Source organism: Eptesicus fuscus, chromosome 6 (genome assembly GCF_027574615.1).
Source record: "Eptesicus fuscus isolate TK198812 chromosome 6, DD_ASM_mEF_20220401, whole genome shotgun sequence".
NCBI classification, from domain to species: domain Eukaryota; kingdom Metazoa; phylum Chordata; class Mammalia; order Chiroptera; family Vespertilionidae; genus Eptesicus; species Eptesicus fuscus.
The window spans coordinates 18,898,530-19,038,983 of NC_072478.1; the positions used below are offsets into that span (position 1 = coordinate 18,898,530).

The 140,454-nt window shown below is 47.1% G+C and overlaps 7 protein-coding genes, 1 non-coding gene and 1 pseudogene across 18 annotated transcripts in view; 4 read left to right on the forward strand and 5 right to left on the reverse strand.

The window, feature by feature from the left end:
* Window positions 1-4,388: 4,388 nt before the first annotated feature.
* LOC103300941 (olfactory receptor 10R2-like) lies at window positions 4,389-5,724 on the forward strand. Its single transcript, XM_028134414.2, has one exon. It carries the CDS (start codon window positions 4,600-4,602, stop codon window positions 5,440-5,442), a length of 843 nt encoding a protein of 280 aa, XP_027990215.2. The 5' UTR covers window positions 4,389-4,599; the 3' UTR covers window positions 5,443-5,724.
* A 12,855-nt stretch (window positions 5,725-18,579) lies between these two features.
* ILVBL (ilvB acetolactate synthase like) lies at window positions 18,580-31,720 on the forward strand. 5 transcript variants are annotated; one of them, XM_028134469.2, is made up of 16 exons: window positions 18,580-18,655; window positions 19,155-19,299; window positions 20,987-21,188; window positions 21,310-21,437; window positions 21,524-21,662; window positions 21,753-21,864; window positions 27,564-27,663; window positions 27,798-27,895; window positions 28,011-28,147; window positions 29,124-29,258; window positions 30,251-30,365; window positions 30,450-30,619; window positions 30,696-30,766; window positions 30,847-30,918; window positions 31,070-31,175; window positions 31,274-31,720. In XM_028134469.2, exons 2-16 carry the CDS (start codon window positions 19,171-19,173, stop codon window positions 31,450-31,452), a joined length of 1,893 nt encoding a protein of 630 aa, XP_027990270.2. In that variant the 5' UTR covers window positions 18,580-18,655; window positions 19,155-19,170; the 3' UTR covers window positions 31,453-31,720. The 5 variants fall into 5 exon arrangements, with proteins under 5 accessions (XP_027990270.2, XP_027990272.2, XP_027990273.2 ...); XM_028134471.2 differs by having other exon boundaries at window positions 18,609-18,685; XM_028134472.2 differs by lacking the exon at window positions 18,580-18,655 and adding an exon at window positions 18,664-18,841.
* Window positions 22,852-38,594, reverse strand: SYDE1 (synapse defective Rho GTPase homolog 1). 5 transcript variants are annotated; one of them, XM_054717327.1, is made up of 9 exons: window positions 38,458-38,594; window positions 36,657-36,998; window positions 35,898-36,548; window positions 35,507-35,721; window positions 34,506-34,632; window positions 34,136-34,296; window positions 33,394-33,619; window positions 32,714-33,099; window positions 23,137-23,259 (listed from the first exon to the last, which is right to left on the reverse strand). In XM_054717327.1, exons 1-9 carry the CDS (start codon window positions 38,543-38,545, stop codon window positions 23,209-23,211), a joined length of 2,247 nt encoding a protein of 748 aa, XP_054573302.1. In that variant the 5' UTR covers window positions 38,546-38,594; the 3' UTR covers window positions 23,137-23,208. The 5 variants fall into 5 exon arrangements, with proteins under 5 accessions (XP_054573305.1, XP_054573302.1, XP_054573304.1 ...); XM_054717328.1 differs by lacking the exon at window positions 23,137-23,259 and adding an exon at window positions 31,728-32,533; XM_054717329.1 differs by lacking the exon at window positions 32,714-33,099 and having other exon boundaries at window positions 23,198-23,259.
* Window positions 38,595-44,452: 5,858 nt separating this feature from the next.
* On the reverse strand, window positions 44,453-46,386 carry LOC103300942 (olfactory receptor 1I1). The gene is made up of 2 exons (XM_008157871.3): window positions 45,420-46,386; window positions 44,453-44,581 (listed from the first exon to the last, which is right to left on the reverse strand). The coding sequence occupies exon 1, from the start codon at window positions 46,369-46,371 to the stop codon at window positions 45,430-45,432; it is 942 nt and encodes a 313-aa protein (XP_008156093.2). The 5' UTR covers window positions 46,372-46,386; the 3' UTR covers window positions 44,453-44,581; window positions 45,420-45,429.
* An 18,153-nt stretch (window positions 46,387-64,539) lies between these two features.
* CASP14 (caspase 14) lies at window positions 64,540-70,501 on the reverse strand. Of its 2 annotated transcripts, none has more exons than XM_008157849.3 (7): window positions 70,219-70,501; window positions 68,043-68,114; window positions 66,666-66,815; window positions 66,344-66,569; window positions 66,069-66,185; window positions 65,789-65,892; window positions 64,540-65,278 (listed from the first exon to the last, which is right to left on the reverse strand). In XM_008157849.3, exons 2-7 carry the CDS (start codon window positions 68,067-68,069, stop codon window positions 65,174-65,176), a joined length of 729 nt encoding a protein of 242 aa, XP_008156071.1. In that variant the 5' UTR covers window positions 68,070-68,114; window positions 70,219-70,501; the 3' UTR covers window positions 64,540-65,173. The 2 variants fall into 2 exon arrangements, with proteins under 2 accessions (XP_008156071.1, XP_054573309.1); XM_054717334.1 differs by lacking the exon at window positions 70,219-70,501 and adding an exon at window positions 68,769-68,933.
* A 14,542-nt stretch (window positions 70,502-85,043) lies between these two features.
* On the reverse strand, window positions 85,044-85,148 carry LOC129149583 (U6 spliceosomal RNA). The gene has a single exon (XR_008556465.1). It is a non-coding gene; the product is annotated as a U6 spliceosomal RNA (small nuclear RNA).
* A 10,403-nt stretch (window positions 85,149-95,551) lies between these two features.
* Window positions 95,552-104,468, reverse strand: CCDC105 (coiled-coil domain containing 105). The gene is made up of 7 exons (XM_008157872.3): window positions 103,783-104,468; window positions 102,524-102,628; window positions 97,717-97,915; window positions 96,916-97,082; window positions 96,686-96,781; window positions 96,483-96,596; window positions 95,552-96,040 (listed from the first exon to the last, which is right to left on the reverse strand). The coding sequence occupies exons 1-7, from the start codon at window positions 104,350-104,352 to the stop codon at window positions 95,729-95,731; spliced, it is 1,563 nt and encodes a 520-aa protein (XP_008156094.2). The 5' UTR covers window positions 104,353-104,468; the 3' UTR covers window positions 95,552-95,728.
* A 6,657-nt stretch (window positions 104,469-111,125) lies between these two features.
* On the forward strand, window positions 111,126-111,878 carry LOC103300945 (transmembrane protein 70, mitochondrial-like; annotated as a pseudogene).
* A 16,714-nt stretch (window positions 111,879-128,592) lies between these two features.
* The window catches only part of SLC1A6 (solute carrier family 1 member 6), a 13,059-nt gene continuing 1,197 nt past the window's right edge, over window positions 128,593-140,454 (forward strand). The window contains exons 1-7 of one of the 2 annotated variants that reach the window (XM_008157850.3): window positions 128,593-128,797; window positions 129,488-129,625; window positions 131,023-131,227; window positions 131,999-132,041; window positions 132,524-132,867; window positions 136,125-136,358; window positions 137,901-138,095. In XM_008157850.3, the coding sequence (XP_008156072.1) occupies window positions 128,593-128,797; window positions 129,488-129,625; window positions 131,023-131,227; window positions 131,999-132,041; window positions 132,524-132,867; window positions 136,125-136,358; window positions 137,901-138,095 (1,364 nt within the window). Of the gene's footprint in view, window positions 128,798-129,487; window positions 129,626-131,022; window positions 131,228-131,998; window positions 132,042-132,523; window positions 132,868-136,124; window positions 136,359-137,900; window positions 138,096-140,454 lie in introns of those variants that run through there. The other variant, XM_054716833.1, reaches the window with a different exon arrangement.

The window sequence follows — 140,454 nt, forward strand, 5'->3', positions numbered from 1 at the left end:
AGGAAGTGCAGGCACCAACTTTCAAACATAGGCCTGTCTGATTCCAGAGCCCAGTTCGGTTGTCCTTGCAGGTACCAGAAGGGCTGTTTTGACACAGAGTTTCTGCTCCACGTCATGGGATTTTTGTCAGGGAGCGACTTCCTTGTCCTTGGAGGCATGCGGTAGAGGGTGGATAATTGTGGTAGAAGAGACTCCTACACCGAGTGCATGAGTGCATCCTTAAGATGCCTAAGAAGGCCTGACCTATTCCCGTAGGCCATTCACAGGCCATTAGGAAGGTATGTTTCTCAATGTGAGGAGTTAGAACATACTTCACTTAACTGTTTGTTAACTTTAAATATTCAGTCATATGGTGTATGAGCCTTCATTTGAATTCCACAAATATCGGGGTGGGGGTAAGATGGGCCTGGCTGTTCATTTTTTTTTCTCTTTAAAATGAAAGTATAATTGACGTGTTAGTTTCGGGTGTGCAACACAATGATTTGTTATGTGTGTATATTGCAACATGACCACCTCGGTAAGTCTAGTTAACATCCATCACCACACATAGTCACAAAATTTTTACTTGTGATGAGAACATTTAAGATCTACTCTCTTAGCAACTTTAAAACATACAATACAGTATCATTAACATGGTGTGCATCGCCTCCCCAATGCTTATTTAGAACTAGAAGTTTTCATTTTCTTCTTAATGATTTGTAAGAGCTAAACATTTTTTTTTTTTGGATCACAACTTTTCCTAGTTTGTGGTTTGCCTGTACATTTGTTTCAATTTAACAATGTTTAATGATATTCAGAAATTATATTTTTTGAGCGTCATATCCAAATACTTCTTTCTCTGTGAAGAGTTCTAGGCAGTTGAGTTTCTATCATGCTCTCTCTAGAAGGGCTTGGATGTTCTCCCTGGTATTGTTTAATTTACATTAAAGGGCCCCTTTCAGACACGTGCTCTGGGCATCTTTGCCCAGCGTGCCGTTTCTTAGACCTGGATTTCCTAAGTAGAGTCTGAGATTCTTGGTTTTAGACTTTCATTTGGCTTTAGTTTCTGAGCATTTCAAGTCAGGCTTTCCTTTTTTCCATAGCATGAATCCTCCAGAGGACCTCATTGGAGTTTTCCTGAGCTGAATATTCTTTTAGTTCTACTTGTGCTAGATTAGGAGCTGGCAAACTACAGTCTGAGGGCCAAATCCAGTCCCCTGCCTGTTTTGTAAATAAAGTTTTATTGAAACACAGCCATGCCCTGGCCGCTGTGGCTCAGTTGATGAGGTGTCATCCTATGCACCAGAAGGCCGCTGGTTCAATTCCTGGTCAGGGCACATACCCGGGTTGTGGGCTTGATCTCTGGTGGCAGCCAAGCAGGAGGCAGCTGATCGATGTTGCTCCCTCACATCAATGTTTCTCCTTCTCTCTCCCTCTCTCTCCTTATCTTTCTAAAAATCAATAAAATATCTTTAAAAGGAATAAGAAACACAGCCATGACACTTGTTTATATGTGTCTATGGCTGCTTCTACACTAGAATGGCAGAATCGAGCAGTTAAGACAGAGCTCAGAGGGCCCACAAAGCCTAAAATAGTCACCATCTCTCTCTTCACAGAGCAAGTCTGCACTTGGTGCTTGATCAGCATGGCTGCCTGCTGCCTGCTAACTGGTTTTTCTTTCTTCATGAAAAACATGGGCATCCCTCCCTCATTCCCTATTTGCTTCTGTTAAGTTCTCTGACGGTCCTGACTTGTCTGATCTTCATAACCAGGATATCTCTGGACTTGACCAAGCACATGTTTTTGTTGCTTTTCTCCATATAACTTCAGAACTAAAATCTATAATTGATTTTTGCAGAATTAAACTTGCAGCAAACTTCCAAGACATTTAGATGGCCATTGTCAATTTCTCTGGCCCCGTTGCTGTGGGTGAGTATTTTCAGGGGCACACTTTGTTCTCTTCTTATAAGGATCCCTGGTTTGCAGATCACCCCAAGTGCCACTAGATGGCGGATAAATCAGGACTCTGCTCTCTGTGGACCCCACCTTCTTATCTGAGTTGGTGTTGTTTGAGCATCTCCAGGTTGAACTACTAGTATGTTTATCTCTCAACCAACTAACTCTAAATAAGCAGGGAAAGATTGCATTGGGGCCATTTCCCTTAAAGCAGCGTCCCATGTTCCAACTGAGTGAAAAATACCCTCAAAAAACACGCTAATATTGCCCTAACCGGTTTGGCTCAATGGATAGAGCGTCGGCCTGTGGACTGAAGGGTCCCAGGTTCAATTCCGGTCAAGGACATGCCCCTTGGTTGCGGGCACATCCCCAGTCGGGGGTGTGCAGGAGGCAGCTGATCGATGTCTCTCTCTTATCGGTGTTTCTAACTCTCTATCCCTCTCCCTTCCTCTCTGTAAAAAATCAATAAAATGTATTAAAAAAACACACACCAAAAAAAGCCCTCTAATATAGATTACTGTATCTTTTTTCTGAGGTATAGAGTAATCAATGATAACCATTCAGTATTTATACTGATGTCTCATAATTTGAATTAAAATGGCCAATTATTTCAGAGTTATGTTCCATTTAATGAATACAGATGTGTTCATGGGGCACAATGCCTGGGGCCCGCCATGCTATTAAGGGGGCCCGTGATGTTGTTTAAATTTCTTTTAAGATCAGAAGAGATAAATGCAGTTTTAGGATTGAAGCGTGCATTCATCTTTACACCAATGCAGTCCTAAAGCATAAAAATTTAAAAAGTAAAAAACATGTAGATAATGACGATGTTACAAGCTTTGCTTTTCTCGGGTATATGAACTGTAGCAGACACAGTAGTAAATGCTTGGCCCACACCCCCTTGGCTTTTATTATTTCCTTGAATTCTCTGTACATGTTGGCAAATTGGAAGTGCTGGGAGATTAATGTCTCCTGGTAGAAACTCTCAAGCAATGGCAAACCAGGAGTTGATGGGTAAACACCCCAGTTTCCTCACTGCCCCGAAGGGTTCCTCAGGTGGGATTAAATTCTAGTCGCCAGTGGTAATTTCCTTGACAACGTGCCTTTGTTATCTCTCTCCCTCCCCCAGTCTCCCGCCTATGATTTGGAGGATGATGGTCCAAATAAACTATGAATCCTTGCCTCAGGATCTGTTTCTTTTTTCTTTTTTAAAAAAATATATTTTATTGATTTTTTACAGGAAGGAAGGGAGAGAGATAGAGAATTAGAAATATCGATCAGCTGCCTCCTGCACACCTCCTACTGGGGATGTGCCCGCAACCAAGGTACATGCCCTTGACCTGAATCGAACCTGGGACCCTTCAGTCCACAGGCTGACGCTCTATCCACTGAGCAAAACCGGCCTCAGCTCAGGATCTGTTTCTAGGGGACTCAGATTAAGGCACTGGTGTTCTTACCACCTCTCCCTAACCCCAATATAAATATCTATTCCTTATAGATTTTTGTGATTTTCTTTTCTTTTTTAAAAATTGAAATGTATTTGCCTGGCCAGCGTGGCTCGGTGGTTGAGCTTTGACCTATGAACCAGGAGGTCACGGTTTGATTCCTGGTCCGGGCATATGCCTGGGGTTGCAGGCTGGATCCGATCAATGATTCTCTTTCATCATTGATGTTTCTCTCTCTCTCTTTCCCTCTCCCTTCCTCTCTGAAATAAATAAAAATATATTTTAAAAAATGGAAATGTACTTGACATGTAACATTGTGTAAGTTTAAGGTGTATAACATGCTAATGTGATACATTCATATGGTGTAATATAATTGCCATAGTAGCAATAATTAGCACCTCTGTAGTGTCACAAAATTATCATTTCTTTTGTGTGGTGGGAATAGTTAAGATCTCTTAGAAAGTTTGATAATTATAATACAATATTGTTGTCTATATTCACTTTTCTGTGCCTTAGATCTCTAGGACTTATTTATCTCCTAGTTGAAAGTTTATATCCTTAAACAATATTTCTCCTCTTCCTCCACCCTCCAGCCCCTGGCAACCACCATTTCACTCTGTTTTTATGAAAGTTTAACTCTTTCAGATTCCACATATGAGTGAGATCAAATGGTATTTGTCTTTTTCTGTCTGACTTATTTCCCTTAGAATAATGCCCTTAAGGTCCACCCATGTTGTTGCACATGGCAGGATTTCGGTCTTTCTCATGCCTGAATAATATTCCACTGCATATGTCACCACGTCTCCGTTATCCGCTTACCTGTGGACAAGCACTCAGGCTGTTCCCACATCTATGATTTTCTTCTTATTAAAGAGACACTTGCTAGCTGGGGGATATTAGGAAAACAAGTGACATCATTTCTTTTTCTCCCCATCACCATTTGTCCCCCCTACACCCTCTTCCACCTCCACCACACCTCCCTCCATCACCACCCTGTTGTCCGTGTGACACCATTTCCGGGTCTCTCTTTTCCTTTTTGTCAAACAAGGGTGCGTCGCTGACCCTCCGTAACTTGCTCTGTTGCATTTGCTCTGTCCTCTCTTCTCAGACTCCTAAAAGGCAGTGGGAGAATGCCACCTGGCTGGTGACAGAGTTTGTGCTGGTGGGTTTCTCCGACCTCCCCCACCTGAGGACCACCCTCTTCGCGCTGTTCTTCCTCATGTACCTGGTCACCCTCAGCGGCAATGTCGCCATCATCACCATTATCCACGTGGATCGGACCCTTCACACCCCCATGTACCGCTTCCTGGCGGTGCTGTCCCTCTCGGAGACCTGCTACACGCTGGTCACCATCCCGAACATGCTGGCTCGCCTGCTCACGGAGAGCCAGGCCATCTCCGCGGCTGGCTGTCGGGCGCAGATGTTCTTCTTCCTGGGGCTGGGCTGCAGCCACTGCTTCCTCCTGACCCTGATGGGCTATGACCGCTACGCAGCCATCTGCCAGCCGCTGCGGTACCCGCTGCTCATGCGACCCAGCGTCTGCCTCTGCCTGGGAGCCCTGGTTTTCTGCTCGGGCTTCTCGGTGGCCCTGACGGAGACCGGCATGATCTTCTCGTCGCCCTTCTGCGGCAGCGACCGAGTGGAGCACTTTTTCTGCGACATCGCCCCCGTCTTGAAGCTCAGCTGCGCCGAGAGCGCGGGCAGAGCGCTGGCCATCTTCTTCCTCAGCGTGCTGGTGGTGCTGGTCTCCTTCCTCCTCCTCCTCCTCTCCTACGCCCTCATCCTGGCTGCCATCCTGAGGATCCCCTCGGCCGCGGGCCGGCGCAAGGCCTTCTCCACCTGCGCGGCCCACCTCACCGTGGTGGTGGTGCATTTTGGCTGCGCCTCCATCATCTACCTGCGCCCCGCGTCCGGGGGGGACCCTGCCCGCGACCGCCTGGTGGCCGTCTTCTACACGGTGGTGACGCCGCTGCTGAACCCCGTGGTGTACACGCTGCGCAACAAGGAGGTGCGGGTGGCGCTGAGGAGGACCCTGGCGCGCGGCCGCGGGGCTTTCCGGTGAACACTGGCTCCGCAGGCCGGCTCTGGCCCTTTCGAGGTCGTGTGCCCGGCCTGACGTTCAATTTCTCCGCCTGGAAACCGGGGGGCAGCTCCCAGAACCTTAGGTGAAATGGTCTGCTCTAGCCGGTTTGGCGCAGTGGATGGAGCTTCGGCCTGCGGACTGAGGGGTCCCGGGTTCGGTTCCGGTCAAGGGCACAGGCCTGGGTTGCGGGCTCGATCCCCAGTAGGGGGCGTGCGGGAGGCAGCCAATCAGAGATTCTCTTTCATCATTGATGTTTCTATCTCTCCCTCTCCCTTCCTCTCTGAAATCAATAAAAAAAATTATATATATATATATACATTCTCTCTATATATATTATATACTATATATAATATTTATATATAAATATATTTAAATAGAATATATATATTTAAATAGAATATATATATTTAAATAGAATATATATATTTAAATAGAATATATATTTAAATAGAATATATATATTTAAATAGAATATATATACATATACATATGTATATATATATATACACATTTATATATATATATATTTATATATAATATATATATTCTATTTAATGAGGCCGTTAACGAACAGTGTCCAAGACCTAGCATGAACTCCGTAAAGGCTGCCTTTTCCTTTCGTTTGGATTACCTCCACTTTGGGGGGATGCCGGTGGGGAGGGACTGCAATACGGCCTGCAGTGCAGGTTAGTCACCAGTGGGGGCGCCACTGACCCTGCCCAGCAGGGACAGAGGTGGAAGGTGGCGATTTAGTCAGCAGTGAGCAGGCATTGGTAACGGGTCCAGCATCCATTTATCTTGTCTCATTCTGAACCTTTCCGCTTTTGGGGGGGGGGGGGGGGCGGGGCTCTGTGTCACCAGCCCAAGGCTCCCTGTGTTTTCCCTGCAGGATTGTACACTAACGGCACTTGTTTGCATGGTTACCCCCTGGCTCGCTTCCCTTTGGAGCCTTCATTTCTTTGGTGCGTGATGGGAGAAAAAGAAAGAAGGGGTATTTAAAAAATGTTATTGCTGTAAAATATATAGAACATAAAATTTGTTGTATTAACCTTTTTCGTGTACCATTCAGTGGCATCAATTATATTCGCAATTTTGCGCAGCCATCACCATGGTCTATTTCCCAAACTTTTTAAAAATATATCTTTACTGATTTCAGAGAGGAAGGAAAAGGGAGAGAGATATAGAAACATTCATGATGAGAGAGAATCATGGATTGGCTGCCTCCTGCAAGTCCCCCACTGGGGATCGAGCCCACAACCCGGGCATGTGCCCTTGACCAGAATCGAACCCGGGACCCTTCAGTTCGCAGGCCAATGCTCTGTCCACTGAGCCAAACCGGCTAGGGCCCAAACTTTTTTCATCTTAAACTGAAATTCTGTATCCATTAAGCAATGACTCCCCATTTCCCCCTTCTCCCAGTCCCTGGTAACCTCTAATCTACTTTCTGTTACTATAAATGTACCATTCTAGATATTTCACATAAATGGCATAATTTAATATATGTCCTTTTGTGTCTGGCTTATTTCACTTAACAGGCTTTGAAGGTTCATTCATGTTGTAACGTGTGTCAGAACCGCCTTCTTTCTTATGGCTGAACTAGAGGCCCGGTGCATGAAATTCATGCATGGGGGGGGGGATGTCCCTCAGCCCAGCCTACACCCTCTCCAATCTGGGACTCTTCGAGGGATGTCTGACTGCCTGTTTAGGCCCGATCCTATCGGTAACCAGGCCTGCAGGGATCGGGCCTAAACAGGCAGTCGGACATCTCTCTCACAATCCAGGACTGCTGGCTCCCAACTGCTCGCCTGCCTGCCTTCCTGATTGCCCCTAACCACTCTGCCTGCCAGCCTGATCACCCCCTAACCACTCCCCTGCCAGCCTGGTCACCCCTAACTGCCCTCCCCTGCAGGCCTGGTCACCCCTAACTGCCCTCCACTGCAGGCCTGGTCACCCCAACTGCCCTTCCCTGCAGGCCTGGTCCCTGCAACTGCTCTCCCCTGCAGGCCTGGGTCCCCCCCAACTGCCCTTCCCTGCAGGCCTGGTCAACCTCAACTTCCCTCCTCTGCTGGCCTGGTCACCCCCAACTGCCCTCCCTTGCAGGCCTGGTCCCTCCCAACTGCCCTCCCCTGCTGGCCATCTTGTGGCAGCCATCTTGTGTCCACATGGGGGCAGCCATCTTGTGTGTTGGAGTGATGGTCAATTTGCATATTACTCTTTTATTAGATAGGATAATATTCCATTGCATGGATATACATTTTGTTTATTCACTCTTGTGTTAATGGAAACTTGGATTGTTTCCATCTGTTGGCTACTGTGAATAGTGCTGCTATGAACATTAACGTGTAAGTATTTGTTTGAGTCCCTGTTTTCAATCCCTTTGGGCGTGTACCTAGGAGTGGAATTGTTGAATAATAAGGTAATTATTTGTTTAACTTATTGAGGAATCACCAAACTGTTTTCCATAGTGGCGTATGTTTCCACCAGCAGTGTAGGAGGGTTGCAATTTTTTTCACATTGTCATCAACATGTGTTATATTCCATTTTTAAAAATTATAGCCATCCTAGTTGATGCAAAATGGTATCTCATCGTGGTTTAATAGTTCACTTTTGTTTAATTAAACCCTAGTGATGGATTGAAATAATCGAAAATATCTTCTCTGACCCCAATGAAATGACATGAGAAATCAATCACAGGAGGAAAACTGGACACTTCACAAATATGTGGCAATTAAACAACACATTCTTTTTTTTTTTTTTTTGTCTCGCCCAGAACTGGAGTTCAGAGCAGTCGGGAGCTTTTTTAACAATACATTCTTAGCCAATGGGTCAAATAAGAAATTACAAGTTAGATTAGAAAATACTTTGGGATGCAGGAACATGAAAACACAACATACCAAAACTTAGAGGGTGCAGCAAAAGCATTGCTCAGAGGAAAATTCATAACTATAAGTGCTTACACTTAAAAAAAAAAGAAGAAAGATTCCAATTTAATAACTTAACTTTATACCTCAAGGAACTAGAAAAGAGACCAAGAGAAATACGGGTGGTGGGTCTTCCAACATGATATTTCCAGGAAACTATGGTCTGTGCTTAATGTGCTGCACCTTCCCCTTGTCCCAACAGGTCCACCTGCTCTGTGTCTCAGGAGACCAACCTGTATGGACCACAGTGGTTGTTCTCTGCTCTCCGGCTTTTGGTTGGTTTTGGCCAATGGTAGGCACAGGCAGGAGGTGAAGGACAGGAGGAGAGAAAGGTCAGGGTGTTCCTCTCCTGGATATCTCTCTAACTGGTGCCATCGGCGACTGTTCTCTTAAAACTGTTGTATTGTAAATCATCGAATGAGATACAAGACGCCTTAATGAGCCAATTAATTAGGAGTCATTTATTGCACAAGGCCCAGAGGGAGGTGTTTCTTTCCAAATCTCTGAGCCCCGACGTAGAGGAAGTGTCTCGTATTTATACTTTTCGAGCCTCTTTGTTTGCAGATATTACAAAGGGCTCTGTGTGAGTTATTGTTACAGACAGTTGTAACCTTGAATACATAATGAGTTTGTACTTGGCATAAGAATATGGGAATTACCTATTACATTGGATGGCTAGCTTGCAAGGTTAGACAGTTAAGTTTATCTTTTTCTATTATTTGAACTAAAAAACAAAGTCATTTTACAGAACAACAGACTGTCTTAAAGTGACAGAGTTTGCCGAAACCGGTTTGGCTCAGTGGATAGAGCGTCGGTCTGCGGACTGGGGGGGTCTCAGGTTCGATTCCGGTCAAGGGCATGTACATTGGTTGCGGGCACATCCCCGGTGGGGGGTGTGCAGGAGGCAGCTGGTCGATGTTTCTCTCTCATCGATGTTTCTAGCTCTCTATCCCTCTCCCTTTCTCTCTGTAAAAAATCAATAAAATATATATTTAAAAAAAGTGACAGAGTTTATAATGACAGAATTTACAGGACTAGGGACTATCTAACAATAGCAGAGAATTCAAACAGCAGTTTTTTTTATACAAGATGGAGGTTACTATGCTTCAAGACCAGAGACCACAGTCCCTTCCCCAAAGCCGCTTTCTCTGGTAGCTGTAACCACCCTCTCCTTTGTACCTCCAGGCAAGTGGGTATGAACAGATCTCCAGTTTTGCTAGCTCTGGGGTGCTTCACCAGCCCTTAACTCTACCCATACCTTTACCAACTGCCCCTTTAAGCATCGGTTCCTGTATTGTCCATCAGGAGTGTGTCAACCGTTTCCTGTTGGACCCTGGTTGGTACACTTACAAGTGGAATCTCTTAAAAAGGACGGGGGCTAAACCTAAGAAAAACTCTCCCTATCTACACACCTCTGATCGTGTTGGGGAAACCTAGCCACCATTCCCGGAAACTCTGACTTCTCACATGGTCCACTGTGCCTTGCCTTTGGGGTGCCTCTTCCGGCTTCTTTGTTTTCTAATTTTACTGCCCGTTTTGCATAGCTCAGCATGTATATGACTGTATGACTCTCAAAGGAATAAAATTTTGAAAATCCTAAATGGATGGGTTTCTTGAAGTCCTCCCCTCTCTCCCATTGAGTTGGGTTCCCCTGAAATTGTTCTGCTGCTGTTGTACAGTGAAAAAAAGAGGGTGATGCCTATTTCAGGCAGGGGTTGGGGGCGGGGTGGAGAATGCCTTTCTAGTACCAGGAGGAGAGATGAGAGGGTGGAGGTGGAAGTTGGGGAAACAAGTGGTCAGGCACTGAAATCCTGAAACCTAAAAGAGGGGGCAGCCCTAGCCGGTTTGGCTCAGTGGATAGAGTGTTGGCCTGTGGATCAAATGGTCCTGGGTTCGATTCTGGTCAAGGGCACGTACCTTGGTTGCAGGCTCCTCCCAGCCAGGGCCCTGGTCGAGGCTTATGCGGGAGGGCAACCAATCGATGTGTTGCTCTCACATTGATGTTTCTCTTTGTCTTTCCTTCTCTCTTCTACTCTCCCTAAAAATCAATGGAAAAATATCCTTGGTTGAGGATTAACAACAACAATAACAAAATAAATAAATAAAATAAAATAAAAATAAAAGGTGGTGCAGAGAGGGGATGGAGGCCTTTAAGATGGTCTCCAGTGATCCTACCTCCTGGTGCTTATGGCCTCATGTAATTCTCTCCCTTTGAGTAACTTGTTTCTAACCAACAAATTATGAAAATATTGAGGGAATGTCACTACCACGATCAGGTAACAAAGCCTCTGACTTTCATCTTGCTTGCAATCTCTTTCCTTTGCTGGCTTTGATGGAGCAAGCTGCCATGATAGGGTAGTCTCCAGCCAACAGTGAGGAACTGAGGCTCTTAGTCCTGCAGCTCTTGAGAAACTGACTCCAGCCTAAAACCAAATAAGAGAACTAGGAAAACCATCTTCTCCAGCTGAGCCTTCAGAGAAGACCTCAGCCCTGACCAACATGAGATACTGTGAAGCAGAGGTACCAGTTATGCCATACTCAGATTCCTGACCTACAGAAAATTTGAGATAATAAACATGTGTGTTTTTAAGTCACCAAGTTTGGGGTAATCTGTAATGCAGCATTAGGTAACTCATAAGGGATGTGTAAGGGGGAAGAAGCACATTGAAGGCCTTCTTCTCTCTGATGTGAACTCTAGGAAGAGCCTACGATGCAGGATGGCTCGCACAGCATCCATGTTCTCTCTTCTTCTTCTTTTTAAAAAAATATATTTTATTGATTTTTTTACAGAGAGGAAGGGAGAAGGATAGAGAGTTAGAAACATCGATGAGAGAGAAACATCGATCAGTTGCCTCCTGCACACTCCCTACTGGGTATGTGCCTGCAACCAAGGTACATGCCCTTGACTGGAATTGAATCTGGGACCCTTGAGTCCACAGGCCGATGCCCTATCCACGGAACCAAACCGGTTAGGGCCATGTTCTCTCTTCTTGCTCACAGAACCCTGCTTTAGATTAGGTCTCAGGGAAATCTTGGAAGTCGGGCTTCTGCTAGATCCAGAGTTGAAAATTTTGATTATTATAAGCCAATCATAACTACATTCTCTTGTTAGAGATTGATATAGAAATGGGCACATGCATGACTCTGTTATGGCCAATATGAGTGGGAGGGAAGGCAGCAGAGGGGGAGTCTGTAGTTTCCTTACATGTAAAAAAGCTGTGAGAAGAGACATTTTCTTTTCTTGCCTCTGAGTCTCTGTGAGAAGGTGATGTCCGGAGCTTCTGCAGCCATCTTGTGACACAGCATCCAAGAATGGCAGAGTAGAAAGGTTGAAAAAACTCTGTCCTCTGACATTTCTTGGTGTGTAAAAGAACAAATTGTTATTTTATTTAGGGGTCTCATTTAAACCCACTTGCATTTGGGTTTTTCAATACTTGTAACCCAAAGCCCACCCCTCAAGCTGAAATGGTTTTACTTCCCTTGCTACTATCCAGATGCCAACAACTGAGGCCCAAGATTTTAAAAGTTATAGGAAGTAAAGATGGCTCATTTTCTTTCCATATCTAGCTTTGTCCTCTGGGAGGCCCCTCTCTGTCCTCGTCCCCAGGGCCTCTACTGAAACTTTCTCAGCTCCTTTCCTGCTGGTACAATTTTGGGGGAATTGGGTGGTTGTTCTAGAAAACAATTAGTCAGAAATAGTGCATGAACATCTTGTTGGGAAACATGGATTGTAGTGTTCCTTTAGTGTGACTGGATTACCTTAACCCCCTCTTTGGGAAAACAGAATAAAAAAAAAGTTTTTATTGATTTTTTAGGGAGAGAGGAAGGGAGAGGGAGAGAGAGAGAGAAACATCCACGTGAGCGAAACATTGATCAGTTGCCTCTTGTATGCACGCCATCCAGGGATTGAAACCGCAATCTGGGCATGTGTCCTGACCAGGAATCGAACTGGTGACCTTTCGGTGCATGGGACAATGCTCAACCAACTGAGACACAGTGGGTAGCACAACAGAATTTGACATGTGCGTTTGTGTTAGGATAGGGCTTTCATTCTAGCCAAAACCGGTTTGGCTCAGTGGATAGAGTGTCGGCCTGCGGACTCAGGGGTCCCATTCTATCGCTTTTCTGGGAGAAGCATTGGCAAAATCAAAGAAAGAAAGACTGCTGACAAAATGATGAATTAAAAGTTATGCTGTCGCTTCTATCAGGATGGCTAGTACAACCTCCCACCTCCCCCAAAATAACAAGTGTTAGCAGAGATATGGAGAAATTGGAATGTAAAATGATGCAGCTGCTGTGAAAAACATTATGGTGGTTCATCAAAAAATAAAAAATCAGCCGAAACCGGTTTGGCTCAGTGGATAGAGCGTCGGCCTGCGGACTCAAGGGTCCCAGGTTCGATTCCGGTCAAGGGCATGTACCTTGGTTGCAGGCACATCCCCGGTGGGGGGTGTGCAAGAGGCAGCTGATCGATGTTTCTCTCTCATCGATGTTTCTAACTCTCTATCCCTCTCTCTTCCTCTCTGTAAAAAAATCAATAAAATATATTTAAAAAACAAACAAATAAAAAAAATAAAAAATAAAAAATCAGAACTGCCATATGATGTAGCAATTCAACTTCTGGATGTACATCCAAAAGAACTGAAAGCAGGATCTCAAAGATGTATTGTGCACCCATGTTCATAGCAGCGTTAATCACAATGGCCAAAAGGTGGAAGCAACCCAAGTGTTCATCAGTGGGTGAGTGGATAAGCAATATGTGGCGTATACATACAATGAAATACTACTCAGCTTTTAAAAGGAAGGAAATTCTGACACATGCCACCATGTGGATGAACTTAGAGGACATTATGCCAAATAAAATAAGCCCGATACAAAGTCACAAAATATCCGTGTATCCCTCCTTCTCATACATACAGTACCCCTCTCCAAGGAATATAGCCTGATGAGTCAGCCATTCACTGCATCCAGTTTGAAATCTAAGATCTGTCCTTCAAGCCCTGGGAAGGCCTCTCTTGGTCTGGTAACCTACTAGCTTAAAAAAAAAAAAAATTCAGATCACCCTGGCTGGATGTCTCAGTTGGTTGGAGTGTCAACCCATAGACCAAAAGGTTGCAGTTTCAATTCCCGGTCAGGGCACATACCTAGGTTGTGGGTTTGACCCCAGATCCGGGCATGTATGGGAGATAACTGATTAAGGTTTCTTTTTCACATTGATGTGTATTCCTCCCCCCGCACCCCGATTCCTTTCTCTCTAAAATCAATAAAATAATACTCTTGGGTGAGGATTAAAAATTTTTTTTCTGATCTATATGAGAAATAAATGTTAAAACCATAGTAAAAAAAAATGTAGTAGAAGCGTGGGAAACACACAGAAGTCTCTGAATCTTGCCATTGATAAATTTTGTTAGGCAGGACTTGTGAAGGTTCCTTCCCTTCCTGTGAATGAGGTCTTTGTTTACAGTCCTCCATGGCCCCTGACTCTGGCCTCTGGGAGGCTCCTCACTGTCCTCTGTCCCCCAGGGCTACTACTGCAGCGTTTGCACCTCATTTCCTGTTGGTCCAATCTTGAGGGCCTCATGGTTCAACCTTGAGACATTGTTTTATAAGCCAAGTAGTCATGGTGTGTTCCAGTCCAGGCCTGGTTTCTCTCAAAAAAATGTCGTAGGCATCCCATCTCTTTGTTTCCAGGCAGCTCCATGTGCAAGCAACCACAGCCCAACATTTCCTCTGATAAAGTTATTTTCTTTTTCAATTTTAAAAATTGTGGTAAAATACACATAACATAAAACTGACCATTTTGCCCTGGCCAGTGTTGTTCAGGTGGTTGGGCATTGTCCCATGCACCAAAAGGTTGCTGGTTCAAATCTCAGGCAGGATACATTGCCTGGGTTTTGGGCTTGGATCCCCAGTAAGGGGTATGCAGGAGGCAGGCAGTTGACGTTTCTCTCTCACATCGAAGTTTTTCTCTCCCTCTCCCTCTCCCATTCTCTCTCTCTCTCTCTCTCTCTCTCTCTCTCTCAAAAAAAGAAAATCAATACAATTTTTTTGAGCATCTTAACCTTTTTAAGTGTACAATTCAGTGCCATTAAATACATTCACATGGTTGAGCAACGACCATGCATCTTCAGAACTTATTTATCTTGTAAAACTGAAACTCTGTCCCCATTAAACCCTAACTCCCCATTCTCCCTCCTCAGTCACTCATAACCATCAGTCTACTGTCTGCCTTTATGATTTTGAATGCTTCAAGTACCTCATGTAAGTGGAAACATTCAGTATTTGTCTTTTTGTGACTGCCTTATTTCACTTAGCATCATGTCCTCAAGGTTCATCCACCTGACATAGTCCTCCAACCTGAATGCTGCCCTCATTCATTTCCTGACCTCTATGCTTGGGCCTTGGTGTTCTCTTGAGGCTGAGAAAGGCATAATATCTTGCTATAATTGCCTCCTGAGGGCCACCTTTGTATTATTGCTTCCCCGTGAGTCCCAAATCACCAGACTTAGTCAATTTAAATTGTAGCCTGCATGAAGGGAGACTACCTTAATATGATTATGGTCCCTTCCATCTCTGCTTGCCCAGGCCACCTCTCTCTCTCTTTAAACAGAGTCAAGAAGTAGCAAACACACAAATAGTGTGGCTTCTCCCAACCACTTGCTGGAGGGCTACAGACTCAATAGACAATACACTGAGCGGCCAGATTATTATGATCTCTGAATGCATAATAATCTGGCCACTCAGCGTATATCCTACCTAATAATTGACAAATATGCAAATTGACCGCACATTTGCTATGCCAAGCCACACCCACCAGCCAAGCCACGCCCGCCAACCAATCAGGATGAGTATGCAAATTACCCCAACAAAGATGGTGGCTAATTTGCATATCAAGACAGTGTAGAAAGAAGCCAAGAGCTGCAGAAGGGAGCAAAGCTTCGGAGAAGCAAGCAAGCCCTGGGGAGGAGAAGGGAGGAATGGAGGCAGGGCCGGGGCGAAGGGAGGAGAGTGGGAAGGGGGACAAGGGAGGAGCGGAGGCGGTGCGGGGTAGAGTGCAGCAGGAAACCCTATTGCAGGATTTTTCCTGCAACGGGAACGCTAGTCCTATATAATAAAAGGCTAATATGCAAATTGTCTCCTTGACCAGGAGTTCGACCAGCAGGCAGGCCGGCCAACTGCTCATGTCCCCTCCCCCTGGCCAGGCTTGCCAGACCCCACCCATGCACGAATTCATGCACTGGGCCTCTAATACGTGTGTGTGTGTATACTGAGTGGCCAGATTATTATGTGTTCAGAGATCATAATAATCTGGCCACTCAGTGTAATCTGTCATGGAAGACATTGCATAGATCACTGGCTTTCCACCTTGTATCTGTGTCTTCATGACCTCATTGGTAACTCAATGCCTCGTAGTACTAGAACACCACTTCTGGCACTTATTAGTGCAGAACCAACTTCTGGTATTAACTTTTATGTAGTTTTTGTACAGTATGAGCTGCTATAACAAAGAGACCCTGAAACACAGTAGCTGAAAATAGAGAGATATTATGTTTTCCTCATGTAACAACAGTCTAGAGGTGTGTGGTTCAGGGCTGGTAAAGTGGCTTTGCTTTAATTAAATCATGGCTTCCATCTCTGGGTTCAAAGTAACTCCTTTAGTTCCAGCCATTGTATCTACATCCCAGGCTATAGGAAACAGTGTAGTGCCCAAAGGGGCATACACCCCTCCCTTTTAAGGGCTGTGAGTGTGGTGGTTATCACATCCATTCATATCCCACACTTCCGGCAACTGCTCATCTGTGCTCCCTCACTGTGGTTTTGTTACTTGGAGAATGTCATATCAATGGAATCATATAGTGTGTAACTTTGTTGTTGTTGTTAATCCTCACCAGACCCATTGATTTTTAGAGAGAGTGTAAGGGAGGGGGAGAGACACACAGAGAGAAACATCGATGTGAGAGAGACACATCGATTGGTTGCCTCCCATGGCCAGGGATTGAGCCTGCAACCATGCCCTTGACTGGAGTCAAACCTGGAACCCTTCAGTCTGCAGGCCAATGCTCTATCCACTGAGCAAAATGGGCTAGGGCTGAAACTACAGGTTTTATTGCTGAATAGTGTTCAATGGTGAGGATGGACCACAGTTTGTTTAACCACTCATCTATGGAGGGACATTTTGATTTTTCTAGTTTTTGGCTATTGCAAATAAGGCCCCTATAAACAACCATGTGCATTTTGTGTGACTTAGTCTGTTCAAAATCCTCTCTGGCTTCCCAAGTAACTTAGAATAAAATCTGATGTAAGCACAAGGGGACCTGGGTGGGCCCCAAACACTACACCCTGCAAGCATTGGGAAACCATATGGTTGAAACACTGTACCCATTCTTTTTTTGTGTGTGTGTGTGTGTGTACCCATTCTTGAGATGCTCTCACTATGGGAACCCAGGCAGTACTGCCTGAGTTCACATTCTGCCTCTTTCTCTTACAAGCTATGTGACCTTGGGCAAATTCCTTAACCTCTGTGTGTTTCAGTTTCCTCATCTGTAAAATAGGATAATGATAATACACCTCCCTTACTGGGCTGTTGTGAGGATTAAGTGATTTAACATGTCAAAAGTGCATGGAACAGCCCCTTGCACATAAGTGCTTGACAAAAAATATGATCACTATTTCATTATTGGCTTAGGAAGTTTAATTGGGCCTAGAAGACCCTTCTAGGAAGTTTGAATTTTATTCTGTTAACTAGAGGCCCGGTGCATGAAAATTCATGCACTGGAGGCAGGGCAGTCCCTCAGCCCAGCCTACCCCTTGTCACAGTCCTGGAGCCCTCAGGGGCAAGAGGTGACCCGGTGATCAGGGGAAGGTGATGCCCCATCACACCTCTGCTGCTGCCACTGCCAGTAACACAAGCCTCAGCCAGCCCTGGTTACCTGAGCCTCAGGCAGCCCTGGGCGGCTGGGGGGCTGAGGGGACTGGGGATTCCGGAGGCAGGCGCGCCTGCCGCCCTGGCTGGGCTGAGGGGACTGGGTGCTGCATCATGTGGCTGTGGGTGCTGCCATCTTTGAGGGCATGGCAGTCAATTAGCATATTCCCTCCTTATTGGCTGTGGGCACCGCCATCTTTGCAACTGTGTGAGGGTCAATTAGCATATCCCCTCTTTATTAGATAGGATTACAGAGCGGGGTTGAGCTGGTGGGTGAGAGACAGGAAGGAGAGGGGACCTGTTTGGAGACTGTTGGAATAATACAGAACAGCTCTCAGAGTGATGGGGAAGAGCCTGTTTAAAGTTTTTTTTCAAGAAGATGAGTAGGAGTGTTCAGGGGGACAGCAAGTGCAGGAATTTTGGAGGAATTTTGCTAAAAAGAGGAGCAAAGGACAGCAACAGGTAGAGAATGTGGGGCCAAAAGAATTAAAATACTTTTTCCCTCTTTCTTTCTCTCTTTTTTTCAAAAATAGGTTAAATTAAAACCTAGGAATGATTCACTAGATGATAAAATTAACGATGAAATCCTCAAGAGGAAAATCCCAAAAGTTGTCAAGGGATGGGAGCCAGTGTAAAAATGGCAGGATTTGTCTTGGACCAGAAGCAGAGTGCTCGGTACTAGAATTATTCTCCCTTTACTGATGGGGAGATAATTTTCCCGAGGCCAGACGGCTGGACCGCGGGCTTGAACCATGAACCACCGGGCTTCGGAGCGTCCAGAAACTCCAAGGGCGGGGCGGGAACAACAGCGGAGGCGGGCCTACCGGCGGGGGGCGGGGCATCTGCCTTTGCCGGGTTACGATTGGCTAGGAGGCGGGACCTGGTGTTAGAACGAGGGGCGGGACTTGTTTGGGAAGAGGCCCCAGATGGTGGACTTTGGACAGCCGCCCCGTGACCTTCCACGACCGCCCAACCTGAAGGGTTTTACCGCACCGCGGGCATGAAAAACGGGCTGGACTCGGGAGGCCCGAAACAAGGGCCTGCAATGTGGGGCCAATGGAAGACCACGGAAGGTGGGCCCGAGTGGGTCTTGGCAAATGGCAGACGCCGATGGGCGTGGCCTCCTGTACAGAAGGTCGTGAGGCTTGCACTGCGAACCAATGAAAAGCGAGAAAAGGCGGGGCCTGTGTACAAGGCGGCCAGTAGCGACCGAGGTCTTATAGGAACTGCTTAGGTCCCGAAGCGTGGCTACGACTCTGCGCACGCGCGAGTGGCCATACTACTTGGCGCTGCCGGCCAGCTTGGGTGAAAGGGACGCGGCCGTTCGCCTGGATCACGTGACCAGAAGGTGCGCTGAATTCCTGTGAAGTCATTTCTTGTAGGTGAAGGTTGAAGTGCTCCGGAGGTTGGAGAAACATCCTGATGTGACCTGACCTCGGGGTTGGGGTCAGGCTGGCGCTCGCTCGGGGGCGGGGCCTGGCTAGACCGGTGGGGCTCCGCACTGGGGCTGAGATTCTGCACTTTGACGTAAAAGGTAGGCGATTCATGGAGAAGTAGGTAAGCGGGAAAAAAAGGGTTTGAAGCCATTGTAGTTGCATTGACCTGTAGTCGCCTAGTCTGGGGGTGTTGGCAACCTAGCGTGGCAAGGGGCTCGGTCTGGATCCCGAGAGGCGTGGCCGGCTCTTGAGGGGCGTGGCTTCTGACCACGCTCAGCACGTAAGGGGCGTGGCCATGCAGAAACTCCGGAGGAGGGGCGTGGCCCGGGATCCGTGCGAGAGACGGGGCGTGCCGTCCTCTGCATAATTGATCTCTGCGTTCTGGCCCTGGAACTGCCCTTTCTCCTTTAGGTGTCACCATAAGGAGATGTCCACGGCCGCCGCCCCTGCGGGGAGCTTCTTCCCCTCCTTCCAGCTCCTGGTCTGCGGGACGCTAGTGGCTGCCGTGCTGGGTGCCGCGCATCGCCTGGGGCTTTTCTGTCGGTTGATGCACAAGGTGCGGGGGCACCGATGGGAGGCGAGTTGGGGGCAGCCAAAGGAAGACCTAGCGAGGGACTGTCAGGAGAGTCTTTCCAGGGCCCTACCCCATACCAAGCCCTGGACTTTGCCTTGTGAGAGGTAATTGGGAAGTTACAGCTGCCAGGGCACTCAACACTCCATCCACCTCCTTCCCCAGGGGGCTCGAGTCCTTTTCCCTGAACACGGGGGGGGGGGGGGGGGGGGGGGAGGGGGGGGGGCGGGTTGGGGTCATTGCTACTGCTAGGAAGGCAAGCACAGTTGCTCTCTGCTGAGCTCTGTGTTTCAGAGTGATTATCTCATGTACCCAACATGCCCCAGAATAGATGTCCTTGTTTCTGTCTGCATTTTCCTCAGAGAAAACTGAGGCTCAGAGAGGTTGTGTGGGTAGCTTGCCTCAAATGACCTCTTTGGGGAAAAGCTTGACCTGTCTCTGAACTACTTGGCACCTCAGAAATTTACCCCTTCCCCAGATTCCTTCCCCAATCTTTCCTAGCCTGGAGCAACCTTGATCTCTTCCCAGAACTTCCTCTTTTAGACAGAAGCAGCACCCCTGGCCTTGAGGACTTGTGGAGCTTTAAGGCAAAGGGCTGTTGGTGTTTGGGGTTGTGTGGAAGCTGGGCTGGGAGCCCGCTCCCACTGCCAGGCATTTGGTGGCTGGCAGCTGGTCAGCTGGGCCTGGCCCAGGAGTGGGAGGGAATCTGGCAGTCTGGAGTCAACAGTCAGGCTGCCAGGCCCTGATATTGGAGGACAGGCAGTTCTGGAGTCACAGCTGATAACTCCTGCCTGTGCTTTTGGCCACACTTCCCTGGGTGTTCTAGATCCACCTTCCCCCGCTCTCCCTGATTCTCCCAACATCTCTGGGAGGACAGTGTAACAGAGCAGGGTGCTTAACAATGTTGATTTTCTGGGACTTTGAATCTTGCTTGGGCAAGTCTTGGTCCCCTTAGCTGTAAAAGGATATACAGTTGACCCTTGACTAACATGGGTCCTCTTATGTGCAGATTTTTTTTCAATACATACAGAATACAGTAAATGTGCTTTTTCTTCCTTTGACTTTCTTTTTCTCTTCTTTTTCTAAATATATTTTTATTATTTCAGAGAGGAAGAGAGAGGGAGAGAGGAATAGAAACATCAATGATGAGAAAGAATAATTGATTGGCTGCCTCCTGCACACCCCACACAGGGGGTCGAGTCCACAACTTGGACTTGTGCCCTGACTGGGAATGAAACCGTGACTTCCTGGTTCATAGGTCAACTCTCAACTACTGAGCCACGCCAGCTGGGCTTTCTTAGGATTTTCTTAATAATGTCATTTTTCCTCCTAGCTTATTTTATTGTAAGAATACAGCATAATCTACATATAACCTATGATATATGTGTTAATCAACTGTTTATATTATTGATAAGACTTCCGGTTAATAGGCTATTAGCAGTTAAGTTTTGGGGGAGTCAGAAGTTATTAGTGAATTTTTGACTCTAACCCCTGTGTTGTTCAAGGGTCAACTGTAATGACATGAGGATGGGAAGATGATGTGCCTTCCCCACATCTCTCTGGCCCTGCTCCCTCCCTCCTTCCTGAGTGTGGGGATCACCCCTCTGCCCACCTGCCCTGGTGCCCTTGCCCTGGCTCTTGACAGTCTTCCTCTTCTGCTTCATGGGCTTAGGTGGACAAGGTGAGCATCCGGCATGGTGGGGAGAGCGTGGCAGCTGTGCTGAGGGCTCATGGTGTGAAGTTCCTCTTCACACTAGTTGGTGGGCATATTTCCCCGCTGCTGGTGGCCTGTGAGAAGCTGGGCATCCGCGTGGTGGACACGCGCCATGAAGTCACAGCCGTGTTTGCTGCTGATGCTGTGGCCCGCCTGACTGGTGAGGGCAGAGCAGAGAGGGCTGGGGGCTGGGATGGGGGATCTTTGAGGGGCAGGGTTTTCTTTGGGGGGTGGCCATAGGCTGGGCATGGGTGCAGAGGGTGACAGGGTCTATGTTCCAGGAACGGTGGGCGTGGTGGCAGTGACGGCAGGCCCTGGCCTGACCAACACAGTGACAGCAGTGAAGAATGCCCAGATAGCCCAGTCCCCAGTACTGCTTCTGGGGGGGGCCGCCAGTACTCTGCTGCAGGTACCCTGCCCTCAGGAGGTGGTGGGGGCTCCCGGGAGGTTTGAAGGGCTCCTACCGCATAACTCCCTTGAACCCGTTTCCACCAGCACCGGGGCGCACTCCAGGCCATTGATCAGATGTCCTTGTTCCGGCCACTCTGCAAGTTTTGTGCTTCTGTGCACAGGGTGCGGGACATCATGCCCACGCTGAGGACTGCAATGGCTGCTGCCCAGTCAGGCACCCCAGGTAGGTGGTAGAGGGCTGGGTAGTGGTCAGGTCCTAGGACCTGGGGGTTAGGGAAGTCCAGCAAGCTCAGTGTCCTCCCTGCTCCCGCAGGCCCTGTGTTTGTGGAGCTGCCCATCGATGTGCTGTATCCCTACTTCATGGTCCAGAAGGAGATGGTGCCAGCCAAGCCACCCAAGGGCCTCATGGGTCGAGCAGTTCATTGGTGGGTAGCCCCACTCCTACCATGACTTCTTCCTTCTCCTGCAACCTTTTGCCAGCATTTATCCCTCTTTGAGCCATTTATTGATTTGCACATTAATGGAGAGGAACCAATCATGGGAAGAGAATTCTAGGTGGAGGGTATAGCATATGCAAAGGTCCTAAGGCAGGAATGAACTTGGTGGGTTGGGAAAGCAAGGTGGCCTGTGGCAGCAGCAGGTGAGCAAAGAGGAGAGGGGGCAGGGGCTAAGTTTAGAGCAGCCAGCATGGCTTACTGGGAGTGCCTGCAGTTTTATTTTTAATTCGAGGTCCATTAAGAAGCATTGCAGGGCCTTAATCAGAGGTGTGGGGTACCCTGATTCAGGCTTTTATTATGTTTCTCTGGCTGTTTGGAGAATGGACTGTGGTTGGGTGGAAGGTGGGAAGCCAGGGGGAGGTGTGGTTGTGCCCAGGATGAGAGGTGATGATGGCTTGGATCTGGGTAGTGGCTGTAGGATGCAGAGACATGCATGGATCACTTATGAGTACCTGGAGAAAGGGACTGGAGTGGGTCCCTGCAGGCCTGTGACATGGGCACAGCTGACTCTGGGGCTTTGAGTGGCAAGTGGCTAGGATCTTGGAGAGAGCAGGGTAGTGGGGCTGGTCTGGGACAAACCTGAAGGGTTTAAAAGAGCTAAGGAGTTTGAGGGGCACTTCCTTCAGTTGAGCAGATAAAGGGGGTAGGGGCACAGCTCAAGCGGAGGTGTGCGAAAGGGTCCATTTTTGGTCACCACTAGGGGGGTGAAACTGCCCAGGACGAGGAAGAATCAATTCTCCTGCCCCACCCCGCCTCTTTGCCTGTCCGTGCCCCTGCTCCTTCCAGTCCTCCTTTATATATTTAGCAAGTGCGCTATGTGCCATGTATCAGGATGAACATGGGTGACAGTAAACAAGACAGACAAGTTCCTGAACCCTGGGCATGGGAGATGCACCTTGAGGGACAGTTCAAGGAGTAGCGGTTTTATTCCAGGTCTCTTATAACAACCCTTCGAATTAAGGTATTTTACTGAATGACTTGCATGAAGTCATCCAGCTTGTTAATGGCACACGAGGATTCAGCCTGGAGGAGCCTTCAGCGCTTTACCCACAGAGCTATGTGCCGTCTCTAATGAGTGAAATGGAAGTCCAGAAACATGGGTTCAGATCCTAGGACTGCCGCTAACTAGCTGTGTTAACTTGAGCAAATGGTTAAACCATTTCCCCACATTTTTATTGAGATATAATTGACAGACAGCACTCTAAGTTGGTGTACAGCATAATAATTTGACTTCCATATAATGTGATTAAACCTTTCTTGGCTTCAGCTTCCTCATCTGTAAAATGGGTGAACGTTGTCTGCTTTTCTTTCTTGACTAAGCGTCTGTGAAGAATAAAATGAGATAGTTTTGATAGTGCAAATGCTGAAATCTAAAAGAATTAACCATTATTATCCTATACTTAAGGTGCAGTGCATGGATTCGTGCACCGGTGGGGTCCCTTGGCCTGGCTTGCGTTCTCTTTTTTATTTATTTATTTTTTTGGTGTAGCAAAGGTGGAGATTTATTGAAGAACAAGTACGGACTCCCACGTGGGGAGAGGGAAGAGTCCCACAGAATGGACTCCCAAAGAGAGAGGGGAAAAGGGTCCCCCTGCATTCTCTTGTAATCTGGGACCCCTTGGGGTATGTCAGAGAGCTGGTTTTGGCCTGGTCCCTGCAGGCTGGGCTGAGGGACCCCACCGGTGCACAAATCTATGCACCAGGCCTCTAGTATGCATATAAGGTCTTTGGTTAATCTCTCCCTGCCCTCCCCTCTCAGCTCTTTTCTCTGAGATTCATCAGTCTGTTCCATTTTTCCAGGCCTGCATTGAGTGTCTGCCCCCTGGTGGTCAGTACAGGTCATAGCTTAGGCTTTTATATATATACTAGAGGCCTGGTGCATGAAGTTTGTGCACAGGGGTGTGTCCCTCAGCACAGCCTGCACCCTCTCCAATCTGGGACATCCCCCTCACAATCCAGGACTCCCAACCGTTAGCCTGCCTGCCTGCCTGCCTGCCTGATTGCCCCTAACTGCTTCTGCCTGCCAGCCTGATCACCCCCTAATCACTCCCTTGCCAGCCTGATTGACGCCTAACTGCTCCCCTGCCTGCCTGGTCACCCCTAACTGCCCTTCCCTGCTGGCCTGGTCACCCCTAACTGTCCTCCCTTGCAGGCCTGGTCGCCCCCAACTGCCCTCCCCTGCTGGCCTGGTCCCCCCCCCCACCCCCCCAACAGCCCTAACCTGCAGGCCTTGTCCTTCCCAACTGCCCTCTCCTGCAGGCCTGGTCCCCCCCCAACTGCCCTCCCCTGCAGGTGAGGTTGTCCCTACTGCCCTCCACTGCTGGCCTACTTGCCCCTAACTGCCCTCCCCTACAGGCCTGGTTGCCCCCAAGTGCCCTCCCCTACAGGCCTGGTCCCCCCCCAACTGCCCTCCCCTGCAGGCCTGGTCACCCCAACTTCCCTCCCCTGCAGGCCTGGTTGCTCCCAACTGCCCTCCCCTGCAGGTCTGGGTCCCCCGCAACTGCCTTCCCCTGCAGGTCTGGTCCCTCCCAACTGCCCTCCCCTGCTGGCCTGATTGCCCACAACTGCCCTCCCCTGCAGGCCATCTTGTGGCGGCCATCTTTGACCACATGGGGGTGGCCATCATGTGTGTTGGAGTGACAGTCAATTTGCATATTAGGCGTTTATTAGATAGGACTAGAGGCCCGATGCACGAAGATTTGTGCAAGAATGGGCCTTTCTTTCCCTGGCCGGAGCTGCCTTTCCGCTCCGGCCCAGAGCCGCCTTTCTGCCTTCCCATGCTGCCCAGAGGCCCCACCCCAGGCCACTCAGCGCCTGTGTATGCAAATTAACCTGCTATCTTTGTTGGGTTAATTTGCATACTCCTGATTGGCTGGTGGGCATCATGAAGGTACAGTCAATTAGCATGTTACTCTTTTATTAGGTAGACTAGAGGCCTGGTGTACAAAATTCGTACACTGGGTGGGATATCCCTCGCCTAGCCTGCACCCTCTCCAATCTGGGACCCCTTGGGGGATGTCTGCCCTGTGGGATCGGGCCTAAACTGGCAGTCGGATATCCCTCTCACAATCGGGACTGCTGGCTCCTAACTGCCCGCCTGCCTGCCTGCCTGATTGCCCCTAACCGCTTCTGCCTGCCAGCCTGATCACCTCTAACTGCTACCCTGCTGGCCTGATTAACACCTAACTGCTCCCCTGCCAGCCCGATCGCTCCCAACTGCCCTCCCCTGCTGGCCTGATCTCACCCCCAACTGCTCTCCCCTGCTGGCCTGGTTGCCCCCAACAGCCCTTCCCTGCAAGCCTGGTCCCCCCCAACTGCCCTCCCCTGCCAGCCTGATCTCGCCCCCACTGCTCTCCTCTGCTGGCCAATTTGGTTCTGATTGGTCGGTTTCTATGCCAGTCAGCATCAAAAGCTCTGCCTCCTAGGCAGCCATTGGCTCCTCACAGTTCACCCGGATTTGGTTCTGATTCGTTGGTTTCTATGCCAGTCAGCGTCAAAAGCTCCACCTCCTAGGCAGCTGTTGGCTTCTCACACTTCACCCAGATTTGGTTCTGATTGGTTGGTTTCTATGCCAGTTAGCATCTCTGGGCCAATCAATGGGGCCTGATCAGAAAGGCGGGGCTGATCAGCAACCCCAGTGGAGGCCTGGAGAGAAATGGAAGTGTGGCTGCTGGAGAGAAAGAGGCAAGTGCTGATCAATAGCTGCCACAGAGGCTACAGATCAGACACTGCTTCTTTCTTCAGGTCTCTCTCTGGGTCTGATTTGCAGCCCCCTCAGCAGTCAGTGCTGGGTTGCCACTGAAGCCCAACTCTGACTGCAGGGCTGATTTCTGGTTGGTTGAGCCTCCGGTCATGATGGACCCAGGGTTTTTATATATTAGGATAGATAATAAAAGCCTAATATGCTAAGTGTCCATTCGTCTGATTGTCCATTCAACCAATCAAAGCGTAATATGGTAATGATACGCTAAGGCCGCTCAGTTGCTCGCTATGATGTGCACTGACCACCAGGGGGCAGACAGATGACCAGTTGACCAGTCGCTATGACATGCACTGACCACCAGGGGTCAGATGCTCCAACCAGTAGGTTAGCTTGTTGCTGGGGTCCGGCCAATCAGGAATGAGTGAGATAGGCCGAGCATGCACTGGAGCCCTCCTGTGGTCCCTCCTCGGCTGGCCAACCTCCTGTGTCCCTCCCTGACCCCGATCGTGCACAGGTAGTCATGCACAGGTGGGGTTCCTCAGCCTGGCCTGTGCCTTCTTGCAATCCAGGACCCCTTGGGGGATGTCAGAAAGCTGGTTTCGGCCCAATGGCAGAACAACCGGTTGCTGTGACATGCATTGACCACCAGGGGGCAGATACTCAATGTAGGAGCTTCCCCCTGGTGTTAGTGCACTCCCACAGGAGGGGGCACTGCTCAGCCAGAAGTTGGGCTTATGGCTGGTGAGCACAGTGGCAGTGGCGGGAGCCTCTCCCGCCTCCGCAGCAGTGCTAAGGATGTCCAACTGATGGCTTAGGCGGGGAGCGGGTCTAAGCTGTCAGTTGGACATCGCCCGAGGGCTCCCGGACTGTGAGAGGGCTCAGGCCAGGCTGAGGGACCCCCCTGAGTGTACGAATTTCGTGCACCAGACCTCTAGTTTTAAATAAGAACAGGGCTGAATCCATTGTCATGTCAGGTGAAAGGCAAGTTGTCTCCTATCCTTCCTGCAACATGGTTAGGGAACCAGAAATAGAGAGTGGGGTTCAGTGGTCCTAACACATAGGAAATGGTCAGTAGTCATATCTGGGAGGCAGAAGTTTTAAGCAGTTCTGTTCTGTGGCCCCGACAGCCTCTTTGCTCCCTGGCCTCATAGTCCCCTCCACCTCCCCTCCTCTCAGGCTTCCCTCCTCAGCTCCCTGCCAGGCTGGCTTTTGCCTTTTCTTTCCATGTTGGGGGTCTCCATGGTTCCTTCTTGGCCTCTTATTCTCTGCAGTCTTGACTCCAAAGAGAAACAGAAGCTTCCCGTTCCGACTGCTTCCTGTCAACACCCATGTATCTGGTTTTGGCTGGATTGGGTGTTCTTAAGGGCAGGGCTGAGCAGGATTAATCTGTGTATCTCCAGAGCCCTACATGGGGCTTCATGGACAGCCAGGGCCCTGTGACCCAACGAGTAAGGAGACAGAAAAGGGGATGTCAGAAGCTAGAGAAAGGCAAGCGTCCTGATGATGTGAATAGCTCCACTGATGGAGGGTTTTGCAAAGTGCTTTATATCCTGAATGGATAGTTCACTGAACCTTGGGAGGGAGGATTCCTTTTACATTTTACAGAGCAGTATGCTCAGAAAAGTTATGTCATTTGGCCAAAGTCACACAGCTAGGAAGCGGCAGAGCCACCTCTGCCTAACCCTGTAGCTGTGGCCCTCATCCTGGCACTCCATGCCTGTGTCACTTGTTTCTGAGGGTCTGTGTCAGGTTGAAGTGGTCATCGGAAGCTTCCGAGGGGAAACTGGCTGTTAGAGACTTGATCACTGGGGTTTGTCCATGGGCCATTGCTCGACCACACCTGTGCCTGTCCAACTTCCCTCCTTCAGCTCCTGGAACCTCAGTGATGAATCCTGGTAACCACTCTTTCCTTTCCTCTTCACAGGTACTTAGAGAATTACCTGGCCAATCTCTTTGCAGGAGCCTGGGAGCCTCGGCCCGAAGGGCCCCTGCCTCTGGACATCCCCCAGGCATCCCCCCAGCAGGTAAATTGCCTCTCTTTCCTGGCCGAGGACCCCACCTGGCAGGACAGCCTATCCCTGAGTCAGTATTGGGGCTTTGATCTTGGGGGCTAATGGTGACTCAGGGTCGGCTCTTTGAGCTCCACCTCTTGCCCCAGGTTCAGCGCTGTGTGGAGATCTTGAGTCGGGCCAAAAGGCCCCTTGTGGTGCTGGGGAGCCAGGCCCTACTGCCCCCGACACCTGCCAGCAAGCTTCGGTGAGAAGCCTCAGCCCTGCCTTTACTATCACATTCCTGGTCCCTGGTCCCCTGGTGCCTTGTGGGGACTGGCAGGCCTGTGGCCACACTCACTTCTGTTTACCTGGACCTGCAGGGCTGCCGTGGAGACTCTGGGTGTCCCCTGCTTTCTGGGCGGGATGGCACGGGGGCTGCTGGGCCGAAACCACCCCCTGCACATCCGGCAGAACCGCAGTGCCGCCCTGAAGAAGGCAGACGTTGTTCTCCTGGCAGGTGGGCTTCAGCCTCCACCCCCACTCTTCCCTTTCCCCCACTCCAGGATGCCCCCTACCCTGTGATCCTGCCCCTCCTAATCTGGCACTCACTGGCCCTACCGCTTCCCCTTTCAAGGTTTTTGAATTTGAATTTCACCTGAACTCTTGCCAGGTTGTAGTTGTGTGCTGATCCAGCTTTGTGCAAAGGAGGACACACAGATAGTGGGCTCTGTGGGACTTTCTGCACAGCATTTGCATTTGTACACGTTAGACAGCATTTATACTTTATACAGCATGTACACATACGGCATATACATTTCCACATAAAGTGCTTTGAAGCCGGCCGGACACATAATACTTATATCAGTTAGCTATTGCTGTGTAATACCATTCCAAAAGTCAGTGGCTTAAAATGCAATTCTTATTTCTCAAGACCCACCAACAGGTAAGGTGGTAGTTTTTCTGGTTTCGGCAGGGCTCATTCAGGAGTCTGCGGTTGGGGCAGCAGGAGGGCAGCTGTGCCCATCTAGGCTGGGCTGGCTCAGATACTTGGGGGTTGGCTGGGGCCGTAGCTGGGTTGGCGTGGCCTCAGCTAGGATTCTGAGTGCTCACTCTTCTCTACCTCCTCCTCCATGTTCCTCATCATCCAGCAGGCTGGCTTGGGCTGGTTCACTTGTCGGAGGATGAGAAACGTAGGGCGGGGGGAGCAAGGTTATTTAAATGAGAGTGTGGAAGCTGCAAGGCTTATGGAAGCCTGGTCTCAGGAACGCATGCCAGCACTCCTGACACATTCTGCTGGCCAGAGCACATCCCGAGGCTGGTCCAGGTTTAAGGGCTGGGGAGCTACAAAGTCGTCACAGGTGGCATGGGTCCATGGAGAGGTGAAGAACGGGTACCCTTTTCTATTCAGTCTGCTATGGTGGATTAAATTAGGTGGTGGGCATCCCCCAGGACACTGGCCCTCCATCCACTGTTCCCCTATCTCCCACCCCTAGGAGTTGTGTGTGACTTCCGTCTGTCCTATGGCCGTGTCCTCAGCCGAAGCAGCAAGATCATCATTGTCAACCGTAACCGGAAAGAAATGTTGATCAACTCAGACATGTTCTGGAAGCCCCAGGAAGCTGTGCAGGGTGAGCCCCTAACGCCCCACATACGTGCTCCTGGGCCTTCTCCTGGCCTCTGCTGCAGCTGGCTCGAGCTGGGTTATGGGTTCTGGACCTTGCCAGAGGGAGCACCCAGTCAGCCAGAGCCATAGATTTGGCTTTCAGATTGATGAGTGCTTCTGGATGAACACATGGTGGGTGTGCACCAGAGGGGAGGCCTGGGAATGTGCATGTGGTCGTGTCCCCTGCTGCAAATCCTCTCATGCTGCCTGCTGCTGTTAGGACAGAGAGCTCACTCCTTGGCCCCTGAGGTCTCTGTCATCCTGTCATAACCTCAACCCCTGATCAGTCCTCTCCCCTGGCCTTTCTGTGTCCTGCTTTGCCCATCGTTGAAGGACATCGACTTCCCTGCAGTGGTGGTGACAGGGAACTCTGCCAAGCAGAGAAGTGGCGGTTCATTCATGTTTGGGAAGGCCCACTGTAGCAGTTGGGTGGGCAGCGAGTTGGAGGGGCCAGGCGGTGCCAAGGGGCCTGTTAAACTGGGTCAGGACAGAAATGACAAGGCCTGGATCGAGGATGGACAGGGCAAGAGAAACTCAACTTCTCTGAGCCTCGAGGTGATTATTTCTGAATGCAGATGATGAAAAGCACACCATCACCAGCTCGTATATTTGCTCACAAGCACTCTGTGTGCCCGGGTTGTAGAGATGTACTTGGCAGATGGAGGTGTTTTCAGTGATATCTTTCAGAGGAAGAGCTGATAGGACCGAATGATCTGGGGTGTGATGGGGAGGCTGGCGATGAGGTTGGCTTGGGTTTCTAATCCACTTTGTCCTCCCTAAATCTTGTTTCTCCAGCCTTTCTCACCCTGGCTGCCCTAACCTGGTTCCCAGTATGTTTTCCCCGGTTTGCTCAAGGAGCGCCCCTGGCCTGCCTCCTTGCCTCCTGTTGGCTTGGGCCTCCTGTGCTGGAAGGGCAGGAGGCCACCTCTTTGCAGCTGTGCCCTCTTCCTTCCCCAGGAGATGTGGGCTCCTTTGTGTTGAAGCTGGTGGAGGGCCTCCAGGGCCAGACATGGGCCTCAGACTGGGCAGAGGAGCTTCGGCAAGCCGACCAGCAGAAGGAGAAGTCCTTTCGGTGGGGGCAGGTGGACATGGGTGGATGGAGGGTTCCCAGCAAGGTCTGCTCCTGGTCCTGCTGACCTGCACTGGTCCATTGCAGGGAGAAGGCGATGATGCCTGTATCCCAACACCTGAACCCGGTGCGGGTGCTGCAGCTGGTGGAAGAAACTTTGCCTGACAATTCGATTCTGGTGGTAGATGGCGGGGACTTTGTGGGCACTGCTGCCCACCTGGTGCAGCCCCGTGGCCCCCTGTGCTGGCTCGATCCTGGTAAGGAAGGGCCTACGCCTGGGGCAGCTTGTACCATCCAGTCCCCTTCACACCCACATGCTCTTGGTTCTCCTAGGGGCCTTCGGGACTCTGGGGGTTGGTGCAGGATTTGCACTTGGGGCCAAACTGTGCCGGCCAGATGCTGAGGTGAGTCAGAGCCTGGAGGCAGGAGGCTTGCTGTTTTTTTGGGCCATGAACAACCCCAACTATGTCCCGTCCCACCTCAGGTCTGGTGCCTGTTTGGGGATGGAGCTTTTGGGTACAGCCTCATCGAATTTGACACCTTTGTCAGACACAAGGTAACCGGCTGCCAGGTGAAGCCTGAGGTTCTGGGAGATGTCATCAGGGTGGGCTGGGCTGGGGAGGGGGTTGCTCCTGTCTGGCGGAGTCCTCTGGCTGGCCAAGCCTGGGGGCTGAATATTGTGGCCTGGCCTCATTCTCTCCCTGCAGATCCCAGTGATGGCCTTGATAGGGAATGATGCTGGCTGGACCCAGATTTCTCGGGAGCAGGTGCCCTCTTTGGGCAGCAATGTGGCCTGTGGCCTGGCCTACACTGGTGAGGGGCCTGGCATGGGGGAGGCTGTTCCTGGCTCGGCTGGGTGTATCTTTCTGGGCTGGCTGCCCGCCACCATCTGACTTGATCTCCCTTTTTAGATTATCACAAAGCAGCCATGGGTCTGGGGGCCCAGGGCTTGCTGCTCTCACGGGAGAATGAGGATCAGGTGGTTAAGGTGCTTCGTGATGCCCAGCAGCAGTGCCGAGATGGCCACCCAGTCGTCGTCAATATCCTCATTGGGAGGACAGACTTCCGCGATGGCTCCATTGCTGTGTAGGGCCTCGTGGGTGCCTTCCCACACCTGGACTGCTTAGCTGGTCTGGAGTCTCTTCCTTGCCTGCTCTGGGCTATCCCATGGGGCTCAGTGACCCCATAATCCTCCCTGAGGTCAGGGAGGGACTGGAGGGATCAGGGTTCAGAGAGGCTCCCTGGAAGTACAGGAGAGCTCTGGGGCCTTTCTCTTTGTGGTCCCAATTATGCCCTTTCTCTTTTTTTTCTTACACACTGAATAAACCACCTCTGGTCCACGTGGGCCCAAGTACTCATCCCAGAACCTGTGCATATGGATTTATTGTTCACAAAGTTGGAAGTGAGGGGAAGAGAGGGGTAGACAGAAGGGGACCCTACTATCCCACTGGAACTCTGGGACCCACTGGGCACCAGTACTGGGGATTTCAGGGTACTCAGCATTGTGAACCCTTTCCCCGCTCTGTGGTCCCTGAAAGAGCCCCACACGTCTGCTCCAGACGTGTCCATGCACACTCATCCTCTCACACACGCAGACACACACATGGAGGCAATAAATATGTTCCGTACCAAAGTGCCCCAGCCTGACACTTCAGGTGGGGCCCCTCCAAAAGGGAGGTCTTCTAAGTGCTCAATTTCTTCAAGGACGCTGAGGAAGAATTGGGGAGGGGAAGGGCCAAACTCTACGATCTCAATATGCTGGTTTGAGGCAATTGTGGGGTTTTCCCTGGGAGAGAGTGGGGAAACCCACTGTTTTTCTATAAGCCCAGGCTGCCCCTATCCAGCTGGAGCCCAGGTAGGGGCTGCTCTTGACCCCACCCCAAACCGCTTCCTTATAGTCCTTGGGCCCTCCCAAAGGGAGGGAGAAGCAGAGTGCAATGCTCAAAGCTAATACTGATTTGGTTGGCAGCAGCAAGAGGATTGACTGGGGGGGTGTCTCACCATCCCAGGGTGATGCTCACATTAACTGGTGTTGCCCCGGCCAAGGGGAGGCAAGAGAGGCCAGCCAGCAAGGGGGAGATGCTCTTGGTACTCAGAAAAGCTGGCCACAACAGCTGGTCCCCAAATTTTCAGTCCCTGGCCTTTGCAACCAGTACCCAAATGATTTAGCACTGGAAATGAGAAATGAAATCTCAGCATCTGCTGGCTGGTCGCTAGGCAACTCCCCAGCAATCAGGAGCTAGGCCTGAAAGACAGGTCTGGTCCCTTTCTATCTTTAGGGCACTGGCTTAGCAACCAGGAGCCCGGCCCTTAGTAACCGGGGTCCCGCCCCACCCGGCTCAGAGGCATACATTGATCTGCTTGGAAAGTTCTCTCTCTAGGTCCAGGATGAGGGCATCAAAGTCTTTGAGGTTCAGGTGCGCGTTGAAGGGCGCTTCGAAGTCATCCTCGAAGTCTGCGGCGCCCGTCGGCTCCCCTGCCTCCTCGTCTTCGCTGTCGCTGCCCGTCACGTGGTCGTAGTCGGGCCCGGAAAGGAAGTCCCGCCCACAGGGCAAAAAGTCCCTCCCGCAAACGCTCCAGTCGCCGGCGTAGCGGTTACTCGGAGGGCTCTCGGGGCCGCCCCGACCGCGGGGCCGAGTCACTACTTCAGGAGCCGCCAGCGGCAAGTGCAGCGGCGGCTGTTGTTTGGGCCGCAAGTACGGGGCAAGGTCCGTAGCCTCTGGGGACCTGCGGGGATCTGCAGAGGGAGAGGGAGGGCTTGTGATGACATTACGTAGAGGCGGCAGCCAGATCTCCGATTGGCTGTTTAGGTAACCAGCCAGATCGCGAGGTCTCTGATTGGCATGTTAAAAAAGCAGCGTCAAGCCTGGATTGGCTGGATCTGAACTGGTTGCTGAGGCAACCAGGCACTGGTTTACTCTGATGAGGAGGCGTGGTTTACTTGAGGCCCGAGAATCTGATTGGCTGCTAGAGAAAGCATTACTGCAGCAGCATGGCTAGGATTGGCGGCGTGGGCTGGGGGCGGACTCACCTGGCCAGGCCTGCAGCAGGTAGTGCAGGACTTCGATGTGTCGCTTGAAGTCCACTGTGTTGGCGAGGCCGGGGCCAGAGCTGCGGCTGCGGGGCCTGCCGGGGTCCTGGCGCGCCGGCAGCAGCACGGGGCCGAAGCACACAGCCAGGTTCTGCGCGGTCATGCGGTTGTGGGTGTGGAAGGAAGAGACGAGGCGCAGGTGGTCCAGGAGGAGTGTCAGCGTGGCCTGAGGAAAGAGGGTTGGGAGGGCATGAGGGAGCCTAAGGCGGCTCGGAATGGGAAAACTGAGGTTCAAGGTCTCACAGCTGGGAGATGACAGAGCTAAGACTTAACCATCAGGTATTAGTATTATGATCCCATTTTGCTGGAGGGGAGACCAAAGGTCACAGCTTTGGAATGACAAAGCTTGGACTTGAACCCATTTCTCTGTGTGTTAGGCAGGGTTGATATTAATCCCATTTTATAGACGAGGGTATTGAGGCACAGAGAGGGTCTGGACTTGTCCAGGATCCTGTAGCCAAGAACTCCCTTGTGCATTTTTGATATATCCTGGCTGTGCAACTGTGGGTAACTCACTCAACTGCTTTGGACCTCGCTTTGCACTTTTATGAAGTGGGGATACCAATAGCTCCTACTTAATGATGCCACAAGCTCGTGGCCATACGGCCCAGGCATGGGTGAAACGTTCTACTAATGTCAGCCCACTCCTTGTCCTACCCACTCCCACCCATGCCCAACTCACCCTCTCGACATCTGGCAGGCAGCTGAGGAGCCCACGGGTACCCTCAGCGCTGTGGGGAGCCCTGCTTGGGGGCCCTCGGGCCATGGCTTCCAGCACCACTTGATAGAGGGGCTGGGTGATGAGTGGTGTGGGCAACTCTCGAAGATAATCCTTGAGGATGCCTGTGGACACAGGGCCCACTCTGGTCAGGGCAACCCTGGCTTCTGGAGGGGTCAGCTGGGGCTGAGAGGAGGGAAGAGGAGGAGGACAGGTGCAGGAAGGTGAAAACAACGCCATACAGAAGAGGTGAGGTCCCAGAGGGGCCACAGGGACTGCCATGAGGTGAGGGTTGAATGAGGAGCTGGCAGGGGAGGGGAAGAGGCATGCTGACCAGTGATGACATTGATATCGGGGTACAGGTCTTCAGAGAGGCAGACTGCTGCACTGTCCCGCTCAAAGGCATCCCGAAGCTCTTTCTTCACAGCTGCTGAGCCGCATAGACGGTATAGCCCCACTACCTAGGTGTGGGAGCAGAGAGGGAATGCCTTTTTGCTGGGGCTACAGATTGATCAGGGCTCGGTGGGGTGGGGTCTGGAGTTCTGGGCCAGGGTAGCAGTAGGCTGAGAAGTTGGGGGCTAGCAGTAGCCTCATTGGCTGCCTTCCTGCTCCTCTGACACCTGTCATGGGGTCCCTACCTGGCTGCCTGGACAACCTGGATCTGTAAATCCTCTGCTTCTATCACTTGTCCTGGTACCCACATCCTTTGACTCAGGAACCTCTGACTCCTTTTCAGTTCACTTGTCACCTCCTCTGGGATGCCTTCCCTGACTACCCAGCAGGTGCGGTCCTGCTCTAAGCTTTCCCAGCTTCTTCAGTCTTATCTCAGCCACAGTGTTATATTTGTACGTTATTATTGGAGTCATGTCTTTCTGTCAGGAGACTCTGAGCTCCAGAAGGGCTGGGATCCGGTGTCACTACTTGGGTGGATGACCCATAGGTTTGGGACTGAGTGCCATGGTCTAGGGCCGTGGTCGGCAAACTGCGGCTCGTGAGCCACATGCGGCTCTTTGGCCCTTTGAGTGTGGCTCATCCACAAAATACCACGGCCTGGGCGAGTCTATTTTGAAGAAGTGGCGTTAGAAGAAGTTTAAGTTTAAAAAATTTGGCTCTCAAAAAAAATTTCAATCGCTGTACTGTTGATATTTGGCTCTGTGGACTAATGAGTTTGCCGACCACTGGGCTAGGGGAACCTCCTGCCCTCGTCTAGGCTGGGTTTGGAGCTAGGAGTATCCCAGGGAGGGTCGGGAGGAAGTCCTTGCCTCAGTATATAGGGCGTCCTGGGGAATGGATGTGGGGTCTGGGGGCTAGTTGGGGTGGGGATGAGGGGCTCACCCGCAGCCCTCGGCGCTCGATCTGCCCAACACACTTCTGAATGATAAGGGGCACCTGGCCCGGGGGCTGCTCCCTCTCCACCAGCAGCCGAAGGGGCAGCCCAAAGACACGGGGCTCAGCTGCGTTGGGTGCTTCCTGCTGCTCCGACAGGGTCAGCTTGGCATACAGCAGCCCCTGAGGCTCCAGGCGCACAGCCAGCTGCTGGGCCTGGCACCCTAAAGACACAGAGGGACTTAAGTGGGGTCTGCCCTCTTAGGCTCCTGCGCCCTGGCCTCCTACTCCAAGCCACACCCCCACCCTGGGCTTAGTGTCCTGGGCGCCCTGGGCACTCTGGGAGAAGTGCTGAATCCTGTACCCTACCGATCCTCCCCCCCGCAGCCAGGCATCCTACCTCGGAAAACCGTGGGCAGCAGCACAGTGCCCTGGGCACAGGGCCGGTGCCTCCGCACACAAGGGTCCCACACCAGCACCAGGGCTCGCAGCAGCCGGGCAGCCTCGAGTTCCAGGTGGAAGGTGTGGTCCAGCTGCAGGAAGTCTGGCCCTCCGCGCAGCGGCCCGGTTCGGGCTCTGGCCACTCCATCCACCTGGAGCAGGCAGCAGAGGTCTCTCGGGGTGGCCCCAGGCGCGGGCCGCAGCCCCCCCAGTCCGTACAGGTGCAGGCTGAGGCGGCCCCAGAGTGCGGTGGGGGGCGCCCGGGCCGCTGGGCCCACCTCATACGGCTGGAAGGCGGTAGGCGACGGGGGCCCTGCTGGGCGCTCCGGTGAGTCACCATCACTGAGGTACCCAGCCCGCAGGCCCCGAGAGCCCCCGGCCACTGCTGCCCGCCCAGGGGCCCCTACACTGCTGTCCAGGTGGTAACGGCTGATGACGGAGCCAGCGGGGGCGGCCCGCTCACGCTCGCGCTCCCGGCCAGCCCGGGTGCTCCGCAGGCTCAGGCGGCGCCGCAGCTCCGGCAGCTTCTTCATTTTCATGGAGAGGCGTCTGGCGGGGCCCGGGGACTTAGTTCGAGAGGCTTTGGTTGGGGAGTTGGAAGGGGCCACACCTGTGGGAACATCAGAGTTCAGCAACCTGGGCTTGGCATGGGGCTGAGGCCTGTGGTCACCTTGGGGAGCTAGGGTGGGGGTAGGGGGGTGGGTAAGGCTGTGCTCACCTTGTGGGGCCACACCCTCTGGCTCAGCTAAGCCTGGCTGTGGCCCTGGGGTCTCAGGTGCCAGGGGTCTGGGGTCCTCCTCAGGGATGGGGTTGTACCAGATCTCGCCTGCAGGCTCCCCACTGCCAGGTGCCCCAGGCCCCAAACTGGCCTCCTCTGGGGGCTTGGCCCCGCCCAGTACCCATCTTCGGCTGCTGGGCTCCAGGCTCTGCAGGTAGGCCCCCCGTGAGGGACTTCGAGATGCCTCAGGGCTGGGGGGCCCCTCTGCTCCAGCCTGGGACCCTTCGAGGGCCTGGGGCTCTGGCTCTGGAGGGCTGGGCTCCAGGCGTTGGGCTGGGTGGCCTGTTGGAGAGCAAGGGAGTCAGGCCCAGGCCCTCATCCCCCCAAAGAACCGCCCCAGCCCAGGCTCTTCCCCCAGCAGGGGCTGGGCTGTTCGGAATGGGATTGGTTGCCAGTTTAGAGTCCACCCCATCTTAGTCCCCGAGGTCCCTAACGTCCCTCTGCCTCTGGCCTCAGGGTCCTCTGGTGGGGCTCTGTGTTCCTGGCTGATTCTCCACCCCTCTCATGGAGCCTTGCCCCTGTCGCTTCTTTCTCATGGGTGGCTTAGGGCAAGTCACTTCCCATCTCGGAGCCCCAGTGTGTCCGGTGACACGGGGGATTTGATGCTCTTTCAGGGGGGCTTCAGGGAGCTGGGCGCGGGGACCACTTCCTAGGCCCCCATGTGGTGGTCAAGCACACAGTGGCTTGCTTGCTCAGAAGACAGGAGCGTGACCTCGAGCTCAGGGTTCTCCTTTCCCGCAGCATGTTACCCCCCCCCCCCCCAAGTCTGTCTTCCAAATTCTGCCCCTCCCGGGAGCGGGCCATCTCTCAGCCCAGACCAGAAGCCGGTCAGTGCCTTGGCGCCTCCCTCTGCTCCACTCTCCCCTCCGGCATCCCAGGCTGTTTCCTGTGTGTGTTTGTGCGTGGGCACCAGTCCCATCTCTCTGCTCTGGGAATCTTTGGGAAGGGCTGGTGGGGAGGTCCGATCCAGAAGTCATCTGGTCTCCCTCCTTAACTCCTTCCTTCCTCGGACTTCCTGTCCCAGGCAGCTCCCATTTCTTTTAGGTCTCGTCTTGCTGCCTGCAGACTCCCTCCTCCCCTCACCCCCGACTTCTGCCCACCCGACTTCTGCCCACAGGACTCTCTCCCGGCTCTCTATTAGGAGCATGATCCGAAGAGCTGTTTCAGTCACTTCACCAATCCTGGGCAAGTTACCCAACTGCGGCGTGCCTCAGTTTCCCCATCTGTATCAAGGGGACAGTTGCCTGGGGCTGCTGAAGGTGGATGCAGCTGCAGTCACTGGTTAATAATAGGTGGGAGGGGTGAGGGGCGCCTACTAGGATTGAGGCGCCAGGTCTCCCTCCTGCAGAAGTGCGCTCCCCATCTCCTATCTCGGGTCTCCAGGGCTCCGAGTGCCCCTTGTCCTGACTGGGCTCAGTGTCCCAGCTCCCAGCTCCTCCTCAGCGCCTCCTCTCTCCAGGCGCACCGCATCGGCCCATTTCCTGTCAGGGGCGAGGCCCCCTCCCGGGCCTCCCAAGGAGCCCGCAGCGCTGGCATCCAGCGCTGGGCGCACATAACGGTCCGCGCCCCTCTCCCCCCAGCCCCTTCCTTCCAGGGCCCCTGCCCGTCCCGATCCCTCACCCCAGCCCGCAGCGGGCTCCGCCGGGCTCCCCTGTCCCCTCAGCAGCCTCTCCTTGGGCCCGGGACCCCCTCCAGGCCGGGCGGTGCTCGGCGCCCCTCCTTCGTCCCCTGTCCCGCTCACCGCGCTCCTTGGCATCCGACTTTTTCCGGGGAAGTTTCTCCCGGCCCCGCAGGCGGGAGAAGGTTTTCCTGAGCAGCGGCTCAGCCATGCTGGGGCCCCGGCCGGGCCGAGTGCGAGCCCTGGGTCCGGCCGCGCCGCCCCCCGCCCGCCCGCCCCACCCGGGCAGTCGCGCCCCGCCCGCCTCCCGCCCTGCGCCGGCAGGAAGCGCATTCCGGGAATGCTTGGCCCAAACTTTTTCTTTCCCCTTCCCGCGGCCTGAGCGGGCGATGCTGGGAGTTGTAGTCGCCCCGGCCGGGAGGGGTGAGAAGGAGGACTCTGGGCTACCTCCCTGGGCTCCAACTCCGACATCTATCGCGGCGCGGCCCGGGGCCCCAGTCCTCCCTCTTTCCCCCTCTCCCTTGGTGATCGCTAATTCTCTTGGTTTTATCTCCAAAACGCATCCTGCACGTGACCTTTCTACTCCCCCATATACTGCTCTAACCTGTTGCAAACTCTTCCTTAGTCTCCTGGATGCCACAGTGCCTCCCTCCTCCTTCTCCACCTAATTCTTTCTCCTCCCCAGTTCCAGTTCCTACTGCTGCTTAACAAACAATCCCCAAACGCAGTGGCGTAAAACAGCCATTGTATGATGCTCACAGACGTGGTGGGTCAGGAGTTGGGGCAGGGCAGAGCTGACACCGATTGCCTCTGCCCCTTGGTTGGAAAGACGTTGAGGTGAATCATCTGGAGGCATGTTCACTCCCAGGTCTTGCAACTGGTACCAGCTGTGGACTGGGTCACCTACAGGGGCCTCTCGTCCCAGGAGGTATGCAGGCTTCTTACACAGCCATCCAGGGCTCCAAAAGTGAACAAGGCCGTTGCTGTGTTACCTTTCCTGACCCACCCACCCTCGAGTATCACACTGTGCCACTCTGGCACCAGATTCAAGGGGAAGGGACATAGACGCCATCTCTCTCAGTGGGTGATGTGTCAAGGTGACCTTGTGCAAGAGGATGTGGGATGAGAGAGATTATTGGGATGGTTTTGGAAAAGTTAACTCCCCTCATCCCTACATTCCATTCTCCACACAGCACCCAGAGTGGACTTAAAAAGCTGAAATCTGATCATGGCACACCTCTGCTGAACAGTCTTCTTGTGACTGCTCACCCCACCTAGAATAAAATCCAGATCCCCACGAATAAAATCCAGTTCCAACAAAACTTCTGTCTTCATCTCCTTTGGTGTCCCCAGCACTCACCTCAGCCTCCTCTCTGGGACTCCTTCACAAACTATTCCTGCCCCAGGCCCTTTGTACATGCAGTTTCCTCTGCCTCAGAAACCTTGGTGGTTCTTTTAAAAAAATGTATTTTCATTGATTTCAGAGAGGAAGGGAGAGAGAGATAGAAACATCAACGATGAGAGAGAATAATTGATCAGCTGCCTCCTACACGCATCCCACTGGGGATCGAGCCCACAACCCTGGCATGTGCCATGACTGGGACTTGAGCCATGACCTCCTAGTTCATAGGTCGATGCTCAACTGTGGAGCCAAGCTGGCTGGGCAAAACCTTTGTTCTTCTGAAGCTGTCTCTTTCGCATCTTTTAGTTTCAACGGCACCTCCTTGGGAGGCCCTCCCTGACAACCTACCACCACCCAGTCACGATTACATCACTGTATTTAATTTCTTTGAATACTTGCTTCAGCTTAAACTTAATAGCACCAGTAGTTTGTTCTAGTTTATCTACGTCCACCAGATGCTTGTCTGTCTATTTCACTGCTGAATGTTCAGGTAGGAGATCAGTTACCAGGTGATGGAGTTTTGGACAAGATGAGTGGCTAGAAGGCCTGGACAGAGAAAGTGTGTTTGCTTATGGTATCTCAATGTAGATCTATGTGTTTATTCTACTTAGTGATCTTTGAGCTTCTTGGATCTGTAGATTTATATCTTTCATCAACATTGGAAAGTTTTTGGCCATTATTTCTTCAACTATTCTTTCTGCCCCTTTCTCTTCTCTCTTTCTGGGAGACCCATTATGTAGATGTTGGTATGTTGGTAGTGTCTCACAGGTTTCTTAGCTCTGTGTATTTTCCTTGGATGTATGTGCTTGGGAGGAGTCAGGCTGGAGAGGATTGGGGTGCACCTCATCAGATCACTGCCCAGATGCCTTTGAGGTAGCTGCTGATAGTGGGGAGAGTGGTTGGGGTAAAGACAACACCTATTTACAAGACCCAGGCAGGGGGTGTAAGACTAGGGTTCCCTTGGGGTACCCTAGAACCTCAGAGGAGCTGGAGGCCAATGTGGGGGTAAGAGCAGACCTTGGCCCCACCCATATCACATCAAATAATTAAAAAGCAGCCATATCAATATTTATTATTTTTCTTGGTAAACCTTTTGGTAGGGTTTCTGTACTTTTTCTGTTGCATTTATTTGGCTATGTAGCTCATATTACTCACATTTGTCTCTGGTTCTTTCTCAGCAATAAGGAATTCTTGATAAGTGAGAACAAATGATCTATAAACTTCATAATGAAATCATTATAAATGCTAAAATTCACACTTTGTGATATTTGTATTATTATTCATCTGGATTTTGGTAGTTGCTATTTGGATTTTGGAGCCCGTGTGTGTGTGTGTGTGTGTGTGTGTGTGTGTGTGTGTGTGTGTTTTCTTTTCCCCAAATGTTCTCACTGGCTGTAGACCTGATGTGCTGTGCTTATGGTAACTGGTGGATCATTCAGCCCCCAATATATATGTGGAATTTTGGAAAGAAGAAATGCAGGTAGAGGGGTGTGGCCAGGTTTGAGCAGAGCTCTGCATCCCTGTGGCAGACAATGGGATTTGGTGGATAAGTAAGCCAGCTCCCTCACTCCTCACGTGGGATGACTGAGGTGTATGTTCCACACTGACCCCCAGAAGTCCCTATGGGATTAAGTTCCAGCTGCCCACAGTAGAAACTTGCATATCAATGTACTCTACCAACTCCATTCCCTTCCCAGTTTCACTTCTCCAGCTCCCTTCCACCATTTCCTGGATTACTTCCCAAGTAAACTACTTGCACTTGAATCTTTATCTCTAGGTCTCCATTTCCTCATCAGGTCAAGGAGAGAGGACTCAGAAGGAACCAACCCTACTGACACCTTGAGGTCTGCAGACTCTCAGCCTTCAAAAATGAGAAAATAAATTTCCATTGTTTAAGCCACCCAGTCAGAGTGTTTTGTTATGGCAGCTCTAGGGACCTGATACAGTGGCCAACTCTCAATGAGAACCCTGGACACTAAGACTCAGGTAAGCTTCCCTGGTTGGCAGTGCATCACACACACCATTGCTGGGAGAATTAAGCACTGTCCACACAACTCTACAGGAAGGACAACTGAAGCTTGTACCTGGTCTCTCCCGCACCCCATACCATGTGCCTTTTATCTTGGCTGATTTTAATCCATATTCTTTCCCTGTAATAAACTATGAGTATAACAACTTTGCTGAGTTCTGTGAGTCCTTTTAGTGAGGAAGGTCTTGGGATCTCCCACTATGCAGGTTCACAGAAATGGCAGTGACTCCTCAAACCCCTGCCATGTATACACTTGGGAGTAAGAGCTCCCCCTCCAGGACCTTGGGTGCCAGTTTTACCGAGTCCTTCTTCATGTTTTGCCAGCAGCAGCTTTGCAGCCACTTCCACCAGCTGATCTACCTTTTGCTCCCCAGAGCCCCACATGGGGCAGGATTTGAGCCGTTCCAAGCTGCAGTGTGACTTTAGCCAAGTCACCCACCTGGGAGGCCATCAATGTCATGATGGAGAGAGGAGAGTTCAGGTTTTGGGGGTCACTCTAAGCTGGACTGGAATCCCCCTGCCCAAATCCAGCATGTAGCCTTGTGATAGTCAGTTGTCCTCTCTGAGCTGTAGTGTTTGAATCTCCAAAATTGCTTTGAATCACCCAGCAAAATCCCATATGGAGAGAAAGAAGTATTATTGTACTCTAACAATGGCCAGCATCACTCTGATCCTTCAGATTTAGGTAAAATGGGCTCAACCCCCTTCCAACCCATCACTGAGATATTGGAGAATCCCTAGATGATTATTTTCTCACGGTTACTGCTGAGTTAAATAGTTCTCCTGTGAGTTTGCTGTTCCTGCTCCTTTCCTTGATGTCACCAAGGTGACAAACTTTGCTGAAAGTTGGGGAGTGGAGGAAGAATTCACATCACATACCGCAGCAACTTAACCTTGGCATCTCTGTTCCAACCCAGCCTACCTCAGTCACCTCATCTGGCATCCTTCAGTCTTTTTATCATGCTGCCTCCTTATTCATTCTTTCATTCACTCAACAAATATATTTTGAGTGGACACAGTACTAAGTGTGAGGGTATGGAGCTGGGCAAGGTAAACAGAATATGGTCTCACCTCCCCAGTTCTCAGTCAAGTGGGGGAAATAGACATTCATCAAAGAATCACACAAATGACCGGGCCGGCATAGCTCAGTGGTTGAGCGTCAACCTATGAACCAGAGGTCTGGTTCGATTCCTGGTCAGGGCACATGCCTGGGTTGGAGGCTTGATCCCCAGTGAGGGATGTGCAGGAGGCAGCAGATCAATGATTCTCTCTCATCACTGCTGCTGCTCTCTCTCTTTCTCTTCCTCTCTGAAATCAATAAAAATAAAGAATCACACAAATGAATATAAAATCACTGATGTGGTGAGGAGAATGAGAGGATAGTGAGTATATCAGGGCACATGATTAGCTGGGGCAGGGAGGGGGAGAGGAGAATCTTCCTTGATGAAGTGGGGTTTGCATGGCATCAACTCGGGGAGGATGTGAGGAAGTGGGAGCAGTATATGCAAAGGGCCTGTGGCACTACCTTCAGAAGATCTATTTCTGCAGTATTTTTAACTTTCTTAAAAAAAAACTTACTTGTCATATTTTATCACTACTTTTTGGGGGAGAAGAGCACGTAGAAGGTAGATATTAGCTGTGAATCTTTCTGAATCCTTTGGATGACTTCAATATATTTTTTTCAATGGAACAGTAAAAAAAAGGACAATATTTCATTACATGTAAAATGATATGATATTCAAGATTCAGTGTCTATAAGGTTTCATGGTGCTCAGCCATGCCCATTCCTTGATGTATTTTCTATGGTGGCTTCCAGTCCAAGCAGCAGAGCTGAGTCATTGTGACAGAAACTGTCTGACCCATGAAGCTGATGGTATTTATTCTCTGGCCCTTTACAGAAAAAATTTTCTGACTTCGGATCCATGGCTCACTAGCGGGTTGGTTCTATAGCACAGGCCCTCTGCATGTCCCTGCTTAACTCTATCACGGTCCCCTCTACCCTGTGGACCAATCGGTGGTGAGGGCTGACCCCTGCCACTTTCCACAGCCCCCTGCACACCCAGTCCCTTCTCACTGTGGGTTTCTCTGAGCAAGTTGAGGCTTCATCCCACCATGGGAACTTTGCACATGCTATTCCCTCTCAAGGGCGGATTACACTTGTGGAGCTGGGCCAGTTCACAGCTGGGATATTTCTGAAAAGAGCTTTAGATCCATCTTGTAACGATACTATCGCCTCCTGGTGGCCACTGCCTTAAACTGTAGCTGCAATTCTTTTTTTTTAAATAAAATAATTAAAAAATATATTTTTATTGATTTCAGAGAGGAAAGGAGAGGGAGAGAGAGATAGAAACATCAATGAGGAGAGAGAATCATTGAATGGCTCCCTTCTGCATTGGGGATTGAGCCCACAACCCGGGCATGTACTCTGACTGGAAAACGAACCATGACCTCCTGGTTTATAGGTCAATGCTCAATCACTGAGCCATGCCTGCCGGGCCAAATTTTCCCTTCTTATAAGGACGCCAGTAGTCATACTGGATCAGAACCCATGATCAAATTCTGAGGTCCTGGAGCTTAGACTTCGACATAGTTTTTTTTGGAGGACACAATTCATAACCCTAACACTCCGACATTCCAGGCCACCCCATCTGCTTGTTGCTGATCATGCCTGTAGAATTATACTGGGTTTGGAGTCAGTTATAGGACATCATGGGAAACACATGGATTCTGGAGCTCACCCAGGGCCTGTGTCCTCAAACTGTGGCCCATGGACTCCCCACATCAGCTGCCTGAAGAGTTTATGGAGAAGGCAGATTCTTTTGTAAAAAAAAATATTTAAATTATTATATATATATTTATTGATTTCAGAGAGGAAGGAAGAGGGAGAGCGAGATAGAAACATCAATGATGAGAGAGAATCATTGATCAGCTGCCTCCAGCATGCTCCCTATTGGGGACCGAGCCCAGGCATGTGCCCTTGACTAGAATTGAACCTGGGACCCTTCAGTCCATAGGCTGGTGCTCTATCCACTGAGCCAAACCAGCTAGGGCAAGAAGGCAAATTCTAAAGTCTAGTGTCAGCCCATTGAATCACAATCCCCTGAGCCCATGTCATGGTCTCCTGGGATCCAGTGTGAGGCTGGGAAGGCATGCATTGAAGGCCTGTTGATGACGACAATCCCCACCCAAAGCCATGGCCACAAGGCCCTCCGTGATACCTGGTGGCTGCTGAAACCAATTACAAGAGAGATAACCTAATCAGATACTATCAGAGTTCTTCCCCAAGTCACTAAGGAAGCAAGGCTAAGTAGCTGGCTTTATCAATATTAAAATGAGAGTAGCCAATCTTTTGTTTGGCTAGTATTATCCACATAGCAATCCTGTAAGGCTGATACCCCAGAGAGGGCTAACTGAAACTCTTCCCTGATACTGTGATCTTCACAGGGAAGATACATCCGGGGAAATGCGTGCCTCTCCCTTTGGGTCCCTGTGGCTCTTCATTCATCTCTTTGTGACGCATCTGTCACATTGTAATGATTTCTTTACACGTCTCTATCCCCCACTAGATCTGAACACCTTGACGTCAGGGATAGTGTGCATCTCATTCTCCCCAGCACCCGACTGTGGTCCTGGAACACAGTAGGTGCTCAATACCTGTGCTGCCCTAGGTCTGAGAGGAGGTGGTTCTGCTGAGGAGCTTCCTCAGGGCTGCCTTTATGTCCTTGTTCCTTAGACTGTAGATAAATGGGTTCAGCATGGGGATGACCACCCCGCACATCAGGGCAGCTGCCTTGTCCTTCTGGGAGGAGGTGAGAGATGTGGGATGTAAGTACACGGCGAAGATGGTGCCGTAGAACAGTGACACCACGGTGAGGTGGGAGCCACAAGTGGAGAAAGCTTTCCACTTGCCCCGAGCAGAAGGGATCTTGAAGACTGCCCGGAAGATGCAGGTGTAAGAGAGGAGAATGCACGAGAGTGGGCTGATGCCCATGAGAATGCCAAAAGCAAAGATCACCAGCTCATTGGTGTGGGTGTTGGAGCAGGAGAGCTTCAGCAGGGGTAGGAGGTCACAGAAGAAGTGGGGGATTTCAGAGCCTGCGCAGAAGGTCAGCTGAGCCATGAGGCAGGTGTGCACGAGTGACTGGAGGTTGGTGATCAGCCACGGCCCACCGACCAGCAGCCCACAGACACGGGGGCTCATGATGACCAAGTAGCGCAGAGGGTAGACAATGGCCACAAACCGATCAATGGCCATCGTTGCCAGGAGGAAGCTGTCCATGGTCCCGAACAGGTGGAAGGCGTACATCTGGACAAGGCAGCCGGCAAAAGGGATGGCTCGGCTCTGGGACCAGAGGTTTGCCAGCATCTTGGGGACAGTGGTAGATGAGAAGAAGGCATCGACAAGGGACAGGTTGGAGAGGAAGAAGTACATGGGCGTGTGGAGGTGGGAGTCCGAGACGATGGCTAGGATGATGAGCAGGTTCCCAAAGACAGTGATCAGGTACATGGAGAGGAACAGCCCGAAGAGGAGGGCACGATACTCTGGCTTTTCTGACAGTCCCAGGAGGAGGAATTCTGAGACTACTGTTTGATTTCCTGCTTCCATGAGCAGGCTTTGTCTACTGAAAAAAAAAAAAAAAAGTGGTGGGTGGGTGGGAAAGGGAAGCAAAATAAAGCTGGGAGTCAGAGATGCAGGCCTACTCCCGGTTCTCCACTGAGATCTGTAGGATTCCGTGACAATCCATGGAATCCTTACAGCAAATCTCTTTGTTCTGCTACCTTCAGTGGATTTCTGTTTCCCCAAATTAAACCATCCATGCCAAAGACCTGAGTCGTTTAAAGACAACTTGCATATTTTTCAGAAACATCTCTGTGTCTCTTCAGAAGAGCAAAGATTTGTAAAAACAAAATAAAGTGGGACCAAACCTAAACGAACACAGTTTTATTTTTTTTAGATTTTAAAAAATGTTTATTGATTTTATAGAGAGAGAGGAAGGGAGAAGGATAGAGAACTAGAAACATGGATGAGAGAGAAACATCCATCAGCTGCCTCCTGCACACCCCACGCTGGAGATTGAGCCTGCAACCCAGTCATGTGCCCTGACCAGGAATCGAACCATGACCTCCTGTTTTGTAGGTTGAGGCTCACAACCTGGGCATGTGCCCCTGACCAGAATCGAACCCGGGACCCTTCAGTCCACAGGCCGATGCTCTATCCACTGAGCCACCCCGGCTGGGCTAACCAGAGATTTTACAGAAAAAAATTGACATATGGAGTTTTAAAACTAATGGCTTTACATGTACGTTTTGGAAATATATTTGCCACCAGCAGTAGCTTTGCAAGACAAGAAATTTTATATTTTCTCATGTTCTACACAGACTGTCACTATCAACTGAAACAGCTTTGCACTCTCAGTAAAACAGCTGTTAAAAAAGTTTGTTCAAGTCCTAGCTGGTTTGGCTCAGTGGATAGAGCATCGGCCTGTGGACTGAAGGGTCCTGGGTTCGATTCTGGTCAGGGGCACATGCCCAGGTTGCGGGCTCGGTCCTCAGTGGGGGGCGTGCAGGAGGCAGCCGATCGATGATTCTCTTTCATCATTGATGCTTCTGTCTCTCTCTCTCCCTTCCTCTCTGAAATCAATAAAAAATATAAAAAAAGTTTGTTAAAAATGAAAACTCTGAGACACAGCCCAGACTGTTCAAAGGTAAACCATTTTTATAAGAAATGACAAAGGTGTGAGCAAACACCTAGGGTCCCAGGTTCAATTCCAGTCAAGGGCACATGCCCAGATTTCGGGCTTGGTCCCCAGTAGGGGGCATGCAAGAGGCAGCTGATCAGTGATTCTCTCTCATCATTGATGTTTCTATTTCTCTATCCTTGTCCCTTCCTAGCTGAAATAAAAAAAACTGTACTAATAAAAGGCTAATATGCTAATTAGACCGGATAGACCAGATAGACCGGATGTCTTCCGGACGTCATCCCAGACGTCCTTCCTGACAAAGCCAGGGCCTGGCCCAGGGAAAGCCACTTGCAGTCCCGGGTGCCTGTGGCTGGGCAGAGGAGGGAAGCCTGGGTCCCGGGTCTGGGGCTGAGGCAGAGGCAGTTAGGGGCGATCAGGCAGGCAGGTGAGCAGTGAGGGGCGATCACACAGGCAAGCAGGCGAGTGGTTAGGAGCCAGTGATCCTGGGTTGCGAGAGGGATGTCCAACTGCTGGTTTAGGCCCCATCCCACAGAGATCCCTGCAGGATTGGGTCTAAACCAGCAGTCGGACATCCCCCAAGGGGTCCTGGATTGCAAGAGGGTACAGGCCAGGCTGAGGGACCCCCCCCCTCGCATGAATTTCATGCACTGAGCCTCTAGTAATCTATAATAAAAAAAGCATAATATGCTAATTAGACCAGACAGCCCAATGACCTTCTGAACGTCCTTCTGGATGACCTTCCAGATGAAGCTGGGGCTGTGAGGGCTGAGGCAAGCCGCCACAACTGCGAGGGTTGTGCATCAGGACTCTAGTCTATAATAATAAAAGCATAATATGCAAATTGACCAAACTGCTGAACAGTGAAACAACAGTCCAGAAGACCTTCCAGATTACCTTCCAGACGAAGCCGGGGCTGCAAGGCCTACTCTTGTACGAATTTCGTGCACCGGGCCTCTAGTATATGTATGTGTGTATGTATATATATGAAAGAAGTATCAAAACAGGGCCTTTCAGGAAAATTAGCAGCATGATCTTCTCTTTGGTAACTGCAAGAGATCTCCAGCAAAGCCTTACATTACTTTTTACGAATTTTTGGAGTTGGGTTTGAGGATTTTGTCAGGTGATGCTAAGGTTTCTGTGGGCTGCCTATACCACGTGAGCAGTCCTCAGTTGGTGACATGAAGTCCTGGGTTGCACTAGGGCAGTGGTTCTCAAACCTGAGCATGCATCAGTGTCACCTAGAGGGCTGGCTAAGACAGGTAGCTGGACCAATGCCTCAGAGTACTGGGGAGGCGCTTGAGAATCAGCACTTCTAGGAAGTTCCCAGGGGTTGCTGATGCTGGCACGGGGACCACTCTTGGAGAACCCCGCATTGGAGAAAGCAGGTTTGCAGTGTCTCTCCCATTTGTGCAGGTGGCCGCCAACCACAGACACTAAATGCCTTTCCCCACCAGGACCTTCTACAGAGGCCTGCCCTCTTGTCTTTGTCCACTCAGCAGGTATAGTACTGACCTCAGTCATTTCTCTCTTCCTCTCTGGCCATCCAGGAAGGAGAAGGAGTCCTCTTCCCCAATCCCATCCAGTTCACACCCCTTCTCCATCATTCACTGACTTACCAGTATGGTGTCACCAAGGGGACGGTCTCGCAGACCTCCTTCTGCACTGGCTTCCAGAGGATCCTGAGGTCAGCATTAAGCCCGCAAAAAGGACAGGGGCGACGACTCCACTGTGATGGCTGGGGCCAATCTGATGTCTGTGAGGGAAAAGCATGTGTCCCGCCCCCAAGCCTGGGGCAGGTGAGCAGGGGGTCAGGGACACAGCAAGGTATTTACTGTTTGGGGTCTCTTGGGGTCTCCAATCCCATGGCTCCTTGTTAAGAAGGAAGATGCTAATTATTTTGTTTCTACTCAAGTCACTAGGGGTGCGCTCTCATGAAGACACCCTCCTAGTGTTCCCTCCCAGCTCAGATGGAGACCATGGCAGGTCCCAGGCAGGGTGGTCTGGAGGTCCAAGTGCATTCAGATGTCTGCATTCCAGGTGTTCTTTCATTCGTTCAATCATAATGGAAAATCCACGAGGAAAGGGAATTTATACTGTTGAGTTCACCAATAAGATCCCCTGGAAAATGATAAACAATCAATGTATGTTGAGTGAATGCATTTATCAAGTGTTTCTTGGTCACCTGCCATAGGTCAGGTGCTGTGCTTGGCCCTGAGGTTTTGAACCATATTCTTGTTAAAATTGCCTTCCTGTCAGTGACACAAAAGGGCTCACTCTTTATTAACCTATTGTAGTCCCTACCAAACCCACTTTGCATGGGAATGAGGGAATCTCTCTTCTATTTTTGCCCACCAATTTTGATGGGCTTTGTTCCCACATCATGACTCTCATTTCTGTTTCTCCAGGAAGCCTCTGTATCTTCTAGAATCCTCCTATTTTCACCTTCTCCTCTATTAGCTCCTCCCACAAGTCTTAGTTTGTTTTTTAAAAAATTGAATTTATTGGGGTGACATTGGTTTGCAAAACCATACATGTTTCAAGTGTACAACTCAATAAAACATCATGTGCACACTGCATCATGTGCCCATCACCCCAAGCAAAGTCTCTTTGTGTCCCCTTTCCCCCACCGCCACCTACCCCCATTCCCTTGCCCTCCGGTTATTACCACACTACGCCTGTGTCTATGTGTTGTGTATATATGTCGTTTGCTTAATCCCTTCACCTTCTTTTATCCAGTCTACCCTCCTCCCACCCCTCTGACAGCTGTCAGCCTGTTCCATGTATCCATGTCTCTGTTTCTATTTTGTTTGTTTATTTTGTTCATTAGATTTCACATATAAGTGAGATCATGTGGTATTTGTCTTCCTCTGACTGGCTTATTTAACTTAGCATAATAAATCCTGGTCCATCTATGCTATCACAAAAGGTAAAATTTTCTTCTTTTTTACTTTTTGATGTCTTAGAAATTTCACTTTTAAAAATGTGTAATGTTGACTTTGGTTAAGAAAGGATTCATGCCATGAAATAACGAAATGCCATCCCTCTACTTAGGTGGCCCTAACCCTCCAGTTCTTAGCAATCCTTTGTCCATTTCCCTTTCTACTTGTTGATCTTTGTCTTATTAATTTCTAAGAGCTCGTTATATATGAGGTGAATTAGCCTCAATTGCTAATCCCTGTTAATTGTTTCTTATGTAACCTTCCAGAGTTTCTCTCTACACATATACACACACTTATTCTCCACTCCCTTTTTTTTTTTTTTTAAAATATATTTTATTTATTTTTCACAGAGAGGAAGGGAGAGGGATAGAGAGCTAGAAACATCGATGAGAGAGAGACATCGACCAGCTGCCTCCTGCACACCCCCCACCAGGGGATGTGCCCGCAACCAATGCACATGCCCTTGACCGGAATCGAACCTGGGACCCTCCAGTCCGCAGACCGATGCTCTATCCACTGAGCCAAACCGGTTTCGGCTCTCCACTCCCTTTTGTATATAAAAGTAGCATACCATAATACTGTTTTACACCTTAATTTAGCTTGGTGATATTTTAATATCCTTAATATTTTTAAAGCTCCTTATTTTTCATTGAACAAATGGTACCATAATCCATATAATTAATTTTCTATTGATGGTGCCATAATTTGTGCAACCAATTTTCTATTGATGAATGTTTCCAGTCTTTGCTAAAATGAATATTTTATACACATATTATTTCACACTTTCAAAATGTTACATTAATGGAATCATACAGTATGTAGGTTTTTGACAATACTTGTCTTTTTTTCACTCAGCATAATATTCTTGAGACCCATTTGAGTAGTGTTGCATATATCAATAGTTCATTCCTTTTTATGGCTGAGTAGTATCCATGGTATGAATAAACCGTAATGTGTTTATCCAGCCATTCATTGAAGGTTGTTTTCAGCTTTGGCTATCCTATATAATAAAAGCCTAATATGCAAATTGACCAAACGGCGGAACAACCAGTCGCTAGGATGCGCACTGACCACCAGGGGGAAGACGCTCAACACAGGAGCTGCCCTCAGCCTGCAGGCCCCAGGCCAGCCAAGGTGGGTGCCAGTGGGGGTCCCCCTGATTGCCCTGCTGGTTGCCCCACAGATCAGCCCTGATCGCTGGCCAGGCCTAGGGACCCTACCCATGCATGAATTTCATTCACTCGACCTCTAATTGAAAATAAAGCTGCTATGGACATTCATGTGTAGTTTTTTTGCATGGACCATACATTTTCATACCTTTAGGAGTATGAATTCTAGGTTATATGTAAAGGGTATGTTTAACTTCAGAAGGAACTATTTATATAATAGAATATACAAAAATTCTTATATGTTTATAAGAAACTATATATAAAACTATATTTGCTCTCTCTCCTCTCTTCTCTCTCTCTCTCTCTTTCTCTCCAGTTCCCCCAAGCCCATTTATGGCTCCCACATTCTTACTCTATCTCTTCTCCCCAACAATAACCATTTTCCTGGTTTCTAACACCATTTATGAGTTGTGCTTTTTCCTGGATTTTATTTAAACCCAGTCATATAGTATGTGTACTTTTTTCTGGTGCCTTTGATCTAGCATTATATTTGTGAGATTCATTCCAGTTGTTGTAGTTAGCAGTATTTTATCTCTTTTTACTGCTTTACAGTACAATTTGGTTAAGATATTTTGAGTTGAGTTTTTTTTTTTTCTTGGAATAAAGAATCCTGAAAATTGATATCCAGTATTTAGGTGAGCATCATAAATAAAATACTCCAAAGACCTAAAAACCTACATCACAGGTGCTCAATAAACCTTCTCTAAGAGAGGCTGGCTCCGAGTCAGCTGGCTGGAAGGTGATAGAGTCTGAATTTTGCCCAGTTCGTTGGCCCTCTTTCTATGGTAATGTACATTTTCCTCTGTACATGGCTGTGATCTCTGGGAATGTTGGGAGGTAACAGAGTACAGTGGTTAAGTTCAGACAAGCCTTAGCTCTTGCACTTTGCAGCGTGTGGCATGCTTTGGAAGTGGGTAAATACAGCGGAGCCTTCCTTTCCTCACCTGGGACAGGAGGCTGGCACTGTTACTCACCTCACAGGCAGGTTGTGAGGCTCACGTGGCACAGCGTGTGTATAGGTCATAGGGCAGCTACTGCACACAGCAAACGCTCAATAACAGTGCCTGTGGCCCTGACTGGTTTGGCTCAGTGGATAGAGCATCAGCCTGTGGACTGAAGGGTCCCAGGTTCGATTCCGGTCAAGGGCATGTACCTTGGTTGTGGGCACATCCCTGGTGGGGGGTGTGCAGGGGGCAGCTGATCGATGTTTCTCTCTCATCGATGTTGCTAACTCTCTATCCCTCTCCCTTCCTCTCTGTAAAAAAAATCAATAAAATATATTTAAAACAACAACAACAACAAAAACCAGTGGCTGTGGTTATTTCACGGTAGCTCTGTTGAATGCTGGCTTCTAGAGCTCAGCGGGCTTGCATGTGTTTCCAGCTCCTGAGATGTTCCCCGAGAGCGAAGCTGACAGTGTTGCATTCTCAAAGTTGCGCCCTTAGTCCCCTCTAGCCAAGAGGTACTGAAGTCTAGCTGGGGGAAAAAGGAAAGAGAAAGGCTATTCTGACCAGTCCGATGAACTGTGGCCAGTTATATAGTCAACAAGGAATTGACTCACTTGAGGCAAAGCAGAAAGTTTCAGATGGTGCCACACCTCAGTGCGGGTTGTTACTGATCAACACTGAGGAGCACCGAGCAAGACTGTTCCAGCGGCTCTCCTGCAGGTGGCAGGCAAACCTCACTGTGCAGAGCTGGTCCATCGCCCTGGCCTCCAACTCGGTACTTTTGCACCTCTGGGCTTCTAGAGGCTGATGATTCCCTCAGAGGAGATGCCAGGCCATTGCGGCACCCGGACACGGGCAGTTAAGGATTTGTTGCTGTCATTGGGCATCTCTAGGCTTCCTCAGCGACAGCAGGGGGCCCAACAGGGGGAGCTCTAGCTTTGTAAACAGGCCACATGAGATGATCCTTGTTACCTGCGAGGAGCAGGAATGTAGGCACATGATGTCACCTCTTGAGTCTCTTTCCTTATCTGTGAAAAGGATGGATAATGATCACTGTCTCCTCTCAGGATTGTGTCTGTGCACCCTTCGACCTCTCAAGTCTGGATCCTTTGTCCTGACTGGGTGTCCAGTACACTCTTAGGACAGCCCAGCCCTGTAGTGAATCTGCTCCAGGGAGAAGACAGGCATGTAAGCCAAAACACTCCATTATAATAAAACAAGTGTTAGAACTGAGTGACGAGGAGAAGACATTGGGTCTGGTCACTGCTGTATTCGCAACTCCTGGAGGAATGTCAGTGCTCGACTGATATTTGTGGGATGAAAAAAAAGTGAATGAACAGAGTTCGATGATGGAGGAAGGAGCAACTTGTACGACCTGCAAGGGCCAGGGACGCTTCGCAGAAGGGGTGGTGAGAGCCAGCTCTTGAAGGAGAAGGGAGTGTCTGTGAGTATGTTTGTGTGCGTGTATTGTGTGGGCACATGTGCATGTGTGTATACTGGTATAAGTGTACATGTGTTTGTGAATGTGTACATACGTGTGTATGTGTGTTCTGTGAGCATAGGTACATGTGTATTACTGTCCTAGGGCTGCCAAAACAAGTTACAACAGACTGGGTGGCTTAAACAACAGAAACCCATTTTCTCAAGTTCTGGAGGCTGAAAGTGTGAGGTGGAGGTGTTGACATGTTTGGTTTCTTTGGAGATGTCTCTCCTTGGCTTGTAGATGGCTGTCTTCTCCTGTGTCCTCACAAGGTCTCTCTGTGTGTGTTCTAATCTCTTCTTCTTATAAGATTGACAGTTATATTGGATTAGGGCCCACCCGTAGGGCCTCATTTTACCGTAATTACCTCTTTAGATATCTTGTCTCCAAATACAGTCACATTCTGAGGCCCTTGGGGTTAGGATTTTAACATATGAATTTTGGGAGGACACAATGCAGTCCAAAGCAGTGTGCTCAGGAGAATATAAATGTGAATGTGTACTTATATGTGTATGTATATGTATGCATGCATATAAATGTGTACAAGTGTGTACTTATGTTTGTGTATTGCGTGGACATATGTATAATGGTATATATATGAGTGTACATGCCTGTATGTGAATGTGTACAGCTGTGTGTGTCTGCATGTGTCAGAACATACCAGGCAGAGAAAACAGAATGTGTAACAAATAACGCTGCATTTGAAGAGCCTTGCACAGTATAGCTTTCTTCTACTCTTGGCCCAGATGCATATTTATTTGTGCTTAGTTGGAAATGCATGGAAGATATCATTTTCCTCTGAGCTTTCCTCTCCCCAATATTCTATGGTCACTCTCCCCTCTATTGCCACACATTCTTCATAATTATCACTTCAATGGCTGCTTAATATTCCATGGAGTGCAGAAATCATGATTTACTTAACCCTTTTTGTTTTGTTATTCCTCACCCAAGGCTATTTTTTCCATGTTAGAGAAAGTGGAAGGGAGGGAGGGAGGGGAGAGAGAGAGAGAGAGAGAGAGAGAGAGAGAGAGAGAGAGAGAGAGAGAGAGATGTGAAAGAGACACATCGATTGGTTGCCTCCTGCACACTCCCCAACCAGGGCTGGGGATTGAACCTGCAACCCAGGTACATGCCTTTGACCTGGAATCGAACTGGTAACATTCTAACCACTGAGCAACACTGACCAGGGCTACCTAACCTCTTGGTTGCTTTTAAAAATTATAGATAAGGCTGAATTAACTGCTTACATTTTTCCTTCTAGAGTTGAATTATTTCTTTATGCTAACTTTCCCAAAGTGGAATTACTGGATTCAAAGAAGACAGAACATTTTTATAGCTCTGGACAAAGCCAGTGTTTCCAAAGGCTGTAACAATTTTGCCCCCGCCTGAAGGTGTGAGGGTTTTCACATTTGCATTTCGTTGACTCCCGGTGGTTCCCTGTGATTTGTATAGACTCTTCTGGTGATTTTCCTTTGGGGATTGTTGTGGACGAGCTCTGTCTGCTTAAATAGCTTCAGAGGTGAAGGTCCTGAGGTGGGAGATGCTGAAATTCAGAGCTGGATGGTTTCAAATGGTGGAGGAGAGTTTACAGTGCCCGATGTTCTTCCTGAGGTTAAGCTCAAATCCGCTTCCTTAACAGTTCTGCCGATGGGTCCCTGTTTTGCACCCAAAGCTGTAAAGAGTGGTCTCCCCTTTAAGAGTATAATGTTTTCATGGCCCATCCGTGCTATGGAGTTAATCAGTACTTTGTTTTTGTTTTAAATTGCCAAGTAATATTCCATTGTATGGATGATAGTTTACTTTTAAGTAATAAAAGGAATTACTTTAAAGAAAAATATGAGTAAAAGAATAGTACAGAGGTGAAGGTTACATGCAAAGATCATTAGATCTTCACATGGTTCTCATTTGCTCCTCCTTCAGATAGATCTCTGCTCAAATACCTCCTCCCTGCCCACGCACCAGGGCATGGGGTTTCCTTTTGGGGTGATGAGAATGTTCTGGAACAACACTGCATGTACTAAATGCCACTGAACTGTACCCTTTAAATGGTTAAAGTGGTATTTTGCCACAATTAAAAAGTATCTTTCATCCATTTTGAGTTCCTTCTTCTTTTTTTTAAATCCTCATCCGAGGATATTTTTTGATTGATTTTTAGAGAGACTAGAAGAGAGAGGAAAAGACAGAAACATCGAGGTGAGAGAAACACATCCCTTGGTTGTCTCCTGCACACGCCCCACCAGATCCTGGGCTGGGGAGGAACCTGCAAACGTGGACCCTTCAGTCCACAGGCCGACGCTCTATCCACTGAGCCAAACCAGCTAGGGCGAGTTTATTCCTGTGTATGGTGCAGGTCGGTGGTCTAATTTCATTTTTTTTGCATGTACCTGTCCAATTTTCCCAGCACCATTTATTGGAGAGACTGCCTTTACTCCATTGTATGCTCTTACCTCCTGAGTCAAATATTAATTGAGCATAATGGCTGAGTGTGATTTCTGGGTTCTCTGTTCTCTTCCATTGATCTATATGCCTGTTCTTATGCCAGTACCAGGCTGTTTTGAGTATAGTAGCTTTGTAGTATAACTTGATACCTGGTATTTTGTTCCCTCCAACTTTGTTCCTTTTCAAGATTGCTGCAGCTATTCACGGTCTTTTTTGGTTCTACCTAAATTTTTGGAGTATTTGTTCCAGATATGTGAAATAGGCTGTTGGTATTTTAATAGGGAGTGCATTGCATCCATAGATTGCTTTGGGTAGTATGTACATTTTAATGATGTTAATTCTATCAATCCATGAATACGGTATATACTTCCACTTGTTTATATCTCCCTCTATCTCTTTTTTCAATGTCCTGTTGTTTTCCGAGTACAAGTCTTTTACCTCATTGGTTAAGTTATTTCCAAGGTATTTTATTCTTTTCATTGCTATGGTAAATAAGATTGTTTTTTTAGTTTCTCTTTCTGAGAGATCATTATTGGTGTATAAAAATGCCATTGGTTTCTGGGGGTTAATTTTGTATCCTGCTACACAGCTGAATTTTTCTCCATTGTATTTAGCACTACTAAAAATAATGTTACATGATAAAAATCATTTTATGGTGTCATTTATTTGTTTATCGACAGCCTTCCCACCAGAATGTAGGTCCCATGAGATCACGGGTTTGTCAATCACACTATTCCCAGTACCTAGGACAGTAGTTGGCATTTGACAAGGTTTGATAAGTTATTTCAGTGTAATGAATGAGTGAACACACCTATCGAAATAAAAATGCTTGTATCTTTGACTTAGCAATTCTGCTCTCAGAGAAATGTTTGCATGTGTGCACAGCGAGGCATACAGCAGGATACTGGTCATGGTATTGAGAGGCAGTGTGTGGAACTCATATTGGTGATACATTGAGATAACTTTGGTGGTTCATATATGAACATTTAAAATTTTTATTGCATACTTTTACTTATATGCTTATTTCCTATTTATGGCAAGTGACACTATTATAATGGGTAACCATTTCATTTTTAAAATAACAATTTTACTGATATATAATTCACACACCATAAAATTCACCCTTTGAAAGTATACAATTCAGTGGTCTTTGGTATATTTAAAGAGCTGTGCAACTGTCACCAATATTCAATTTTAGAACTTGTTCATCACCCCAAAAGGAAGCCCCATGCCCATTAAGCAGTCACTCTCCACTTCTCTCTCCCTCTCACCCTCCAACCACTAATATGTCTCCACGATTGACCTCTGCTGAACATTGACCCCAGGCACCTCTCGTGGACACCACAGAGGTGCTATTAGACCGCCCCCTGAGTCAGAGGGAAAGGGCTGTCCCCACCTCGGTTCCTGTCCTGCTTGTAGGAATGAATACAAACAAGTGACTCCAGATAATTGCATTGCGTTAAAGTGAACGTGTTAAAAAAGTAAAGTATGCACCTTTATTAAAAGAGCAAGGCAAGCAAATCTATCACCTGGCTTAGGAAGCACAGGTTGGCTCTCCGCTAATCTGAAGAGTGAGTTGGGTGGGGGTTCTAGGCGTTATAAAACCTTCTGTCTACAAAAATTCCTCTGCTAGAGATCCTGGTATAGATGAACTCTGAAGGGCTCCCCCGGTATTTGTAATGGTTTCCCAGAACTTACGAGAAACAATGAAATCCTGAGACTGTTGGTTTCTCTGTTTCAACAGTGGGATGAGCTAAGATTGCGCTCTTCCTTCCCCCTCCTCCCTTCCCCCTCCTCTCTGCTCTTTTAGCTGGTTTCAGGGTGATTTAAATTATGTATTTTCTAGTTGCTCCTTGTCTCTCTCTTCCCTCCCCCTCCTCTCCTGCATTCTTTTGTGAGGAGAGGTTTTAACCCTTTGTTCTCAAGATAAGGCCCTGCTACAGGTGGCCTGCAAAGCCTTTGGGCTTTGTTGAACTTCCCTCTTGCAATTTCCCTATTCCAGTTGTCCCAGAATTTTCCTAGATTTTCATTATTCTACAACAATTTCATAGAAAACGTGTCTCCCCCCCCCCCCATTTAGCATAATGTTTTCAAAGTTCATCCATGATGCAGCTCATATTAGCTTTCATTCCTTCTTAATTGCAAATAATATTGCATTGTATGGATAATTGCCCTGTTAATAGTGTCCTTTTCAATAAAAAAATAAAATTGCTTTAGCCGAAACCGGTTTGGCTCAGTGGATAGAGCGTCGGCCTGTGGACTGAAGGGTCCCAGGTTCGATTCCGATTCCGGTCAAGGGCATGTACCTTGGTTGTGGGCACATCCCCGGTAGGGGGTGTTCAGGAGGCAGCTGATCGATGTTTCTCTCTCATCGATGTTTCTAGCTCTCTGTACCTCTCCCTTCCTCTCTGTAAAAAATCAATAAAATATATATATATATATATATATATAATAAAACAAAATTGCTTTAAAGAAAAATACCAATGAAATAATAATATAGTGATATGTAGATATGGATGAAGGTGGCATGCGAAAGGCCAAAGTTTGGGAAACTGTAATCTAGAAACCGCATTTGGATTCATGTACAGTCAACGTGAACAACCAGGGGTGTGTCTTCTGAGTGGGCAAACATTCTTTTAATCCTGTGGTTAAGTGGGTGGATTGTTCATTCAGTCTTCCCACCAAAGCTGGTCTCACCCACTTCCACAGAATAGGAAAATGTTGGGTGTGGTCAGGAAATGCTCAATATCTATTCCCTAGTCTCTTCCAACCCTCCCCTCTCCTCAGCCTGTTCAAAGGAATAGGTGTGTTGCCTTAAAGAGTTAAACCCACCCAGGATGGTGTAGAGTGATTGAATGACACTTCGTCTTGACACAGTAGCGTTCTAACCCCGTTCTAACCCCGAGCACCAGGGGAAGAATCTCACTTCTCAAGTTAAGTGTAATATCAAAATTTAACATGATCTCACTCATATGTGGAATCTAAAACAGAGCACACAAAACAAAATAAAAGCAAAAACGAAAACAACACCCTGCCCCAAACTCAGTGAGATCAGCTTTGTGGTTACCAGGGGTGGAGTTGGGTGTGGGAGAATTGGAGGGAGGTAGTCAAAAGGTACACACTTTCAGTTATAAGATAAGTAAGTACTAGGATGTAATGTATGGCATAGTGACTATAGTGAACAGTGCTGTATGGGATATTTGGAAGTTGCTAAGAGAGTGGATCCTAAGAATTCTCATGACAAGAAAAATACCCCTTTTTTTTTTTTTTTGGTATGTATATGAGATTATATATCGATGTTAGCTAAACTTACTGTGGTAATTATTTCACAATATATGTAAGTCAAATTATTATGCTGTACACCTTAAACTTCTACAATCCTGCGTGTCAAGTATATTTCAATAAAACTGGAAAAATGTTGAAATGCTAAAATGAATTAGCATTGATTTGCCAATCTTTTATCACGCCTGAGAAATTACATTGTATTCTAATAGCAACAGATTAAACCTGACACTCATTTACATAGATTAGATACTACTGTATAGGTCTACTTCCTCTATTTTAAAACCAATGGTGATTACATCGGTAGCACTCAGGGTTAAGTCAGGGAAACCGAGACTACCCAGTTACTATATTTCTTTGTTTTAAATAAACTATTTTGTAATCCTTTTAGATTTACAGAAAAGTCGTAACAATAATACAGAAAGTTCCTGCTCTATTCCTTTAGGGTTAACATCTTACTTAACCAGGTACATATCAGTATATTAAAACTCACATTGACACAGAACTATTTAGCTAAACTCTCGAATTCAGAGTTCACCAATTTACCCACAAATGCCCCTTTTCTGTTCCAGGATCCAATGCAGGATACCACGTTGCATTTAGTAATTTTTTTGTGTGTGTCTCCTCTAATCTATGACAATTTCTCTGTCTTTATTTTTCATGACCTTGTTAGTTTTAAAGAGTACTGGTCCCCTATTACAGTGTTCCTTAGGTTTGTTTGATGTTTCCTCATTGTTAGAATGGGGTTATGGAATCTGTGGAAGAAAACATCCCAGGTAGTTATTTCTTAAAAACTAAATGCTTAGATGTTACCAGTTTTTCTGTCATTGCCCTCTTTCTGTTCCATGCTCCAATCCCGGGTACCACATTGGGTTGGATTGTCACATCTCCCTGTCTCCTTCCTTTTGGGTTAATTTCTCACAAGCTTTCCTTATTTTTCATGACCTTGACAGTCTTGTGGAGGGCTGGCCAGGTAGTATTAGATGTCAACCAATCTGGTTGTCTGATGTTTTTCTCATGATTAGCCTGAGATCATGGGTTTAAGAAAATTAATAATGTTGAGAAGGAAAATAGGGGGGCAGCTTTGGGGGCTTACAGCCTAGTTCAGTATCTAGCTAAACAGTAATCTTACTTCCCCATTCTAGCTGACGTGGGTGGAGCTGCAAAGTTCACCCTGAGGGGCCCGCCACAAGAAGATATATATATATATCTATATCTATATATATCTATATCTATATCTATATATATATCTATATATATATAGATATATATATATCTCAAAACCCCCCACATTGTCAGTTCAGGCTTTGGATCAAAGTCCCCTGGACTAGCAGCACTGCGTAATAAAGGTTTTACCTTCCTGATTCCTCTGGGGGCCGGCTGTCGTTCTCTTGGGCCCGTGGTCGGCAAACTGCGGCTCTCGAGTCACATGTGGCTCTTTGGCCTCTTGAGTGTGGCTCTTCCATAAAATACCACGGCCTGAGTCTATTTTGAAGAAGTGGCGTTAGAAGAAGTTTAAGTTTAAACAATTTGGCTCTCAAAAGAAATTTCAGTCGTTGTACTGTTGATATTTGGCTCTGTTGACTAATGAGTTTGCCGACCACTGTCTTGGGCCATTTGCCACAACATTCTCACATATCAAAAAGCAATGAATTGTACACTATAAATGGGCAAATTGTATGGTATCTCAAATAAGCTTTAAAAATACCTGTTTGGAAAGAACACCCCAAAGATGAATCACATTACATCATATTATTTAATTACACCATATCAGGGAATACATGAAATCCACATGATGTTAACTTCCTTCACCTGGTTAATAATTCATTGTGTTATTTTGGCATGATATTATTAATTTAAAAAAACTGTGATAAAGTATATAAAACATAAAACTTGCCATGTTAACAATTTTTAAAAATATATTTTTATTGATTTCAGAGAGGAAGAGGGTGAGAGAGATAAAAACATCAATGATGAAAGAGAATCATTGATCGGCTGCCTCCTGCACACCCCACAGCCCTCAACCTGGGATTGGGAATCGAACCGTGACCCCCTGGTTCATAGTTCGATGCTCAACCACTGAACCACACCATGTATGTTGTTGATTTTTAAGTGTACAATTCAATGAAATGAATGACATTTGTGATGTGCAACCAACACCAGTATCTATTTCTAAGGCATTTTCATTTATAGGATGAAGAGGTACCTGGAAATGAGAACCTAGAGGTCAAATTAAGACTTTCCCCCCTTATCTAAAAAGCAGTGCAAGACTTTAAGGTGCGCAGCAGGTCAGATTTTCATTTTAGAACGACGCCTGCTGTAGCTGGAGAATGACTTGGAGAACAGATGCTGTGAAGTGAATATAGGGCCTCACATTCCTGGCCACTCCACGGCCTGGGAGAGACCTGACAATGGGCTCATGGTGCTGTACTGACTCTGTGTTGGTATTTTGTATTTTTCTTAAGGAGGGACTCCTGCACCAATTGCACAGGTTCAGGACCTGCCCCTCCTACTTAAAAATAAAATTTCAGGATAAATTTATAAATCCTTACTAAGTAATTGAGGGAAACCCTTACTCAGGGAAAAATTAAGCCACTGTGTCACCTGTTGAATCAGTTATGGTTCTTGGTGGTGAGCCCTTCTGGCTGACTTAAGCAAAATGAGAATTTGTTGGAAAGATATTAGGGCAAGGTTAGCACATTTTTCTGTAAAGGGTCAGCTTTGCAGACCTTATGTTGTTTATTGTACAGTGCAATGAGCCATTGACAAGATGTAAATGAATGAGCATGACTGTGCAGGAATAAAGCTTTATTTATAAAAATAGGCTGCCGTCTGGGATAAGTGAGTGGGTCATAATTTGCTGACTCCTGTATTTGGAGACTCCAAGGTCATTGAGTGTTTGGAGCACAGGTTTGCATATGGGCGAGTCTATGAGACTCAGTATATGCATCACCCCAGATCTACTCGGTCCTGTGTACTCATCCCTGCCTCAGCCAATTGCTCTGCTATTTCTACGGATACAGCCCCAATTGCTGCCATGGTTATTACGGCATCATAGGTGAGGAGCTTGGGTTTATTGCTTAATAACTTGGTGACTCTAGACAAATTGTTCCCTCATGAGCGTGTTGAACTGGATCAGGAATAATGTGCCCATGCTTCCTGAGGTGCTGAGAGGAGAAAGACTTTGAGGCTAGACCCTAGTTAAGTAGAAAAGAAAGTGTGATTGATTAATTATGTCTGCAATGAGTCCTGTAACTAGCTGATCGCCAAGGTCCCTTCTGAAAAGCTACAGTTATGTGTCTGGATACTTGTTTGGGAATATCCCGGAGATGGAACCATCGTGTAAAATATAGTCACTGGCATGGAAGTGTGGCCTGGAACTTTACAAATGCCTAACACGTCGGCTTTTATGAAAGAGACAGGATGAGATCCTGATGCTCTGTTCATGATAGACACACCAGGGAGACAGCTGGCCATCAGAAAAAAGAAGCCAAATCCATAATGCTGTTCACATCAGCCTCCTGGTTTAAGTTCAGAGCAAAGATCCCAACATATAGTTTTAGTTTGACAACTGGTTATTGAGCATCTATTATAACAATCAAAGATTTGTCCCCTGCCCTCAAGAAATTGTAATAGTGTCATCCTAGTAAGAGAGCAGAATTAACTAGGAGGACTATTCGGGGTGACTTTCTGGAATAATTAGGGGTGGGAGGTGGTGGAAAGTAGGTGAAGGGAGAGAGAGGGCACTCCAGCTTGGGGGAATGGCTTAGAGGCAGGTATGAATAAAAGGACATTAGTCTTGTTGGAAGAGTGAATTCATGATGGGGGAAGTGAGGGATGAGTTTAGCTGACTGCTGGTTGGAAGTGGAATTATAAGGGTGTGGGATATCAGGATGTGAGTTTGGCCCTGGTCTCTAAATGATGGGGTGCCATTGTGTTTTCCTGGGTGTTCTAGGAAAATAAAGAATTATAGATAGTATGGAGCACAAAGGAGGAGTAAGATGGTCAGGTGGAAAGGCAAGAAAGGAACCTGGTATAAACATGCAAAGATGTAAACATGTGAGGGTGGGACTTGAGCCTGGAGAATGACATGTTAGGGAAGAGAAGACAGATCTGAGAAGTGTTTCAGAGTCAGGCTGGGCTGGGCAGGGTGGTTGGTGGCATAGGAAGGTTGCAAAGAGGACGAGTGTTATAGATAATGGCAGATTTCCGAACCCGGGGTCTGAGGTTGAGGGTGACAGGGAACGAGGTTGGACCAGGAAGAAAAGACATCTTTAACCATGAGTTTTCAATGGTGGTGGATATGACCACAGGTTATATCATGAGAAAGGTCAAGGGTAGAAATATAGAGACATGCATCTCAGAATTGGAAGGCAGGACATCTGATCCAGCTTCCAGCCCAGAGCTGGAATTCCATGGATGTAACCTTAAATGCTGGTTATCAAGGATTTCTAGAAGTCTTCCAGGGAGCTCCAATCTCCAAGGTAGGGAGAGCTTTTATTAGGTGGTTCCTCTAATTAGAAAAGTTTTCTGATAGATCAAGATTTAGCAGGCAGTGGAAAGGGGGCTGGGATGGAAGCCAGACTTACTGTGTGGCATTTGACAAGCCATGCAACCTCTCTGAGCTTCTATCATGCTGTCTACAAAATAATAGGGTGACGCTAGGGAATTTGCCATCGTTTCAATTTGTTCTGATTCAGAGTGGTGAAAGTTGTAATCATAAGAATGGATGAATGGATGGAGTTTCTGGAGACGGGGCAGAGTCCAGGGCCTAGTGGTGGAGGTGGGGCGGGGGCAGTGTTAATTAGGAGGGAAAGAACCAGAAAAGGAGGAGGCATCTCTATTAGCCAGAGAGAGCCCATAAACTAGGAGAACAGTGTCAAGGCACCAGCTTGCTAGCCAAGAAGGAGAGAGAATGATTCTTGCCTTACTGAATTTTTAGGAATTGGGAGGGAATCTCTGGAATGGATGTGGGCTCAGGAAGAGGTTACAACTCTAGGTGAGATTTAGAAGCCAGCAAAAATTTGATTGAGATGGGAGGAGGTGAGTGAGCATTGGTTTATTAGTGAAAACTCTTGAGCTTCATCCAGTTACATTTGTATGGGTATAACTCATAAAAGCTAGAATGAGTTTCAGATAAGCATAGGAGCAGAAAGTGTGATAAAGTGAGTACCCTCTTGGTTGCATTAATAGAGGTAAATAGCCCAGCCTGAGGGAGGCGATGTTACTGTTACAACCATGCCTGTGCTCAGTTTTAGTTGGATTGCTTTAAGAACGACAGGGACAGGTTGAACCTGCGTGAGGGGTGTGATGAAAGGACGGAGTGACGTTTACCTTTGGCGGGGGAGGGAGGGGAAAGAAGATTCTGGGGGAGTAGTGAGAGCTGCCTTTAAACATCTAAGGGGGAGACAGAGCACCCGAAAGGATGTCCCTCCCAGTCCTTTCTACATCTACTGCAGATAGAGCCGTTTCCGAAGGGTGCTTTGTACTTCAGGGTTCACTTTCCTTGCTTCCCCTTCCTGAACCACCTCTGCTTCTGCCATCCTCCGGGTTACCTGCAACGAGAGGTGTGGTCATCTTGAGGCTGGGCCCCGGGGGTGTTGGTGTAACAGGCTTATGGGGAGAAGATTAAAGAAGAAAGCAAGCGGGTATTCCTGTCCTCAGATGGGTGACCTTTATTGTCTCAATTATATTATCATCTCTGTGGAATCGTTGGTTGGACACTCTTGTTATGTGTTATTTTCAAATCCACCATAAAAATCATATAGCCATTCGAAAGAAAAATGTTGGCCCAAACTTTTAACAGAATATTTTGACTTATCTACAGAAATTGATTTGTATATTATCTAAATTATCTCACATATTGTGGACTTTGAAGTTTCCTGCATTAAGGAAACTCATTGCTAGGAGATAGGCATCCTAGTTTCTGTGTTGGGACCTGGGTTGGATTTGGGGCTGGGAATAGGGGAAGGGGAAATGCAGAAAGGTTTGGAGGAGTCTCAGCCCACTCTGCTTTTTCCCTGCTCAGGCTGGGTAGGGATTCCAGGTACCTTGTCCCAACGCACCTCAGACAGAAGCTCCAGGATGGGTCCTTTCCTCTCTGTGAACACTTCAACCAGGGTCTGGATGAAGCAGGAGCCTTCTTTGTCATGTCTGTAGGAAAGGTGCCCTGTGGATTGCAGAGAAGTGGGCTCAGGGGAGCTCCAGTGCAGGTGGAAGGGTGGGAGTTTGTGTGGTGCAGGAGGGCCCGGAAGAGGGTGGGTCCTGGAGGAGTGTCTCAGGGGTCAGGAGCGGCGGGCAGGGTGGGGCAGCAGAGGCCACCTTGGGTCAGTTGGGAGCACATACCCTCCACCGTGGAGTATACGTGGAGGGCGTCTGTATACGTTGGGATGGTTTGGGGACTGTCTTTTGTGATCATCTCAATATTGCCTCCGCCTACTGTTTCACCAGGGTCCTTTTGTTCTGAAACACCAAGAAGAGGAAAAGTCAAAGCCAGAGAGAAAGATGGGGGAGAGGAGAAGGTCATAAGATAAATTAGCAACACAAGACAGCTGGGGCTCTAGCTCTGGGGTAGGACTGGATCAGGAACACAAGCTCTGTGTTCTTGGCTCTGTCCCCACCTCCTCGACAGGCCTGCACGATGTACACCTTAGGCTTGGCTCTCAGGGCCTGGCAATTCTTGTTATTTAGAACCTCAAAGAGGTTCTCCAGCTCGACCATCTGCTCGTCTTCTCCTTCAAGTTGACCTTCTAGCCCATGTGCCATGAGCACCACGAAAGCACAGCTGACGAAGTCTTTCCGGGCATCAATGGCCTGCTGGAATTTTTCCAATTCTTCCTGGAATTGCTAGAGCAAGAGGAATACACCAGACTTAGGTGTATCCCTGGAGCCCACCTTCCGGTCCAGCCCTTCCTCCGTTGGCTGGGACTGGCTTCACGATACCTGAGCAGTGGGGTCTCTCTTTATGGTACTCTCAAATCCCAGCTGCTGGAACATGCGTTCCAGGGCGACCAGGTCTGCCTCCGAACCTTCCCGGGCTTTGGTGACACACAGCGTCAGGGCTACGCGGGCACCTGACATGTCATATGCCTCCTGAGCCAAGAGATGACAAAAATCATCAAAGGGGTAGAGAGGTCAAGGAGAAGCAGAAGATGTGGTCCAAAGAGGGGTTAGGGTAAAGTACCAGATGCCCAGTTACACTCAAGTTTCAGATTAATAAAAAAATAAAAGATTTTTTAGTGTAAGTAAGTGGAAACTTGGTTCTCAAACTTAATTCGTTTCGGAAGGCTGAGGAGCAATTTGTCTGAAAGCTGAATCATTTTTTACCATTAGAAAATATTCATAGCACAATTTCCTGAGGTCTTAACAATGCGAGGTTCAGCGGTAAACTGACCAAAAATCCTGCAATCTCTCCTTTGTTTGTCACCTGAGATAATGCATGACTGATCATACAGGTATCAGCATGAAAGGGTGGTCTGGTCAAGAACCGAAGTTTTGTTCGACAACCGAGACACACTTTTCCTGTGAACAACTTGTTCAAGAAACAAATTGTTCGAGATGGGAGATGTTTGAGAACCGAGGTTTGACTGTGTGTCCCAAATATTGCATGGGATATACTTATATTATAAGATTATTTGTTGTTGATGTGAAGTTCTAATTTGATTGGGCATCCTTTATTTTTTAAAATTAAATTTATTAAGTAACACTTGTTAATAACATTATGTAAATTTCAGGTATACAGCATTATAATTCCATATCTGTGTACTGTCTTGTGTGTTCACTACCAAAAATCTAGTTTGCTTCTAGGAGTCCAGCTCTGTTTTAGTCCTGAATGAACTTGGGAAAGTCACTCCTCCTATCTGAGCCTCAGTTTCCAAATACAGACAGTAGGTGTGTGTGTGAAGGATTTTGAAGGTTCCTTCCAGTTGTCACACTTGGTGGCTTTGTCTCTTCTTCCTTTCCATGTGTGTTCTGAGTATTACTTTCTCACTTGCAGAGGTCTCCAAATTTCTGAAGCTAATACTGAGATCCTATCTTATCCCATCTTAGGAAGAAGAATGTTTGGGTCAACATTTCTTTCCAGAAGAGAAGCATGATACTTTGAGAGAGATGTAGTAGGGCTGCCCCCCCATCTCCGACTTGGGTCCCATCTCTGAGTGTTTTGTTTCTTCTTCTATTTGAATGATTAAAAAGAACCTTCTAGCTCTGAATTCAGGTCATGATTTTGCATCCTCTCCACTGTCTCTGAAACATTAATCTCTTCACCACCCCCCTCCTCAGAGGCTCCCACCCTTCTCCCCAAACCTGCACCCATCATACCTCCTCCAAAGGTCGAGGATTGCTCATGTCTCCTCTGATTCTGAGTCCGGTTCTCAGCACCCTTGACTGATCCTGGGGGTTCAAGAAAAGAGATTGAAGGTCTCCAAAGGAAGGCAGAGGGGATCAGGGTACAGGCTAGTTTGTACATCTGGATTTTTTTTTTAATTGATTTTTTACAGAGAGGAAGGGAGAGGAACAGAGAGCTAGAAACATCGATGAGAGAGAAACATCGACCAGCTGCCTCCTGCACACCCCCTACCGGGGATGTGCCCGCAACCAAGGTACATGCCCTTGACCGGAATCGAACCTGGGACCCTTCAGTCCGCAGACCGACGCTCTATCCATTGAGCCAAACCGGTTTCGGCTACATCTGGATTTTTGAGACCCCAGTGGTGGGGACTTGTTTCTTGCTCAAATCTGAGCAAGAAATGACAGTCCATGAAGTATGTCCTCTCTACTGGGACACTCCAATGGTGTTTTCCGCCCCTGGGTGTTCCAGAACTCTTGCTAGGCCTACCCATAATGCCACTTATCTGGAAATTTCCCTATCTCTCCCCCAGGACACTCACAAGCCTGTGACAGACTGAACTCATTACTGGACTGATGAGCAGGACAAGTGGCCTATGTATTCCCCTTTGCCACCCAGGAGCTGACTGGTTGAAGAGGCATCAACAAGGAGATGGGCTGGGTTTAAAATGAGAAGGTCATCAAAGTGGGGGATACTACCGTAGGACCTCGGGTTACGTCGGAGATCCGTTCCTACAGCGCGATGTAATGCGATTTTCGCCCTAAGTCAGAACCCACCTACATAAGCACCTACATCACTTATATGGAGCACATACACAGCAGTAATGAAGTGAAACAGTAAAAAAAATTTAAAAGATAATTCCTGACCTTTACTTGTGGTAAATAAATAATAAAAAACATAAAGCACATATGTACATACGTTGAAATGACTGAACATTTTTTTTTTTATAAATAAATGGGAGATGGCGACGTAATCACAAAACAACGTATGTCGAGTCCGACGTAACCCGAAGACTGTCTGTACTTTGAAACACTCCCTCTCTCTGCCTTGAGCCGGAACCTTTAAGATCTTCATTCTCATCTGAGTCCTGTTCTGTTTTCTGGCTGAATAGAATGACTTTTGCCATATTCTTGGTGTTTCCCCATCTCCTTGCCTTTTCCTACACTTCTTCCTCAGCCTGGTATGCGTCATTACTAGTCAAGGCCCTTCTCTGCCAATTTGGGTAGGCATCATGTCTGTCGTGTCTTTCCCCACCACCCACTTATCTCTCCACTCATCTATCTGCGTATCCATCCATTGGTCTATCATTTGATCAGTTGACTGACTTGTCCATCCATGTAGTAAAATCCTACTACATTTTACTATATTTTCTGGGTATCTATTATGAACTACACACTGAGAATACACTATATAAGACAGACATGCCCCCTGCCCTCATGTAGCTCTAGTCTATGACATAAATGAACATTAAATCTTTCTCACTCTTTCTCCCTTACACACACACACACACACACACACACACACACACACACACACAATGGAACCAGTGCTGTAAGGAAAGAGAAGCCAAATACTGTGAGGGAGAGAAAGTAGAAGGACAGAAGGAGCATGGATTCTGGAACCAGATAAACCAAAACCAAAATCAAGTTCTGCCCTGGCTTCTTCCCAGCTGTGTGACCTTGAATATCTCACTCTCCTCTCTGAGACTCAGTTTTCCCACCTGAAAGGACCTTGAAAGAGCACTAGATGCTTTACAGTCAGAGCAAGCAAGGTAGGTTTAATGGTCCCTGTTAAGCCACTGAAAGTTGCCTCTCCCTTTTCCGGACTCCACAGCTCTGCCTGTTTAGATTTGCTTTTGATTTTGATTTTCATGGCTGAGCTGACAGCTCAGCTTTTAGCACTTGAAAGCCTGATTTCTTTATCTCTATCTCCATCAGAGTCACGGGTGCGGGAGTAGGCACAGAGGAGGTGCTGGGGAGAATTTGTTGAGCAAACAAATGAAAGAAAGGATGGATGGATGAATAGGTGAAGAACTGGCCAGAATATGCATTCATTCAGTGAGAGGGGAAGAGAGGGAGGGAGAGAGAGAGAGAGAGAGAGAGAGAGAGAGAGAGAGAGAGAGAGCGCAATATCTGCCAAATCACTTACTGATTCTAGAAGTAGCTGCTCCTTAAAGCCAGGTTGTCTCACCACTCTCTTAGTTGCCAACAAGGCTGGGCGCCAAAGAGGGGTCAGGTCCACGTGCTGACTTTAGAGAGGGAGCTGATAGTGCAGACTCTTCCCAGGTTTCTCTGGAGGGGCCTGTCTGTCAATTGAGCAGCACAGCTGTCTGGGTCTTTATTGCCCCTAAGTTTTCTGTCACTCAAGAAACATCACGACACAAGGGACACACCCTTGATGAAGAAATGGACACAAACGCCCACAGATTGAGTGATGACAAAGCTCAGCCAACACCCCCTGGCTAAGGAGGCTGAGGCAGAGCATCCACACCAGCTAGGGATTTTATACCAGTCCCGTCCCCCTCAAGAACGGTTTCCTCCCTTTCCCCCTCCCTGGTCTAATTCATCTGGCTATTATTAACCCATCATTTCCATCATCATGCCCACTCCCATCGCTTCCACATTCAACAGTGCAGATAATACCAACTTCACTTATTTATTTTCTCATCGAGTATTCAACAACCCGAAGAGACCAGCGTTGTTTGCTCCCATTTTTTCAGAAAAGCAAACCAAGACACAGAGGTAAAATGACTGCCTGAGGTCACTCAACCAGTAATTAGCACAGTTGGCATTCAAACCCAGGAGGGTCCAGCCTCTGAGAGCCCAGTCCAATGGCCTCAACTGATACTTCACAGCTGATTCAGCTTTTCTCTTCTCTTCCTCATGACCTTCCTCCTCTATTCTTTTTTAGCCTTTATTTTATTTCACTTCATTTTATTTTAACAGCTTTAAAAATATAAAATTCACATATCATACAACTCACTCATTTGAAGTGTACAATTCAATGTATGTGTGTGTGTGTGTGTGTGTGTGTGTGTGTGTGTATGTGTGTGTGTGTTTTACTATATTCTCAGTTGTGCAACCACCACCACGGTCAATTTTAGAACCTTTTCATTACTACAAAAAGAAACCCGTGCCCTTTAATAATATCCCCCAATCGCCATCCAAATCTCTCAGCCCCTGGCAACCACTAATCTATATTCTGTCTCTATATATTTCCCTGTTACTGACATTTCACATGAATAGAATCATATAATTGTGGTCTTAAGTGTTTGACTTCTTTCAGCATAATATTTTTAAGGTTCATCCATGTTGTAGCCTATATCAGTATGTCATCCCTTTATGGGTAAATAATATTCCGTATAGACATACCTCGTTTTGTTTATTTATCCATCTGTATATAGATATTGGATTGTTTCCAACTTTTGGCTATTATGAATGATGTTGCTATCAACGTTAGCAGATAAATCTTTGTGTGGATATAACTTTTCATTTCTCTTGGTCTTCTATGTAGAAGTGAAATATTCAGCAGAACTGGAACATTCCCATAAAATGCTGCAGCCACCGTAAAAAACAGTGAAGATGGTTCCTCAAAAAATTAAACACAGAATTACTATTTGATAAAGCTATTACTATTCCATTTCTGGGTTTATTTTATACCCCCCAACATTGAAAGCAAATATTGAAAATATTTTTGTGCACTTGTATTCATGGCAGCTCATTATTCACAATGGTCAAAAGGTGGAAGCAACCCAAGTGTCCACTGACAGATGAGTGGACAGAAAAACGTGGTCCATCCATGAATATTACTCAGCCTTAGAAAGGAAGGACATTCTGACACTTACTACAACACAGATGAACCTTGAGGACATTACGCTAAGTGAAAGAAGCCAGACACATAAGGACATATGTTGTCTGATTCCACTTATTGTCTGAGGTCTCTAGACCAAATTCATAGAGAGAGAAAGTAGATGGTGAGTGCTAGGAATTGGGGGAGGGGGATGGGGAGTTACTGTTCCATGGGGACAGTTTCAGTTTTGCAAGATAAAAAAGTTCCATAGGGCCCTAACCAGTTTGGCTCAGTGGATAGAGCATCGGCCTGTGAACTGAAGGGTCCCAGGTTCCATTCCGGTCAAGGGCATGTACCTTGGTTGTGGGCACATACCCAGTAGGGATTGTGCAGGAGGCAGCTGATTGATGTTTCTAACTCTCTATCCCTCTCCCTTCCTCTCTGTAAAAAATCAATAAAAAAATATTTTTAAAAAAGTTCTGTAGGTGGACAGTGGTGATGGTTATAGAATAATGCGAAAGTACTTCATGCCACTGAACTGTAAACTTAAAAATGGTAAAAATGGTAACTTTTATGTTATGTCTATTTTACCACAATAACAAAACAAACAACAAACAAACAAACAAACAAAATCTGGGACATTATCATCCCCCCAAGTCTTCCTTTTGTTTCAAGGTAACTCAGGCACCAGATGGGGCAGTTTCTCTTCAAATCTGCATCTCTGCATCGACTTACACATTTATAGCTGTTGGTTACTTGGCACCTGGCATGGCTCATAAATGCCTGATGTTGTCAGAAATGACACTTGTGTTCCCTAACCCTATGGGTATAAACTGGGAATAATACTACCGCCGCCATTACAACTATAGTATAGAAACATCTAACGTAAGTTTTGGGTGTGGAAGCGGGGCTCAAGAATAGATGCTCAAGAAATCTTAGTGGGGCATGAACCAGAATGGTAAGGAGAAAAGAATGATTCTCCATGGATGGGAACAACTGTAAGTTAATTAATCAACTAATTAAATTGATAAATTATACTGATTATTACTAATGCAATAGATGCCTACTTTTATTACTTGATGAAATTTGATTGTTTTATTTCTTATAGAGAGCTATCTTCATGGAACACTCATGGGGGATCAGATAGCCCTTAGAGGTTAAGGTGACCAGTGCTGAGGTAAGGCTACAGGGGCCTCTGAGAGCATAAGGGGTACCCTTGACCTGGCCCAGCACAGAAAGCAGAATGGACTATGTTCCCATTGTGGCTTGGCTGCAGGCTGATCAATGAACTGTTCTGAGCCAAAATTGCCATACCTGTTAAAACCTATTTTGAGGACTGTTCTGAGGATAAAACAAAATGATTACTGTGAGGTGACCTAGCATCATCTGACCATTGGATAGGCTCTGGGTGAGACCATGTTTTTGGAGCTGTGGACACATGGTCTTCATGAAAGCAGGTATCAGGGCAGTGTTTCTCTTCCATGGCTGCATGATGCAATTGCTTGGGAAGTTCTTAAAAATACAGATGCCTGGTTCCTCCTCCAGAAGATTCTGATTTGAATTATCAAGGTGGGGTCCTGACAGTGGTATTTTAAAAAAAGGAACCCAGGTGAATTGAATGTGCTGCAAGGTAGAATACCATTGGTTTTGTGAGAAGGGACAGAGAAAAACTGAATAAATAAGATAATTCAGATGGTGACACATGTTTAAAATGGAAATAGATAAGATGAGGTGATGGAGAATGACTAGGATGGTTGGGGTGGGTCTTGGGGGAGATTGCACTCAAACTAAGTCTTGGGAAGTGTAGGTGCTTAATTTACAGGGATGCTTCTTCTTTCCCTTATACTACTGGTTCTCCAACTTGGCTGCACATTGGAATCACTGAGGGAGTTTTAAAAAGTTAATGCCTGGCTCCCATCACTAGAGATCTGATTTAGTTGGAGCTGAGGCGATGCATAACATATATTGACCATTGCAGCCATTACTCTGGATTCATTCTGTCTCTATAGATTGGCCTAATCTTATTCACAATAACCAAATGTGGGCGCACCCAGTTGTGTACCAGTGGGTAAGTGCATAAACAAAATGTGGTCTATCCATAGAATGGGATATTATTCAAAACATAAAAAAGAATGAAGCTCTGATATATGCTACACTATTATTATTTTTTAATCCTCACCCGAGGACATTTTTTTCACTAATTTTAGAGAATGGAAGAGAGAGGGAAAGACAAAGAGAAACATCGATGTGAGAGAAACATATCGATTAGTTGCCTCCTGCATGAGCCCTGATCAGGGCCCAGGCCAAGGAGGAGCCTGCAACTGAGGTACGTGCCCTTGACCGTAATCAAACCCGGGACCCTTTGGTCTGAAGGCTGAGGCCCTATCCACTGAGCCAAACTGGGTAGGGCCTATGCTACACTATTGATGGATCTTGAAAGCATTATGCTCAGCTAAAGAAGCCAGATACAAAAGGCCACATAGTATGTGGTGTTATAGGATTTTTAGAAGCCTCAGATGACTGCGATGTTCATCAAAGCTTTCAAAGCACTGCCTTATACTATATTGCGTTTCAATCAGTAAAAGATTGATGTCCAAATAGATATGGATGACACTATTCACGATTACATTCAGCAATGACATCCAAAACCTGAAAGAAACTTATTTCTCGAGCAGATGTGGGTGAGGGTGCCCTGTCCCCAAGCTGCTCAGCCTCTCTGACTGTTCTGCAGAAAAGTGAGGGGAGATGCTTCATTGAGCATGCACTTGCTTCCTGGGCACCACTTTCCTGTGAGTTTACAGGCATGGTGGGGGTGCCCTGCTTTCTCACACTGCCAGAGAATGGCCACCTACCCAAAGAGCTCAGGCGCACCCCCTGGACACATGCATGAACTCATCTTTGCAGCAATCGATCCCTTTCCTTGCTCAATGCCTCTATTTTCATTTGTGTCACCAGCCCATGGTTCCATTTGAATCTCACGTCCTGACCTCTGAGGCACCCTTTGCCTGTGGAGCTGCCGCAGTGAGAACTCATTGTGATGAAAGGAGGTGGTGTTGCTTAAAGACGTAGCAACTTCTTGTCATTCCAGGCTCCCTCAGAGGGTAAATAACCCAGGGCACCTGACAAGACAAGACTTAGTTGGTATCTTGTTCGACAGGATTTTATCAGACACAGTCAGGGATGACGCCCATGTTTACCAAGAGTTCCTTCCCTTTCGGAACGTATTAACATTTTGCAAACCACTGAGCTTGCAGTAGAACGGGGAGCATAGGCAAGCAGCTCTCGTTTCTCAGGCACCCACTCCGAGCATTTGAAGGATGGGAACTTTTGTGCTGATGACTGTGAGACTGCACAGAGAAAACAGGGTTAGAAAAGTGAAGTAAGTTGGCTCAAAAGTGGCAGCTCTCTCAGAATCCTGAGTCCACTTATTTTTCTTCCTTCTGACCAAAGACTCAGATCAAAGAAAAAGAAATTAAGAAAGGGCTTAGCTATTCTCTCAACTCCAGCCTGAGAATGTCACATGAGCTTAGCAGAATAAGTGAGCCGTCCAAGTTGCTCAGGGTGACCTGAGGCAGGTTTGGAGACCAAAGAGTTCTCTCTCCGACCTTCTCTACATGGCCTGGGCGTACATCTTTTATTGTAGAGTGTAAGGCCGTGGTTTGAAAGCTTTGCTTATATGACATCACAGTTATCTGAGGCTTTTAAAAATCCTGTGACAACACATACTATGTGGCTTTTTGTGTCTGGCTCCTTTAGCTGAGCATATTTCAAGAACCATCCATAGTGTACCATATACAAGACTTCCTTCTTTTTTATGTCTTGAATAATATCCCATTGTATATAGCTAGACCACGTTTTGTGTATGCACTCATCCATTGATAGGCATTTTTTCTTTTTTTTTTTTATTGTTTAAAGTATAGCAAATAGTAGTACATATGTCTCCTTTTTTTCCCCCCAATTGACCTTCCCCCAGCCTCCCCTACCCCCCGGCACATGCCCTCACCCTCCTCCCAGTGTCTTGAATCCATTGGTTATGCTTATATGCATGCATACAAGTCCTTCAGTTGATCTCTTACCTCCCCCTCACCCCCCAACCATCCCCAGCTTTCCCGCTGTCGTTTGTCTGTTTGATGCTTCTCTGCCTCTGTATCTATTTTTGTTCATCAGTTTATAATGTTCTTTATTATTCATAAATGAGTGAGATCATGTGGTATTTTTATTTCACTGACTGGCTTATTTCACTTAGCATAATGCTCTCCAGTTCCATTCATGTTGTTGCAAATGGTAAGAATTCCTTCTTTTTATAGCAGCATAGTATTCCATTGTGTAGATGTACCACAGTTTTCTAATCCACTCATCTGCTGATGGGCATTTAGGCTGTTTCCAAATCTTAGCTATTGTAAATTGTATATATATGCTGTCTACAGGAGACTCACCTCAGAGCAAGGGATTCACACAGACTGAAAGTGAAGGGATGGAAAAATATCTATCAGGCAAATGGAAATGAAAAAAAAAAAAAAAAAAAGCTGGGGTAGCAATACTTATATCTGACAAAATAGACCTCAAAGTGAAGACCATAACAAGAGACAAGAAAGGCCACTTTATAATTCTAAAGGGATTGATACAACAAGAGGATATAACTCTGGTAAACATTTATGCACCCAATGTAGGAACACCCAAATACATAAAAAAACTTCTGGAAGATATCAGGAATGAGATTGACAACAACACAATCATAGTAGGAGACTTTAATACTCCATTAACATCACTGGATAAATCCTCTAGACAAAAAATTAGCAAAGAAACTTCAATCCTAAACAACTCACTAGATCAGATGGACTTAGAACATTCCACCCAAAACTACAGAATATACATTCTTCTCAAGTGCACATGGGACATTTTCAAAGATAGACCACTTATTGGGAGACAGGCAAAGTCTCTCCAAATTCAAGAGGATTGAAATCATATGAAGCATCTTCTCAGATCACAATGGCATAAAATTAGAAATCAACTACAGTAAAAACAATCACAAAAATTCAAACACTTGGAGGCTGAATAGCATACTATTAAACAATGAGTGGGTTACCAAAGAGATCAAAGAAGAAATAAAATACATCCTCGAAACAAATGACAATGAAAACACAATAATCCAAAATCTTTGGGACACAATGAAAGCAGTACTGAGAGGGAAGTTCATAGCATTACAGGCCTACCTCCAAAAACAAGAAAAACTGATAATAAACCATCTAACTCTGCAACTTGAAGAATTAGAAAGAGAGCAACAAGAAAAGCCCAGAGTGAGCAGAAGGAAGGAAATAATAAAGATCAGAGTGGAAATAAATGACATAGAGACCAAAAAAACAATACAAAAGATCAATGAAACCAAGAGCTGGTTCTTTGAAAGGATAAACAAGATTGATAAACCTCTAGCCAGGCTCACCAAGAAGCAAAGAGAGAGGACCCAAATAAACAAAATCAGAAATGAAAGAGGTGAAATAACAGCAGACCCCACAGAAATACAAAGAATTGTAAAAAAATAGTATGAGCAACTCTACTCGAACAAACTGGTCAACCTAGAAGAAATGGACATATTCCTAAAAAAATACTACCTTCCAAAACTCATCTGGTAGGAATAAAAAAATCTGAATAGGCCAATAACTATGAAGCAAATTGAAGCAGTAATAAAAAAAAAACTTCCAACAAACAAAAGCCCTGGACCAGACGGCTTCACAGGGGTGTTTTAACAAACATTCAAAGAAGAAATAAAACCTATCTTCCTCAGACTATTCCAAAAAATTCAAGAGGAAAGAGCACTCCCAAGGTCTTTCTATGAAGCCAGCATTACCCTAACCCCAAAACCAGATAAAGACAACTCAATGAAAGAGAATTACAGGCCAATGTCCCTCATGAACATAGACGCCAAATTCCTTAACAAAATTCTAGCAAATCAAATCCAGAGTTACATTAGAAAGATCATATACCATGACCAAGTGAGATTTATTCTGGGGATGCAAGGATGGTACGATATCTGCAAATCAATAAGTGTGATACACTATATAAACAAACTGAGAGATAAAAACCATATAATCATATCCATTGATGCAGAAAAAGCATTTGACAAAATCCAACACCCTTTCTTGATAAAAACCCTCAGCAAGGTGGGAATAGAAGGATCATACCTCAACATAATAAAAGCCATATATGACAAACCCACAGCCAACATCATACTCAATGGGCAAAAACTAAAACCATTTCCACTAAGAATAGGAATAAGACAGGGATGCCCACTCTCACAACTCCTGTTCGACATAGTACTGGAAGTACCAGCCAATGCAATCGGGCAAGAAGAAGAAATAAAAGGCATCCAAATTGGAAAAGAAGAAGTAAAACTGTCCTTATTCGCAGATGAGATGATATTGTACATAGAAAACCCCAAAGACTCCATCAAAAAACTATTAGACTTAGTAAATGAATTCGGCAATGTAGCAGGATACAAAATAAACACCCAGAAGTCTATGGCTTTTCTATACACCAATAATGAACTCACAGAAAGAGAAATTAAAAAAGCAATCCCATTTACCATTGCAACAAAAAAAATTAAAATACCTAGGAATAAACTTAACCAAGGAGATAAAGGACCTGTACTCATAAAATTTCAGAATGCTGAAAAAAGAGATAGAGGAAGATATGAACAAATGGAAGAATATACCATGTTCCATAGATTGGTAGAATCAACATCATTAAAATGTCCATACTACCCAAAGCAATCTATAAATTCAATGCAATCCCCATTAAAATACCAACGGCATACTTCAGAGACCTAGAACAAATTCTCCACAAATTCATCTGGAATAAAAAAAGACCTTGAATAGCTGCAGCAATCTTGAGAAAGAAGAACAATGTTGGAGGGATCACAATACCAGATATCAAGCTATACTACAAAGCCACTGTTCTCAAAACTGCCTGGTACTGGCACAAGAACAGACATATAGACCAGTGGAACAGAACAGAGAACCCAGAAACCGACACAAGCCATTATGCTCAATTAATATTTGACAAAGGAGGCAAGAGCATACAATGAGTCAAGATAGTCTCTTCAGTAAATGGTATTGGGAAAACTGGACAGATACTTGCAAAAAAAAAAAAAAGTGAAACTAGACCACCAACTTACACCATACACAAAAATAAACTCAAAATGGATAAAGGTTTTAAACATAAGATGGGAAACCATAAAAATCTTAGAAGAAGCCATAGGCAGCAAAATAGCAGACATTTGTCATAGCATTGATAGGCATTTGTGTTGCTTCCACCTTTTGGTTATTGTGAATAAGAATAGACTGACCTATAGAGACAGAATGAATCCAGAGTCATGATTGCAAGGACTGGTAGGAAAAAATGGACTGTTTAATGGGTATGGGGTTTCCATTTGGGCCAGAGAGAGTAGCCAAGCCCTTTATTTATTTATTTATTTATTTATTTATTTATTTATTTATTTGATCTGGCATTTTCTGGCCCGGTCCACTCTGGGGCATCTATGTCTCAGTTGCTCCCATCTACCAATTTGCTGTAGATGTGGGTGTATTTGTATATGATTGTGTGTACGTGTGTAAGTGAGTACAGGTGGAAGAGATGTAAATAAGTGGGCAACCTTCACTTATATGGCAAGCAGATAATTGAGCATGATAGCATAATGGTCAAAGACATAGGCTTCAGAGTCAGAATGTTTGGGTTGGATGCCTTACCTCAGTGACTTGAATTAAAACACTTTGTGGCTCAGTGTTCTTGTTCTGTAAAGAAGAGATAGTAATTCTCACCTTATTTGAGTGTTTTCAGGAGTTCAAAGTACTTAGAAAAGTGTCTGTTATTTAGAAAGAATTCTAAATTATTTCCTAAATACCTCTTGGATTAATTCTTTTCTCTTCAACATCACTTCCTAGTTGAGATGGCCAACATCCATGACATGGATAGCAGCTGCAGACTCTTAATTAAGATTCTTCACCAGCTGGTTGGTGACCTGGACAAGGCCCTGCCACACTCAGGACACCTGCCTCTTCACTCTACACAGGAAGATTGGCTCTGGTCAGCCGGCTGGTGTTTTAGAAGCTGTGTGGTGAGTGCACTGCATGTCTTCTTCATGATGAGGGTGAAGGAAAGAGAGGATGGAGGTGGCCATGAACTGATACTACCAATGGACTGAGCCAAGTCTCCTGGGAGGGACCTGGTTCACAATGCTGAGGGATGCCATGATTTAATAGCAATTAATGATGGCTCTTGTGCTATTAATGAGGCATGAGATGAAGATAAAAGACTAATTATCATGTATTAATGACATGAACTAGCAGAAATGGCAATTGTGCTTACTCTTGAAAAGAAGTCAGAAACATGTCTTCATGTTCAGAAATGAGTGAGCAAAGAGATGGAAACAAATGAATGAGATAGAATCCCAGCCAGTGTATGAAAAGGTGCCTGGGTGGAAAATTGCTACTGGAAATGGATTACAATAGAATTGCTATGATTGTTCAAACCTTGAAACATCTCTGGCTCTAAATCTATCCTAGGAGGAAGTGAACTTTAAACTCTGCACCCTCCCTCCCCAAGGTTTCATCTCTTATGCCCACTTAAGATGTATTTTTGGAGAGGGATGAACAAGGAAGACCCTCCAGGAGCAAAGCCAGAAGTCATGGAGGATAGTGGACAAGGACATTTCTCTAAAAGAGAAGAAGGAAGTAGGAAAGTAAAACTTTAAGTACGCCCTTAGCTTATCCAATTTCTCATCATGGCTAAACATGCATATCACACATGACACTTAGAAAACCTCTTGCATCCTGAGAAAACTACACAAAAAAGTGTATCTGGTCTTTTCTTAAATCGCTCAATAGTTTTGCTTAACACTAAACCCTAAATAGATTAAATATTGGGCCCTGTGGTAGGCAGCTTCTAACATTGCTCTCTATGGTCCCATCTCCTGGTATTCTCACTCCCTTTGTGTGACCTGCTCACCTTGAGTGTGGACTGGACCTAGTGATTTACTTCGTTTTTTTGTTCGATAAATATATTTACTAGATTTTATTTTTAAACTTTATTTTTGTTGTTGATGCTTATAGATGTCCCCATTTCTCTCCCTCCCCACCCTTTGCCCACCTCCACCTAGCCCTCACCCCCTTCCCTCTGGTCATCACCACACTGTTGTCTGTGTCTATGTGTTAGGAATATATGTTCTTTGGCTGATCCCTTCACCTTCTTTCATCCATTTACTAGATTTTAAATGGTGAGATTAAATCATGGGTTGATCCTCTGCTTCTGAAAATAGAACTGCTAACTGAGTAAGTCCCTGGAGGCTGAAAGACCAATACCTTGACCGGAATTAATTATTCTTTTATTATTTATTTTTTTGTTTTGCTAATCCTCACCAGAGGATATTTTTTCCCATTGATTTTTAAAAGAGAAAATGGAAGGGAGGGGGAGAGACAGAGATAAAGAGAAACATTGATGTGAGAGGGACACACTGACTGGTTGCCTCCCACATGCACCCTGATCGGAGTCGGGGATCAAGCCTGCAACCAAGGTACCTGCCCTTGACCGGAATCAAACCCATGACCTTTCAGTCCGCTGGCTTCATGCTCTAACCATTGAATCAAACTGGCTAGGGCTCATTACTCTTTCCTTCTGAGGGCAGCTGCTCCATACAGGATCTAGCTCTCACCACATAAGGACCACTCTTTCAATCAATGTGACCCCTTTGTTCAAGCTGAGCCTCTCCATCTTGTATTTATCCTCACTAAGCCTTCTGGTTACTGGTTGTTTTTCTCACTCCACTGATGTATTGATGTCTGTTTCATTGTTTCAGGTTATATTTCACTGAGTCTTTCATTAGAAGTGTCCCTTCTATTTATCTGGTGTCTCTTCTGAGATTAGATTACAAGAAGCCTATGACTTCTGCTGTGTTCTCTCCCTGGCTTGTCTCACTTGCCTTGTTTTTTTTCTTTTTCTGGTGCAAAAGGAAAGAGGTTTATTCAGGTGACAACCTGGGAGAATGGTGGACTCTGGTCTCAAAGATCATCTCCTTGCTTGCTTTGGTTTTCACATGTTGAGGACATGAGCTACATGTTGGGGAAGCCCATGTGGAAGGAACGGAGGGCAGTCTCTGGCCAACAGCCTGTGAGTAACTGAATCCTGCCACAACCTTGTGAGTGAGGCTGGAAGAGCAGCTTCCCCCAGTCAAGCTTTCCAGTGAGACCACAGCCCTACCTGCCATCTTGACTTAAGCTTTGTAAGAGGACTGAGAGATAATAAATGTTGTTTCAAGCCACTGAGTTTTTGGATAATTTTTTCATAGCACTAGATAATGAATACAGGCCCATAGGTTGCTGACTTCTTAAAAGAAGACAATGTACCTGTTTTGCTGATATTTTGCAGTACTGGCACCTACACAGGACCTCAGTGAGGAACTACTATTTTTCCTCCACCAATTAGAACATTGAACATACTAACCAAACTTTTGTGGGTTTAGCTTTTAAATATATGTCAAATATTATTATTATTTTTAAATTCTTTATTGTTGAAAGTATTATATATGTCTCTTTTTCCCCCCATTGACCTCTCCCTGCCCGCTCCTGCCCCCAGCACGTGTCCCTACCCTGCTATTGTCTGTGTCCATTGGTCATGCTCATATGCATAAAATCTTATTTTTGAGAGCCAGTTCTCTGAAGGTGAGACTCTATTGCAATTAACAAAACAAAATAGGTTTTAAGCTTTCAAATTTACTCCTGTTTTTTTTTTTAATCATTACAAAAATTGAGCCACAATTGACATATAACATTGTGTCAGTTTAAGGGATATAGGAATACCTCATCTTATTTACTTATTTATTTAAATTTTTACTGAATTTACTGGGGCCACATTGGTTAATAAAATTATATAGATTTTGAACAGAAAAGTGACTAGAAGGAACTGAGATGGCAGTGTAAGTTAACACCGGTACTCGCTGCCTCCCACAACCACATCAAAATTACAAGTAAAATACAGAACAACCATCATTCAGAACCACCTGAAATCTAGCAGAATGGAAGTTCTACAACTAGAAAAGTAAAGAAGAAAGCACAGAGAGACTGGTAGGAGGAGTGGAGGTGCAGAATGGCTAGTCAGACATCGTGTTGGTGTTTTTTGTTTTTTTTTTAATCGGGAGAGATATTGTGACTGCAGAGGCCTTTGTGAGGAGCAAGGAGTCCCAGACCCACACCAGACCCCATAGCACAGGGTTTCAGTACTGGGAAGAGAAGTCCCTGTAACTTAGTAACTTCGGGCTGTGAAAACCAGCAGGGATGAGTGACACGGAGGCTGCTGGAGACCCAGGGAGTTCCTTTTAAAGGGCTGGCACATGAATTACTTGGACTCGATACTTCTGGGCTCCAATGCTGGGGCAGAGGCTTGAAAGGAACTTAGGACATTCAGAGAGGAACTGGATGGTCTGGCATGGGGGCAGAAACTCGGGGACGGCTTTCTCCCCAATGGGGGTGCTTGCAGGGGTCATTGTTCCTGTGTTGAGACCTCCCCTGTCACAGAGCTGACTGGCAGCCATATTTGAGTTTCTATCAGCCTGGCTTACACTGTTTGCCTGGTGATTCCCTGAGACCCCACCCCATTCAATTTGCAGCTGCATCCAAGCTGTTTGCAGTGGCTTTTCCATATGAATGGTTCAGGCTTCAGACTTTCCTAAAGTCTCTTAAACAAGCAGCAGCTGACATCAGCATGCCCCATACATATCAATAAGAGGCCCAAGACCTGGCACTAGCACCAGTCTACCTTACTTCACAGCTGGGCCTCGCCTGGAGGCTTCCAAGCCCAATACAAATAGCAGACATCTGAAGATCATTCTATATCTTCTGCTGGGTGGTCCCAGATAGTGGCTGACTTTGCACCTCCTAGGGGGCCCCAGAGCCAGTGCTCCTGGCGGACAGCTTCAGACCACAGCAGATTACAACTCTACACATCCACAAGCGACACACTCAAGGGCAGACTCAGTGAGCACCAAGGCCCCATTGAAGCGAGTCCTGATCTATAGGGGTGTTTCCTGCACAGTAGCTCTCCCACTGTAGTTGCAGCTGGTCCTCACAGCCAATTGGCCTAGAGGCCAATTCCTCCCAGTGACTCCAATTGCAATCAAGGCTCAACTACAACAAGACTTTGCACACAGCCCACACAGGGGCGCACCTAGAGTGCCCAGTTCAGGTGACTGGGGAGTCTAAACCACTGGGCCCTACAAGACACCTATTACACAAGGCCACTCTACCAATTCCAGGAGACATAGAAGCTCTAACTAATGTGTAGCAACAAACATAGGGAAGCAGTCAAAATGCAGAGACAAAGAAATATGTCTCAAATGAAAGAAATGGAAGCATGCAAACTACTGGATACAGAGTTCAAAACAATGGTTATAATGTTGCTCAAGAATCTTAATGAGAGCTTCAAGGGACTTAAGGAGAGCTTCAAGGGACTTAGTGAGACTTTCAAGGAGCTTAGTGAGAATTTCAAGGATCTTAGTGAGAATTTCAAAGACATGAAAAAGGGCCATTCAGAAATTAAGCATACACTTCTTTGAAATAAAGAAGAATTTACAGGGATTACACAGTAGATTAGAAGATTCTGAGAATCAAATCAATGATTTCAAATATGAGGAAGCAAAAACCACCCAATCAGAAGAGAAAAAAGAAAAAAGAATCCCCAAATATAAAGATAGTGTAAGGACCCCCTGGGACAACTTCAAGTGTACCAACATTCACACTACGGGGGCGTGCCAGAAGGAGAAGAGAGAGAGAGCAAGATATTGAAAACCTATTTGAAGAAATAGTGACAGAATATTTGCTATACCTGGTGAAAGAAATAGATTTACAAGTCCAAGAAGCACAGAGAATAGTCTTGGTGTATGACCTCTTTGGAGAAGTGTCTATTCAGATCCTCTGCCCATTTTTAAGTTGGATCTTTGTGTGTGTGTGTGTGTGTGTGTGTGTGTGTGTGTGTGTGTGTGTGTTGAGTTTTATAAGTGTTTTTTAAAAAAATAAATTTTGGATATTAAACCCTTATCAGATGTATCATTGGTGAATATGTTCTCTCATTCACTGGGTTGTCTTTTCATTGTGTTGATGGTTTTCTTTACTGTGAAAAACCTTTTATTTTATTTTAGTTTTTTAAATAAGGAATGTTTCATGAATTTGTATCATCCTTGCGCAGGGGCCATGCTAATCTTCTTTGTATTGTTCCAATTTTAGTATATGTGCTGCTGAAGCGAGCACTGAAAAACCTTTTTAGTTTGATGTAGTCCCATTTTTTTCTTTTTTTCTTTTGTTTCCCTTGCCTGAGGAGATATATCAGAAAAAATATTGCTACAATAAATATCAGAGAGTTTACAGCCTATTTTTAAGAAGTTTTATGGTTTTGTGTCTTACATTTAAATCTTAAATCCATTTCAAGTTTATTCTTATATATGATGTAAGAAAGTAGTCTAATTTATTTTTTTTGCATGTATCTGTTCAGTTTTCCCTACATCATTTATTGAATAGATTGTCTTTAACCCACTGTATCTTTTTTGCATCCTCTGTCACTATTAATTGACCATTTGGCATGAGTTTATTTCTGGGATCTCTCTTTTTTCCATTGATCTATATGTCTGTTTTTATGCCAACACTATGCTGTTTTGATTACTATGGCCGTGTAGTATACTTTTATATTATGTAGAATGATACCTCCAACTTTCTTCTTCTTTCTCCATATTGCTTTGGCTATTCAGGGTCTTTTGTGGCTCCACATACATTTTTGGAATATTTGTTCTAGTTCTATGAAAAACGCCAATGGTGCCTTGATAGGGATTGCATTGAATTTATAGACTTCTTTGGGTAGTATGGACATTTTAATGATGTTAATTCTATCTATGAGCATGCTATATACTTTCATTTATTTGTATCTTCTTTTCTTTTTAAAAAATCTTTATTGTTGAGAGTATTAAAGATGCTCCTCTTTTTACTCCCCATTGCCCCCCTCCACCCAGTTCCCATCCTACCCCAGGCCTTCACCACCCTATTGTCATAGGTAAATATGCAAAGAAGTTCATTGGTTAATCTCTTCTTGCCCCTCCCTCTTCTCTCTGAGACTTATCAGTCTGTTCCATGTTTCTATGCCTCTGGTTCCATTTTATTCAGCATTTTATTTTGTTCATTAGACTCCTTGTTTGTTTATTTTGATTGTTAGATTCAATTGTTGATAGATATGTACTTATTGCCATTTTATTGTTCATATATTTGATCTTTTTTCCCCCCCTTCTTCTTCTTACTAACTGCTTTTCTGTTGCTCTTTTTAAAATTCTCTTTGTCTTTAAATTTTGGCATTTTAATTATGTGTCTTGGTGGGGTCCTCTTTGGATTCCTCTTTTTTGGGACTCTCTGAACTTCCTGAAGATGTAAGTCTGCTTCTTTCACCAGGTATGGGAAGTTTTCTGTCATTAATTCTTCAAAAATGTTTTCAATATCTTGCTCTCTCTCATCTCCTTCTGGCACCCCCATAATGTGAATGTTGTTATACTTGAAGTTGTCCCAGAGGCTCCTTACACTATCTTCATATTTGGGGATTCTTTTTTCTTTTTGCTCTTCTGATTGGGTGTTTTTTGCTTTCTCATATTCCAAATTATTTATTTGATTATCAGAATCCTCTACTCTCCTATGGGAGCCCTATAAATTCTTCTTTATTTCAGTCAGTGCATCCTTCATTTCTGACTGGTCCTTTTTCATGTCTTTGAAATTCTCACTAAGATCCTTGAAAGTCTCACTAAGTCCCTTGAAGCTCTCATTAAGACCCTTGAGCAACCTGATAACCATTGTTTTGAACTCTATATCTAGTACAGATGTTGCCAACCAGTGGTCTGTGGACCACTGGTGGTCAGTGAGGTCCAAAAGGTTGATGATTGCTGATCTAGTAGTTTGCTTGCTTCCATTCCATTTAGTTCTTTTTCTGGAGAGTTCTTCTGTTCTTTCATTTGTGACATGTTTCTTTGTCTCTGCATTTTGGCTGCTTCCCTATGTTTGTTGCTACACATTAGGTAGAGCTGCTGTGTCTCCTGGAATTGGCCTTGTGTAGTAGGTGTCTTGTAGGGCCCAGTGACTCAGCCTCCTCAGTCACCTGAGCTGGGCACTCTAGGTGTGCCCCTGTGTGGGCTGTGTGCAAAGTCTTGTTGTAGTTGAGCCTTGATTGCTGTTGGTGTCACTGGGGGCTAATGACCTCCAGGCCAATTGGCTGTGAGGACCAGCTGCAACTACAGTGGGAGAGCTACTGTGCAGGAAACACCCCTATAGATCACGACTTGCTTCAATGGGGCTTTGGTGCTCACTGAGTCTGCCCCTTGAGTGTGTCGCTTGTGGATGTGGTAGAGTTGTAATCTGCTGTGGTCTGAAGCTGTCCACTGGGAGCCCTCCCAGGAGGTGAAAAGTCAGCCACTATTTGGGGCCACCCAGCAGGAACCACAGAGATATCTGCAAATGGTTATTACTTGTGTTGGGCTTAGAAGTGCCCAGGCAAGGCCAAGCTGTCTTGGGCCACTTATTGATAGGTATGGGGCATGCTGACAGCAACTGCTGCTTATTTGAGAGATTTTAGGAAAGTCTGAAGCCTGAGCCAGGATAGGCCATTCATACAGAAAAGCTGCTGCAAACAGCTTGGGTGCGGCTGCAAATTGTATGGGCGGGGTCTCAGGGAATCAACAGGGTGGGGCAAACAGTGTGAGCTAGACTGATGGAAACGCAGATATGGCTTTGTCAGCTCTGCAATGGGTGAGGTCTCAGTATGGGAACAATGACCCCTGCGAACACCCTTGTCTGGGAGAAAGCCACTCCTGAGTTCTTGTTCTGATGGTAGACAATCTAGTTCCTCTCCATATGCCCCTGGATCCCCTCAAGCTGCTGCCCCAGCTCTGGAGCTCAGAGGGAGTGAGTCCATGTAAGTTCATGTGCTGGCTCTTTAAGAGGAACTGCCTGAGGCTCCAACTGCTTCTGTGTCATTCAGCCACTTTCCCAACCCTAAGTTATGGGGACTTCTCTTTCCATCTCTGAAATCATGGGCTGGAGGTCTGGTGTGGGGTTGGGACCCCTTACACCTAAAGGGAGTCCTCTGCAACAGAGATATACCTCCCAATTGACAAAAATTGTCAGAATGGGGAATTGCCTGCAGCTGTTCAGGTGTTTGGCCAGTAGGAGGCAACAACATGTAGATTAAGATGCCCTGAGCTGTCTGGCAGCAAACAATCAATTTAATGCATCCTTTTCAGGTTTGGGGAAATGCCTTTAGCCATTCCCAACAGGCAATAACATATGTGACTCAGCCCTTGTTGAGTCCCCAAGTTCCATCAACCTTTCGATGAAACTCTTGCAATTATGATATGCTGGAACTGGCTTCCGGCAGTTGAGCATCAACCTATGAACCAGGAGGTAATGGTTCAATTCTTGGTGAGGACACGTGCCCAGGTTTCTGGCTTGATCCCCAGCAGGGGGTATGCAGGAGACAGCCAATCAATGATTCTCTGTCATCATTGATGTTTCTCTCTCTCTCTCCCTCTCCCGTCCTCTCGGAAATCAATAAAAAAATTTTTTTTTTTTTAAAGAGAAGCACACTCTATTCCCAGAGAAGAAATTCTTTAATAGTCTGCCTGAAAGATTTGCCATTTACTAATGACCAGGGACTGCTCAGTGTTAACTCTTCTCACTTTATCATAGTGGTTTTATTTACTTTTATTTTGTTTTATTTTCTTGGTCAATCCTCTCCAGAGGGTATTTTCCCATTGGTTTTTAGAGAGAGTGGAGAGGGGAGGAGGAGGAGGAGGAGAGAGAGAGGAGAGAGAGAGAGAGAGAGAGAGAGAGAGAGAGAGAGAGAGAGAGAACCATCAATGTGAGAGAGACACATCGATTGTTTGCCTTTCACATGGTCCCAACCAGGGCCGGGGATTGAGACTGCAACCAAGGTATGTGCCCTTGACTGGAATCAAATCTGGGACCCTTCAGTCCTCAGGCCAACACTCTATCCACTGAGTCAAACTAGCTAGGGCAATTTCATCGTAGGGGTTTTAAATCACTATTCGCCTGTTTGATTCCCAACACTTTATTTGATGTGTATGGGGGCAGATAACATATTGTTTGGTTTACTGACTGAAAGACTGCCATTGGACCTGTTGGAGGGAACTTCTCATCACCCAGAGGTCCTAGAAGTTGAGGTAGAAGTATTTATGATGGGACTGTGAGTGTTACTTTAAATAGAAAAACTGTTGCTCTGAAGTAACCACGCCTATCATGTTGCTGTATTTAATTTTATGTCACCTGAATTTCACCTCAATGAAAAACATTGAGCATGTGTTTTACCATTTATGGAGACATCCTTCTATATCAGGCACTGAGGTAAATGACCTTCAGCATTGTCTCAATGAATCCTGACAGCAACCTGGTGAGAGAGATACTGCTATACCCACCGTTGTATAGGTGAGAAAACAGAGGCTCAAAGAGGTTAAGCAAGTTGCTTAAGGTAACACAGCTAGGGAGGGTCAAGCAAGCCCAGGTCTGCTTCTCTCCCCAGTGATGCTGTACTGCCTCCTCTGCCAGTCTCTTATTTTCCAGGAAAACTGGAAAGATAATAAGGAAGCCAGCTAAGTGACAGTGGAATAGAGGATTACTAAGGAATCTTTGTATTTCTTTTTTTAAAAATTTCAATTACAGTTTACTTTTAATATTGTTTTCTGTTGATTTAAGGTATACAGCATAGAGCTTAGATAACAATATGCTTTGCAAAGTGTTCCCTCTGATATTTCCAGTACCCAGCTGGCACCATACATAGTTAACAGAATATTATTATTATTTTAAAATATGTTTTTATTGATTTCAGAGAGAGGAAGGGAGAAGGAGAGAGAGAGAGAAACATCAATGATGAAAGAGAATCATTAATTGTTGATTCGTGCACGCCTCCTCCTGGGGATTAAGCCCAAAACCAGGCTCATGCCCTGACCTGATGGACGATCAACTACTGAGCCACTGGGCTATTGCAATACTAATGACTGTCTTTACATCCTTGTGACTATTTTGTAACTACCAATTTGTAGTTCTCAATCCCTTTACCTTTTTCACCCAGTCCTCTAAACCCCTCTCCTCTGGCACCACCAGTCTGTTCTCTATGAGTGTGTTTCAATTTTGTTTCTTTGCATTTTTTTTCTTTTAAAAAATCAATTTTTTACAGAGAGGAAGGGAGAGGGAGAGAGAGTTAGAAACATCGATGAGAGAGAAACATCAATCAGCTGCCTCCTACACACTCCTACTGGGGATGTGCCCGCAACCAAGATACATGCCCCTGACCGGAACTGAACCTGAGACCCTTGAGTCCGCAGGCCGATGCTCTATCCATTGAGCTAAACCGGTTAGGGCTGCGTTCCTAAAATGGAAAATTAAATAAGGCAATGCACAACTGTATGGACCTTATTTGGAATTGTGCTTTGAAGAATATGTTTTTTTTTTAAATTACCTAATTGGACAAAGTTAAATGCTAACTATGATATTTGATGTTATTAAAAAACCAGAGGCCTGGTGCACGAATTCATGCACCTGAGGGGTCCCTTGGTCTGGCACGCGGGATAGGGCCAAAACCAGCTCTCTGACATCCCCTGAGGGGTCCTGGATTCTGAGAGGGCACAGGCCAGGCCGAGGGACCCCCCTGGTGCACAATCAGGGCCGGGGAGGGACGCAGGAGGTTGGCCAGCTGGGGAGAGACTGTGGGAAGGACTCCAGGATGTGTCCCGCCCATCTTGCTCAGTCCCAATTGGCTGGATCTCAGCAGCAAGCTAACCTATTGATCGGAGCTCTGCCCCCTGGTAGTCAGTGCATGTCTTAGTGACTGGTCCACCGGTTGACTGTCTGCCCCCTGGTGGTCAGTGCACATCATAGCGAGCGGTTGAGTGGCCTTAGCATATCATTAGTATATTACACTTTGATTGGTTGAACGGCGGATTAGACACAGCATATTAGACTTTTATTACATAGGATTATTGTTTTTGTTGGTGTGAAAAAGATAAGGCAATGCACACAGAAACACTCTGCAAATTTAAAGTTAACTGTTCATTTGTTTATTAATTCAAGTAACAAATGTTTACCCAATGTTTGTTATATGCCTGCTCCTGTGGCTTAGCATAGTGGCTGGATTCAGTTGATGTTACTGAATGACTGATTGAATGACTTCGTGGGCCCCTTCGTAAAAATATTTAAAAATTATATTAAAACTACATCAGTATAACTTAAATGAGGTCCTTAGAGAAGTCAAATCATAGGGAAAGGAAGTAGAATGGTAGTTGCCGGGGCTTGGGCAGGAAGATGAGGAGTTAGCTTTTAATAGGAACAGAGTTTCAGTTTTGCAAGATAAAGAGTTCTAGAGATGGATGGTGGTGATGGCTGCACAACAATGTGAATGTACTTACTGCCACTGAACTGGACACTTAAAAATGCTTAAGCCCTAGCTAGTGTGGCTCAGTTGGTTAAGCATCACCCCATATACCAAGAGGTCGCTAGTTCGATTCCGGGTCAGGGCACATGCCCGGGTTGCAGATTTAATCCCCAGTAGGGGGCGTGCAGGACATAGTTAATCATTGTTTCTCTCCCTCTCCCTTCATCTCTTTCTCTAAAATCAATAAAAAAATATATTTTAAAATGCTTAAGATGGTAAATTTTATGTTATGTGTATTTTACCACAATTAAATATATTGATAAAAACTGCATTGGTATAAAGATGAATATAATTTTAAAATTCAGATTATTATACAATTATTAATGTATATAATTATACAATTATATTGTATGACAAACTATTGTATATTATATAAATAAATTATAGTTCTATGTTATCTATTCACGTTTCTTCTGACTTTAAAAGAAATTAAAATGACCTGGCTGGTGTGGCTCAGTGGTTGAGTGTCAACCCACGAACCAAGAGGTCGCTGGTTGGATTCCCAGTCAGGGCACATACCCAGGTTGCTGCTTAATCCCAGTAGGGGGCGTGCAGGAAGCAGCCGATTGATGACGTTTCTCTCTCATCATTGATATTTCTATCTCTCTCACCCTCTCCCTTTCTCTCTCTCGCTAAAATCAATAAAACCATATTAAGAAAAAAGAATCTAAAAAAGAAATTAAAATGAAAACATTTGTGCCAGCCCCTCCATTAGTGTCTCCTGTGCCTGGTGAAGAAATTGGCCCTGGGAAGTTGGCAGCAGGGAGGAAATGCATTTCGAACATTGGCATGCATCAGACGTCCCTGGGACGCTCATTAGAAATGCACAGCCCTCAGCTCAGCCCACTGGGATTCATATTCTGTAGGTCCGGAAGGTGGCCCAGGAGGTGTTCTCAGGAGGATGGGACCTGGACCATTCTTTGGGGCCAGTGGCATATCTCCAGGTGGGGGCACCCCCTCACTTTTTAAAGTCCTGACTTGACCCCTTACTTCCTGGGTGGCTTTTGAAATCTTTCTACTGCGTGGATCCTATTTCTTCATCTTTCGCGTAGGGATTATGACTCCCACATTATGGTGTCATTGAGAGGCTCCCTGGGTGCCCACAACTCAGCCTGGGGCAGCAGCTGAAATCTCAGCTCTGAGGCAACAAAGGGGGTTGTGCAAACGCTGTTGAGGAACACTGGGTGACTGAGGTGACAAATGGGCCGGTTCAATCAGAGGTAAGACATTGTCCAGAGGGGAGCATTTGCATCCCCATGCGAGGTTCCTGGGAAGAATGGATGGACAAAGATTCAGGCGAAGGGACAACCCCCAGCCCCAGAAAGGACCTGCAAGAGGCTCAAAAGTCAGTAGGGTGGAGGCGGCAGCTCTGTGTCCTGGAAGGATATATGGACTGCACCAATGAGCTCCTTTCTCTCTGGCTTTGAACACAGGGGACACTGACCAATGGAGAGAGAGGGGATATTGCCAGGCTGCCTGCTTCTGACTACCTTGTCCCTTCGGACTTACCAAAAGGAAGGCAATAATTAGCAGCTTGGAACTGTCCCTACATCCTGCCTACTCCTTTGCAAATAAAGGCAATTCTCATCATTCACTGTTGTTATATTCTATAAAGTTGCCCAAATAAGCAACCATTGCTCCCAGCAGAAATACTTCAAGGGATAGGTTCTTTGGAGCCTCTGGTCATAACATTTTTGTCAACTGCTCAACACATAACCTTCTTCTTCTTCTTTTTTTTTTTTAAAGATATATCTTTTTTTTTTTTTTTAAAATTGATTTCAGAGAGGAAGGGAGAGGGAGGGAGAGATAGAAACATCAATGACGAGAGAGAATCATTGATCAGCTGCCTCCTGCATGCCCCCCACTGGGGACCGAGCCTGCAATCCAGGCACATGCCATTGACCTGAATTGAACCTGGGACCCTTCAGTCTGCAGGCTGACGCTCTCTCCACTGAGACAAACGGGCTAGAGCCATAACCTTATTTTGTGTGTGTTTCTGCTTAAAGATGCCTTAGTTAATACACATTGTTCAAAAATATATTCTTATTGTGAGTCACTAATATTAAACTTAAGGTCAACAGAATTATAACTCATGGCCAAAGGAAGCTTGTCTAACACACCATTTTCTCTGTGAGGCACATCACAGTCTTTTTGCCTAAGGAATACTATAGAGCACTTCAGAAACAATCTTAGGAAACATTTTAAAGAGCAAAATTACCAACGAAAAAACCAAAAATATGAAAAACATGGCACTAGGTAGACCTCAAAAATGATGCTTGGTTTTAAAAAAATTATAGTTGACGTATATCTGCTTCCTGTTGGTAGGTATCCTGATTGGTATAGAGAGGAAGAACACTTAAAAAAAATATATTTATTGATTTCAGAGGGAGAGATAGAAACATCAATGATGAGGGAGAATCATTGATTGGCTGCCTCCTGCATACCCCCTACTGGGGATCAGCCCACAACCTGGGCATGTGCCTTTAACCAGAATCAAGCCTGGGACCTTTCAGTCTGCAGGCGGAAGCTCTATTCACTGAGCCAAACCAGCCACGGCAGGAAGAACATTCTTGACCCTCAGGAGCCCCTGATGACCCTCAGGCTGTGAAGTCCCTCTTGAGATAAGGAAAATGGCTGTGACGTCTAATGGTTCTGAGTCAGAGATGGTTCATTTGAACCCTTCAACCCTACTCCTTCTCATCTCTGTGATCCTGGGTAGGAAGCTACGTATTTTCTGTGTATTTCCTGTCCAATGGGCATAATGGACACCATCTTCACTTGGTTGTTAAGGAGACCAATGAAGATCATGGTGAGCCCATAGCCGATGCTTGCAGTGTAGAGCAAGGGAGAGTGCAGACCCGGGTTTAGCCCTACTTCCTCTCTGGCTCTGTGACCCTGGGCAAGTGAGTTCACCTTCCTGAACTTCATTGCCTTCTCTGTAAAATACTGGCAGGGCTAAGTTGTGTCCATGTGACTGGTTGGCTCTGCCAAAAAGATAATATTTGTGAGGGCCATTCTCCGCATATACACGGTCAGTTCCACGAGGGAGGGACCATGCCTCTGTTGGTCCTCAGTGTATCCTCAGCACTGAACACAGCCTCTAGAGAACAGTTGCTTAGGAAATATTTGTGGCTCGATTGAACACAGTCTATCCTATGTATGCCACACCCTGAGACCTCCCCATGGAGAGCAGATGATTGTGACAGCGTGGTGTGATGGGAGGGTGTCAACAGGCTAGGACAGTGGTCGGCAAACTCATTAGTCAACAGAGCCAAATATCAACAGTACAACGATTGAAATTTCTTTTGAGAGCCAAATTTTTTAAACTTAAACTTCTTCTAACGCCACTTCTTCAAAATAGACTCGCCCAGGCCATGGTATTTTGTGGAAGAGCCACACTCAAGGGGCCAAAGAGCTGCATGTGGCTCGCGAGCCGCCGTTTGCCGACCACTGGGCTAGGAGAACAGAGAGGACAAGCTGATGGGTGGGTGGTTGCAGCTGGTGGGCTTCCTATAAGCGGCCATGCTGCAGCTGCATCCAAAATGATGATGTTGGCTGCACTTGGTCTACTTGTGAGCTCCCTGAGATCCGGGGCCACAGCAATCTTGCTCACTGTTGCCTCTCAGTGCCTGGCTCAGAACCTGAAACTTTGTGGGGGGTGGGGAGGTGGGGGAAGAAAGAAAGAAAGAAAGCAAGAAAGAAAGCAAGCAAGCAAGCAAGCAAGCTATGGGAAGGAGCTGTCTCCACCCCATCCCCCAAAACCCCTCTTGGTAAATGGAGCAAAGGGCAGTGGAACTCAGCCCCAACTTTCCACTTGAGCTGCTTGGGGTCTGGGAGAGTAAGTCTCCACCAGAGAGGGCTTCAGGGAAGCTGCTTAACCTCACCGTGCCTGTTCCCTCAACTGGAAAATGATAATGACTCAGTGCATTGAGGGTATTGAATATGCAGTCACCATTCTACAGGCCTTCTACATATGAACTCATCTACCCTGACAAGCCTTTGAGGTGGGTGCTGCAATTCTTCCTATTTACTGGTAGAGACACCCAAGGCCACATAGCTTGGAAAGCCAGGTTTTGAACCCCCAGAAACCTGGTACCCAAATCCATCCAGTTGACTCCCAGGATACACCGCTCCCAAAGTGCTGGAGGGTAAATGATTGATATACAGGAGATGTCTATTAAGTGTAATTATTGTTCTTTTTAATTATAATTCTGCTAGAGGGCGCTGGGAGGGAGGGTGAGTCGGGAGAGGGCGGGTCACCAGGCTGAGAGTTTCCCAGGGGAACCTGCGATGGGTGTGGGGTGTATGTGTGTGTGTGTGTGTGTGTGTGTGTGTGTGTGGCGGGTAGGGGGTGCGCCTGCTACTTGGCAGCCTTGCTGTCCGCTTTTGGCGGCGGCGTCTGTGGGTGGGTCCCAGTCTTTGGCGGCGGTGTTTGTGGGCGGGTCCCAGTCTTTGGCGGCGTGCGTGGGTCCCAGTCGTTGACCAGGCACTGCGCCTGCTGGTAGTTCACGTGCGGGTGCCTCTGGCGGAGGCGCAGGCGCACCACGTTGTAGTCCACCTCGTGCCCGATCCTCTTGCAGTCGAGGCTGCGGGTGAGGTTCTTGTGCGTGGTGCGCAGATCCTCCAGGTTCTTTTCCACGTGCGAGATGTGGCGCTGCAGCTTGTCAGTGCCCTGGGGGGGAGGGCGGGCCGTGTTGGGGGACCGCCCAAGCGGAGCCAGAAAAGGGACGGGGGAGGAGATGAGGGCAGGGAGGAGGGGGGCAGACTCCTCTGGGCCAGATGTGCGCGAGGAAGGGAGCAGGCTGAAGAAATGGTGGGCCTCGGATTGGGGGGGGGGCGGGGGGCGCACGTGGGCCAGAAGGGCTTGAAAAATTACCAGCGACGGGGCGGGGCTGAGGGAGGGGTGGGGCCTGGGGGTGAGGGCCAGCATCTGGGCAAAGGGTGCCAGGAGCTTCCTCAGGGCGGCACCGAGAGAGGAGTCGGGCCATGCGTGAGTGGGGCGGGGGCGGGGGCAGGGGACTTACATGTGGGGACTCATTTGGGAGGTGGTTGAAGGACCTGGGCCACGTGTCCTTGAGGCCGAAGTCTCCCCACGGGGAAGGGGAGGGGCGTACCTTGGTGAGGTGCGCGGGCTCCGGGAGTTGGGTGCCCACGTGCCTCTGGTACACGCGGACCAGGGGTCTGTCCAGCTTCTCTCGCGTCTCCAGGTGACTTTTTGACAGAGGACCCTGGCGAAGGGCGGGGTGCCGAGCAGTGAGGCCCCCTGGACGCGGGCATCCCCGGCCTCCTCCCCGCAGGCCCTGCCCCCTAACCATACCTTGATGAGGCCGCGGGTGATGTACATCTCCTGGTTGAACTTCGTGCAGCGGTGGATGGTTCCCCTCATCAGTCCTACCGTCATGTTCATTCTTTCCTGGGTGGGTGGGAGCGCAGGGGGATCACGCTGGCGCCCCGTCCACTCTCTTCCCGTGTCCCCCCTTCTCGGCCTCGGCACTCCCCCACCCTGGCCCCCCAGACACCGCCTCCGAGTTGCGCCCACGCGCGCACCTTCAGCTCCGTGGTCTCGCGCATCTTTAGGGCCAGCGAGGAGCACACGCTGTCGCTGATCTGCCGCTGCTGCTCCCGCACCTCCTCCTCGTTCTTGGCCATTTCTTGTAAGGTGTCCTTGGACTCCATCAACAGCCGCTTGGCTTCGTTCAGCGCCGAGGCGCACTCTGCAGGAGGGTGGGGCCCGCGTGGATGCCAAGCCCTCCTTTCCCCCACCCTGGCTCTCCCTGTCCCTCTCTTTGGTTTGTTTATTTATTTTTTGTTGTTAATCCTCACCCCAAAGATATTTTTCCATTGACTTTTTTTTTTTTTTTAGAGAGAGTGGAAGAGAGAGGGAAAGACAGAGAGAAACATGATGTGAGAGAAACACATCGATCCTGCAGGAGCCCTGATCAGGTCCCGGGCTGGGGGAGGAACCTGCAACCAAGGTACATGCCCTTGAGCAGAATTGAACCAGGGACCCTTTGGTCCGCAGGCCGAAGCTCTATCCACTGAGCCAAACCAGCTAGGGCTGCATACCTTTCTTTTATTGCTACTGTGGTGGTGGGCCTTGGGCAAGAGGGCTTTCCTGAGGGCCTGGGAGAAGGCCCAGGGGAGGGGCTAGTGGAGTGAGGAGAGGGTGTGGGAAGCAGGAGCAGGCAGGGTGAAGAGCGATTCCAGAAGGGGGGCTCAGCTGGAGCCTGGCTCTCAGCCCTCTTGTTTGGTGTAGGGGGACAATGCCCCAGGAAAAGGGGAAGCTGAGAAGTGGAGGGGGAGTGGATGGGCACCCACTACAGTGGACTCCTTTCTGAGGGGCCCTACCTGGTGTGTACGCGCCCACGGGGTCTGGAGGAGGCGTTTTCTGACCCTGAGTGTTGGGGGTGGGGACTCGGGAGAGGTCCACCCAGGAGTGGCGGCCGGCCAGCTCCAGAACCTTGTCCAGGGGCTTGTTCATTAAGTCCACAACTTGGAGCCTCTCCTTGCAGCAGAAGACCAGGGTGTCTCGGCAGGAGGCCAGGGTCTGGGGGCGAGGAGTGGGAGAGAGGCTGAGCTGAGGGCGGAAAGCGTGCTGGGAGGGTGGGGGTGGCTGGAACTGATTTTTCTGCTGTGGGCTGAAAAGTGTTTCTGCCTTTGAACTGACCCTCTTCGGTTCTAATTGTGGCTGAAAAGAAGCAATTTTCAAGTCGAAGTTCAGACATCCCACCCTCTCACCCTCTGTCCAGAAGCCTTCGTGACCCTGGGAGTGGGGAGAGTAGGAGCAGTAGGGCCTGGTGGCAGCTTCCCTGTCCTGGGTGTCCATTGCTTAGGTTCTGTGTCTGGCTCTGCCCTGGCACCCTGAGAAAGCCCCTCCCCCATCGACTTCCCTATCTGTACAGTGGAGAGGGAGCCCTGGCTATGCCCACATCTCTGTCTTCCTGTGCCATCCTTTTCCTCCTCAACTTGCATTCACCTCATCCCTAGCCTCAGAGTCCCACTTTCTCTTCTCTAATGAGTAGCAGGAGCCCTCTGCAGTCCCCAGAGTCCCTCTCTCTGGATCTACTGCATCTGGACCTTCACCTCATCCAAATCCTATTTCCACCATTATAAAATAAAGCATTCTAATATATAAAAACCCTGGGTCCATCACATCCACAATGACTGGAGGCTCCACCAACCAGAAGTCAGTCCTGCAGTCAGTGCTGGGTTGCCATGGTGACTCAGCACTAACTGCTGAGGGAGCTGCGAATCAGGCCCAGAGAGAGGCCTGAAGAGAGACGCAGGGTCTGACCTGTAGCCTCTGTGGCAGCTGTTGATAAGCACTTGCCTCTCTCTTTCTCTCTGGGCCTGGCCAGCAGCCCCGCCTCCATTTCTCTCCAGGCTCCACAGGGGCTGCTAATCAGCCCCACCTTTCTGATCAGGTCCCGTTGATAGGCCCAGAGACGCTGACTGGCATAGAAACTGACCAATCAGAACCAAATCTGGGTCAACTGTGAGGAGCCAATGGCTGCCTAGGAGGCAGAGTTTTTGATGCTGACTGGCATAGAAACTGACCAATCAGAACCAGATCTGGGTGAACTGTGAAGAGCCAATGGCTGCCTAGGAGGCGGAGCTTTTGATGCTGACTGGCATGGAAACTGACCAATCAGAACCAAATTGGCCAGCAGAGGAGGACAGTTGGGGGTGAGATCAGGCCTGCAGGGGAGGGCAGTTAGGGGTGATCAGGAAGGCAGAGGCAGTTAGGGGTGATCAGGCTGGCAGGGAAGGGCAGTTGGAGGTGAGATCAGGCCAGCAGGGGAGGGCTGTTGGGGGCAACCAGGCCTACAGGGGAGGGCAGTTGGAGGTGAGATCAGGCTGGCAGGGGAGGGCAGTTGGTGATCGGGCCAGCAGGGGAGCAGTTAGGTGTTAATCAGGTCAGCAGGGGAGCAGTTAGGGGGTGATCAGGCTGGCAGGCAGAAGTGGTTAGGGGCAATCAGGCAGGCAGGCAGGTGAGCAGTTAGGAGCCAGCAGTCCCAGATTGTGAGAGGGATGTCCTACTGCCGGTTTAGGCCCAATCCTTGGGATCAGGCCTAACCGGCAGTCAGACATCCCCTGAGGGGTCCCAGGTTGGAGAGGGTGCAGGCTAGGCTGAGGGACCCCTCAGTGCACAAATTTTGTGCACCAGGCCTCAAGTATATCTATAATAATAAAAACACAATATGCTAATTAGACTGGGCAGCTGAACGACCTTCCGGACTTCCTTCCAGATGTCCTTCTGGATGACTCGGACAAAGCTGGGGCTGCGAGGGCCAAGGCCCTTGCATGAATTTCGTGCTTCGGGCCTCTAGTATATACACTGAGTGGCCAGATTATTATGATATTTGAACACATAATAATCTGGCCACTCAGTGTGTATATATATATATAAGGGTGGTTGCCAGGGGCTGAGGGGAGGGGGAAATTCTGAAGAGCTAGGTGCATTAGAGGCCTGGTGCATGAATTCATGCATCGGTGGGGTCTGGCCAGCCTGGCTAGGGGGAGGGGACATGGGCATGGCTGGGTCTGCCTGCTGGTCGAACTCCTGGGTGAGGGGACAATTTGCATATTAGCCTTTTATTATATAGGATATACACTGAGTGGTCAGATTATTACGTGTTCAGAGATCATAATAATCTGGCCACTCAGTGTATATATATGAATTTCAGGCATCGGGCCTCTAGTATATATATATATATATATATATATATATATATATATATATATATAGCCAACGACTATAATGTCATAACGACTGGATGACTGGTCACTATGATGCCCAGCCCCTGCCCCCGGCTGGCCCCACCCCTGATCAGCCTTTCCCATCCCGATTGAGGGTGGGGCAGCTGGCCAACTCCCCCGTGGCCCCTTGCCCAGGATGGCCCCATCCCCCAGTGGGGACTCTCCACCCTGAAGGGGGCGTGGCTGGCCTGCAAACCATCTGCAGCTCCTCGCCCAGGTTGGCCCTGACTCCCAATGGGGAACCCCCCCCCCCAGATCCAGGACCCCCATCAGGGCAGGCCAGCTGGTCCCCATCCATGCACCAGACCTCTATCCTATATAATAAAAGGGTAATACGCAAATTGACCCTAAAGGCGGAATGATCAGAATGATTGCTGGACCAGTCACTATGAGGTGCACTGACTACCTCTAGGTTCCTTTCCCTGGCCGGCAGGCTCCCATCACCTGATAGCAAATGAGGAACTGGGGGTGGGTGGCCAGGGATGTGGGTGGTGCCAGTCCAAGGCCCTGCCCTGCCAGTCGCCCCCCACACAGAGGGCAATCCACAGCGGGGGTGGGGCTGGTGAGCAGGCGGTAACAGCTGACCTCTCACTCTCTTCGCCCGGCCGTCAGGCACTGATCACCCTATGGTGAAAGGGGAACCGGGGGTGGGTGGTGGCGGTTTCGGGGCTGGCAATGGGCAGCCAGAGAGGATGGCCCTGATTGCAGGCCAGGCTTAGGGACTGTACCTGCACACAAATTTCGTGTGCTGGGCCTCTAGTATATACATACATACATACATACATACTTACTTACATAGATTCAGCCTTAAAAAAGCAGAAAACCCTGTCATTTGTGACAACATGGATGAAATAAGCCAGACGCTTAAAGACCAATACTACATGATCACAGTTATATATGGAATCTAACATAGTCAAAGTTATAGAAGCCAAGAATAGAAGGGTGGTTGCCAGGGGCTGAGGGGAGGGGGAAATGGAGAGATGTTGGTCAAGTGGTACAAAGTTTCAGTTATGCAAGATGAGTAAATTCTGAAGAGCTAGTGTATAGCAATGTGCCTATAGTTAACAATTCTGTATTTTATAATTGACATTTGCTTAAAGGGTAGATGGTAAGTGTTCTCACCACACAGCATAGTAACTATGTAAGGTGCTGTACACCTTGATTGTGGTGATTATTTCAAATGTATACATATACCATATCTCAGGTTGTACATTTTAAATATATGTATACTAGAGGCCTGGTGTGCAAAATTCATGCACAGAGGGGGTGGTGTCCCTCAGCCCCGCCTGCACTCTCTGCAATTCAGGACCCCTACACCTTTTTCTTATCTAGCTAACCACTTCACATTTAAAAAAATTAACTGAAATATCACCTACTCTAGGAAATCCTCTTTGAACAAATGTCTTGAAAGTATTTTCACAGTATATCATTCTTTTTCTTTAACAGCTACTTAGAGTGGATGCAATGTGGTTTTCATTCTTGCATCTGAATTTTTTCTTCTTGCTCTTGTAATAGCAAAGCTTATCCAATTTACATTTGCCCTTCAAGGGCTTATATTTGGTTCAGTTTCTAGTTTGCTCCCTGCTTTTTTTTTAAGCAATAAATTTGGGTTGTGATAGTAAGCCTCACTTGTAATCAAGCCTGTAGGTCTCCTTATCTGAATATTTTTATAATACCTATCACTTTAGCATACCAGAGATTGTGTTCATTTATAGAAAATAACAATAAATGTCACCTGATCATTTGATCTTCTAGTAATATTTTATAGTAAATATTTTATATATTAGTATACTTGTTGAGTTCAGAGAGGATGGGAGAGGGAGAGAGAGAGAAAGAAACATCAATGATGAGAGAGAATCATTGATTGGCTGCTTCCTGCATGCCCCCCTACTGAGGATCGAGCCCACAACCCTGGCATGTGCCCTGACCAGGAATCGAACCGTGACCTGCTGGTTCATATGTCAATGCTCAACAACTGAGCCATGCCACCCAGGCTATATGTACAATTTAAAATTGTTAATTATACCTCACTAAAGCTGGGGAGAAAAGGATTTGAGACCTAAAACCACAATCCTGCCACTGGCGAGTCCTGTGCCTTGGGTGAGGCCATCTCTCTCTGAGCCTCAATTTCCCCATCTCCAATAAGAGACCACAGTTTCTACTTCACAGGAGTGCTTAAAGGAGCTGACTCAATGACTGCACAGGGCTTGGCACAGAGAGGGTGTTCATTGTTATTCTGAGGCCCAACCCCATCCCTCAGAGCAAAGCAGAAATCCAGTGAATGTCAAGACAGAGTTAGTTGTTGTTGGTGGTCCCCAAGGTCAGAGCGGTTCGTTCATTAGGCAGCCAGGGGTACCCCTCCAGCCCTCTTCACTGGGTCCCAGGTATTCCCGACCTTGAGCAGGGCCTCTGATTTTTCCATGTCTTTCTCCATTTTCCTCTTCATGCTCTTTAACTCCTCTTTCTCCCAGGTAAGCATACTGTCAGCTTTGTCAGGGATCTGGAAAGTGAGGAGGGACACTCTCACTCCCAGAGAGGCTGGCAGGAGAGTTCTGCTGGCCAGCAGGAGGGTGGTAGAGGTTTGCCAACTTTATAAACTCTGGGTTGTGGGGATGGAGTCGGGGGTCTCTCTGAGAAGACTTTATCTTTTCAGGGGGCTAGAGAGTGGGGCTGGGTATCTCCCTTTCACAGGTAGGAGTCCAGTGAGCTAGGATGAAGATTTCTCTAGGGCTGGGGGACCCCCTTCCTTGGCAATGGTGTTTACTCCCCCTCCCCCCCACCTCCCAGGCCAGTAGTGAGGAATTTCATTATAGGGATGATGACAGCTTGCTTTTTTGGGATCTTACCCTCTGAATTTCGGGGCTGGAACTAGGAATACCACCCCGTGAGTGGGGTCTCATCCCTCCCCAGGGAGGCTGGAATGTTCCCGCTTTGGGGTCCAAGTCTAGGGTTTCACTTTGGGGGAAGATTTCATAGGACTGGCACTAGGTAGGGGCTCTCCCTGGCTGGAATTAACTCTTGGGTGTGGGGGCTGGGAGTCTGAGGGTCTCAACCTGTAGGCAGGACCTGTTCCTTTATTTTCCCATGAGGCCTGGGGAGGGTTTCTCACTCACTGAGGCTGGGGAGAGGTTTTTTGTTTGTTTTGTTTTTGTTTTTATAAACATATTGAGGAGAGTTTCATGGGTTGGGACCAGGACATCACCCACTCTTCTCAGCTGCATATTTCACTGGGCGTGGCATTGAGGGTCTCATGACCACAGTCAGGTCTCACACTGGGGGCCTGGGGGCTGGGTGGGTGACTACATGCCTGGGTTGGGGGTTGTGAGCTTCACTGGGAAGAATTTCATCTTCCATCTTCTGTCCCTCACTGGGGGTCTGGGAAACATCCCATTTGGGTTAAGTGGACTGAGAATCTCATCCTCATGTGTGTGTGTGTGGGGGGGGGGGGGGGGGCGGGGAGGGGGGAAACCTCCCTCTCTGGGGCTGGGGACCAAGACACCTCATCTTGGGGGTGTCCTCATCTTCTTGGGCCCTTGCTCACTGGAACTGGGGCCTGGGATGGGTGGTTTCTCTGCGGGGCGGGTTTCTCCCAGGGTGAGCTAAGTAAGGCTTCGGTCTTGGTGACTGGGCTTGGGTGGAGGAGGGGTATCCCACCTTCTCAGACTCGGGCCGGTAGCCCCGCAGCTTGACGCTCTGCTGGTTAATTAGCAGGCCCTTGCGCACCTCGCTGAGCCTGTGGTCAGTGGCCTCGCGCTGGCGCTGCAGCAGCTGCACCTGCCCATTGATCTGCTGCTGCGCGCGGCCCAGGCGGGCGGCGGTGAGGCGCGCCCCGCGCGCGTGCGCCTGCACCAGATCCACCGTCTGCAGGGCGCGCGCATCGCGATTCAGGGGCAGCGGCAGGCGCGCGTGCCAGGCCGGCGGCTTCATCTTGCTCCTCCACAGCGTGACGCCCTCGCCCGGCGGCGGCTTCTCCAAGGTGCTCCCATCTTGGAGCATCTCCACGCGGAAGCGCCAGGGCAGGATGTAGGCAGCCCGGCAGAGGTGGTGCGCCACGTGCGGGTCCCACACGCTGTCCTTGGGCTGCCACATGGTCACGGCCTCCTGCCCGCAGCGGTCCGTCAGCTGCTGTGCCTCCAACATCTTGGCCTGGGCCTCCTCGCGCCATTTCGGGGCCCCGACGCGCGTGCTCTCGCTTTGCTCAACCTGGGGTATCAGCACGGGCATGGCCCCTTGCTTGGTGCCCTGCCTGGGCCGCGTCCTCCACGGGGAGAGGCAGGGACACTCAACTACACGCACTTCTCTCCTGTCCCGAAGCGTGAGTGAAGCGGAGCCTTCATCACAATGACCACGGAGTTCCAGAGGTGGGGGAGGGGGACGGCGACAGGGAGGCGCTGGATGCAGCCTTTGGAGCTCTGCAGAGGTGGCTTGGAATCCTAGCTCCTTGAGAAAGAGGACCTCGTTTTACCCGCCTCTCCCTGTTACTTCTTACCGGCCAGCAACACGGGCCTTTGTCCTGCTCTTAGGACACGCTAAGCTCTTCCTCCCTTCAAAGCGCTGGATTTGCTGTTCCTTCTGCGTGGCATACCCCTTCCCCTGTTCTTCCCATGGCTGGCTCATGTTCAATCTTCAGAACCCAGCTCGAACATCACCATCTTCAGAGGATCTTTCCTTAGCACTCTATCTAAGCCTCACTGTCTCCCGTCACGCAGGATTTTTAGTGCAAGAAACAGAAGAGGGGACCTCACCATCCGAATCACAGTAAAACATTCACAGAAATAGAGTCCCGTCTGAACTTCCTGTTTCCATGGAGGAAGAAAAACTGTTTCCCCACTGAGACTCTTATGGGGAATTCCTCCAACATAGGGAGCAGGCTAGAGTCTGGGGAAGGAAAAAGGGACCACTAACTACTCTCTATTACTCTCCCCCCCACCCCCGCCCCCCAATTCTCCACCTCCTTTCCTCTCAGCAGTAGCATCTTTACTTGGGCACTTGGTAGGCGCCTCAAATCACGGTCAAGATCCTAGAGCCAGACAACTCGGGTTCATATTATCATTCTGACATTTCCATCTGTGTGACCTTGGGAAAGTCACTTGACTTCTCTGTGTCCTTTGTGTCCTTACCCATTAACTAGGATAACAGGATTTGTGGCATGGGTTAAATGAGTTCATAAGAGTGAAGTGCTTCAACAGTGGCTGACATTAGAGTAAGCACTCTGTAAGTGCTTACTTTTCATTTTTATTCGCTGAATGAATAGATGAATGAGCTTTTCTAATACTAGGAGATGCAGAGAGGGTTTCATAAAGAACCGGGGAGATAGCTTACTGGGGACAGCATTCAGCACTCAACCATCCATCCTTGCTTTATTCATTTAGTGCTTCCATGTTCCCACCTGGAGGATTTCACTGTCCTGGTTTGCGGCCTGGTGTATGGAGTATTTCTGTTGGGTAGTGTTGTGCCAAACTACCTTGTGTTCTTGTGTCAGATCTACATAAAGATGATTTTGGCTTCCACATAGGTCTGTGGTGAAATTCATTATGGCTATGGGTGGAGGTGTAGTCTGTCCTAGTCTGGCTTTTATTTATTTATTAATTATTTTTTTTAATATGTTTTATTGATTTTTTACAGAGAGGAAGGGAGAGGGATAGAGAGTTAGAAACATTGATCAGCTGCCTCCTGCACACCCCCTACTGGGGATGTGCCCGCAACCAAGGTACATGCCCTTGACCGGAATCGAACCTGGGACCCTTCAGTCCGCAGGCCGACGCTCTATCCACTGAGCCAAACCGGTTAGGGCTAGTCTGGTTTTTAATTGGTTCAATGTATTCATGCCAACAAGCCCCAGTGTATACCACCATTGTCTGAGCATTGAAATCAGTATGTGCCACTGCCCACTGTTCAGTTCACCAACTTCTCACTTTCATCTTCCAACCCCAGTTTGTATCAACTTCTAAAACTCTCCTCTGATTCCTAGTTTTGATGGTCCATTTTGGACATTTTTCTCTAGTTTGACACTAAGCCTGTGTTTGAGGACGAGGCAAACCACCTTCTGCTTTCAAAGCCTGCTGATCACAGCTTGGGTTGGCATGTTCTATAGACTGAAGTTTGTGTCCTCCCTGCTCCCCCCCCTCCCCCCAAATTCATATGTTAAATTCTAATGCCCAATGTGAGGGTTTCAGGAGGTGGGGCCTTTGAGAAGTGACTAGGTCACGAGAGTGGAGACTGAATGAATGGGATTAGCACTCTTCTAAAAGAGACCGAAGAGAGCTCCCCTGCCCCTTCAGCCCTGTGAGGACAGTGAGAAGACAGTGAGAAGACAGCTGTCTACGAACCAGGAAGGGGTGGGCCCTCACCAGACACTAAGTCTGCTGGCACCTTGATCTGGGACTTCCCAGCTTCCAGATCTTTGAGAATTAAGTTTCTGTTGTTTCTAAGCTACCAGTCTGGGGCATTCTTTATAGCAGCCCAAACAGACTAAAACAGCAGGTGCCTGGAAGGAACCATAGTAGGGCTGGGACTAACGCTCAGTCTCCAAGAGATTTAACTGCATGTGGCTGAACATAAATGATGCTCAAAAAATGCTACAGAAACATTTAGCTGGGAAAACTTTTCACTATTACAAAAACTCAAATACCTCTCTTAAGCTAACAAATGAACCTGTTTTCATGCTATGAAAGTAATGTATGCACTGAATCTATGCTGCCTAGCCTAGTTCCTGGCATAAACCCAGAAAAATATAATGAAGAAAAGAAAAATCATCTGTAATTTCATCACCCAGAGATATCTATCCTGATCATGTTTTGATTTCACTCTAGCCATTTCCTGAAACTCCCCTTCCCCCATATACATGGGTGGGCAAAAGTAGGTTTACAGTTGTTTGTTTAGAAAATAATACAACAATTGATAAATAATAATACAAGAACAAACTCTGTGTTTCATGTACTCACAACCATAAACCTACTTTTGCCCACCCCTGTGTGTGTGCGCACGTATGTGTGTGTGTATTTATACATATCTGTCCTCCTCCCAGTATACTAATGCTCAAATATGTCCAACTCAGACCAATGGGGAATAATATTTGTGAAATTAGCTCTCTGATTTTTATAATGAAGGTTGTTTTACAGAAATTCCTTTGCGTGACCATCTTTGCTGGGACCACCTATTCTATGTTATGAGTATTACAAAATGGGGAGTGGAATTCTCTCCTTGGATTAAATAGAAGGAAATTGCAGGATGTATGAGGAAGAAAAACCTTCTAAAACTTCTAGCTTTTCTTTCCTTTTTTCCTTTGTTATTGCACGTTGATGCCCTTCATTCTGAAATCTTGGCAGGTAATTATCAGAGACCCCTTTTCCGGTTCCCTGATGTCTTCCCTTCTGGGGCACCAGCTCCTACTTTTAGTAGGTGCCCCCTTTCTCTTGGAGATAATCACATCAGTTAGTCTCTCATTCCAGGGGGATATGACCTAGAATCAGTTTTGTCTTTGAGAAATGAGGTCGCTTTCCTGGGGGAGGTGTCAGGAGAGAGTGGGAAGCCCCAGGCTGGGAGGGGAGATTCTTCCTGGCTTTTACCAGTCCCTCTTGCAAAGGTGGTGACCCTGCTAGTTGGTGAGGAATAAGGACTGGTCTGTATGGCTTTAGTCCCCATCAGTCCCCTAAAATGGTTCAGGCAAAAGTTAGTCATGTCCTCCTGCAATTCACAAATTCCATAGTTTCTTTTTTATTCCATTCAACTTGACCTGTAGGTAGAATTTGAAATTGTTTACTACCTGAAACGTGAATCTCCTCCCCTGTACTCTATCACACTTTTCCCTTTTGCCTCTAATCTTGATCCTTCACTGGCTGGTTGTCTGACATCCACTCCCTCAAATATAGTGTTCTTCAGTCTTAAAGATGGCTCCCAGGGGCCCCCATCTTCTGGTCTTCGTGCCCTGTGTCATCCCCTCCCTTTGCATGTAGGTTGGATCTAGTTCTAACCAATAGAATGTGACAAACATTAAAGGATACTCCTTCTAAGATTAGGTTATAAGAGATTATGGTTTCTACCTCACTCTTTCAGAAATGGAAAGACCATGTGGCAAAGAATTGAGGGAGCCTCTGGCCATCAGCCAGCAAGGACCTGAGGTCCTCAGTCTAATATCCTGTGAGAAATTGGAGCCTGCCAAAAACCACATGAGTGAGCTTTGAAATATACCTTTTCCCAGTCCAGCCTTCAGATGAGATAACAGCCCCAGCTGTTGCCTTGTCTGCAACTTGGTGAGAGACTCTGAGCCAGAGGACCCAGGTAGGCCATGACCAGATTCCTGACTCACAGGAACCCATAAAATAAATATTTGTTGTTTTACGCTGTTAAGTTTTGTGATAGTTTGTTTATGCACCAATAGCTAACTAATGTATTAGGTTCCCATGTTCTAGTCACTTCTCATTCCTCACCTTTCCCCTGGAAAAGCTCATCCATATTGGTGGATTTAGATGTTACTTATTAGGTTAGGGTAACTGTGGCTTTAAGACCAATGGGTAGGCAAGTGCCAAGTTTAGAATAGCATCCAAGTTCCTACCATCATTTGCAGAATATCAGTTCCTTATCACCTGGCTCCTGCCCACCTTTCCTTCCCCATATCCAAACACTCTGTCCTTAGATCATTAAGGATCAGCCATGCTGGGGCTCACACTCACCAAGTTTATTTAATCTCATGGTCTTTGTGCTTGCTTTCCCCCTCTTCAGATGTTCTGAATTTTCATATGGCTTACCCCCTTTCATCCTTTAGGGTTTTGCTCAAATTTTATCTCCTAAAAAGCCCTTTTTTGACCATCTGATCTGAAGTATCATACACCATACCATACTGTATCACTCCTTCTCCTCATAATACTCATCTGTTTGTGATTCTCTCACCTCCTTCTCTATATACTAGCCCTTTAATGGGTCTCTTTTCTATTGGCCTGCCACAGTGTTTTTTTTTTCTTTATTGATTAAAGTGTTACATATGTGTCTTTATCCTCCCCATTGTGCCCCCCTCACCCCCGGCTCATGCCCTCACCCTCCTGGTGTCTGTGTCCATTGGTTATGCTTATACGCATGCATACAAGTCCTTTGGTTGATCTCTCCCCCTTACCCGCACCCTCCTTGGCCTTCCCTCTGAGGTTTGACGGTCTGATCGATCTTCTCTGTCTCTGGATCTGTTCATCAGTTTATGTTGTTCATTATATTCCACAAATGAGTGAGACCATGTGATACTTATCTTTCTCCAACTGACTTATTTCACTTAGCATAATGCTCTCCAGGTCCATCCATGCTATTGCAAATGGTAGGAGTTCCTTCCTTTTTACAGCAGCGTAGTATTCCATTGTGTAGATGTATCACAGTTTTTTATTAATGGGACTCTTATCTTATCTCCCTTAGTCCTCAGTGAATCTATGCTGCCTAGCCTAATTCCTGGCATAAAGCAGGCCATTCATACTTATTTTTTGAATGACGGAATGATGGTGGCTCTGCCATACTTGGACATAGTCCATGAGTGGACTAACCAAGACTCTCTGCTGCGTCTGCCATGGACATCTGTGTTCTGGCTGCTCCATTTCCAAGCACCCTTCTAATTTATGGGGGAACCCAAATTAGGTGAAAGGCAGGGTTGATGGAGGGCCTCACCCATTGTCATGGGTTGAATTGTGTCCTCTCAAAAAGATGCTGAAGTCCTGACTCCAGGTACCTGTGAATGTGTCCTTGTTTGGAAATAGGGTCTTTGCAGATGCAATTAGTTATTATTACACAAGGTTATACTGCAGTAGGGTGGAACCTTAATCCAGTGATTCTTGTTCTCATAAGAAGGCTACATGAAGACACAGAGACATACAGGGAAGATGGCCACATGAAGAAAGCGGCAGAGACTGGAGTGATGCATGTGTCAGCTAAGGAACACCAAGGATTGCTGGCAACCACTAGGAACTGGGAGGGGCGGAGAAGGATCCTCCCCTAGAGCCCTTGGAGGGAGCACGACTCTGCCAACACCTTCACTTCAGACTCCTGGCCTCCAGGTTTGTGAGAGAATACATTCCGATTGTTTTAAGCCACCCCGTTTGTGGTGATTTGTTATGGAAGTCCTAGGAAACTAGCACAATGACATCTGTCTCTTTAGTCAGAGGTCCCTTGCCTACCCCTGGCCTGTCTCTCTATGGGGCATTCCCAATCACCTGTGCACACGGAAAGCACCTCTTCAGTGCTCAAAGAGCAGAACCAGAGAGGCAGCTGTGTTCTCTCCTGGTGTTCTGAGCTCATCATCATTTTCTTCTTTTTTAAAATATACTAGTATATTTTTATTGCTTTCAGAGAGAAAAGAAGAGGGAGAGAGAGATAGAAACATTCATGATGAGAGAGAAGCATTGATTGGCTGCCTCCTGCATACTCCCCCCATCACCCCCCGACTGGGGATTGAGTCTGCAACCCGTGCCTGTGCCCTGACTGGTAATTGAACTGGGTCCTCCTGGTTCATAGGTCAATATTCAACCACTGAGCCACACTGACCGGGCTGAACTCATCTTCTGTATGTCAGTTTCCCACCTTAATCTTAATGCTCCTGTCATCTCCTGCTGGCCAGATTCCTGGAAACAGGGAGCCCATTGATATGGTCCACACAGATCCATCCATTACCTGGGGTGCAGAGCAGGTTGGAGATGGGTCAGGGGTGGACTTGGGGATCCACCAGAAAAATCTCTTTCCTAATGGTTGATTGATTGAGTTATTTGACAAATATTACTGAGCTCCTGCTCTGTGTCATCACTGGGCTTAGAACCAGGAGCCAAGAGTGATGAGAGACAAAGACCCTTCCCCTATGGAGCTTCTCGCCCAGTGGGAAAGATGGAAAATGAGAAACTAAACTAAGCCACCAAGTAGTCGGGTGAAGAGTAGGCCTTGTGGTTCCCAGCTGCCACTGCAGCCTGTCCATGGCCACTTCTCAGGTGCAGAATGCTGCTTCCGGGGTTGGCTGGCCCATCGGTGGCCCAATCATGGCTGAGTGGGAAGAGGGCAGCGCTGTGAAGGCCAGCCTGCTCCGCAGCAGCTCCTTAGGGTGGACGTTGGTGGGAGCACGGGGCTGCAGGGAGCCATACCACTTTTCTGGCATCCTGTGCCAACATATCTGTTGGGAAAGATGTGTTTGATGCTTACATACAGAGGCTGAAAAATCAGAATCTGGAAGGCTGATTTATACTGGGATTCTGGCCCAAACAACATCTGGTGTGAAATGTTTCTCTTACTCTGCAAGTGTGATCAGCCTTGCCTTTCTATCACACATTCTTTCACTGAATAATATCATATGTGGAAGCCTGCCTTTGCAAATCTTATTTTATGGCATCAGAGGACGCTTTCTAGTGACCACCCCCGCACTGCTTCTCTTTGTTACAAAAGGCTAGGTCACTGGTTGTGCCACGAGGCCACAACAGACACTGGTAAAGCCATTTCTTATAATGTTGTGCTTTCAGAAATGAGTACAGGGTTTCACCAGAATGACATGAAGATTCCAAACACCACATTTTATGCTAAAGCAAAACCACTGTTAGTTAATCCAGGTCTTTTTCCAAACCCTGAAGACTATGACCATCTAATGGGCTATGACAAACCATTCACTTTTGATATGGAAGAAACCAGTGAAAACAAACAGGTTAAAGATGAGAAATGAGTCTACTGTTTTGATGTTTGTGCTTGACTGTGATTTATGTTCCAATGTATAATAATAATATTACTATTACCTTTGTTTCCTGTTAAAAAATAAAATAAAATAAACCACTGAGATCATGTCTGATAGAAGTAATTGCTTAAGGTGCAATAAATCATCATCATTATCATCACCATCATCATCATCATCATCATCATCATCATCATCATCATCATCATCAAATAAATCCCATTATAAGCAACACAATAAACTGCCAAAATGACATGATTCTATTTTTAAAAAAATCATGGTAAAATATACATAGCGTCAAACTTACCATCTTAACCATGTTAAGTGTACAGTTCAGTGGCATTAAGTACATTCACATTGTTGTGCAGCCCTCACCATCCATCTCCAGAACTTTTTCATCTTCCCAGACTGAAACTCTGCCCCATTAAACACTAACTCCCTATATTCCCTCCCCGCCCTCCATTTCACTTTCTCTCTCTGAATCTGATTGCTCTAAGTGCCTCATATAAGTGAAATCACACAGTATTTGTCCTTTTGTATCTGGATTATTTCATTCATCCAGCATAATGGCCTCATGGTTTATCCATGCTGTAGTATATAGGCATGATTCTAATTTCGATAGGAAAAATATCCTTACCTAAAAGTAATCCAACATGTTAGTGAAGGTTATGAATGGGATTTGTTTGAATTTTTCAATTTCAGTTTATATTCAATATTATTCTGTATTAGTTTCAGATGTACAGTATAGTGATTAGGTGACAATCATAAACTTTATGGAGTGGTCCCCAACACCCCCTCCCCCCAATATTTCAAGTACCCATCCGGCCCCATACATAGTTATTACATTATTATTGACTAGATTTCCTATGCTGTAATTTACATCTCTGTAGCTATTCTGTAAAGACCAATTTCCACTTAATCCCTTCACCTTTTTCACCCAGCCCCCCAGCTCCCCTCCTCTCTGACAACTGTCAGTCTGTTCTCTGTAATTAAGAATCTGTTTCTATTATTTGTTTATTTATTTTGTTCTTTAGGTTTCACACATAAGTGAAATCATATGATATTTATCTTTCTCTGTCTGACATTTCATTTAGCATAATATCCTCTAGGTCTATCCATGCTGTCACAAAAGGTAAGATTTCATTCTTTTTTATGGCCAAGTAATATTCCATTGTGTATATGTATCACAAATTTTTTATCCACTTGTCTATTGATGGACACTTGGGTTGCTCCCATATCTTGGCTATTGTAAATAATACTTCAATCAACATAGGGGTGCATATGTTCTTTTGAATTAGTGTTTTAGGTTTCTTTATACCCAGAAGTGGAATCGCTGGGTCATAAGGCAGTTCCATTGAAAAATTTTTGAGACACCTATGCACTGTTTCCCATAGTGGTTACACCAATATGCATTGTCACCAACAGTGCATAAGGGTTCCCTTTTCTCCACATTCTTGCCAACACTTGTCATTTGTTGATTTATTGATGATAGCCATTCTGACAGGGGTGAGGTAGTATCTCATTGTGCTTTTCATTTGCATTTCTCTGATGATTAGTAATGTTGAGCAACTTTTCATATGTCTATTGGCCATCTGTATGTCCTCTTTGGAGAAGTGTCTATTCAGGTCTTCTGCCCACATTTAAAAAATATTTTTTTATTGCTTTTTTAGAGAGAGAAAGGGAGAGGGAAAGGGAGAGGAAGAGAGAGAAAGAGAAACATCCATGTGAGAAGATCAGTTGCCTCCTATAGGCCCTCCCACTGGGAATCAAGCTGGCAACCCAGGCATGTACCCTGACCTGGAATTGAACCAGCAACCTTTGGTGCATAGGACGATGCCCAACCAACTGAGCACACCAGCCAGGGCTCTTCTGTCCACTTTTTAACTATGTTGTTTCTTTTTCTTTCTTTCTTTAATTCTTTATTGTTTAAAGTATATCATATGTCTCTTACTGGGTTCTTTTTCTGGTATTTAGTTGTATGACTTCTTTATAAATATTGGATGTTAACCCTTTATTAGATATATCACTGGCTAATATGTTCTCCTATTCAGTGGGTTGTCTTTTTATTTTCTTGATGGTTTCCTTTGCTGTGCAAAAACTTTATAGTTCGATGTAGTCCCATTTGTTTATTTTTTTCTTTTGTTTCCCTTGTCCGAGGAGATCCATCAGAAAAAACATTGCTATGAGAAATGTCCGAGATTTTACTGCCTATGTTTTCTTCTAGGGTTTTTATGGTTTTGAGTAGTACAAGTTTTTAATCCATTTTGAATTTATTCTTGTATATGATGTAAGAAGATGGCCTAGTTTCTTTTTTTGCATGTATCTGTCCAATGAACCAAACACCATTTTATGGAATAGACTGTCTTTACCCCATTGTATATTCTTGCCTCCTTTGTCATAGATTAATTGACCATATACATGTGGATTTATTTCTGGGCTCTCTATTCCATTCCATTGATCTATATGTGTTTTTATGCCAGTACCATGCTGTTTTGATTACCATATCCTTGTAGTATATGGATTGATATCATGTAATGTGATACCTCCCATTTGGTCTTCTTTCTCAAGATTGCTGTTGCTATTCCATGTCTTTTATGTTTCCATACAAATTTTTGGATTATTAGTTCTAGTTCTGTGAAAAACACCATTGGTATTTTGACAGGAAATGTGTTGAATTTATGGATTGCTTTGGGTAGTAAGGACATTTTAATGATGTTAATTCTTCCTATCTATGAGGATAGTATATGTTTCATTAATTGGTGTCTCTTTCAATGTCTTATAATTTTCTGAGTAGAGGTGTTTTACCTCTTTGGTTAAATTTATTTCTAGATATTTTATTTTATATTTGATGAAGTTAGTTGCACTTTCTGATAGTTCATTATTGCTGCATAAAAATGGATTTGTGTGACTTTTTTGTTTCCTTCTACACTATGCATTTTCCAAATTTTCTACAATAAACAGTTATTACCTTGATCATAAAAAAAATCTTTAAAATGTCTGTCCCCCGTTCCTTTTCGCTCTCTTCTCTGCCGTGCTGCTGCTTCCTAGTGTTCCTCGCTCAGGCTCCCAGCTCCTGCAGCTGCCGCCCAGGACACACTGAGATCCTGCAGTGTGTTTCTCATGGCCTGTTTATTGGGATTTTATTTCTTTTTCAGTTGTGATGGCTAATTTTCTTTGCAGTAGTCCCCCTTTATTCATGGTTTTGCTTTCTGCAGTTTCAGTTACCCATGGCCAACTGTGGTCTGAAAATAGTAAATGGAACATTCCAGAAATAAACAATTCACACGTTTTTACATTGTGCTCCGTGCTGAGTAGCGTGATGAAACCGAGCCACCCCACTGTGCCCCAGTGTGAATCAGCCCTGTGTCTACCATGTGTGCTGTATGCACTCCCTGACCATTAGTCACTTAGCAGCCGTCTGGGTAATCAGATTGGCTGTCATGGCATCGCACTGCTTGTGTTCAAGTAGACTCATTTTATTTTTTTTAAGTACACTCACTTTACTTAATAATGGCCCCCAAACCATTCACATAGCTTTTATTACAGTACATGTTTTTATTGCAGTACATTGTTATAATTGTTCTATTTTAGTATTATTGTTAATCTCTTATTATGTCTAATTTATAAGTTAAACTTTATCACAGGTGTGTATGATTAGAAAAATAGTATACAAAGGACATCACTAACAATCTGGGAATGTAACCTCCATAGGTAAGGGCGTGACTACTGTGCTTATTGTTCAAATTTATTTATTATTTTTATTATTATTTTTTTTATAAGGGTCAATGAGTGAGGCCTCTGGTTGGGGACCTGCGGTATGGCTGGTGTAGAGTAAGTTGGGGAGCAGGGAGATGAGGAGGGGCCAGAGGAAATGATGTAGGTTTTATTCTAATATATTGATTTTTACAGAGAGGAAGGGAGAAGGATAGAGAGCTAGAAACATCTATGAGAGAGAAACATCAATCAGCTGCCTCCTGCACACCCCCCACTGGGGATGTGCTTGCAGCCAAGGTACATGCCCTTGACCGGAATCGAACCTGGGACCCTTGAGTCGGCAGGCCGCCGCTCTATCCACTGAGCCAAACCGGTTAGGGCTGTTCAAATTTATTTCTATTGAGATATAATTGACATACAACACTGTCAGTTTAAAGTGTACAATGTGTCAATTTGTTACATTTACACATTGCAATATGATTGAATGGTAATGTCAGTTAACACCTCTATCATATCACATAATTATCATTTCTTTTTTTGTGATGGGGTCAATTAAGAGCTAGTCTTTTAGCAACTTTGAAGTGTATCATACAGTGTGCTGTTGTCTGTCATCACTATGCTGTGCATTAGACCTCCTTTTATCCATGTCTGTTCATTTTTCTACTGCTGCTTCTAAGTGCCTGTCTCGAGGGAAGACTCAGCAAGAAGAAGATTCAAACAGGAGAGTTGGTGAAGGTGTGGTGGTGGGATAAGGAAGCAGTAGAGGATGGTGCAGTAACCTGGAGCGAGCAGCACCTGGGAGCTGTTACTGTCTCTGAGCAGGAGCAGGAGGAGGAGGGAGCAGTTACTGCCAGAATCTGAAGAGGGCCACCTGCCAGGACCTGGGGTCTACAGTCCAGGGGCACAGCCATCTGCAGTGAGAGTGGAAGGAGGGGCCTGAGGGCAAAGTGCCCTGGCCTCACTCTCCTCCATCCTTCGGACCTCCCGCAAGTGTCTTCCTTTCCCTGAACCCAGCCAGGACCAGAGAGTGAGGGAGCCTGTTGGTACAACCCACGAGGGTCAAAGTCCTAGGACACAGAAGCAGGCGAGTGTCCCAGGAGGCCATGGGGAAGGTCTCCAGCGCTATTTCTCATCGAGACAGAGCTCTGAGGGCCGGGCTATGCTTCCCTGCTCAGAACAACGCTGGACACAAAACAGATGCTCGGAAATGTTAAATAAATAATCGGGGACTAGAAGGAGACTGATTTTTAAATTGTGAAGTACACATAACAAAACTTACCATTGTAACTATTTCCCCAGCTTTATTGAGATACAGCTGACATATAACACTGTGTAAGATGAAGCATGTGATGATTTGTTACATTTGTGTATTGCAAACCATTACCACCATAGCCATTATAACCACTTAAAAGTCACGGGTCAGTGGTATTAAGTACATTCACGATGTTGTGCAATCAACATCTGGTTCCAGAACGTTTTCATCGCCCCAAGAGGAAACCCCACCTCCATTAGCAGTCACTGTCCATTCCTTTTCCCCTTCAGCCCTTGACAACCACTCAGCCGTGTTCTGTCTCTATGGATTGACTTACCCTGAATATCGTATATCAGTCTAAACCCAGGCTGAATTTGGAGGGAAATGAATTCATCCCCTCATCTTTGACTCTCCTCTCCTTTTCTCCCCTGAAATTCTGCCCGTGGTTTCAGTCACGTCACTTGCATATTGGGCCACTCTGGTAATCAGGAGGCGGGGGGCCTCCGAGGAGGGGGACCTGGCCTTTCTCTCCCTTCTCCTCTGCTCCCTTTGGGGCCCTGGGAACGATGGGGAACCTGACAGCTGATAATGAGACTCCCTCTCCCTTAATGACTCCGGGGGCTGCGGGGATGCCTCAGGCCAACTCTGCCCTAATTAATTAATTAATAGGGAGCACTTCCCACAGAGGATTAGCCTCGATTCCTCCTGTCTCAAGCTCCTCTTAGCTTAGCCCCTGTTCAGGCCCCACCCTTCAGACAGGGCAGTCATCTGGGACAGCCTGGGGATGCTCCATCCTAACACTGGGCCAGAGCTGGAGCCACTGGTCAGAGTGGGCCTGAGGCAGGCTCCAGCTCTGGCTCAACAATGTGGGCTGTGAGCCCCTTTTACACTGTAAACGGAGCCAGTAGCCTTTCCCTTATTGAGAGAATGCGACACTCCCAGAGCCAGGGTGAGGGGGAGAATGGGCATCACTTTGGGTGTATCTGTAATTTCAAAAGAGTGAAATACGTCAGATTCTTTTTATCATTTATTTATTTATTTATTTATTTACTAGAGGCCCGGTGCATGACATTTGTGCACTGGGGGGGAGGGGGTAGGGGGGAGGTGTCCTTCGGCCTGGCCTGCACCCTTCGCAGTCCGGGAGCCCTCGGGGGATGTCCAACTGATGCCCATGGGAGCGGGCCTAAGCCGTCAGTCAGACATCCTTAGTGCTGCCTCAGAGGCGGGCCGCTGCACTCACCAGCCATCAGCCCAGCTGTGGCTGAGCAGCACTCCCCCTGTGGGAGTGCACTGACCACCAAGGGGCAGCTCCTGCATTGGGCGTCTGCCCCCTCATGGTCAGTGCGCATCATAGCGACTGGTCATTCTGATGTTCACTCAATTTGCATATTACCCTTTTACTATATAGAATTATGTAGGATTTTTCTCTTTTAAAAAACTATTTTCAATTATAGTTCAGATTCTTTTTTTCTTTATGAGTCATTCTTTGGAGGTATAGTTACACTATCTTTTCTCCACTCGGAGGTAATAAAGATATTCTCCTAAAAAAAGATAAATCATATTTCAATGTCAGTTGAACCCTCCCCCCAATAAAACTAATGCAAAAATCAGTGATGATCTATAAAAACTACTTTAAAAAATATTAAAGTAGGTACAGAGTATTTAGTGCATTGATAGAGCAGGCTCTGCTTAGTCCTGTTGTTTATCCTTGGGTTTGTTTCCAATTTTTTAACATAGTGAATAAAGGTATTATGTACATCTTTGAAAAAAAATCAGTGGTGAGCTAAATATAAAAGTTTAAAGACAGAATAAGTGAGTGTTGAGCCAAGCCATATGGTAGACCGAAGCAAAAGAAAAATCAGGAATTCGGATCCTGTCCTTTTTTTGGAAAATGTTGACATTTTGTTAATTGTGGATATTTTGCATTCATTTTGGATATTGAATAATGAAATGCGTTAATATTTGGGAGATCTTTGCAATTCAGTGAACTAATATTTTTTGAACGACTAGTGCATGATGTTTCAAAATCATGCATGGGTAAAGATGCACTCAATAAACTTTAATGTTAATTTAAAAAGTACAAAACTTCACTGATAATTCAGATCCCACTTTGCAACTATCCTTTAAGAAACTAAAATGTGTTGCGTTTTGGTGCGGTCTCAAAGAATAGTCACAATGACCTGAAAAACTGAGCAAAATATTCTTTCCTTTTTAAATTACCTGTTAGTGTGAGATTGAATTTTCTTCAAATACTTCAATCAAAACAACATATCCCCACAGATGCAATGCACAAAATACATTTAATTCTCGTGATTCATGGTAATTTTGTTGTAGAAAGTTGTGCAAACACTGAATTAGTGGATAAATCATTGCTCCCAGGGAGATAGACTGGGTGAGGTTGCTGCGAGCCTCTGCTCACATTTTTGTCAATCAGTCATCAACCTGACTGTTTTATGGGCATTTCTGTTTAAAGACACCAATTTAATATGGTCTATGATGATATGTAAGTATCTATATGTAACTCATTGACATTGAATTCACAGCCCAAAGCATTATAACTCATGCCTGAATGAAGCTTACCTAATACATAATTTTCTCTGTGGCGCACATCACAGCCTTCTTATGCTGACAAACAGTAGATAGCACTTTAGAACTATGCCTGGGAGCCATTTTAAAATCTACAAAAACGAGAAAAACGTGGCACCAACTAGGTGGGAAGGCCATCTTTCATAGTAAGGCAGCTGGTCCAAGAAGGCAGAGCATACATAGCCTTGTTCAACCACAGCTGGGAACACACCTGTTGGCCAGTTCAAGTTTTGCACTGCTCTGAGCAAGCTCGCTAATGACCACAGAAGTGCCACGAGCATTGATTTTTGGGTTACAAATACGTTTACGCGAGTGGGTGGATTTGCTACTATGGAGTCTGCCCATAATCAAGATCAACTGTATGAACACCCCACTTTCTTTTTATTAAGCTGGACATGAAAGCCATTTGCAAAAGTGTGAAACATTGCCCCTCTTCTCACTAATTTTTTCTTGTTTTGGAAAATGTTATTTTTCATAAAATATGCTTTTTATGTGAAAATGAATAAATACATATTTTAAAACCCTCAGCTTTAATTTCTAATACAGTAATTATTAATTGTATAACTCATATAGATGCATATTCCTTGGAGTCCTCCAGGATCTTATTATTTTATTTACATTTTAAAATTAATTGTTGGCATATAATATTATATTAGTTTCAGATGTACAACATAGTGATTCAACATTTATAAACCTTATGATGTAATTGACTACCACAATAAGCCTCATAACCATCTATCACCATGCAAAGTTATTACATTACTGACTCTATTCCCTGTACTGTACATGATTGTTTTAATCAACAGACACAACTTCTTAGAATAATTTTAGATTTACAAAAAAATTGAAAAGGTAATACAGGGAGTTCCTTTATCCTCTCCACCCAACAATTTCCATTATTATTATTATTATTATTATTTTATTTTTTTTAAATATATTTTTTTATTGATTTCAGAGAGGACGGGAGAGGGAGAGAGAGAGAGAGACATCAATGATGAGGGAGAATCATGGATCAGCTGCCTCCTGCATGCCTCCCACTGGGGATCGAGCCCACAAGCCCAGGCATGTGCCCTGACTGGGATTCGAACTGTGACCTCCTGGTTCACAGGTTGACACTCAACCACTGAGCCACACTAGCCGGGCCTGACTTCCTTTGTTTCTGATGACTTGACAGTTTTGAGGAGCAATGGTCAGATTTATTGTAGGATGCACCCTCCTGGAATTTACCTGATTCAAAAAAACAAAAAACCTAACCATGACTGGGGTTGTGCTCTATAACTTTTCAGAGTGTAAAGGGGTTCCGAGGCCCAATAGTTTGAGAACTGCTGCTATTTTAGTTACTTATTATTCTGTGTAAAAGAGCAAGTGTGCCCTGTCTTCTTCCTTGCTCAGTCTCCAGCCTCTAGTACAGCCTGGCGCACATGGAGGCACAAGAAATTCGTGGACGGAGTGACTTCAAGAGCCAGGAGCTCAGAGGCAGCTCCAGGCTCAGAGAAGGAAGCAGAATCCCCCGTGCACCGTTCCTGACTGAGACGGAGGGAGGGAGAGCTTTAGGGAGGAGTTGCAGGAGAACCTGACATCCAGGGCAGGGGTTCAGCCTTAAGCCACGTATTGAAACCACTTGGGGAGCATTAAAATATGCCACGCTGTAGCCTGAGCCCGGTGCCCAGGGACTCCGATGTGATTGGTCTGGGGTGCCACAGAGGGAATCAGAATTTTTAAAAGCTCCCCTGGTGATTCTCAAGTACTAAGTGCTAAGTTTGGGAACCACCTGGATCGCAGATTTGTCTAGGGCAGTGATGGCGAACCTATGACACGCGTGTCAGCACTGACAAGCGTAGCTATTTCTGATGACACGCGGCCACTGAGTCGGCTGCATGCCGAGGATGAAACATTTGCTGCTCCTGAGGATGAAACATTTGCGAAATAATGTTTTTTTCCTCAAAGTGACACACTACCCGAGTTATGCTCAGTTTTTTTGGCGAAGTTTGACACGCCAAGCTCAAAAGGTTGCCCATCACTGGTCTAGGAGGAGAGTCCAGGCTGTATGTACAAATAACTGGAATGGAGGTGGCTGCTCTCTGGCTCTCTCGTGGGCAAGTTACTGAACCTCTCTGAGGCCCGTCCCCTTATCTGTGACTGGGGGCAGTGATACCTACCTCCTAGGGGTGTGCAGTTCAGATAGAAGTCAACGAGCCTGCAGGGCAGGAGGCTCAACCGACGGAGCCACAGGGGCCAGGGCAAACATGTATTGACTTTTAAACCCCACGTGTGGTTCTGTGCTCACCTTTTAAAACTGGCAATTAGCTTACAGAGAGGCGGGAGTTGTTGGCAGCGAGGTCAGTACCTTGGAGAAGAAAAGCAGGACCAGCGTGCTGGATAAATTGCTGCGGAAGACAGCAAAGAATAATATTAATTACAATAGGAACAGGTATGCACTTTAATTTCCTGGGGGGTCAGCAGAGTCTATCCGTTGTCTGGAGAAGGAGGCCAGGCTCAGAGAGGGAGAGGGGCTGGCCCAAGCACACCCAACGGCCAAGGCACACGGCCCCCAAGGGGAGCAGCGGGCCGAGGAGCCCACGCGCGGGGGCTGTGGTCCCGGGGACTCCCGCACCCACGCTTTCCCGGGGCCTCCGCCCAGGATGCGGACGCGGGCCCACTCCAGGGGCGCCAGGAGCGAGTCTGGGCTCCCAGGGAGGTTCAGGTCTCCGAGGGCTGGGGAGGCAGCAGGAGGCTGGGGCTCGGAGGCGCGGCTCTGCGCTGGGGGCGGGCGCACGACGCGAGAGAGCCACCCACCCCGCCCACCTCAGGATCCCCCTCCTTCAGCGCGGTGCGCCCTTTCCTGCGCTGCTGCGGAGTCTGGGCTGGGCGCAGGGGAGGCGGGGGGCATCCCTGAGGGGATCCCTTCCCCTCCCCCGGCCGCCTGGCGCCCCGGCACCCACGTGAGCGCACGGCCGGCGCGGATCCCACCGGCTGCACAGCGCATCCTGGCTCGGCACCCGTGCCTCCGCCGTCCGGGTCCCCACGCCAGCACCGCGCTGTCCCTGGCGGGTCCCCGCTGCCCGAGCCCGGCGCTTTGCGGGGCTCCGGCTCCTGCATCCGGGACGCAGCGGACAGGCCGAGGCGCCGCTCCAGACGCGGGTGAGTGCGGACACCACGGCCCGCACCCAGGCGGGTTTGGACCACCCTGGGGTCAGGCGGGTGGGGCGCCATCTCTGGCCGCTCTTTCAGTGCCTCCCTGCCCCTTGGAGCCGCTGCCGCCGCTCACCTCCCGGTAGTCCTGCCGAGTTCCCTACCGTTAGTTACCTAGCCCGGGGCTCCCTGCTCCCTCCCTCGTCCCCATCCCGTTCCTCTACCTGTGGCCTCTGTCCCTGTACCTGTGGCCTCGGCTCCGGGGCAGGTTCCAGCTCTGTGTCTGATGCCTTGACCCTTTCCAGGGCTCCGTCCCTGGTCTTTCGGAGGGTTTTCCTCCAACTCCACAGACCTGGCTGTGACCCACACTGGTCACCGCTGCAGGGAGGCTAGGTCCAAAGCGGTGTGGGAGGTGGTGGTGAAGTGTGTGTGTGTGTGTGTGTGTGTGTGTGTGTGTGTGTGTGTGTGTGTGTGTGTGTGGGACAATTTATGAGTGGGGCTGCCTGCCCAAAGGAAGAGGTGTGTGTGGCTGAATGTTTAAACGTGGGAATGAATGGAATGCCTGAAGTTTTTCCGTCTCGTTGTCCCAAGTTGTGTGTGTGTGTCGGGATTGTTGGACTGGCGCTGCATGTCTAGAGTGTCATTTACAAAGGGGACTTGCCTAGGGCCGTGGAGGTCTGTGCGGGGTTGCATGCTTGAAGAGGAACGTGGGGTTGTGTGGTGGATGGTGTGCGTGAATGTGCGCGTGAGTGCGCGCATGTATCCGTGTGTGTAAATATGGTATGACTGACGCTGCATTGAGTGCAGTGGCATTTCTGAAGCTGTGCCTGGGGCTATATGTCTGAGCAGTTCTCTGTATGTGATTGTGTGTCCCTGTGTGAGGGCGTATGTGTCAGTTGCACACAAGAGGTGTGTGCGGTTGTGTGTCAAGTGTGTGTGTGTGTGTGTGTGTGAGATGCGTGTGATTTCCTTCTTCTCTTCCCCCTCACTCCCCCAGTTAGGCTAGCAGAGGGTTGGGATAAAATGTATGGAAAGCCACCTTGCTTTGGCTTCCATAGTTGGTTTCAGCTGTAGAACATAAGACTCTCTTTTCCCCTTGGCTCCGAGGGCCACCAGCACAAACCATCGGAGCCTGGAGGTTGGGGGAACCAGTTGGGAGATGGATCCTTGAATATCTGCAGAGACATGGGGGCCCTAGAAGGCCCATTTCCCAAGCAGGAAGCCTAAGAAACAGGGTTAAGGGAATACCTAGGACCGGGAGAGACTAGAAAAGAGAGAACTCAGGCTGAGGGGAGGAGCCCCCAGGCGTCCAAGAGAGACTGAGAAAGGCCCAAGTGGAAGCCAAGGTCCTGGGAAAACCATTTCAAGTCAAGTGTTGCCTGACGAGTGACGCGGACAGGACTGAGAAAAATGGAGAGGAAGATGTTCTCCTGCTTCAGCATTTTTCTCTGTCCTCAGTCACGAGCCTGTTGGGTCTCTGCTTCAGATGAACCACAGTTGGCATCTAGTTCACGCTCGCCAGGCGCTGTTCTAAGCATCACCTGAACTGGGCCATCTAAACCACATAGGAGACGGTTCCTGCAAGGCAGAGCGGGCTTTGAAATAAGAGCTCAGGGATGCTCTTCTAATAGGCCAGCGTTGAGCAAAGTTTTTCATTAAAGGGCCAGAGAGACTGACTGTTTTGTAGCCCAAATATTCTCCCTTCCAGTAACTCACCTCAGACATTATAGCACATAGACAATACATAAGGAATGAGTGTGCTGTGCTCCAATAAAACTTTATTTACAACAACAAGCAGGGGCCTGGATTTGGCCCTCAGACTACGGGTTTGCCCATGCCTGATCTATGCCTGCTCTATGCCATACTATTTTTTTTTTTTTTTTTTTTTTGTAAAGAAGAGAAAGGAAAGAGACAAAACTAGCTCTGGAGTTGTGACAAGTTTAGATCTCAGCTGAACAGTCCCGTGGGACCCATGGGCAGCTCGGAGCTACCACTGCTCAAAGACTGGAAATATACATCCTAGAGGAGAGGGAGAAATTACGAGTTTCCTGTGTTATGTGTGGCCCCATGTCTGGGATCTTTCACAGAAAGGTGAGAAGCAGCATCAATGGGTCCATTTGGAGCAGGACCCAACTGGGGTCTGGCATTCGGGACCTGGAACTGAGACCTGGAAAGCTGAGGCAGATGACCCATCCCTCAGATGTAGGGGGAAGCAAAGGAGGGCAAGGAAGACAGTGAGTTCAGAAAAGTAGCTGCTCAGCCAATGGCAGGAAAAAAACAAGAAGTCCAGAGGCTTACCTGCTGGTGGGACTGAGACTTCCTACAGACTCCCAGCTCCGGCCTGGATGTATTCAGGCAGCGGGAGTGGGGTGAGGAGACACATTCAAAGCTCTGATCCCTCAGAGACTAGCTGGGTGAGACCAAGTTCTTACTGGTGCAGCAATCCCAGGCAAACCAAATATGCAGAGTTCCCCAGTTTACTGCCTTCCTTTGGCTTAGAGAGTTTTTTTTTTTTTTTAAATATTTTTATTGATTTCACAGAGGAAGGGAGAGGAAGAGATAGAAACATCAATGACGAGAGAGAATAATCGATCAGCTGCCTCCTGCATACCCCACACTGGGGATTGAGCCCACAACCCATGCATGTGCCCTACCAGGGAATCAAACCGTGGCCTCCTTGTTCATAGGTTGATGCTCAGCCACTGAGCCATGCCTGCCAGGCTTGGAGAGTTTTTTCTGACAGTGAGGTGAATCTGGTGTATCAGGCAGGAGACAAGCACACTGAAAAGAGTTTAAGATAAGGACTATTTACAAAGGTCTGAGCAGGGTTCAGGGAAACCAGTAAGGGACCAGCACGAGTGGAGATTCGCAGGGAGGGAGCAGGAGAGGGACCCAAGGAAAGTGGAGGCTGTAACAGAGGATGTAATTTTTAAAAATTGAAATATATTTGACAGATAACATTGAGAGAATTTAAGGTGTACAGCATGTTGTTTTGATACATTTATGTATTATACTATGATTGCCATTCTAGTGAGAGTTAGAACCTGTATTGTGTTAAGAGGTCCAAGAGCACCCATAGGGGAAAGGATAGTCTCTTCAACAGATGGTGTTGGAAAAACAGGATAAACAAAGGCAGAATGGCGAAACTGGACCCCTGTCTCACACCACTCACAAAAATTAACTCGAAATCGGTCCAAGACTTAAACATAAGACCTGAACCATAAAATTCCTAGGAGAGAACAGAGGAAAGAAGCTCCTTGATATTGGGCAATGATTTTTGGATATGACACCCAAAGTACAGGCAACAAAACAAATCAACAAGTGGGACTACATCAAACTTAAAAGCTTCTGAACAGCAGAAGAATTAACAAAGCAAATTAACTTTAATCTTGCAACAATCCTATCTAATAAAGAGGGAATATGCTAATTGACCCTCATACCATCGCAAAGTTGGCAGGGCTCACAGCCAAGAAGGAAGGAATATGCTACTTGACTACCCTGACCTCAAAGATGGCAGCGCCCAGTCCCCTCAGCCCCGCTGGGGCCCGGCTGTTCCACGTGCCTGCCTCCAGATTCCCCCAGTCCCCCAAACCCCCCAGTCGTCCAGGGCCAGCCCGAGGTGCAGGCAAGCCTTGGATGGCGGCTGCCTAGCCACCCAGGGCCGCCCAAGGCTGCAGAACTGGAGAAAATTTTTTGCAAACCATATATTGGAAAATGGGTTCATATTCAAAATACATAAAGAACTCAATACAACTCAATAACCAAAGAAACCTCCCAAGTCCAATTTAAAAAATGGGCAGAGGAACTGTATAGACATTATTTCAAGGAAGACATCTGGATGCCAGTAGGCAGAGAGGATTATCTGATGGGAGCTGTGGCCTTAGGTAGAGGAATGCAGCCACTGCCAAACAGGGGCATGGCAGGGGGAACTGGGAGAACCAATGTTCCATCCCCTCCCCTTTCCACTCTCCTGTTGCCTTCCACTGGCCTGACCCAGAGGGGAGTAAGTGGGCAAGGGAGCCTGGGCCATGCCATCTCTAGTGGTCAGCCTTTTACCTGGAAGTGAATTTAGAGGAAGAACAGAATTCCAGGACCCACTTTTTTTTTTTTTTTTTTGCTGTAAGATCAGTATAGGCAAGGCTGCCTATCCTTCAGGAACTGGAGACCCAGTGCCCAGGGTCCATGAAACTTTTAGGAACCTACAGAAATGTTTTCACTTCTTTAAAAATCAGAAGAAAGAATTAAACTTCAAGTCAAAGAAAATATTCTATATAATAAAAGCCTAGGTGGCGTCACACCCTTGTGTGACGCTCTCGCGTGATGTCGTCACAAGATGGCCACCACAAGATGGTTGCCACAAGATGGCCATCACAAGATGGCTGCCACAAGATGGCCACGCACACAGCAGAGGCGGGGCCTGGTGGCTACTCCGTGTGGTGAGGCCTGGGGGTCCCACTGCTCTATGTGGCGCAGAGGAGGCCGGTCCCAAGGAGGAGGCAGGTTGCGATAGGGGAGGGCAGCTGTGGATGATCAGGCCAGCAGGGGAGGGCAGTTAGGCATCAAATCAGGCTGGCAGGGGAGTGGTTAGGGGGCGATCAGGCTGGAAGGCAGAAGTGGTTAGGGGCAATTAGGCAGGCAGGCAGGCAGGCAGGCGAGCAGTTAGGAGCCAGCGGTCCCGGATTGTGAGAGGGACATCCCCCAAGGGGTCCCAGATTGGAGAGGGTGCAGGCCGGGTTGAGGGACACCCCCCGCCCCATGCACGAATTTCATGCTCCGGGCCTCTAGTTTTAATATATAATAATATGAGGTGAAATTCACATAACAGAGAACCAACCATTTCAAAGTGGCAGTCAGTGGCATTTGGTACATTCACAATGTTGTACAACCATCACCTCTACCTAGTTCCAAGATTATATATTCATCTTTATATCAATGCAGTTGTGAAATACAATTTTATTATATTTTTTTTAATGGAGGATGGAGTCCACAGAGATAAAAGTTCCTCAGGCCCACAAAAGTCACAATTTCTATGCTGCCCTATACATGTAAGGGAAGCATGTCAAACTCATGGCTCACGGGCCACAGGCCTCGTTTAAATAAACTCCCGAGCCGGGGGTTTGGCATGCTTGATGTAAGGTGTTTAGTTGGTAAAAGGTTAGGAAGGTGTTTATTTTTATATGTATTTTATTTAATGTGTATTAAAACATAATTAGCTGGGCTGGGGGCGGGGGCAGGCTAGAAGAGGTCAATGGGGAAAAGGGGGACATATGTAAGACTTTCAACAATAAAGATGAAAAAAAACCCCATAATTAAAGACCCAATGTATCTAAAGTTTCCATTTGAGATACATTTATTTAGAACGTGAATAAGATTATATGGATATGGTCAAATTTAAAGAGCAGACACAAAAGTCTGAAGTAGGGAAAACAGTGAGATTCTGAACATCACATTTCCCTTCAAGGGTGGATCCTAAAGGACCACCAGGGTCAAGGATTATAACCATTTCCTTCCCAAGAGACTCTTCTCCCTTCCTGTTGCTCACCCAGGCACTCAGGCAGAGCAGCTGCATTTATTAGGCACCTACGGTTTGCCAGGCACTTGCTGTCATTGATTTTGTTGTTGAAAGGCCATTTGTGAGCGTCTCCAGGCCAGACACAAAACCACATTAAAATGGAGTGGGCGCTAGCCCCAAGGAGCCATGGTTAGGGCTCTGCATGCAGTAGCCTTGTTGGATTGGTTTATTAGATGGACAGCCACCAATTGCTTGTGATGATCTTGTGGAATAAGGACAGGGCTGGAGTCAGGGAATGGCAAAAGAACCTATTAGTACATCGTGGTCTCCTTCCCTGCCCCTTCCCAGACAAGCAGGGAAGCAATTCTGAGACCTTCACTCTTTTCTGCCAAGTCGTGACCCTTGAACCCTAGGCAGGGTCCTCCGGTGTCCCAGCCTGGGCACATCCCAGCAGATGCCCCTCCCCTGCTGTCTGGATTCTCTTCGAGTTTCTCACCAGCTTCCTCCACCCTGCCACCCTCCCGCCTCTGCCCACCTCCTACTCTGTCCTGTTCCTCACCAGGCCCAGGGCCCTCTGTTCCCCGGAGATAGACGATGAGCAGCCACGCCAACAGCCTGTTTCTGCGGGAGAGTGGCCAGCGGCTTGGCAGGATGGGCTGGCTGCAGCGGCTGCAGGATAGCATGCAGCAGAGAGCACTGCGCACGCGCCTGCGCCTGCAGACCATGACCTGCGAACACGTGCTGCGCTTCCTGCGCAGGAACGCCTTCATCCTGCTGACCATCAGCGCTGTGATCATAGGTGAGTGGGCTGGGAGGGCGGGGACTTCAGGGAAATTCCTTGCACGCACGTCTCTTCATTCCACCGACTCATTCTCACCTGCACACATTCACGTCTTGTCCTACCAGTGACCGTTCCTGTGTAGAACACACACACAGATAGTGCACACTTATGCAAAAACAGCTCTGTGCCCACACAATGTCATATGTATATGTATATGTATGTGTGCACACTTTCTGTATATGAATACACAAACATGAACACATTATTTTTATGCATTCACAGAACTTACATTTGCAAAGACGTAAACTCACACAGTTCTACACATACTGGAACTTGCACGCACATTCCTCTGCACACACTCTGAGCTTAAATACACATACACTTCCATATTTGAGAACTATATACATATAAGTCACACCTCTATACACACATGGGAAAAACATGTGCATGGGTCCACATATACAAGTACAGACACATGCATAAATGAGTGTATGCTGTCACATATGCGTGCATGTGTGCAGATCTTTACATACAAATTTACACAGTATCAACATGGTAACATAAATCCATTCATTTCTACAATACACACACACACACACACACACACACACACACACTGCTCTTTTTCTCTCACCTCCATTGGCACACACCCTTCTTGGGATGGATGGCACCTGCTTGGGGCTGAGTGACCCAAACTCCACTCCCTAGGGGTCAGCCTGGCCTTTGGCCTACGCCCATACCAGCTCACCTACCGCCAGATCAAGTACTTTTCTTTCCCTGGAGAGCTTCTCATGAGGATGTTGCAAATGCTGGTGCTGCCGCTCATCGTCTCCAGCCTGGTCACAGGTGAGAGAGCCCCGGCCAGTGTTGGCCTCCAAGACCCACCCCATAGCCCAAGCTTAAACCTGGAGCCAAAGTGGTATCAAGCATGGGACCACCTCCCTAATTTAGGACCTCAAACATGGAGTGTACACCTAGCCCAGAGTCCTTGGCTAAAGCCCAGATCCTGATCAGACCCAGGTTCTAGATCCCATCTTATCTATACCACTTATCTCAGTAAGTTTTCCATACTTTTCACTGGAGATAAAATACCAGCATGCCAGGAGCTTAGTATCATGCAGAGGTGAAAGGAAGGCTGTGGTGGGAGAGCCAGGGAAGGTAGGGGGTATATGGCATGGATGGTCAGGGAGTGTGACATGGATCAGGTGTTTGAGGTAGAGGTGACAGGATGGTGGGTGGGGGTGGGATGGACTATGCAGGGGTCAGCACATTTTTCTGTAAAGGACCAAATAGTAAATATTTCTACCTTAAGGGCCATATGGCCTCCTTCATGATGACTCAATTTAGGCACTGTAGCACTAAAACAGATGCAGATTAATATGTGAATAAATGGGTGTGGTTGCTTGCCAATCTCCAGATTTTGTGATAGGCATGAAGACAAAGGCATGAAAATGCTTTCTTGGGTTGGGTTTCCTGGAAGCAGAGCACAAATGGGGATATTTGCACAGGTAATTTATTCAGGACTGCTCTCAAAGAAACCTGTGAGGAAGTGAGGGAAGAGGTTGAGGTGGGGAGAGAAACTAAGCAGAGATGTTCAGAAGACTGGCCTCTGGAGGGAGCTCTGGAGCATGAGCCACACCACAGAATTGTTCCTCCCAACTCTGGTCCCATTGGAGTCAAAAGAGCTGGATTTTTGAATCTTTGTACCAGACACTGACTGTAGGTCTGCCTTGGGGTCTTTCTGAGCACAATTCTCAGGGAAGCGGGCAGCATGAACTGTTAGCAGCCAACACACTCAGCAGCTGAAGGATAGGGGTATCAGCCTGGTAAAGGGTGTCTAGATAGGGCACCAAAAGCATCTACTACAGATAGTGTACAGTGAGCTCGGTTGCAGGGAGGTGTCGCTATGGGGTGGATAGTGGAACAAAAGTGAGGTTATAGTGCACAATAGCGGTAAATGGTGGCTGGGATGAGGTTGAAAGGTTAGCTTGGAGTAGAGGGAAGCTTGGTTAAGTGATGCTTGGGTAAAGGATGGGGAGGAAGATGTATATAGAAAATAGAATGGGGTTTGAAGAATGATGATATGGGTCAAAAATGATGGTGTGGGTGCTGGGTGGGTGTAGGAGGAAGGGATGCTTGGTGGAATGGTTGAGCTGGTTGTATGGGGAGAGGAGTGGCTGGATGGGAGAGTGGATGGTGGGGTGTGAATGGAGATGCTTGGGGCTGTACCACCTGTCCTCCAGGTATGGCATCCCTGGATAACAAGGCAACGGGGCGGATGGGGATGCGGGCAGCTGTGTACTACATGGTGACTACGGTCATCGCGGTCTTCATCGGCATCCTCATGGTCACCATCATCCATCCTGGGAAGGGCTCCAAGGAGGGTCTGCACCGTGAGGGCCGGATTGAGACCATCCCTACAGCTGATGCCTTCATGGACCTGGTCAGGTGACGTCCTTTCTAATTTTGATGGGAATTCTGGCCCTATGTGCAACAATGTATACCCAAGCAGAAACAAAGGGGACAGGCTGACCCAGCCTGAAAGTGCAACATCCAAGTTGAGCCTAGTTTTATTGATGTCTATATTCTGGCTTGGAGTTTTGCACAAATTCTCTGAGAGCAGCTGACCCTTAGCTTAGGGAAGCTATATCTTGGAATAGGCTCAGGACAGATGATGTTTGCTGTTCCCAAGATCTGTTGGAGGGTGAATGATTCTCTTAGAACAGCAAGATTTTGCCAGCCCAATTAAGGTTAGCCATAGTTCTACCCTAGCCGCGGACTTGGGGGGAGGTGGAGGAGTGCAGGAGCTGTCTGGTTTATTTTATTCTTTTTTTGAGGCATCACTGGCACATGTACATGAATTGAAGTCCCTGTATGTGAATAGGGTCCTACTATAGGATTTAGACAGACCTGAGATGGATTTGAGGCCCATCTGTATGCCTTAGCAGCTATGTAGCTTTGGGTAACTTACATAAAATATTTTGTTCTCTCTGTGTGTGTGTAAAATGGGGACAGCAATAGCACTCGCTTTTAGGGATATTGTCGTGTTTAAATCAGAACATATAGGTAAGGCACTTAGCTTACTTAGCTTGGACTAGAGTAAGTGTTCAAATGTTGGCTGCCATTATTACTGTTGCCTTTGCTATTGTTATTACTATTATCATCCTAGACGTCTTTCTAACAGCTAATCTCTTCCCTTTATTTGATGTTTTTCTGCAGAAATATGTTTCCGCCCAACCTTGTGGAGGCCTGCTTCAAACAGGTCAGGGAAAAGTACAGTTTGATCAAGGAGGCTTGGAGGGTGGTGGGAGCTTGCTGCTGAGCGAACAGACCAGGGATCAGGGGTGGGAAGACGGGCCTGACAGGGCAATGGCCATTGGCATGATGTTCAAGGGAGGGTTAGAGAGAAGGATGTAGGCCAAGGGCTTCCTGGGGATGGTACTAGAGGAGGAACCAAGGCTTTTGACTGGAGACAGGCCCCCAAATCTGAGCATTGCCCAGAGAGCTTGTGAGAAATGCAGACTCTACTCATTCTTCGATGATCTGGTCATTCACTCTCTCATTCTTCTACTCATTCACTCATTCTTCTGTGCAGTGGTCAAATCTTTCATTCATTCATCAGATCTATTGAATAAGGCTCTCTAGGCTGTGAGAATCAGGAATTGGTGTTTGAAAGACATTTCTTCAGGTGATTCTGATGCATCCATTGAATCGAATTTGGCCCCAAATCTCTCCATATTTCAGTTCAAGACGCAGTACAGCACAAGGTTGGTAACCAGGACCGTTGTGAGAACAGAGAATGGATCTGAGCAGAGCGCCTCCATGCCTCCTCCATCTTCAATGGAGAACGGAACCAGCCTCCTGGAAAATGTCACACGAGCCTTGGGCACCCTGCAGGAGGTGCTGACCTTTGAGGAGATTGTGCCTGTGCCTGGCTCAGCCAATGGCATCAATGCCCTGGGCCTTGTGGTCTTCTCCGTGGCCTTTGGGCTGGTCATTGGTGGCATGAAACACAAGGGCCGAGTCCTGCGGGACTTCTTCGACAGCCTCAATGAGGCTATTATGAGGCTGGTGGGCATCATTATCTGGTGAGTGCTGGACTGTGATAGGGTGAGTGGTGATGGCACAGGGAAGGGATGGAGCCAGGGATGGGAAGTCAGTCAGGGGGGCAGCTGCTGACAGGGTCATCAGGACCATTTGGTCAAAGTCATTTATATATGCATAGGTTAATTCACTCTCTCATTTACTCATTTGATCACTTATTTATTCACTCTTTTCTGCAATGATTTATTCACTCATTTACTTCTGTATTCATCTGTGCATTGGTTAATTCACTCATTCATACATTCATTCACTTATAAATTCATTCATGAACTCATTCATAATTAATTAATTTACTTACTTATTCAGTCATTAATTCATTTGGACCCACTTATTCATCTCTGCATTTATTCACTCTCTCAGATATTTCCTGCATTCATTCATCCATTTACTTAACACATTCATTTGTTCACTCTCCCTCTCATTCATATCTCATTTACTATTTTTTTTACTCATTTATCCACTCACTAATTATTCCTTAATTGATGCATGTATTCATTTATTCTTTAAATCCCTTCACACCTTCACTAATTTCTTCTCTTTCTTTTTTTAAAAAAAATATTTTATTGATTTTTTACAGAGAGGAAGGGAGAGGGAGAGAGAGTTAGAAACATTGATGAGAGAGAAACATCAATCAGCTGCCTCCTGCACACCCCCTACTGGGGATGTGCCCACAACCAAGGTACATGCCCTTGACCAGAATCGAACCCGGGACCCTTGAGTCTGCCGGCCGACACTCTATCCACTGAGCCAAACCGGTTAGGGCACCCATTTCTTCTCTTATTTAGCAGACATTTCCCAGGCTAACATTGTCTTGAATTCTGGAACAAAGATGCATTAGTCCTTATCCTCAAGGAGCTTACAAAGTCTTGGGAGAGACAGACACATACTAGATCAATATAATACAAGGTGGAAGGTTCTATAGTAGGGGTCCTCAAACTTTTTAAACAGGGGGCCAGTTCACTGTCCCTCAGACCGTTGGAGGGCTGGACTATAGTTTAAAAAAAACTATGAACAAATTCCTCTGCACACTGCACATATCTTATTCTGAAGTAAAAAAAAACAAAACGGCAAAAACACCCGCATGTGGCCCGCGGGCCGTAGTTTGAGGATGCCTGTTCTATAGTAATGGGACATTAAAAAGTGTGAACATGGAGAAGGGAGCCAATGGAGGGATATGCAGTGAACTCTTTCTGGGAAGCTGAGGAGGGAGTAATGAAGAAGGTCACCTATTAGCTGGGCCTTGAGAAGTGAGTAGGAATCCAACAGGACAGAAAGAGAGAAGAGGTACTTCAATTAGAGGGAAGAGACCATGCAAAGCTGAAAAAACCTGAGTAGTTTGGAGCATGGTGAGGAGTTCAGGAAGGCAGGAGCATACTGTAACTTGGGAGTTGTGGTGAAAGATGTTATCAAGGCTCTCTGGTTCCAAATCAAGAAAGACTTAGTATATCATCCCAAATAATTTTAAAGTTGTGTAGGGGGTTAGAGGCCAATTTAAGAACTTGGAAAAGCAGCTGAGGGGGAAGGGAGGGGAGCTTATCAAGGATAAGCAAGAAGTTTGATGAGTATTGAAGGCTCAACTGAATTGAGAACCATGAGTTTATAGTGGGGTCCTTGGCATGGTTGGGGGAAATATCCATATGTTCCAAGTGGCTGAGTACAGAAGGAGAGAAGTGATATGCAATTGATTCAGAGTTAGGAATTTTGCAGAGGATGAGATGGAAGGATGGAAGTGAGAGAGTTGGGAAAGGAGTTTGCAGAGTAATCACAGAGACAGGTGTAGACTTGGAGATAAATCAACAACCACTGACCAGGGCTAACCCTGAGACCAGCTTGAGTTTGTCTGGAGAAGACCCTGCATCCTCATTCTCACAATTTAGCTTCAGTTTCATGATTTCTGACCCAAGTTGTTGAACCAAATTCCCGAGAATTCCTCACCTCTTCCAACACATCTACCATGACAATGGCCAACCACAGACTTCAATTTCTAAAGAGAGAGGAATAACAATTGAAGCCCAGTGATGGGTGAATGATGGCATCACTTGCACACACACACACACAAGACTAAGCAATGGGTTAGTGTGTGGGGAAAACAGGTGAGCCATTGAAGAACTCACTTCTGTCTCCTCTGCTCTCCTTTTCACTCACTGTTCCAGCCAGTTGGTCTTCTTTCTGCTCCTCCAATACCCAGCTCATGCTCATCTCACGGTCTTTGAACTATGCCTGCAATACTTCCCTCTCAGAGACACATGGTTCCTTCTCATGATTTAGGCTTCAGCTTAAATGTCACCTCTTCAGAGAAGCTCTTTCTTTTTTTTTTTTTTTTAAATATATTTTATTGATTTTTTTACAGAGAGGAAAGGAGAAGGATAGAGAGTTAGAAACATCGATGAGAGAGAAACATCGATCAGCTGCCTCCTGCACACCCCCCACTGGGGATGTGCCCACAACTAAGGTACATGCCCTTGACCGGAATCGAACCCGGGACCTTTCAGTCCACAGGCTGATGCTCTATCCACTGAGCCAAACCGGTTTCGGCCAGAGAAGCTCTTTCTGACCTCTCACATTTAAGCAGCCCCAGTCAATGACTATCTTTTGCAGTTATCACCACCTGAAGTTCTTTTAATTACATGTTTCTATGTGTACTGCATAATTTCCTCATTTGAATATAAGCACCATGAGGACAGGGGCTATGTGACTGCAACATAGTAGGTGCTCAATAGATATTTATGGAGTGAATGAATAAACAGATGATTTGATGAGATAGGTTATTTAAAATGTCTGTGGGAAATCCAGGTGAAATAGCTCAGGGCTAGTGAATGAGTGAGAATATGCACTTATAGGCAAGAGAATGGGGGCATGGAATGAGAGGTGTAGAACGAAGAGTTGGGGGCAGTGCATAGGGAAGTTAGAAGGCCAGAGCTAGGGATTGTCTGGGTGATGTTTCGAGAAAGAGTCCTGAAGAAAGTAATTTTGGGGAGGGGCACTTGAATAGGGGTGTGGATGAAGGAGAGACCTTATAAGATTGCATGCCATGGAGTTGTAGGAACTTTTCTGCTGTCTGAGATTGACCTGTAGGTGAGCAGGAAGAGCAGGTAGGACATGTTTGTGGGTGGTGTTGAGTGCTGAATGCTGGGCACTGTCTTGCTCTCGGGTTTTATAGGGGCAAAGCCTTGGGGATGCCAGCTCTGGGCTTGTAGGAGAAGTCATGAGGGAGCCCTGACTGGTGTCTGGTTTGGCCCAGGTACGCACCTGTGGGCATCCTGTTCCTGATTGCTGGGAAGATCCTAGAGATGGAAGACATGGCCGTTCTGGGGGGTCAGCTGGGCATGTACACCCTGACTGTAATTGTGGGCTTGTTTCTCCATGCTGGTGGTGTCCTGCCTCTCATCTACTTCCTCATTACCCACCGGAACCCCTTCCCCTTCATCGGGGGCATGCTGCAGGCCCTTATCACCGCCATGGGCACGTCTTCCAGGTATGACCTTGTCTCCCAACACTGGTACACTTCCTAGGTTTATTTGTCTTTCACGGGCTCTTCTAGGGTACCTGCCCTCCCCCTGCTGCAGAGCATCTTCTGAGTTGTTCAGTAATGTCAGGGGTTCCTGAAGGTGGCTTATCTGGGCACTGTTTTTGTCCTGGGCTGACTCTCCTGACCCCTTTTCTCCTTTCCTGTGTCTCTATTTTATGTGGAGGAGAACCAGCTGCCACTTTAAAAAAAATATTTTTTATTGATTTCAGAGAAGACAGGAGAGGGAGAGAGAGAGAGAGAGAGATAAACATCAATGATGAGAAGAGAATCATTGATTGGCTGCCTCTTGCATGCCCCCTAGTGGGGATTGAGCCTGCAACCCAGCATGTGCCCTTGACTGGAATCGAACCCGGGACCCTTCAGTTCGCAGGCCGATGCTCTAGCCACTGAGCAAAACCAGCTAGGGCCAGCTGCCACTTTTGAGGTTAGGATGAGGGCTCCAACATGCCCCATGTTCCCAGTCATTTTCTAGCTCAGAGAGTCTCACTCTCTTTGAGATGGTGCCTGGATGCTCTCTTGGCTTCCTTCTCTTTTTTGGGGGGTTTCAGGTGGTTAATAAAGAGCTGCCCTTTCCCTCATCCAAATTCAAAATAATTTGAAATGTATCACAAACACCAACCAGATGGAAGAAAAATATCGTTTTTTTTTATTGCCCATAATGCTGATTGGTGAATGTGCCTTTTGATCTGTGGCCAAGTAGGACTGATACCACTGTATCCCAGAATTGAACTCACTTGGGCCCGAGCTAGGGCTTGTCTGGGCAATGTCTAGGGAAAGAGTTCTGAAGAGAGTAATTTTGGGCGGTGGGTGGGTGGGGGGCGGGGGAGGGGGAAGGGGGGGGAGGGGAGGAAGGTGGGGCTTGAATGGGGATGGACACCCAAAGGCCCTCTCTGTGTTCAGGTTTCTCACTGCATGACATAAAGCTGACCAGATGGGGCACATGTTTTGTGGACAGGCTGATTCCCAAATGAGACGCCCACTTTTTTGACAAAACTCACCAATCAGTTAAGTCACTCTTCCTCCTCTAGGGAGTGGTAGGGAGAGAGGCCGAGAGGATTAGGGTAGCTGAGGTCACTCCTTGACCAAACACGGGGAGTGAGGAATGGTGGTCCTCTATAATACCCCTCTCTTAGCCCTGAGAGGAGGAAAGCCAGAGTACCTTTAGTCCTCCCTTTCTGTGGGTGGATAGATAGAGTGAACTAGTGGCATGAACTAGTGTAGTAATTATCCTTAAGCTATTGGCTTTAACTGGGACAAGGAAGCTTCAGCCTGGAGGACACCATTGCTGTGTGCTCCCTGTGTTGTGAGGAGTCCCTCTTCCGCATGCAGTTGTCAGCCTCTGAAATGTTAGACCCCTGCCGTCTGCCCCTGGCTCTGGCTTCCACCTGGCCTTCCAGTGTTCTCAAGGGGAACCCTCCTTTGGCCTATTGCTGCTCCAGCCCCGCACCGCCATCCCCTGCTCTCAGCCCCTGGGGCTCTCTCTCCCAGCTCTGCGACACTGCCCATTACCTTCCGCTGCCTGGAGGAGGGCCTGGGTGTGGACCGCCGCATCACCAGGTTCGTGCTGCCTGTGGGGGCCACTGTCAACATGGACGGCACTGCCCTCTATGAGGCTCTGGCAGCCATCTTCATTGCCCAAGTCAACAACTACGAGCTCAACCTGGGCCAGATCACAACTATCAGGTGAGATAGTCTTTGTGGGACCTGCCAGCAGTTGAGACCTACGAAGTCATTTAGCGTGGCTAGGGGAGGAGGCAGCTCAAGGTCAAGGGAGGCCTTGGGTGCTAGCAGGGAGATGTGGGTAGAGGCCAGTCACCCATGCCAGATGAGGTTCAAGGTAAGACTGCAATCCGAGGCTGTCATGAGCTGGGGTGTTTCAGTCAGATCTCCTCTCACATGCTATTGTGGGAGACCCTTTGTCCAGTATTTTCCAAATGGCCTGAGATTCTTGTTATAAATATGGATTCCTGGGCCTCATCACCCAGAAGTTCTAACTTAATCATTATAAAAATAGCGCAAATGCTATCACCTCCTTCAGGTCTATGCTCCAATGTCACCTTTTCAGGGAAACATTCCCTGAAAACCCTATTTAAAACTGCACGTCTGGACTTTCTTAGGCTGAACCATTTCTCCATGGCACAATCTGTTTTAGTAAATATTTTACTTATTCATTTGCTTATTGCCCACGTCCCCCACTAGATTGTAGCTCTGTTTGGGCCAGGCTTTTCTTCTATGGGAATTTCTACTAGTTACATAGCACATGGTAGATGCTCAATAAATATGGGTTGAACTAGTTAACTTATTGAAGGCTCTGTGAATTCTTATGTAAAGTGCCTTCGTGCCCATTTGCTTGATTCCCACCACACCCCATTTGGTGAGTCAAATAATTGTTTTAGAGAGGAAGAAATGAAAATTGAGGCAGGTTAAGTTTCTTGCCCAAGGTCACCTAGTGGGAATAGGTAGAGAGTCTGGTAAATGCAGAGCATGAGGTGGGAGGAGGGATGGATGGGTGGGAGGAAGCTGTGTTAGGAAGCAGAGGTACATATATGTGGGCAGTAGTTTCAGATTCTCTTGCCCACGGGTAGGATTTGAGTCACCAGACCGGCCTTCTTCTGTCCCACACATGCAGCAACCCAATGCTGCCTTCATGTGCACAGGAAGTACCTGGAGCTCATGGGGCTGGGGTTCTCTATTTCCTGTGGCTCCTGTAACAGGTCTCATAAGTATTCACTATTATGGAATAGCCTCTTGTTCAACCAGTCAGCAAATGTTTATTGTAGTAGTACTGACTCGGTTCCAGGAGCTGGGAATATGGCTGTGAGCAACACACTCATGGTTCTGCACTGGGTCTTTTGAAATCAGATGGCGCAGCTGACTCAGGGTCCTGAGAAGGTGCCATGGATGATTTTCATCACGGCTTGGGTTCCTGGTAGTAAGGATTCTGCATGCACTCCCAGCAAAGGCTGGGTAGAATGTGCTGGACACAGCTCTACAAGGCTCTTCTCTTATTCAGGGATTTATTGGGGAGGACGATGACACTCAGTGTGACTCCTGTGCTGATAGAGGCCCAAGGGCCAGTTTCTTGGCTGGTTGGGAGATCCTACTTTGGACCTGATCTGAGCTTAACCCAAAGAAGTTCGAGTTGGCTTCTTGGATCAAGCTAGAATTAGCTCATTCCATTGAGAGTGCGCTATGTGCCTCCCGAGGGCAACCACATGCCAGGGCTGGTGTTTAGGGGAGATAGTCTCATGAAGCACTGTGCTCTCTTACTGTTCACAATAATCTATAAGATGAGGAAATAGAGGCTCTGAGTTTATGTACAAGGTCATGTGGCCAATGAATGGAGTCTACTGGATCCCAAAGTCCATTCTTTGTCCACGAACCCAAGTGCTCAGTCACTGTCCTGATAGAGACATCATCTTGGCTCAGTGTCCTAAGTGGCTCCTTGTTCATAATTATAAAATTTGGGAAGGGTCTTTTAAGGCTGCCAGATAGAGGGGTGTAACTTCAGGGCACTAAAGCCTTTCCTGGCAAGCTCAGTGGCTTTAGAATTCTTAGCACCCCATACCAGGCAATCAGAGTTGATGTAGGAGCTAAAAATCTAGCTTATTCTTGATCCAGTCAGACTTGTACCTGATGTTGGGCCACTGTCTCTTTTATTTTCCATGGGTTCTACCTTTTAGTTTTTCAAAACCATATATAATTATTTTTTACTTGCTCAGCATCATAGACAATTCTTCTTTTGGTTCTAAACTTGGCCCCTCTTCCAGAGTTCCATTCCTGGCAGTTGTACCAACCTACCTATTTCCAATATATGTGCATACAGGGAATTCAATCTCCTGGTTCATGGCTGCTGCCCGGGTGATTCTTCTGCCCTCTTCCAGCCCACAAGGCAGTTCATTTAAAAACCTACTCTTGCATCTACAATATGAGTTGTCTAAATGTTCAAAAGTCCATCTTAGATGGACTACCAACCAGATCCCAACAAAGGATGAGAAGAGCTATCTGTACGGGCACTCCATGAATCACCCTGGATTTGCCT

Bases quoted from the DNA above. Each gene is read 5' to 3' on its own strand.
- ILVBL (XM_028134469.2), top strand. From the start codon at position 19,171: ATGTCCACGGCCGCCGCCCCTGCGGGGAGCTTCTTCCCCTCCTTCCAG. The intron at 29,259-30,250 runs GTGAGCCCCTAA...TTCCTTCCCCAG, and splicing joins GCCCCAGGAAGCTGTGCAGG to GAGATGTGGGCTCCTTTGTG. The intron at 30,767-30,846 runs GTGAGTCAGAGC...GTCCCACCTCAG, and splicing joins TGTGCCGGCCAGATGCTGAG to GTCTGGTGCCTGTTTGGGGA.
- CCDC105 (XM_008157872.3), bottom strand. From the start codon at position 104,352: ATGCCCGTGCTGATACCCCAGGTTGAGCAAAGCGAGAGCACGCGCGTC. The intron at 102,629-103,782 runs GTGGGATACCCC...CTCACTTTCCAG, and splicing joins ACCGGCCCGAGTCTGAGAAG to ATCCCTGACAAAGCTGACAG. The intron at 96,597-96,685 runs GTATGGTTAGGG...GCCCTTCGCCAG, and splicing joins TCACCCGCGGCCTCATCAAG to GGTCCTCTGTCAAAAAGTCA.
- LOC103300941 (XM_028134414.2), top strand. From the start codon at position 4,600: ATGTACCTGGTCACCCTCAGCGGCAATGTCGCCATCATCACCATTATC.
- LOC103300942 (XM_008157871.3), bottom strand. From the start codon at position 46,371: ATGGAAGCAGGAAATCAAACAGTAGTCTCAGAATTCCTCCTCCTGGGA.
- CASP14 (XM_008157849.3), bottom strand. From the start codon at position 68,069: ATGAGCAATCCTCGACCTTTGGAGGAG. The intron at 66,816-68,042 runs GTATGATGGGTG...CTCTTGGCTCAG, and splicing joins ATCCTCGACCTTTGGAGGAG to GAGGCATATGACATGTCAGG. The intron at 66,570-66,665 runs GTATCGTGAAGC...CTCTTGCTCTAG, and splicing joins AGAGAGACCCCACTGCTCAG to CAATTCCAGGAAGAATTGGA.
- SYDE1 (XM_054717327.1), bottom strand. From the start codon at position 38,545: ATGGCTGAGCCGCTGCTCAGGAAAACCTTCTCCCGCCTGCGGGGCCGG. The intron at 35,722-35,897 runs GTAGGATGCCTG...CTGTGTCTTTAG, and splicing joins GCTGCCCACGGTTTTCCGAG to GGTGCCAGGCCCAGCAGCTG. The intron at 33,100-33,393 runs GTGAGTCCGCCC...CTCCCTCTGCAG, and splicing joins CCTGCTGCAGGCCTGGCCAG to ATCCCCGCAGGTCCCCAGAG.